Genomic DNA, 131930 nt, shown 5'->3' with positions numbered 1-131930 from the left:
ATAATCTGGGCACAAACGGGTAAAGATATGGAACAGCAATATTAAAAGGTAGACACAGTTTATGTTTGCATTCTTGGTGAAATTTATTGCTTACAGATTGTCTGAACACACCTGGCACTGCCACAACATCTCCTTTCTGCATTTGCCACATGTGAACTTGTTACAATAAACACAACACTTAGTGGCGTGGTTTTTCTTGCAGCAATGCTTAACCATGGTGCAAGAGACTTTTTTTGTACGTCTCTGCAAGTCACACATCTTGGTGTCAAACCAAAATCTTGGTTCCAAACCAACAAAATTAATGCCTTGCAGATGTGAAGAAATCATGAAAAACTGTGGTTATACAACTAAATACTAGTTTAGTGATTCACAGGATTGCTAAAAAAGCAGTTTGAACATAATAGTTTTGAGTTTGTAGCGTCAACAGCAGATGCTACTATTATTGTGAACACCCCCTTTTCTACTTTTTTTTACTAATAGCCCAATTTCATAGCCTTAAGAGTGTGCATATCATGAATGCTTGGTCTTGTTGGATTTGTGAGAAGCTACTGGTACCTTGTTTCCCATGTAACAATAAGAAATATACTCAAAACCTGGATTAATCTTTTTAGTCACATCAATCAATCAATCAATCAACTTTTTTTCTTATATAGCGCCAAATCACAACAAACAGTTGCCCCAAGGCGCTCCATATTGTAAGGCAAGGCCATACAATAATTATGAAAAACCCCAACGGTCAAAACGACCCCCTATGAGCAAGCACTTGGCCACAGTGGGAAGGAAAAACTCCCTTTTAACAGGAAGAAACCTCCAGCAGAACCAGGCTCAGGGAGGGGCAGTCTTCTGCTGAGACTGGTTGGGGCTGAGGGAAAGAACCAGGAAAAAGACATGCCGAGAAGGGGGGCAGAGATTGATCACTAATGATTAAATGCAGAGTGATGCATACGGAGCAAAAAGAGAAAGAAACAGTGCATCATGGGAACCCCCCCACAGTCTACGTCTAAAGCAGCATAACCAAGGGATGGTCCAGGGTCACCCGATCCAGCCCTAACTATAAGCCTTAGCGAAAAGGAAAGTTTTAAGCCTAATCTTAAAAGTAGAGAGGGTATCTGTCTCCCTGATCTGAATTGGGAGCTGGTTCCACAGGAGAGGAGCCTGAAAGCTGAAGGCTCTGCCTCCCATTCTACTCTTACAAACCCTAGGAACTACAAGTAAGCCCGCAGTCTGAGAGCGAAGCACTCTAATGGGGTAATATGGTACTACGAGGTCCCTAAGATAAGATGGGACCTGATTATTCAAAACCTTATAAGTAAGAAGAAGAATTTTAAATTCTATTATAGAATTAACAGGAAGCCAATGAAGAGAGGCCAACACGGGTGAGATATGCTCTCTCCTGCTAGTCCCCGTCAGTACTCTAGCTGCAGCATTCTGAACCAACTGAAGGCTTTTTAGGGAACTTTTAGGACAACCTGATAATAATGAATTACAATAGTCCAGCCTAGAGGAAATAAATGCATGAATTAGTTTTTCAGCATCACTCTGAGACAAGACCTTTCTGATTTTAGAGATATTGCGTAAATGCAAAAAGGCAGTCCTACATATTTGTTTAATATGCGCTTTGAATGACATATCCTGATCAAAAATGACTCCAAGATTTCTCACAGTATTACTAGAGATCAGGGAAATGCCATCCAGAGTAACGATCTGGTTAGACACCATGCTTCTAAGATTTGTGGGGCCAAGTACAATAACTTCAGTTTTATCTGAGTTTAAAAGCAGGAAATTAGAGGTCATCCATGTCTTTATGTCTGTAAGACAATCCTGCAGTTTAGCTAATTGGTGTGTATCCTCTGGCTTCATGGATAGATAAAGCTGGGTATCATCTGCGTAACAATGAAAATTTAAGCAATACCGTCTAATAATACTGCCTAAGGGAAGCATGTATAAAGTGAATAAATTGGTCCTAGCACAGAACCTTGTGGAACTCCATAATTAACTTTAGTCTGTGAAGAAGATTCCCCATTTACATGAACAAACTGTAATCTATTAGACAAATATGATTCAAACCACCGCAGCGCAGTGCCTTTAATACCTATGGCATGCTCTAATCTCTGTAATAAAATTTTATGGTCAACAGTATCAAAGCAGCACTGAGGTCCAACAGAACAAGCACAGAGATAAGTCCACTGTCCGAAGCCATAAGAAGATCATTTGTAACCTTCACTAATGCTGTTTCTGTACTATGATGAATTCTAAAACCTGACTGAAACTCTTCAAATAGACCATTCCTCTGCAGGTGATCAGTTAGCTGTTTTACAACTACCCTCTCAAGAATCTTTGAGAGAAAAGGAAGGTTGGAGATTGGCCTATAATTAGCTAAGATAGCTGGGTCAAGTGATGGCTTTTTAAGTAATGGTTTAATTACTGCCACCTTAAAGGCCTGTGGTACATAACCAACTAACAAAGATAGATTGATCATATTTAAGATTGAAGCATTAAATAATGGTAGGACTTCCTTGAGCAGCCTGGCAGGAATGGGGTCTAATAAACATGTTGATGGTTTGGATGAAGTAACTAATGAAAATAACTCAGACAGACCAATCGGAGAGAAAGAGTCTAACCAAATACCGGCATCACTGAAAGCAGCCAAAGATAACGATACATCTTTGGGATGGTTATGAGTAATTTTTTTCTCTAATAGTCAAAATTTTGTTAGCAAAGAAAGTCATGAAGTCATTACTAGTTAAAGTTAATGGAATACTCAGCTCAATAGAGCTCTGACTCTTTGTCAGCCTGGCTACAGTGCTGAAAAGAAACCTGGGGTTGTTCTTATTTTCTTCAATTAGTGATGAGTAGAAAGATGTCCTAGCTTTACGGAGGGCTTTTTTATAGAGCAACAAACTCTTTTTCCAGGCTAAGTGAAGATCTTCTAAATTAGTGAGACGCCATTTCCTCTCCAACTTATGGGTTATCTGCTTTAAGCTACGAGTTTGTGAGTTATACCACGGAGTCAGACACTTCTGATTTAAAGCTCTCTTTTTCAGAGGAGCTACAGCATCCAAAGTTGTCTTCAATGAGGATGTAAAACTATTGACAAGATACTCTAACTCCCTTACAGAGTTTAGGTAGCTACTCTGCTCTGTGTTGGTATATGACTTTAGAGAACATAAAGAAGGAATCATATCCTTAAACCTAGTTACAGCGCTTTCTGAAAGACTTCTAGTGTAATGAAACTTATTCCCCACTGCAGGGTAGTCCATCAGGGTAAATGTAAATGTTATTAAAAATGATCAGACAGAAGGGAGTTTTCAGGGAATACTGTTAAGTCTTCTATTTCCATACCATAAGTCAGAACAAGATCTAAAATATGATTAAAGTGGTGGGTGGACTCATTTACTTTTTGAGCAAAGCCGATAGAGTCTAATAATAGATTAAATGCAGTGTTGAGGCTGTCATTCTCAGCATCTGTGTGGATGTTAAAATCGCCCACTATAATTATCTTATCTGAGCTAAGCACTAAGTCAGACAAAAGGTCTGAAAATTCACAGAGAAACTCACAGTAACGACCAGGTGGACGATAGATAATAACAAATAAAACTGGTTTTTGGGACTTCCAATTTGGATGGACAAGACTAAGAGACAAGCTTTCAAATGAATTAAAGCTCTGTCTAGGTTTTTGATTAATTAATAAGCTGGAATGGAAGATTGCTGCTAATCCTCCGCCCCGGCCCGTGCTACGAGCATTCTGACAGTTAGTGTGACTCGGGGGTGTTGACTCATTTAAACTAACATATTCATCCTGCTGTAACCAGGTTTCTGTTAGGCAGAATAAATCAATACGTTGATCAATTATTATATCATTTACCAACAGGGACTTAGAAGAGAGAGACCTAATGTTTAATAGACCACATTTAACTGTTTTAGTCTGTGGTGCAATTGAAGGTGCTATATTATTTTTTCTTTTTGAATTTTTATGCTTAAATAGATTTTTGCTGGTTATTGGTGGTCTGGGAGCAGGCACCGTCTCTACGGGGATGGGGTAATGAGGGGATGGCAGGGGGAGAGAAGCTGCAGAGAGGTGTATAAGACCACAGCTCTGCCTCCTGGTCCCAACGCTAGACAGTCACAGTTTGGAGGATCCAAGAAAATTGGCCAGATTTCTAGAAATGAGAGCTGCTCCCTCTAAAGTGGGATGGATGCCGTCTCTCCTAACAAGACCAGGTTTTCCCCAGAAGCTTTGCCAATTATCAATGAAGCCCACCTCATTTTTTGGACACCACTCAGACAGCCAGCAATTCAAGGAGAACATGCGGCTAAACATGTCACTCCCGGTCTGATTGGGGAGGGGCCCAGAGAAAACTACAGAGTCCGACATTGTTTTTGCAAAGTTACACACCGATTTAATGTTAATTTTAGTGACCTCCGATTGGCGTAACCGAGTGTCATTACTGCCGACATGAATTACAATCTTACCAAATTTACGCTTAGCCTTAGCCAGCAATTTCAAATGTCCTTCGATGTCGCCTGCTCTGGCCCCCGGAAGACAATTGACAATGGTTGCTGGTGTCGCTAACTTCACATTTCTCAAAACAGAGTCGCCAATAACCAGAGTTTGATCCTCGGCGAGTGTATCGTCGAGTGGGGAAAAACGGTTAGAGATGTGAACGGGTTGACGGTGTACACGGGGCTTCTGTTTAGGGCTACGCTTCCTCCTCACAGTCACCCAGTCAGCCTGCTTTCCCGACTGCACGGGATCTGCCAGGGGGGAACTAACGGCGGCTAAGCTACCTTGGTCCGCACCGACGACAGGGGCCTGGCTAGCTGTAGAATTTTCCACGGTGCGGAGCCGAGCCTCCAATTTGCCCAGCCTGGCCTCCAAAGCTACGAATAAGCTGCACTTATTACAAGTACCGTTACTGCTAAAGGAGGCCGAGGAATAACTAAACATTTCACACCCAGAGCAGAAAAGTACGGGAGAGACAGGAGAAGCCGCCATGCTAAATCGACTAAGCGCTAATAGCTGCGCTAAGCTAGCGGATTCCCAAAAACACACAAAGTGAATAATGTGCAAATAATCCAGAGGTGATTCAGCAGAAGGAGCGCCCCAATGAAGGCACCAAACAGGCCATGAAGCAGCACAGGCAACGCACGACAACAGTGAACGCACGACAACGGTGCTAAAATAAAAAAAATAAAATAAAAAAATAATAAAACGAAAGCGTTAGCAAACTAGTTAGCTTGCCAACGCTGATGAAAGTTAGCTGATAAAAGTGCTCCGTCGCGATGTTTCGACCGTTAGAGGTCTTCCTTAGGCGTTGGAGCACAGTAAAAAAGTAAAAAAAAAATGTAAAAAGGTAAAAAAGTAAAAAAGTCTTGAGTCTAGTTCAAGTCCAAAGCAGCAGGTAGCAGTCTCTGTGTAAACAGTCCCAACAGAGAGCCAAAATTCTGATGCAATCTCACTCCGAAGACCAAGTCAGCAAAGTCCCCATAGCACTACTATTAATCTGAACACTACTGTACATACTGGAAATGGCCAAAAATGGCAAAAATTACCTTAAAATCAACATCGCCGACTTCCTGTCGACATTTCTTCATGATGGTAACAGACTTTTTTGTGCGTCCTAGCATGGTAAATATGTGTACAGAATTTCGTGAGGCTGCGACAAAAAAACCCCAAAGTGGAAGGGTTTTTGAAAACTTCTAGGGGGCGCTATTTCACGATTTTGCTGCGACCATGTGTGACACCCCCAAAACATTGAATTTTGGATCCGGCCGGATGACTTTGCAAAGTTTGGTGAGGTTTTGAGCACTGGAACAGGCCGAAATTTTGATTTCAAGAGTGAGAATAAAAATAATAATAATAATAATAATAATAAAAAACAGCACAATTACAATAGGGTCCTCGTAGGACTTTTTCCTACTCGGGCCCTAATTATTATTATTAACATTTATTTAACCAGGAAAGTCTCAGTGAGATTAAAAATTTCTTTTGCAAGGGAGTCCTGGCCAAGAGGCAGAAAAAGTTACACTACAATTCGAATTAAATTCACACAATTAAAATAAAAAAGATTAACAAAAACAGTTACAATTTAAAGAGGTCATCTCAAGTGCTCTCAGTCAGGACTTAAATGTGCTCAATGAAATAAGTTCAGTTAATTTCCAGTCTTTTTGCAACATGAACCATGTTGACAGAGCCGAGTAAACAAAGCCCTTTTTCCCAGTTCTGCGCAGGCAAATGGAACAGACAGCAACAAATGATCATTTGAAGGCAAAGAATAAGAATCAACACTATCCGTAGGCTCAAACTGATGGTGACTCTGGTACTGGCACATTCCGATCTAATGGCTGCATTCACATAAGAAAAGGTGGCCTAATGAGTTGTAAATTGCCCCAGCGGTGCCATTTGGTAGAAAAAGGAGTAATGAGAAAAGGCTGGTAGTTCTAGTGTTAAACTCACAGTGAAAATTAATCTCTATTCTTTAACAGATGTTAACTGGAGCTCCGCGCTCGTAGAGCACAATCCTCCGCCAACACTAATTTCCAATTCCACAAATTTTTACCTTGGAAAAAAATTTCAAGATCAAAGTCCTGTCAGAAGTGACTTTCATAAGATAAAATATAATACAAACTATCGATCAAAAGTGCTTTTCAATGTTAAAATCAAACATCTGCTAAATCCACAATACAGATCAGATGCGGATCAAAGTTAGTCTATTCATTGAGAGTGCCAGTTTGCACCTCACTGTCACAAATGATAGTGATTCAGACACTTTTGATTGAGATGCAAAATGTACATCAAATGGGCTTTTCAATATTAAATTTGAATGCCTACAAAATCCACAATCTGGATCAAACTTTGTCAGGTGATAGTGAGTGCCAGTCTGCACCTCACTTTCAAATACAAGTGTGATTGGGGCATGTTTGGTTAAAAATAATGTAAAATATATATTAAATGAGGTTTTCAATGTTAAATTGAAATGGCCACAAAATCTAATCTGGATCAGATCCGGATTAAATTTTGTCAGTTGATAAAGAATACCTTCCTACATAACACCCTCAAATATGAAAGCAATTTGATTTTTTTTTCTTGACAAATTCAATGTTAAAGATAGGGATTTCTTCCCTATAAGGACATGAGTTGTCAGTAAAAATTCTATAACAATATATGAAAAATTGTGGGCTCCAGGCTGTTCGCAAACAGACAGATAAATAAAAAGGGGTAAACATTAACCTCCAACTTCGTTGGCGGAGGTAAAAATGACAAGCGTATGGACACATTTATGTATATAACACAACCAAACATCACCTGTGCAGCCAGTTTTCTTTAAGAATGTCAAGGGATGGATACATGAATGTTTCCAAGTCACTGAATAAGTCTGAATACACTGAGGTCAGTCATTTATAAATACAAACAGTATAGTAAATCTGCCAAAAACTGAATGGCTGTGAAAAGTACGAGTGAGGGAAGTCCCCAAGATACCTACTCCAGAGACGTTGTAGGCTTCAGTGGCTGTGACTGGAGAAACTACACTATGCAATTTTATTCATTTATTTTTTCCTGTGGCATCACGTTACACAACTTCATGGTGGAGTGGAACAGAAAATTACTTTCATACAAGAAAATAGATAACATCTAGACTGTCCTGTCAAACCAGCTGAAATCTTAAGTCTTCTTATGAAGAAAATTGTACTGCATTCAGTTCTGCATAGTTAGTAGCATTAATCTTCTATTTAACATCAATTATATTATTATATAAAGTCCTTGATATGCATTGTTTTTTTAAGTCACGAAAGAGAGTTCCTTAATTTCATACTACTACTGAAGAATTACAGAAGCAGCAGTGTTCTGTTTAATAAGCAAATCAGGATGATGTAAATTTATGCCTTCATGGAAGGGAACTTTGTAGAAATTCAAAGAAAGTGATAGATGTCTTGTGATCTGATCAGGAGTTATTTTCCTTATTCAAGCCACACCACTACAAACCCGAGTAACCCCAACCATTTGTATCTGAATCGTAAGCTAAAATAAAAACTATTGACAAATTCTCTTTTCGGTCAGTGGGTCTTCAAAATCAGTGTTGAGAATAAAGACATTTGTCATCAATTCAAGTCTTTATAAGCTTTTGATTTATTTTCCAAAATGCAAACAAATCAGATTTCTTATTTTCCAGCTTGAAATCATGAAGCATTTTAACAAACAACATAACAGAGTATGAAGGTGTCACAGTCGGACATGATTATAATTTTGGCAACAAATCATTGAGAAAAAGGCTGCAAAATGAAAGTCTAGTACAGGACTTGAGTCCTTAAAAGTTTACTACATATCTTTAAACCTTCACTTCGATGGCTGAAGTCTTGTTTCTGTGCATTAAAGATTTTCTGCAAAATGAGCAGAAGTAGGAGTAATAATTACTGCAGGTGTGGTGGACAAGTGGTTAATGCACTTGGTTTCAGTTCAGAAGGTTCCGGGTTCAAATCCCACCCCTGCCACATTTCTCCATGTAATGTGGTGTTGCGTCAGGAAGGGCATCCGGCGTAAAACTTGTGCCAATTCAACAAGCAGATCCACCTTGGATTTGCTGTGGCAACCCCAAGTGCAAACAAGGGAGCAGCTGAAGGGACTTACTTTTTTAGGAGTAATAATTACTGCCAGGTAAGTTTGTGATTGGCCTGTTTGTATTTGAGGCGGTACTTCAGAGCCAGAAGGTCGATGTAGAGGATTTGATGGAGGACGGCTGACGAACAGAGAATTCCACTGTGTAGCGCCCCCGCCATGCCATTACAGAACACATCCTGACCTGCAGACACACAATGACGACAAACAATAATCTGTTGTACACTTGGTTTGCACCTGACACAATACTGAAACATGCAGTCCAGGCCGAGTAATAACTGTGGGATTTGTTTGTGAAATGTAACTGAATAACACGGGGTACAGTTACGTTTCAATTAATCTCAAGCTGATGTCAAACACTTTGTTTTTTGCGACTTTCTTCTTCTGTCCTGTCCTTGTTCCTGGTTACATCTGAACCAAATTATCTGCTGGACCAAAAGCCTCATTTTCTGCACTGAAGCCGTTTTCTTTTTAATCTTCTTTTACTTTGTCCATCCAGTTTAGACTTCCACTCATCCTCTTCTCTCTACTTCCATTTTTATTTGTCTTACCAAGTTACGCTTTCTCGCTTTCATCATGTCCAAAACACCGAAACCTACAACTCCTTCTTAGATATTTCTCTGACTTCTGTTGGATATATATATATATATATATATATATATATATATATATATATATATATATATATATATATATATATATATATATCCACATTTTTTTTCCTGTTACAGCCTTATTCCAAAATTGATGAAATTCAATTATTCAATGAAAGTTCTACACACAATACCCCATAATGACAATGTGAAAAAGTTTTTTTTTAAGATTTTTGCAAATTTATGGAAAATAACAACAATAACAAAACCAAAATAAAAGAACAACTAAGAAATCACATGTAATTTAGAATGTCTTTTTTAATCTTGTTTTTTATTGCACAGTGCTTAGAGTTCTGTGATAAGTGTTTCATACATTTTCTTATCAGTCTTGTTGTTGGAATTATTATTTGTAGTAGTTAAAAATAGTAAAATTGTGGTTTTAGAATTATTATTAAAGATGAAATTTAAGCCAGTAATGTGAAACATTGTCTTACTGAGATATCATCTTTGAATTTCATTAAACACACTATGACTTCATCTTATGGCAGTGATTCTCAACCGGGGTGCCGTGGGTATTTTTCATATTCGCAATTATTTTTCATATTCGCGATTACTGTGAATTATTTATTTTATCCACAAAGCATAAAACGACTCAGAATCTGACGTCAAACGTGCTGCAGCCTCGCTCTCGTCTTAAGGCGGGACAATAACAAGGAGGCTGACGGCTGATTAAAACAGTGCCGTCTTCTTCAAAAGCCATCTAAAATGCGGAGCTGTCGGTGTGTGTGTGTGTGCCTGTGTGTGTGCACGCGGAGTTAACAGGCTGCAGACTGCGAGGGAGGGGGTGGGTGAGGGAGATTCCTGAATGCAGGCGCGACACGTTCAGTGCGCATCGAGCGCGGAGCAGAGAGAGGATTTTAACCCGAGTGAACGTTAACAAAACGGAAACGTGAAGCTGCCTTTACGTCTCTCTGAACTTTCTGTAAAGGTGTGATTCTGCCGTTACCGTCCTGTTCACACCATGTGCGCGTCGTATGCTGAATTTATGAGATCATGAGATGAAATAAACAGTCAAATATCTTTAAAAACATATTTAAAAAATGAGAATATATGAATGAACTGAGCCACAAAAAAAAAAACAATGTTCAGACGCACAGATCACAAAAAGCAGGTGAGAACTCTGAACTTTAACAGCTGGTATTTTCCAAAGGTATTTATTTGTTCAATCTTGAGCTTAATGCAGTGTTTAAGCACAAAACGTGACTGATGAGGAGAAACAATTTCAGAAATGCAACAGAAACAACCACAAATCAGAAAAAGTTGGGACTGTATGTAAAATGAAGATAAAAATAAAAATGTTGCACCATTCCCAGTTTCTCCACTCACAGAAGCCAAACATTCTTCCAGAGTTGTGTAATTACACTACAATAGTAGAATATAAAGAAGGGGAAAAAAAGACAAAAAAAAAAAGACAATATATTCATCAATCGCAATTATTTGTCTGACAATTAATCGTCTCCAGAAAATCCTAATCGTGACAGCCCAACTTGAGATCACAGCGCAAAATGCTTGAGGATTTTCGAAATGCGGTGTTTTCTGTATCGATTTTCTATTAATAATAATAATAATAATAATGATATTTGGGTTTTGCGCAAAACCAGAGGTAATAGTATTATAATATTATTTTGGTTGGTGGTGTGCCGCAGGATTTTGTAAATATAAAAAGGGTGCCGCGGCTCAAAAAAGGTTGAAAATCACTGTCTTATGGTATAAATCTATGTTGCTTTTTTAAATGTATTTATTTATTTTACAAATTATTGTTGTTATTATTATTAGTTGTTGTTGTTTCTAATAATTTCACTGGCCTAAACTACAATCAGTATGGACCCATTTCAATTTCAGTAATTTTATTATTTCTTATAATGCATTTTTGGCTCAAAAAATTTGATGAAAAAAAAAAAAACACCCCCTGGCATGCATTTCACATTACTGTAGAAAACCAAAACTTCAGAACATACAGAACCGCCTTATAGCTACAAATATGACAGCCAAACTAAAAACAAGCACAACTCAGCTTTTCCACAATGATTTCAAACATCAAGATGAGGTATAGATGTGGTTTATCAGCCATAATCTCAGAAGAAGTAAATGAGAGATTACCTGTTAGGTAGAGTCCAGTGACGGGTGTCTGAGGACGTATGCTAGCAACAGTTTCTGGGGCAAAACGCTCCACGTTGTGTTCAGCACCGTACATTGCACCTCTGAGAGCGCCCAAGTAGTGAACATTTGTGAGAGGAGTGGCAGCATCCACCATCACCACCTTAACAAATTACATTTAAAGGCAAAAGAACATCAGAGGAGATTACATCAAGTTTACAGGAACAGTTAGTTTTACAGATGCCGCCACAGGTGTATACTGTTTTGATTATGGAACTATGCAACTCTATGCAATACTGTATGATTCTAACGTCGATGTCCTGAAAGGACCGAAGGCAGGATGTTTAAATGTCAACAAGATTTTCACCAAACATGTTTAAAAACAAAGATTGAGTCTGTCCTGGAAAAGATGTTGAGTAATTTTGGAGTAGAGGTGTCAGGTTTTGGCCCTTGCCCGACCCTGAGTGTTTATTTTCTGTTCCACTTTAGTCTTGGTTTTATCTGTTACTCTTCAGCCACTTATTGAGTTCTGTTCTAGTTTAGTCTTCATCCTTTATTTTCTGGTTAGTCAGTCACTCTGTTTTGAGCACGTTAGTCCCTCAGGTTTTTCTGTTACACTTCAGCCACATGTTGAGTTCTCATCTAGTTTAGATCCATCCGTTAATTTTTGCTTTTTCTTTTGTTTATTGTTTCCCACACGTTTTGTATTTTAGGTATTATTAGTTCCTTATTGTTTCACGTTTGTTGTCACTCACTTTCCTCGCTTGCTCTGACACGCCCACCTGTCACTCCACTGTCTCATCCAGCCACGCTTTCTTCCCTGCACCTGCTTCTCATCACGCCCTGATTAATCTCTGTATTTAAGTCCATGCTTTCCTCTGTTTCACTGCTCATTCGTTGTGCTTCATGCCTTGTGCTCTTGCCCTCGTTCTAAGCCTTCCTTGTCTTGTTTTTGCTCTGTGTCTTTCTGTGCTCAACTCTTGCCCATTTTTGACCACGTCTCTGCCTGCGCCAGTGAACCTGCTTCTCTGTGTCTGATCCTCGCTTGTTGTTCGACCACGTCCTTGCCTCTGGACCATCTGTACCGCCACCTGTACTGATTGACTTCTTGCGTATTGACCTGAGCCTGTTTTTTGGATAAAGCCTTTTCTTAACGCACATCTGAGTCATGCAATTGTGTCCATCCACCCGCTGTGCCTCGCCACCTCAGTCCCTGACAAGAGGTATGTAATGGAGTGCATTACATGAGATTTTCAAAGTAATTCCTAATTACTTTCTTTTTGGAAATGCACCATATTGACGACTGAGCAAAGTACATTGTGTTGATATTCCATCGATTACTGCATCTCATGTCTATAAATATTTGGTATTTCAGCGCTTCCCAGAATGCACCGCGGTGCCAGGAGAGTTCCTCTGTCTCACAGCGCATGTAAACAATGGCAAAGCAAGGATGTGGATGGAGTTAATTTAGCGAGATCATGGGCGATTATGATGATTATACGCTCTCCCAAGTTGAGAGGGTTATCTAGAGGAGGAGAAACACCTGTGATGGACTTCTGCTGGGCCCTGATGTTGTCTTATTGTCCAGACTTCATGAGATGTGTTTACACTGTGAGTGCTGAGCTCCTGACACCAGAACTCTGCTGAAACTGAAGTCTCGTGTGAGTTACAGACCTCGAGACAGTGCGAGATTCACAACTGCGAAACACTGAATACATAACTGTACATGCAGCCCAAGAGCACACTCATAAACCTTGTCTTGTAGTTGTGGGAAGATGGTTAGTGCCCAGTCCAGGAGCTCTTGAGTCATGCTGTTTTTCAAATCCAGGTAGTCCTGACCCCTCTTGCCCTGCTTGGTCCCGTCCCATTCCTCAAACCACTCATAGCGAGCCATAGTCAGCAATGTCATACAGGATTTACCTATAGTACAAAGGGTCAGAGGAGAAGGGAATGGATTGATATGACAGAACTACAACCCCAGTTCCAATGAAGTTGGGACGTTGTGTGAAATGTAAATAAAAACAGAATACAATGATTTGCAAATCCTCTTCAACCTATATTCAATTGAATACACCACAAAGACAAGATATTTAATGTCCAAACTGATAAACTTTATTGTTTTTGTGCAAATATTTGCTCATTTTGAAATGGATGCCTGCAACACATTTCAAAAAACCTGGGACGGGGCAACAAAAGTTTGGCAAAGTTAATGAATGCTCAACGAACACCAGTTTGGAACATTCCACAGGTGAACAGGTTAATTGGAAACAGGTGACTGTCATGATTGGGCATAAAAGGAGCATCCCAAAAAGGCTCAGCCATTCACAAGCAAAGATGGGGCGAGGATCACCACTTTGTGAACAACTGTGTGAAAAAATAGTCCAACAGTTTAAGAACAATGTTTCGCAATTTTCAGATGCAAGGAATTTAGGGATTCCATCATCTACAGTCCATAATATAATCAGAAGATTCAGAGAATCTGGAGAACTTTCTACACATAAGTGGCAAGATCGAAAACCAACATTGAATGCCCATGACCTTCGATCCCTCAGGCGGCACTGCATTAAAAACCAACATCATTGTGTAAAGCAGGGGTGCTCTAGTTCGGTCCTCGAGAACTACCTTCCTCATACTCTTAGTTGTCTCCCTGCTCCAACACAGCTGAATCCAATGAAAGACTTGTTAGCAGGCTTTTAATGAGCCTTTCATTGGATTCAGGTGTGTTGGAGCAGGGAGACAACTAAGAGTATCAGGAAGGCAGCTCTTGAGGACCGAACTTGAGCACCCCTGGTGTAAAGGATCTTACCACGTGGGCTCAGGAACACTTCAGAAAACCATTGTCAGTTTGCCGCTACATCTACAAGTGCAAGTTAAAACTCTACTATGCAAAGTGAAAGCCATACATCAACAACATCCAGAAACGCCACTGTCTTCTCTGGGCCTGAGCACATTTGAAATGGACAGACACAAAGTGGAAAAGTGTGCTGTGGTCTGATGAGCCCACATTTCAGATTGTTTTTGGAAATCATGGACGTCGTGTCCTCCGGACAAAAGAGGAAAAAGTCCATCCAGATTGTTACCAGCACAAAGTTCAAAAGCCAGCATCTGTGATGGTATGGGGGTGTGTTAGTGCCCATGGCATGGGCAACTTACACATCTGTGATGTCACCATCAATGCTGAAAGGTACATCCAGGTTTTGGAGCAACACATGTTGCCATCCAAGCAATGTCTTTTTCAGGTACGTCCCTGCTTATTTCAGCAAGACGATGCCAAGCCACATTCTGCATGTGTTACAACAGCGTGGCTTCGTAGTAAGAGTGCGGTACTAGACTGGCCTGCCTGCAGTCCAGACCTGTCACCCATTGAAAATGTCTGGTGCATTATGAAGCACAAAATACGACAACGGAGACCCTGGACTGTTGAACAACTGAAATCGTGCCTCAAGCAAGAATGGGAAAGAATTACACCTACAACAATTAGTGTCCTCAGTTCTCAAACGCTTATTGAGTGTTGTTAGAAGGAAAGGTGATGTAACACAGTGGTAAACATACCACTGTCCCAGCTTTTTTGAAACGTGTTGCAGGCATCTATTTCAAAATGAGCAAACATTTGCACAAAAACAATAAAGTTTATCAGTTTGAACATTAAATATCTTGTCTTTGTGGTGGTTGAAGAGGATTTGCAAATCTTTGTATTCTGTTTTTATTTACATTTTACACAACGTCCCAACTTCATTGTAATTGGGGTTGTATTAAAAGCAAAGAAACTAAGTAACAGCACCCATAGGCATTAAGATATTAAGGGCTACTTCACTCTAACATTTGCACCTAGTGACCAAGGCCTTCACCCAAAGGACGGACATCTGTCTGATCTTACCACGGCAATTATGGAATACAGTGCATCCGGAAAGTATTCACAGCGCTTCATTTTTTTTCCGCATTTTGTTATGTTACAGCCTTATTAGAATAGAATAGAATGCCTTTTATTGTCATTATACAATGTACAACGAGATTAAAAGCCAACTACAAAATCAGTGCAGGCAAGTAAGAAGAAAAGCAGCGCTATCAAATAATATGTATCAAAAAAATATATGTACGATGTAAACATTAGAAGGTAAGGTATACGGGCCTGGATTGTTGTGTGGGCCGCTGAAGAGGAGGTACTGCTGGCCCTCCACCACCAGAGGGCGCCCTGTCTGGAGTGCGGGCTCCAGGCACCAGAGGGCGCTGCCGCCTCACAGGAGCAGCCTGGGTGACAACTGACACACATCACCTACAACAGCTGTCACCAATCATCTGATCAGCAGGGGTATATCAGCAGGACGACATCTCCACCTCTTTGCCGAGATATCGTTCTACCTGGAAGGTAATGTTCTCAGCTGACTGTGTTTTGACAGTAACCCTTTCGTACTTTTTTGTGCATTAAATAGCAGACGTTCTTCCAACGAGAGGTGGAGGTGGTTTTCCCCGCCATACGGATTGCCGGTGCCAACGCACCCACCTTTAACTGTTTTTGTTCCTCGCCAGCAGTACCAGATCCGACACGCGGAGGCAGTGGCCACCTGGGAGTTCGGGACTTGGCGGCTCCAGTATTCCCGGGGTTCGGTGGCGGAGGAAATCGTGTGGTTCCGGTTCTGCTTTGGACAGACGTCTCTTATCTTCGAGCCTGCCCACGTGACACATTTTTGTAAATTGACTTCTTTGTCTATTGTTGTGATCCGTTGTGTTTGTTGTGCTTATTCACAACAGTAAAGTGTTGTTATTTGACTTCCTCCATTGTCCGTTCATTTGCGCCCCCTGTTGTGGGTCCGTGTTCCTACACTTTCACAACATGGATGGTATGTACATTGCAGAATAAGTATGTTATTATATACATTATTAAAAATTATAAATATTGCACATTATGGGATGGAATATTGCACATTATCGTCGGTGTATGCGGGAATTCAGGATGGTTACCGCTTTGGGATTATTACAAAATGGATGAAATTAGTTTTTTTCCTCAAAATTCTACATAGAATACCCCATAATGACAATGTGAAAAAATTTTTTTTTTTGCAAATTTAATAATAATAATAAAAACCTAAGAAACCATGCGTACATAAGTATTCATAGCCTTTGCCATGAAGCTCAAAATTGAGATCAGGCACATCCTGTTTCCACTGATTATCCTTGAGATGTTTCTACAGCTTAATTGGAGTCCACCTGGGGTAAATTCAGTTGATTTGAAAAGGCACACACCTGTCTACATATAAGGTCCCACAGTTGACAATACATGTACATAACAAAATGTGGAAAAGGTGAAGCGCTTTGAATACTTTCCGGATGCACTGTACACCTCAGTGTTTGTGGCACATTTGGTGCAGATGGGGTTGAAATTCAAATTGTTTGACTTCGGCCTTTGCAAAAGTGAATTTTGTAGAGACAGTGTTGGGATCAACCGTCAATGTCATATCAGTCACACAGAAATTAGAAAAGGGAAATGGGAGGGCATGACCTAGACTCCAATGATTGACTTTTGATAAAACTGACATTGTTGGGCAACTATAGAACCCTCCTCCATGTCTATGCAAAGATTTGTGCAAATCAAAGCACCTAACTTTAGACATTTGAATCCAATGACTTTGACCCAATAATTGACATGTGGTAAATTTCATCTCAGCTGGGTAATTCAAAGACTCATATATGTGCCAGATTTGGAACAAACTGGATTTGAAAGCTTCAAGTTTGACCTTTGACCCCAATGACCTAACCCAAAATTTGATCTTGCCAGGGCAATTCCAGAACTTACCTATACGTATATGTGTGCTAAGGTTGGCAGACATCTTAGTGAAAATCAGAATTTTGACATTTGACTCCAGTAACCTTGACCTTTGCCAAAACAAACCCTTCAGAGGCAATTCCGAGGTTGACCATCATCCACATATTAAGGTTGGTGGAAATTGGCTAAAGAAGCTGGAAGGATTTGGGAACAAATGTTATTTGCCTAGTGGCTGCTTCCATTTGTTCTGGGAATGCCACAGTGGATCCAGCACAGATCTGCATTGGGATTTGGCACAAGTTTTATGTTGGATACCCTTCCTGGCACAACTCCAGCTTTACCTGGAGAAACACATGCAGCCCCTGGCCTCCTGGAGAGGTCTTGGACTAGAGGAACAAACATTTTGCACATTACAGTATGATAATTCAAATTAAAGTTTATAAAACAAGGAACAGAATATTTTCCAAAGACGGAAGATGGATGAACTGATTCTTTACCCAAGACTGGATTTGCCAACAAACTGATCTGATGCAAGATCTAACAGCAAGGAGCACAAAAAGAAGTGAAAGTCCTCTGGTTTAATGGACAACCAAAATGTATGTGTGCATTTTCATGTGCCTGTGCACGTGTGTTTTACCTGGAAGTCTGATGCTGGCTGTGGGGTCTTTGGCTGATGGGAACGTGATGAACATCATGGGAATGTTCCCGACTACCTCCTGTCTGCTCAGAGAAAAGTACCTCTCCATTCTGCACACAGTTTGTCATTAATGTTTCTACATTTGTAACTACAAAACTATCAGTCTAACAATGTATAAATAGTTTAAATTATGCTCAGAGTTGAAGATCATATTGAGAGAAAACACTTGTTATTGATCAAACAATGAGAGTCCCAGTGAAGGAGTACTCACAGTGAGTCCAAGTCATTGTCTTTATACAGCCAGAAGTTGGTGGAAACAATACCCAAATCCTCTTTTGATCCATCCAGACCAACAAACACCAAAAAAGAACCCATACCAGGACGCACCATAGCCAACAGTGATTGGATCTCTGCATGCACAGAAGGAAAATTTAGTGAGCATACTGATAGAAATATGCCAAAAAAAGATAGTCAGTTTAGCTAGTGTCTCAGTAATCTTTAAACCACAGGAATAGGTTCTTAGTGATGTTTATCCACTTCTGTTTTTGTTCACGTTCCCCACAGCTGAACTGGTATGGAGTTGTGTGTTGATTTGGCACATGTTTTACACCGGATGCCCTCCCTCATGCAACTCTACATGGAGAATAAGGCATGGGAGCCTTGAACTTGGGACCTTCTGTTTGGGAGGCAAAAATGCATACTGCTTGCATCAACATTTTTGCTAACAAATACAGTTTACATAATCTCTGTTGGCATTTTATTATTTTCTTTCATTCACTTTCTTTGTTATTGAGAGTTAGCCTTCTGGTATCTTCTCAAACATTCTTTGATCCTGATCAGTGAGCTTTGATCCTGATAGCTGAGATTTTATCCTGATTGCTGATTACTTTGTATCTACAACCAAATCAAATCAAATCAATTTTATTTATATAGCGCCAAATCACAACAAACAGTTGCCCCAAGGCGCTTTATATTGTAAGGCAAAGCCATACAATAATTACGTAAAAACCCCAACGGTCAAAACAACCCCCTGTGAGAAAGCACTTGGCGACAGTGGGAAGGAAAAACTCCCTTTTAACAGGAAGAAACCTCCAGCAGAACCAGGCTCAGGGAGGGGCAGTATTCTGCTGGGACTGGTTGGGGCTGAGGGAGAGAACCAGGAAAAAGACATGCTGTGGAGGGGAGCAGAGATCAATCACTAATGATTAAATGCAGAGTGGTGCATACAGAGCAAAAAGAGAAAGAAACACTCAGAGCATCATGGGAACCCCCCAGCAGTCTAACTCTATAGCAGCATAACTAAGGGATGGTTCAGGGTCACCTGATCCAGCCCTAACTATAAGCTTTAGCAAAAAGGAAAGTTTTAAGCCTAATCTTAAAAGTAGAGAGGGTGTCTGTCTCCCTGATCTGAATTGGGAGCTGGTTCCAGAGGAGAGGAGCCTGAAAACTGAAGGCTCTGCCTCCCATTCTACTCTTAAAAACCCTAGGAACTACAAGTAAGCCTGCAGTCTGAGAGCGAAGCGCTCTATTGGGGTGATATGGTACTATGAGGTCCCTAAGATAAGATGGGACCTGATTATTCAAAACCTTATAAGTAACAAGAAGAATTTTAAATTCTATTCTAGAATTAACAGGAAGCCAATGAAGAGAGGCCAATATGGGTGAGATATGCTCTCTCTTTCTAGTCCCTGTCAGTACTCTAGCTGCAGCATTTTGAATTAACTGAAGGCTTTTGTTGGGAAAGTGTAGATACACGGACCCACAACAGGGGGCGCAAATGAACGGACAATGGAGGAGGTCAAATAACAACACTTTACTGTTGTGAATGGGCACAACAAATAGAACAGATTACAACAATAGACAAAAGCCAAATCACAAAAGGGTGTCGTGTGGGCAGGCTCGAAGATAGGAGACGTCTGTCCAAAGCAGAACCGTAACCACACGATTTCCTCCGCCACCAGACCCCGGGAATACTGCAGCCGCCAAGTCCCGAACTCCCAGGTGGCCACTGCCTCCGCGTGTCGGACCTGGTACTGCTGGTGAGGAACAAAAAACAATTAAATGTGGGCGCGTTTGCACCCAGGAATCCGCACGGCAGGAAAACTACCTCCACCACTCGTTGGAAAAGGGGTCAGCTAAACAACGCACAAAAGTCACAAAAGATCACTGTCAAACAGTCAGCTGAGTACGTTACCTTCCAGGTAGAACGATATCTCGGCAAAGAGGTGGAGACGTCGTCCTGCTGATGTACCCCTGCTGATCGGATGATTGGTAACAGCTGTTGCAGGTGATGCGTGACAGCTGTCATCCTGGCTGCTCCTGTGAGGCGGCTGCGCCCTCTGGTGCCTGGAGCCCGCACTCCAGACAGGACGCCCTCTGGTGGTGGGCCAGCAGTACCTCCTCTTCTGGCGGCCCACACAACAGGACCCCCCCCTCAACGGGTGCCTCCTGGCGCCCGACCAGGCTTGTCCGGGTGGCGGCGGTAGAAATCGGCCAGGAGGGCCGGGTCCAGGATGAAGCTCCTCTTCACCCAGGAGCGTTCTTCGGGTCCGTACCCCTCCCAGTCCACCAAATATTGGAAGCCCCGGCCCATCCTACGGACATCCAAGAGCCTGCGTACAGTCCAAGCCGGCTCGCCATCGATGATCCGGGCAGGAGGCAGCGCCGGACCCGGAGTACAGAGGGGTGAGGTGTGATGTGGTTTGATTCGGGACACATGAAACACAGGATGGATCCGCAGTGAGGTTGGAAGCTGAAGCCTCACTGCGGCTGGACTGATGACCTTAAGGATCTTGAAAGGGCTGATGTAACGGTCCTGTAGCTTGGGGGAGTCCACTCTGAGGGGAATGTCCTTTGTGGATAACCACACCTCCTGCCCTGGCCGATACGCAGGGGCCGGGGTCCGCCGACGGTCTGCATGGGCTTTAGCCCTCGTCCGGGCCTTTAGCAAAGCAGAACGGGCGGCACACCACACCCGACGGCACTTCCGTAGGTGGGCCTGGACCGAGGGCACACCGACCTCTCCCTCAACCTCCGGAAACAACGGGGGCTGATATCCCAGACACACCTCAAAAGGGGAGAGGCCGGTGGCTGAAGACACCTGGCTGTTATGGGCATACTCGATCCAGGCCAAATGGGTACTCCAGGCCACCGGGCACGCGCCGTCCCTCTCCCTTCCGGTTCCGACCGAGTTCCGCCCTCCCCATGCTCCACGGCCTCTACGCTCCGTGTGGTGACAGCTCCCCCTGCTGACGAAGCTATGGACACGAGCAGGGCCACATTTAGGGCACCAGATAGACAGAGGAGGCTGGTCCGCGGTGCGTGCTTTGTTTGTGGCTCAATAGAGCATCAAGTGAGGGACTGCCCCGAGCGGTTAAACACCAACGCCCGCCCCTAGACACTGGGTTAGGGGTGGGCCAAAACATTCACGTGGGTCATACCCATATTGCCACACGACTCCCAGTGACAATCCTTTATGAGGATTTAACCCTGAAGGCCCCAGCACTGGTGGACACGGGCTCTGAAGGGAATCTGTTAGACAGCAGATGGGCCAGGGAGGTAGGGCTCCCTCTAGTGGCGCTTACCTCGCCTGTGCAGGTGCGGGCACTAGATGGCTCCCTACTCCCTCTAATCACACATAAGACACCACCAGTAACTCTGGTGGTGTCAGGGATTCACCGGGAGGAGATTGAATTTTTCGTCTCGTTCCCGACGGCGTTCTTCTAACCGATTGTCTAATCGTATAACGAGATCAATAAGCCCGTCTAAATCCCGCGGTTCGTCCTTGGCCACCAGGTGCTCCTTCAGGACTAACGACAGTCCGTTTACGAAGGAGGCGCGGAGGGCAGTGCTATTCCAGCCGGACCTCGCAGCCGCGATGCGGAAGTCGACTGCATAAGCAGCTGCGCTCCGGCGCCCCTGTCTCATTGACAACAGCACGGTTGAAGCGGTCTCTCCTCTATTTGGGTGATCGAACACTGTTCTGAGCTCCCTCACAAAGCCATCATATGTCAGAAGGAGCCGCAAATTTTGCTCCCAGAGCGCTGTAGCCCAAGCGCGTGCCTCGCCGCGAAGCAGATTAATCACATAAGCTATCTTACTAGCGTCAGTCGCGTACATGACGGGACGTTGTGCGAAGACGAGCGAACACTGCATAAGAAAGTCTGCGCATGTCTCCACACAACCCCCGTACGGCTCTGGAGGGCTTATGTATGCTTCAGGGGAAGGTGGGAGGGGTCGTTGAACGACCTGTGGAACGTCACTGTTGCGCACAGGATCGACAGGAGGGGGAGCCGCAGCAGCGCCCTGAGGGCGCGCTTCCACCTGCGCGGCGAGAGCCTCCACTCTGCGGTTAAGGAGGACGTTCTGCTCGGTCATCAGATCCAGCCGAGCCGTAAAAGCGGTGAGGATTCGCTGCAACTCACCGATCATTCCTCCTGCAGACGCCTGTGCGCCCTGCTCTTCCATTGGCCGTTCAACAGCCGGTTGACGCCCCTCGGGGTCCATGACATTGGCCGAGATATCCTGTTGGGAAAGTGTAGGTACACGGACCCACAACAGGGGGCGCAAATGAACGGACAATGGAGGAGGTCAAATAACAACACTTTACTGTTGTGAATGGGCACAACAAATACAACAGGTTACAACAATAGACAAAAGCCAAATCACAAAAGGGTGTCGTGTGGGCAGGCTCGAAGATAGGAGACGTCTGTCCAAAGCAGAACCGGAACCACACGATTTCCTCCGCCACCAGACCCCGGGAATACTGGAGCCGCCAAGTCCCGAACTCCCAGGTGGCCACTGCCTCCGCGTGTCGGACCTGGTACTGCTGGCGAGGAACAAAAAACAATTAAATGTGGGCGCGTTTGCACCCAGGAATCCGCACGGCAGGAAAACTACCTCCACCACTCGTTGGAAAAGGGGTCAGCTAAACAACGCACAAAAGTCACAAAAGATCACTGTCAAACAGTCAGCTGAGTACGTTACCTTCCAGGTAGAACGATATCTCGGCAAAGAGGTGGAGACGTCGTCCTGCTGATGTACCCCTGCTGATAGGATGATTGGTAACAGCTGTTGCAGGTGATGCGTGACAGCTGTCATCCTGGCTGCTCCTGTGAGGCGGCTGCGCCCTCTGGTGCCTGGAGCCCGCACTCCAGACAGGACGCCCTCTGGTGGTGGGCCAGCAGTACCTCCTCTTCTGGCGGCCCACACAACAGCTTTTCAGGGAACTTTTAGGACAACCTGATAATAATGAATTACAATAGTCCAGCCTAGAGGAAATAAATGCATGAATTAGTTTTTCAGCATCACTCTGAGACAAGACCTTTCTAATTTTAGAGATATTGCGCAAATGCAAAAAAGCAGTCCTACATATTTGTTTAATATGCGCACTGAATAACACATCCTGATCAAAAATGACTCCAAGATTTCTCACAGTATTACTAGAGTTCAGGGGAATGCCATCCAGAGTAAAGATCTGGTTAGACACCATGTTTCTAAGATTTGTGGGGCCAAGTACAATAACTTCAGTTTTATCTGAATTTAAAAGCAGCAAATTAGAGGTCATCCATGTCTTTATGTCTGTAAGACAATCCTGCAGTTTAGCTAATTGTTGTGTGTCCTCTGGCTTCATGGATAGATAAAGCTGGGTATCATCTGCGTAACAATGAAAATTTAAGCAATGCTGTCTAATAATACTGCCTAAGGGAAGCATGTATAAAGTGAATAAAATTGGTCCTAGCACAGAACCTTGTGGAACTCCATAATTAACTTTAGTCTGTGAAGAAGATTCCCCATTTACATGAACAAACTGTAATCTATTAGACAAATATGATTCAAACCACCGCAGCGCAGTGCCTTTAATACCTATGGCATGCTCTAATCTCTGTAATAAAATTTTATGGTCAACAGTATCAAAAGCAGCACTGAGGTCTAACAGAACAAGCACAGAGATGAGTCCACTGTCTGAGGCCATAAGAAGATCATTTGTAACCTTCACTAATGCTGTTTCTGTACTATGATGAATTCTAAACCCTGACTGAAACTCTTCAAATAGACCATTCCTCTGCAGATGATCAGTTAGCTGTTTTACAACTACCCTTTCAAGAATTTTTGAGAGAAAAGGAAGGTTGGAGATTGGCCTATAATTAGCTAAGATAGCTGGGTCAAGTGATGGCTTTAAGTAATGGTTTAATTACTGCCACCTTAAAAGCCTGTGGTACATAGCCAACTAATAAAGACAGATTGATCATATTTAAGATCGAAGCATTAATTAATGGTAGGACTTCCTTGAGCAGCCTGGTAGGAATGGGGTCTGATAGACATGTTGATGGTTTGGAGGAAGTAACTAATGAAAATAACTCAGACAGAACAATCAGAGAGAAAGAGTCTAACCAAATACCGGCATCACTGAAAGCAGCCAACGAGAACGATATGTCTTTGGGATGGTTATGAGTAATTTTTTCTCTAATAGTTAAAATTTTATTAGCAAAGAAAGTCATGAAGTCATTACTAGTTCAAGTTAAAGGAATACTCGGCTCAATAGAGCTCTGACTCTTTATCAGCCTGGCTACAGTGCTGAAAAGAAACCTGGGGTTCTTATTTTCTTCAATTAGTGATGAGTAGTAAGATGTCCTAGCTTTACGGAGGGCTTTTTTTTATAGAGCAACAGACTCTTTTTCCAGGCTAAGTGAAGATCTTCTAAATTAGCGAGACGCCATTTCCTCTCCAACTTACAGGCTATCTGCTTTAAGCTGCGAGTTTGTGAGTTATACCACGGAGTCAGGCACTTCTGATTTAAGGCTCTCTTTTTCAGAGGAGCTACAGCATCCAAAGTTGTCCTCAATGAGGATATAAAACTATTGACTAGATAATCTATCTCACTCACAGAGTTTAGGTAGCTACTCTGCCCTGTGTTGGTATATGGCATTGGAGAACATAAAGAAGGAATCATATCCTTAAACCTAGTTACAGCGCTTTCTGAAAGACTTCTACTGTAATGAAACTTATTCCCCACTGCTGGGTAGTCCATCAGAGTAAATGTAAATGTTATTAAGAAATGATCAGACAGAAGGGAGTTTTCAGGGAATACTGTTAAGTCTTCTATTTCCATACCATAAGTCAGAACAAGATCTAAGATATGATTAAAGTGGACTCATTTACATTTTGAGCAAAGCCAATCGAGTCTAACAATAGATTAAATGCAGTGTTGAGGCTGTCATTCTTAGCATCTGTGTGGATGTTAAAATCGCCCACTATAATTATCTTATCTGAGCTAAGCACTAAGTCAGACAAAAGGTCCGAAAATTCACAGAGAAACTCACAGTAATGACCAGGTGGACGATAGATAACAACAAATAAAGCTGGTTTTTGGGACTTCCAATTTGGATGGACAAGACTAAGAGACAAGCTTTCAAATGCATTAATGCTCAGTCTGGGTTTTTGATTAATTAATAAGCTGGAATGGAAGATTGCTGCTAATCCTCCACCTCGGCCCGTGCTACGAGCGTTCTGGCAGTTAGTGTGACTCGGGGGTGTTGACTCATTTAAACTAACATATTCATCCTGCTGTAACCAGGTTTCTGTAAGGCAGAATAAATCAATATGTTGATCAATTATTATATAATTTACTAACAGGGACTTAGAAGAGAGAGACCTAATGTTTAATAGACCACATTTAACTGTTTTAGTCTGTGGTGCAGTTGAAGGTGCTATATTATTTTTTTCTTTTTGAATTTTCATGCTTAAATATATTTTTGCTGGTTATTGGTGGTCTGGGAGCAGGCACCGTCTCTACGGGGATGGGGTAATGAGGGGATGGCAGGGGGAGAGAAGCTGCAGAGAGGTGTGTAAGACTACAACTCTGCTTCCTGGTCCCAACCCTGGATAGTCATGGTTTGGAGGATTTAAGAAAATTGGCCAGATTTCTAGAAATGAGAGCTGCTCCATCCAAAGTGGGATGGATGCCGTCTTTCCTAACAAGACCAGGTTTTCCCCAGAAGCTTTGCCAATTATCTATGAAGCCCACCTCATTTTTTGGACACCACTCAGACAGCCAGCAATTGAGGGAGAACATGCGCCTAAACATGTCATTCCCGGTCCAATTGGGGAAGGGCCCAAAGAAAACTACAGAGTCCGACATTGTTTTTGCAAAGTTACACACCGATTCAATGTTAATTTTAGTGGCCTCCGATTGGCGTAACTGGGTGTCATTACTGCCGACGTGAATTACAATCTTACCAAATTTACGCTTAGCCTTAGCCAGCAGTTTCAAATTTCCTTCAGTGTTGCCTGCTCTGGCCCCCGGAAGACAATTGACTATGGTTGCTGGTGTCGCTAACTTCACATTTCTCAAAACAGTCGCCAATAACCAGAGTTTGATCCTCTGCGGGTGTGTCGCCGAGTGGGGAAAAACGGTTAGAGATGTGAACGGGTTGGCGGTGTACACGGGGCTTCTGTTTAGGACTACGCTTCCTCCTCACAGTCACCCAGTCGGACTGCTTTCCCGGCTGCTCGGGATCTGCCGGAGGGGAACTAACGGCTGCTAAGCTACCTTGGTCCGCACCGACTACAGGGGCCTGGCTAGCTGTAGGATTTTCCAAGGTGCGGAGCCGAGTCTCCAATTCGCCCAGCCTGGCCTCCAAAGCTACGAATAAGCTACACTTATTACAAGTACCATTACTGCTAAAGGAGGCCGAGGAATAACTAAACATTTCACACCCAGAGCAGTAAAGCGCGGGAGAGACAGGAGAAGCCGCCATGCTAAACCGGCTAAGAGCTAGTAGCTGCGCTAAGCTAGCAGATTCCTAAAAACGCACAAAGTGTGTTTACATGGTTACTTCAGGTAAATAAGGTTGGATGACTGATCTTCCTGAGTGGTCACCAGGTGAAATCTGAAGCAGCTCCATGAAGTTTTAGATAAAACATCACTGCATGCTCAAAAACCTGATGTATAAGATGCATGAAATCAAACAAAGGCTGTTGAGTTACCTGGTGTGTCCTGTATGTGCTGGGGCAGAAACCTCTGGAAAGTGTTGAAGATTCCAGTATTAGAGATAATAACAGGGGCATGGACCTCAATCTCATCTTGTCCTTTAAGCACTGTGACACCTGCCATATAAAGAAGCTATTTTAAACCCATAAGATGCATCATATCAGGGTGATTCTTTAACTATGGGCACTGCTGGCCTTGTAAATGTAATTTCCACCACACCATTGCCTTACAATATAAAGCGCCTTGGGGCAACTGTTTGTTGTGATTTGGCGCTATATACATGTGCTCTGATGTCACTGTTTATCTCCATAGAAACTACCCAAACAATCTTTCATACAAACTGTTTAAAGGGACATTACAGTGTTGTGGTGGAAATTACGGCAATAGTGTGGGACAACTACATTTTGTTTAAAAAAATCACAACAGTTGTATGACATTGAATACCCCAATTATGTTTTGATTATTTTACTGATATTTTATTCAGAGATATTTTAAAACATTAGAAAAAAAAGTTTCTTTACCATTCATTTTTATCATTGAAGATCAAAAGTCTGAGTGTGGGACAAGCACAAAACGGCAATATTTGCATATAATGATGCTGAAAAAAGGTGAAAAAGTCATCATAGACTACTAGAACAAATTTTGTAACACACTTTTCATTGTAAAGATAACTATAAAGTGTGAAATTTCCCCTTTTTTCTGTTTTTCATACAATATGATCAAAGGACATAATAAGTGCCCGTAGTCTAAGAATCACCCATCAGGCCACGCTGGCATTAAAGGAAAAAATCTTTCTCAGACTGTTTTAGAAATAAGTTCATTGTAATGAACCTCCTGTCCTGGACACCAGCATGGACTCCCAAAATTTCTTGTATATTTGTATTGTCAATTGTGTCGGTAGCATGGCAAAGCAGTGGGTCACCCCTTTGAGTCTGGTCTGCTTGAGGTTTCTTCCTCAAATCATCAGAGGGAGTTTTTCCTTGTTACCTGCGTACTTGCTCTGGGTGTTGGTAAGCTTAGACCTTACTTGTGTGCAGCACCTTGAGGCAGCTTTGTTGTGATTTGGTGTTATATAAATGAAATAAATTGAATTACATTTAATTCATGTTTTTTTGTTTGCGGACAGTCCCAAGACATTAAGACCCATTTAAATACTTTGAGATGTGTCAAAGTGGACACAGAAGGTAGATTCTGAAAGGATGGGGCTGCATGATTGCATGCCAGATACAGTGTTCTGTAGATACAGTAGAATATTCCTCACCGTAGGCCTTTCCTTCCTGGTTGACCAGGATACGTTGTACTGGAGCCCTGACCAGCACATCACCACCTGCTTGCAGGATGGTGGGGATGATGTGGAATGCAAACTCACTGGCACCCCCACGTGGATAGTAAGCACCACGTTTATAGTGCTGAAGCAGGAGGGCGTTGATGAGAAAACTGGACTCCTTAGGAGGAACACCTGAAATAAAGTAAAGTATGTGGGTATAGGCTGACGCTTGGGCTTGGTGTTCCAGACATGTTCATGTGCTTGTGTGGGTATGGGACCATAGAACAGGTAAGCAGAGAGTGTCTGAAGATCCTTTTCCTCTGTGAGGTGGGACATTATTTCTGAATGGCTGGTTGTTGCCAGGCGGAATACTGAAGATATGTGACGTATTATGCCTGTCCTAGGAATTTAACTAGGAATTTAACAAGCCAGAAGGGGATGAGCTTCAAGACTGCGATAAGTGGTGTTCGCTTTGAACAAAGCTGCAAGAGGAGACACAACTGTGAATATCATACAGGAAATATAGACGCACTGCCATCGTTTTTTTTATATGGTAGCAATTCCAATAAATATACTTTTCAAAAGCAACATAAAGCTGTGTTAAATTTAGTATTTAGCCTTAGTGTGAAGTGGGAAAAGGTTATTGTAATGATCATGTCTGTCTGTTTGTCTGTCTGGTCAAATATCTTTGAGTAGCAAAGAGTGATTTCCATCAAATGTAGTGGATACGCTCAATGGAACATCTTCTCGCTATATAGGTTCATCTCCAGGTCCTATGAAGGTTCATTCAACCTGGAGATGAAGGTTTTTAAAAACATTAATGATCATATCTCTGAAGCTAGATGAGTTACTGAAACATCTATCCATCCATCCATCCATTTTCTCTACCCACTTTGTCCAATTAAGGGTCATGGTGAGCTGGAGCCTATCCCAGCAGTCATAGAGTGTGAGGCAGGGTACACTCTGGACAGGACACCAGTCTGATATTGAAACATGATTTTTTTTTTTTTTTTTTTTTTTACAAAGAATTGTGTCTTCTAATAAACATGTTAGATCTCTGACTTCAGTGAAATCAAGTGATAATATCAAGCAAGGATTAAACATTTGCTGTCAGAAGGGAGAGACGGCAATCATTTGGATGTCTTGTTCAGTTTTAGAAAAGATGATATAGGAGGCCAAATCATGATCACAACACATATGGTCTATTTAGCATCAATGCAAAGAATCGGTAGGGACTATGAATTGATTGTTAGGCACAACTAAGAGGTGGATTTTGTGTTTAAACATATTTCACAAACAAACAAAACACAGCTCTTTCAACCAGTTGGTTCAGAAATGCTCAACACAGCAATTTAAACAACTGCCAAAAAAGTTTGACTATTTTGAAGCACTTAAGACACTAAATGAACCAACTGCTTCCAGAAAAAAGGTCTGCTGTTATGAAACACCCAAAATGTGGTCTGTTGGTGAGATCAAATGGACAGTGTTGATTTTACACTGTGATAGAGTTGATTTATCACTGTGATAGAGTATATTTAACTCTGTTTGGACTGTGGCTAAATGTTAACCCAGCAGAGATGAAAAGAAGGAACAAGACAAAGTCCATGCAAAAGGCTATGTTCCAGGAAAAAAACTGGAAAAGCAGTACATCCAGACCTAAGCCTTGTGGGACACCATAAGGTATCTTAATTATGTGAGACAGAAAGAAAACAAAGAAACATAAAATAAACAAATAAAGCAAAACAATCACATAAGAACACAATGTAGCTTTACTTTCATCAGTCTCATGAACTCATCAATAGCCTGCTCCTGCCCTGGGAACTGCTTCTTGATACTGGATGCCATCTTAGTTTTGCCTGCATGGATATGATATTCCCTGAAAATAGCAGAAGTACAATGCAGTGCTGTAAAGAAAAGTTATTTGCATAGGGTAGAATATTTTTTTAAGAGTTTAGAAATACAGTGCATCCGGAAGGTATTCACAGCGCTTCACCTTTTCCACATTTTGTTATGTTACAGCCTTATTCCAAAATGGAGTAATTTTTTTCCCCTCAAAATTGTACTCACAACACCCTTAATGACAATATGAAAATAGGATTTTTTTTTTAATTTTTGCAATTTTATACACACACACACACACACACACACACACACACACACACACACACACACACACACACACACACACACACACACACACACACACACACACACACACACACACACACACACACACACACACACATATATGAAACAAAAACTAAGAAATCCCATGTGCATATATTATTATATATACACTATTTGCACCCTTTGCTCAATACTTTGTTGATGCACCTTTGCCAGCAATTACAGTCTCAAGTCTTCTTGAATATGATGCCTCAAGCTTGGAACACCTATCTTTGGGTGGTTTTGTCTATTACTCTTTGCAGCACCTCTCAAGCTCCATCAGGTTGGATGAGGAGCATCAGTGCACAGCCATTTTCAGATCTCTCCAGAGATGTTCAATTAGATTCAGGTGTGGACTCTGGCTGGGCCTCTCAAGGACATTCACAGAGTTGTCCTGAAGCTACTCCTTTGATATCTTAGCTGTGTGCTTAGGGTCATTGTCCTGCTGAAAGATGAACCGTCAAGAGCGCTCTGGAGTAGATTTTCATCCAGGATGTCTCTGTCCATTGCTGCATTCATCTTTCCCTCAATCCTGACTAGTCTCCCAGTTCCTGTTGCTGAAAAACATCCCCATAATTAAGTCTGCCACCACCATGTTTCACTGTAGGGATGCTGCCTGGTTTCCTCCAAACATTACACCTGCCATTCACACCAAAGAGTTCAATCTTTGTCTCTTCAGACCAAAGAATTATGTTTCTCATGGTCTGAGAGTCCTTCAGGTGCCTTTTGACAAACTCCAGGTGGGCTGCCATGTGTCTTTTACTAAGGAGTCTGGCTACTCTACCATACAGGCCTGATTGGTGGATTGCTGCAGAAATGGTTGTCCTTCTGGAAGGTTCTCTTCTCTCCACAGAGGAATGCTGGAGCTCTGACAGAGTGATCATCAGGTTCTTGGTCACCTCCCTGACTAAGGCTCTTCTACCCCAATTGTTCAGTTTAGACAGGATGTTGGAGGCCACTGTGCTCATTGAGACCTTCAAAGCAGCAGAAATGTTTCTGTACACTTACCAAGATTTGTGCCTCTAGACAATCCTGTCTTGGAGATGTACAAACAGTTCCTTTGACTACATGCTTGGTTTGTGCTCTGACATGCACTGTCAACTGTGGGACCTTATATGTAGACAGATGTGTGCATTTTCACATCATGTCCAATCAACTGAATTTACCCCAGGTGGACTCTAATTAAGCTGTAGAAACATCTCAAGGATGATCAGTGGAAACAAGATGCACCTGAGCTCAATTTTGAGCTTCATGGCAAAGGCTGTGAATACTTACGTACATGTGATTTTTTTAAAAATTTTCATAAATTTGCAAAAAAAATAAAAATAAAAAATTATATATATTTTTTCACAAGGTCATTATGGGATATTGCATGTAAAATTGTGAGGGAAAAATTAACTTTGTCCATTTTGGAATAAGGCTGTAACATAACAAAATTTGGAAAAGTGAAGCACTGTGAATACTTTCTGGATGCACCGTAAAACATATTCTAGCACATGTGTAACTTCAGTAAGTTTGAAACTGACAGGACTGAGCGGAGGCGAGACAGACAGAGGCTGGACACAAATGCAGGCTCACAACAGGACGTATGCGTAAAGGATGGTTTAATGCAGGCCTGGGTTCAGTAACAGGAAGGCAGTCTGCGGAGCAAAAGTACCGGGCAGGGACAAGACAGAGGACGTGGTCAAAAACAAGCAGGGTCAGTACACGAGCAAACAGAGTTGTCAGGGCTGAGGCAAAAGGCAGGATCCAGTACACAGAGCTCAGTCAAAAACACGGCTTGGCAAAACAGGACGAGACAAAGTGCTGGTAAGTGAGTGAACTCAACACGTGGCAGGAGTGTACAGAAAACCCTGATTTACAAATGTGCTCAAGACAGTGACTGAATAACCAGAAAGTAAAGGATGAAGACTAAACTAGAACAGAACTCAATAAGTGGCTGAAGTGTAACAGATAATCCTCAAAACTTAATGTGATAACACAGTATGACTAAATAAAAAGCAGAGACTAAACTAGAACAGAACTTAACGTGGCTGAAGTGTAACAGATCATAAAACCAAGACCAAAGTGGAAGAAACAGAAAATAAACATTCAGGGTCAGACAGAGGGACAAAGAGAGGGAAACAGACAGAGACTGGGGGACAAAACCAGATTCAGGGCAGGTCCAGGGCTAAAACCTGACAGAAACAGCCAATTAGCTCAGACTTAACTTACAGTATTTTCTATTTGCATCTTCACTTAATTTAACGCTGGTTGCTGATTACACCAATTACATGAATTTTCAAAGTGAGACATTTCCTACCTGTAATGGCTCGGCTGATCCAGGATCACTGTATCAAAATGCTCTTCCAGTTTTATGAACTGCATTTGTCCTTGTGTGATCTGATCGAGAGCGATCCTCAGCAAGCTGTTTTCATGAAGTTGGCCCAGGTAATGGATACCTGACAATGATGAAGTTTGTGCTTTGTAGTTTAAGACAATGTTATAAATATAAAAACACAAGGAATCATTTGAGACTGCTGTTCTTTGAATGGGAATAATAATAATAATGATAATAATAATACTTTATTTCAGACACACATGGGTCCATAAAAAAGCAAAAATAAATAAAATGAATAAATACATAAAACAGATAAATATATATATAAAACAACAAAACAGACATTATAGAAAGTTTGTATAAAGCTCATTATACCATTGTTGCCAGAGAGCAGATCAATACTGAAAGCAGCTCTTCCTGAGGTTAGTCAATCCCTCTATGATTCAGTTTTCCAGAAATTTACAGAAATTTATAATCTCATTGTCTTCATAATGTCTGACACGTCGGAACACCAATACAAACAGCTGACTAGCACTGTGCCATATAGGAACCTGGAGAAGGAGCTTCATTACATCATTGTTGCCTCTGCAACCCGCTTCTCTTATAACTCCACCAAAGATAAGCAGTATACAAAACTCAAAAAGTAAAAAACACTTAATATTTGAAGAGCACATGCTGAACTTCGAAGCGATGCACTGGCCTGAACATATAATTTATAATGCTGTCTGTAGCCATCTCTGTCATTGTTATAGTAAAACCATTCCACTGGTCCCTCTCTCGGGGTCACCACAGCAGATCCAAGATGGATTTGCATGTTGATTTGGCACAAGTTTTACGCCGGATGCCTGTCCTGACGCAACTCCACATTACATGGAGAAATGTGGCAGGGGTGGGATTTGAAGCAGGAACCTTCCGCACTGAAACCAAGTGTACTAACAACTTGGCCACCACCCATGCCCCATTGTTAAACGGTGGATCATTTTTGCCTCTAACAACCATGGCATTACTCTAGTATCATAGTCATTACCATACTGTGTGAGCACACGTTTAATTGCTGCAACCCAGTGCAATAGTGATTTAGGATTAGCAGGTCATCAGCATACATGAGGTGATTGATAACAGAGTTACCAACAAGACAATAGAATGGCTGTAAGACAGACTGCCTTGTGAGACCGTCCATATAAACATTAAACAATAAGGGAGACAAGATTCCACCTTGAAGAACACCATTGCTCACAAAAAAAAGCTTTGACAGAACATTGCTCCATTTAACACAAATATAAACACGAATATCCTGACGATATACTTTGGAACAACCCTAGAAAACAATTTAATAAATAATTTTCCATGACTGATATTGTGAACTGCCAGTGGTGGGCACAGTTCCGCTAATCCGCTAATTATCAAAGCTAGTGTTTTTATTATCGAATTAGCTTTTCAGATAACTTTGAAAACCATCAACGGACGAATCTTCCGATAAATTTTGGTCCGATAATTTGTAGACCGCTAACATATTTTTGCAGGTGTGGTGAGCAAAGCTTAACAGTTACAAACATTTATGAAGATCAAAATCAAAGATTTGAGTACCTACATGTTATGTTTTGTAGCAGATATACAGTTCTATCCTCTGCAAACAGAGGAAAGCTAGTTCCAGGAAAAAACACTCTCTCCTCTGTAGGCAAAGGAGAACTGGTCACAGAGGGAAGAGAAAAAAGGAGAAAGAGAAAGAGTAAGAGAAAAAAAAAAACACAAAACAAAAGAAAAAAGATTATTTCTTTTGACCTCATACTGATGAGCTGGCAGTATCACCAAAGTCATCTGGAAGCATACAGTTTTAACTTATGGTTAAAATTTTAACCAAATTTATTTCGGACAAGTTATTTAAATTAAGGTCACGTCTGAAGTTATATAAAGTGAAAATATCAGATATATGTTTTAGTTTTAAAGTAATGCACTATTTTTGAAGGTTTTAGTGTGGACATGTTGTGTCCATGTGCATTATGGGTAATTTCAGTACATTCACGACAGAAAAAATGCATTTGAGACGCTCTGATCAGCCTCCATGCGGACAACAGCATTAAACCCTTTGTATATTGTGCCTAAAGCTCTTGTGAATATGTTCTCTGGGTTTATAGACATTGTCATTGTGTTTGTTTTATGTAAAAATGCCAGAAGAAAATATGCAGTAAACAGGAGCTTCCAGTAGTGGGCAGGGCACACAAAGACAGAAGTGCTGACTCCTTGTTTGGATTTTTGATTGCCTTTGATGCTACTAGAAGTGACCGTGGTGTAAAAACTCAAAATCAGCTTGTTAGTCGTTGCAAGTGTACGGAAGTGTATTGCATTCACTGGATAAAAAAAAGACTACTGATGCCGTAATTACGAGAACAGATCTCATAATTACAAGAAAAGATCTCATAATTACAAGATCCTGATGTCGTAATTACGGGAACAGATCTCATAACTATGAGATCCTGATGTCGTAATTACGAGATCCTGATGTCGTAATTACGGGATCCTGATGTCGTACTTACGGGAACAGATCTCATAATTACGAGATCCTGATGTCGTAATTACGGGAACAGATCTCATAATTACGAGATCAGGATCTTGTAATTACGAAATCAACCTGTTTTTATTTTATTTATTTATTTTGTGTGTATGTAAAATCGCTTCTGTACAATGTGCTTCTGTACTTCCAGTCCCTTGGTAAAGACAAGCATGAGAATTCCCGAGTCATAATCGAAAATCGGCCAATTTGAAACCTCTGACGCTGAACTGTGATCACACATGACGGACCACTCAAAGTGTGGATTTCCCACAAAACTATTCCTGGATGACTGAAACTCCTCCAGCGAGGTGGGGCACAGTGCATCCAGACTGGCATGCGCCCGAGTGGGAGTGAGCCCCGCTTTGACCTTCAGTAGTCAGTGGGGCTGTGTGAGTGAAAGCTGGAAGATGCCCCGTGCTCCTCCTTGGACATTTATCCAGGAGCACTTCAGGGGAAAATCCACACTTTGTGTTTGATTGCAGTGTGTTATCATTGGCTGAACTCAGCCCGCTTCTTTACTGAGGGACTGGAAGTACGGAAGTATACATAATACAATTTAGACACCTGATCTTTTCTCATAATTACGATATCCTGATCTCATAATTACGAGATCTTTTCTCGTAATTATGAGATCAGCGGTCAATTTTTTTTTTTTTATCCAGTGGATGCAATATGCTTCCGTACAAGTGTACTGGAGACAACACTGAAGGTTATCGGTCAGCTGTAGCTTCCAATAATTTTTTGGGTGGTTTATCGGTGTAGCTTCATAAAAGTTAACTTTTCAGTTAGCTGATTAGCTGTTATCGAACCTAACTTTTTGGTTAGCTGTGCTCACCACTGTCAACTGCCTTGGATGCATCAATAAAACATATGTACACAGTGGACCCTTGATGCACATATCAGTGCCATGTTTCCTCTAATAACCAAATTGAATATCACTGATGATAAACATTTCCAGCCATGCAAGTAAATTTCTGTCCAGCACTTTGGAGAGAACACTTTCTAGCCTTGTCCTTAGGACAAGTATTGAAACTAGAACGAGACAAGAGTTTCTGGAAGGACACTATGACTGCTTCCATCTTACCTACGTCAAACTCAAATCCCTTATTCTGGAAGGTGTGTGTGCAAACTCCAGCCTGATCATGTTGCTCCAGAACCAGAACTCTCTTGCTGGCTTTGGACAGAAGAGCTGCTGCTGTCAAACCTCCCACACCGCTGCCAATTACCACTGTGTCCAGAGCAGGAGGAACACGGTCCATGCGAAACCCTACAGGTGGGTCACAAATTACATCTTAAAACTCAGATTCTGTAAATGTATCACAATACTCGCAGCATATGATGAATTTATTCAAACATATGCAGCAAATACATAAGTCATGCTACACTCAAGGAAGGTCCATTTGATAAAACTTAGATTTAATAAGTGGTTACCCACAGATGCAAACACATAAATGAATGGGAAGGAATAGTTTGCGCGATGTGTCATGCTTAGTTATTATGTTACGGGGTAACATATGTCACATGTCATAGAATCCAATGGACGTCGACATTGTTTGACCTTTACTTTGCAGACCAAGCATTCAACACAGTCAAAACTATTCCATTTATTAATCTATTAGCTCAACTAATAATTTACACCACTTTTTACCAAAACTGGAGCAAGTTTAACTTTGATCCCTGTACAAACTGAAACTGAGCTTTGTCACCATTTTTGCTGTTTTTACCCCATGACTCCATAACATTCAGTCATAGACAGTCCTAACTATACTTCTTTGGAATCTTTATGTTCAGACAAATAATGTAGCATAGTTTTCAATATGACTGGAGCATTTTAAAATTTTGACCCCTGTGTCATTCTTCAACTGACCCCTATCTGGCCGCCAACTGAAAATTCAAGTGGCCAAACAAAAGTGTAATGTCGAAGGACTATTTGTCCTGAATTTGGTGCTTGCATCACCATTTGACAGATTGTTTCAGTTATATGCTGCACTAGTTTTAGTTGACTAAGCTGTAAATGGGTACCAGCCTCAAGTCAAGTCAAGTCTGAGAGCATATGCTGGTGCCATGCTTTGCAGGATCCATGATATCACAGAATCGCATTGGTTCCTGGATGACCACCAACCAGGCAGACAACAAGTCCATCTCCACGTCTCTAAATAATCATCCATCTGCTGTAGCCAGGTGAAGTGCGGGTGTCCCCTTGGACATATCCACCCACTGGGTTCCTCAACACTCAGGCACCTACAGTATGTGCTGGATAATACAAAGAGAAAAGCACCACATAGCCAAAATGTTGAAGCTCACACTCCTTCACAATACTCATCTTAGTCTAAATATCTGTTTGACACAAAGTCATTCCCATGATACCCAAGGATCCTTCCATGAGACCTAGTACCACAGACATCCAGTTGACACCTTTGTCACTTGTTATCATCCAAGTTTCATGACCAAGACAGCAAACACCAGGACCTTAAAGACTTGGATGTTGTTCTCCTACAAAGATATCAGCATTGCCAAAAATCTCAGCTGGACAGAGGTGTACCTGCTGTATTGGCCTCAGCTGGGGAAGTAACCTACAGTGAACTGGCGCCCCATCGAGAGAATGTTGTAGAGTCTCATTTGGTTCATGCTACAGAATTTGCTGCAGAGCAACTCTATAGGACCAGTTATTCTTCATCTTTGAAAAAATTGAAGGTGTCCACACTGATGTTATACTGTAATGGCAGGCTTAGTCCAGCTTTCCAGAGCAATGTGGCACCTGCATGCTGGGTCATGCTCGGAAAAAGCTGTAGGTGATGCATACAAGCACCTGCGAGCTTCTCTGTACATTATTCCAGCCCAGGTGGACAAATCCTCATTTGTGTACAAAAAAATTACAATGTAAATTCATTTTGCTCTTTAGTAGGATTTGACTCCCTGCAGTATCTGTTATGAAGTTGGTACAACCTTTGGTTCCACCTTAAATTACTTTGACTGGCAATAAAGTGGATACATTGCAAATAAATTTAAATAACATCAGCTAAAACAATCTGACTTGATATAAAATAACTGAAATGGGCGTATTTCCTATACACTCACGGAAATATTTAACCCTAACTTTAAGATTTATGTAATTTTATTACATGACAAATTCACATTTACTTTTTTTTTTTTAGATAATTTTAATACAAACCTACCAAATAACCCTTACATGATGCATATTCATTACTGTAATAAATCCTATTTATTTGAAATGCATAATCCTCAGCTTTAAGTATTTAGTATTAATAAAATGTAATTAATCTAAATCAATAATAATCACAGTATTTATTTAAAATACATAAAGTATATTGTTTGAATTGCATAATAATCATGTTACCTATACAAGATAAATGGCATAGGTATAATTATTATGCAATTCGAACAATATACTTTATGTATTTTAAATAAATACTGTCATTATTATTGATTTAGAGTAATTATATTTTATTAATACTAAATACATAAAGCTGAGGATTATGAATTTCAAATGAATAGCATTTATTACAGTAATGAATATGCATCATGTAAGGTTTATTGGGTAGGTTTGTATTAAAATTATCTAAAAAAAGTAAATGGGAATCTGTCATGTAATAAAATTACATAAATGTTAAAGTTAGGGTTAAATATTTCTGTGAGTGTAGATGCAGGAGGACTTGTTTGAGTCTCACCTCTCTTCAGTCTCTCATCTCTCTGTTTGGTGTCAGTGACCAAGGGTCTTGGTGGTCTCAGGCACTTCTCAGTAAACACTTTGTAGCGTTTTCCGGTGGTCAAGAAGAAGACGATAACTAATGCCAGCAGCACACAGCTTAATACCACTTGAAGCCACATGGCAGAATTCCTTATTAGTTATTGCAGATACTAGAAAGCAAAGACTGAAACACAGCAAAATTAAATTGCAGGGAAGTGATGGGTGGAGATAATGCTGAAGATTGAGGTTAAAAACAAAAAGAAAGTAAAACACATGATTTTGGAAAATCTGACTGCACAAAGAGCAGACGAGATAGCAGATTATTCACACTAAGGACGTGACTACCAAAGGAAAAAAGAGCTGGTTGTTTGGTCATAACCCTGAAGTCTGGTGTTCACCACCAAGACCAATTAGATTCCCTTTAACTTTGCTCTCATGAACTAAATTGCTGTATCAGAACAATCAGCATTCCATGGGAAGCTTGGGAACAAAGAGGATGTCAGAGATATGTTGAAAAAAATCCAAGATTATTTCTTGTGAAGAGACTGATGCATTAATCGATCCATTCCACCAAAATATCTCATATAACATCCAGGACCACTGGTGGTTACTGTTGGATTTATGTATATATGGATATGTCAGTTATCACACATTCTTTTATTATACATTCTTCTAGTCTATATTCCTTATATTATACATTCTTTTATTAATACTTTAGTAATGGAAATAAACTCATTGTATCTGTTAGAAGTCTGTTGCTGACTTCTTGATGACCTCTTGATAAAGTATGTTACAAATGAATGATTACATGAGTTGTTTTTATCCTTGCAGTTAGAGAGAAAAAGGAACTTATGTGATGTCGCAAAGCGAGGTCAGAAGAGTTGATGTCCAAAACAACTTATCAAACCATTAAAAATATAATAAAATATAAAATAAATAATAAGGAATGAAAATGTTTGTATATGATCATATGAATTGCTTTTGTGCAAAAGAATTGTAAAGATTGAATATGATTCCAAAAGAAAGTATGCTGTATTGCAAATTGTGTTACTAGCTGTGTTGCCAAATGATGTTTCTACTGCACGCATGTGGTTTCAACCACAGGAAAGAACAAAAGGTTAACCGACATGTGCTGACTGAAGATAACACCTGAAGAACGGAGCCCAGGAGAGAAGTCCTGACCGCACCTTCCCCAAACCAGTAGCCTGAGGTCGCAGAAACCAGAAGTCGCAAATCTTGCTCAACTGTAGTTGCAAGACCTGTTTATGATTGCTCAACTGCTTATGCCACGTATGCTGACAACCGCACCTGTATGACGTCCTAATAAAAAGAGCGAGAGTGCAGCCAGAGTTTAGTGCAGTTTGGAGATTGTTAGAATAGTTTGTCTCTGTGCTGCACTCCTCGCGAGCATTTACAATTGAATTCTACTCTCTGACTCTTATTTGACTGTTGTGTCTTTCTCTGTTACAGTTTTATGATGTTTAGGTGGTTTTAAACCTAACATTACTTTGGTCCTTCGAGCCGGATGTCAACATACCTGAAGGGTTCCAGCGGACGAGACTGACACCAGGAAAATCCTTGGCCAAGGTACCGAGACCCTTTGACGGGACTGGCTCGGTCCGCCGGCTGGGATCCGGAAGGTTGAAGACTAATCCGTGAGGGGAAGACAGCGGTTGAGTGAGTAGAATTTTAATTGAAAAACAAACTATAAGTATGTGTGGTGACAGGTAGTCACATAAACGGACAGGACAGTGAATAGTGACAGGAAGTCATGTTAAAACCCTGAGAATTCTAGACAATGTCAGGTAATGTTAAACGCAGTTAAACCCCGTAAGGGTGAACAGAATCCTCTAGTATCGAACTAGTTAAACTCTGTATTAGGAGGCACGGGCTCCTCTGGCGTCTAAATTAATACCGGTGAAAAAGTGTGACAGTGTAATAAAGGTGACTGAATGAGAGTGACGGGTCATTAGATCCTCCTCTATATAAAATTACGGGAAAGTAAACAGCGACCACTGGTCAGAGGCAGAGGCAAGGATTTCCCGCTTCCTTCGGGGAGGAGAAAGGGAACTCACTGGCTGGTGGAAAATTAAATTCGCTGTCCCGTAAGAAGCACATAACCAGTGTTTAGAACACTGTAGGTGTTGAAAACCCACTGGTCTAAATTTTATCTTTATAAAAACAAAAAAGATAAAAATAACGTAAAAATGGGGAAGTCAAACAGTAAGACACAAAGGCAGGCTCCGCGGGACCGTCTAGGTAACAAAGATTGGAAATTTATGGAACAAAAAGATCCTACACATGTCTCATATTTAGACACATGGATTACAAAACATGGATTCGACGGCCAAATAAACAGACCATCATTGTCAAAATTAAGAGAATCTATTAAAAAGAAAAACAAAAATGATGAGTGGAAAATGATGAAGGAGGGATGGAACAAAATTATTGCATGGGAGGAAGCTGCAGATCAAAGACGAGAAGGTGAGAGGAAGAGTAGGGAGAAAGACAGGGAAAAACAAAACAAGACTGAAGGAGGAAATTCAGAAATTTTCTTGCACAAAAAGGAGGACGATGAAACCACCTGTCCACCCATAAGAGTGCAAGTGTATGTTGAAGAAAGACGCGGAGAAAAGGAACAGATAAATGACACCAAATCAGAATCAAAACAAACTGAAAAAATGACTGATTCTACAAAACCAAGTCTGTATCCAGACCTGGAGCAACAAACGGATGACAAACCACCAGCATATCACTCACCGCCGCCCCAGAGACCAGTTACAAGGTCCTTGACACGATCTCGAGAAATTCTGTCCCCTCCCAGTGCACCTGAAGCATCAGGGTGGGATTGGGTTAAACTAAAGGGCTCAAAATCACCACCCGTATACTCACTTGATGGTACAGAACAGTACCCCATGATACAAGTAGCTAATCCAAATGTGGCGGTGGATCAAAGACCTACACTTTTGGTCTACCGCACTTGGACAATGGACGACATAAAGTCCGCATTAACAGGGGTGGCGGATCCTCAAGAAGATGTTGAACAGTGCTGTCGAGATTTAGAAAACCTCCGTGGTTCATATAATTTAGATGGCACGGAGGTCCAGCAGGTTTATATGGGAGCTTTAAAGAAATACTGGGGGGTTGTAAAAGGGGATTGGTCACCTGCAAGTGGCGACGGCACAGCTTTACCACATAATAGCGACATACTGACCCAGCGAGTGACAGCGTTACAAAAACGAATCAAAGAAAAATTCAAAAAACAAGCTAATTATGCTGATATTAATCGTACTAAACAAAAAGACGATGAACCTTTTGAAGATTACAAGTTAAGAATGGAAAAGGTTTTCCGTGCAAACAGTGGTCTAGTACCAGAGCAGGAAGAAGGAGTATACGAACAACAACTCAAAAACGCCCTCCATCAAAACAGCAAACAGGGAGTTAAACATTGGATTGAAAAACACATGATAAATTTTCCCACATCCACGTTAGATAACTATGTTGACCATGCTATGCATGCTGTTAAGGTCCAAAGTCAGAAGAAAAATACAGGGAAAACACCTGCTGTTTTCCTGGTTGACCTGACCGATGATCCAAACGAGGACCTCTATTATCAAAGAGGATACCCGGATCGTGGTCAACAAGGCCGAGGGAATTTCAAGGGAAGATTTCAGGAAGGACGCCGACACATAGAACAGAGAGGTGGACCTCCACGTTGGAGTCAAAATAGCGACAGATTCAATGACAGGGGAAATCAGAAGAGACAGGACTTTCCACCACCAACAGGGCCGCGACAGTGTTGGATCTGTAATGAGGAAGGACACATCTCTCGGGACTGTCCTCGCAGAGGACAAAACACACATCAGAGTAAATGACTAACCGACCAATCACCAAAATTAGGTCTAGACATGCCTGTTGATCTTGATCTGCAGGAACTCATGTCAGTTGAAAGTGTCCGACCAGAAATAACGCTTTTGGTGAATGGACACTCTGTGTCCTTCTTGTGCGATTCAGGTGCCTGTAAGACAACCTGTAATGTGAAGATTCCTGGTGTCCATCGCGGAAGCGAAATATATTGGGTTCGATCAGCAAATGGGAAAATTACACCAGTCCCACTGTCTGACCCAATATGGCTGCGGGACCCTGAGGGACAATCATGTTACATGCCTATTTTACTGATGCCTGAATGTCCAGTTAATCTGTTGGGCAGAGATGGACTTTGTCAACTGAGACTAGCACTGGTGCCTCAGGGGAATAATATGACTGTGAAGCGAAAAAATGATTTACAACCTACAGATCTTAATGTCCTGACCACTGATGCAACTGATAAGTTTTATTACACATTGGATATTCCAAATGTTGAACCGCAAAACTTTGCTTCTTTACTCCTAAATTGGGGAAGGGACACCCTAACACAGGTCCAGGACGAAATGTCAGCAGAACAACTCCACATAACTATGTGGTACAAAAATACGCCAGGTCCCGACTTGCAATATGAAACCACCTTACGCACTCTTCCTACTCCACGACCGTTGGTGACCTATATCTACAGTGATGGGATCTCCAACGCGGCGTGCGGAGTGGAACAGTTATCGGACGCTGTGATGCATTTGTACAAACAAAGCGGGCCACCACACGTTTCCCTGTTCAAAGATTCTGTTGTCCCTTGGCATTGCTTATCAGCACTAGTGGACATGGGACAAAAAACCACCAATTGGGTGAGGAAAACTAGGGATATTTGGGAAAGCCCTCAGACAGGGTTGACTAGGACTCAAATTTATCTTCCAATCGACGCTCCTGTTGGAGTTCATACTGATGATAGCTCTGATGCATGAAATTTTGTACTAACTCAAGAAGAGCAGTCACTCCTTACGGAAGTACCGCCACATTTGTGGTCTTCAGGGCCAACTGATGTTGGACTAGTCAAGGGAGCACTACCTGTAGTCATCAGGCCAAAGACTGAATACAGACCTTGTATCAGACAATATCCATTAAAACCCGATGCATTGGAAGGCATCAAACCCGTCATAGCAGATCTTATTCAAGCAAAGGTCATTGTGGAGTGTCCTGATTCACCATGCAACACTCCAATTTTTCCGGTGAAAAAGGCAGCTCCTTCCACTGGTTGGAGAATGGTCCAGGACTTGCAGGCTGTTAATAATGCTGTAGTCCAGAGGGCACCTTGTGTACCTGACCCACATACATTGCTGAATTCTCTTCGACCTGATGCTACGTTCTTCACGGTTGTGGACATCAGCAATGCCTTTTTCTCCGTTCCTGTAGACAAGGATAGTCAGTTCTGGTTTGCTTTCACCTTTGCGGGAAAGCGATACACGTTTACTCGCCTACCGCAGGGCTATTGTGAAAGTCCCACAATTTATTCGCAAGTAATGTCTGCCAGCATGGCATCCTTTGTTCCACCAGGAAACAGTCAAATTCTCCTGTATGTTGATGATATTTTGTTGGTCTCACCCGATAAAACAACATGTGTAGGAGACACTCTTGCTCTATTATTCCACCTGGCGAAAGAAGGTCACAAAGTCAGTAAGAATAAATTGCAGTTGTGGAAAAATGAAGTAAAGTATTTGGGTCACAATTTGAGTTGTGAAGGACGAACAATCGTAGCAGACAGGAAAACAGCCATTCTACAGGCCCCCAAACCACTGACTAAACGACAAGTGATGTCCTTTTTGGGCCTGACAAACTATTGCAGAAGTTGGGTGCCTGACTATGCACAAATTGTGCACCCTTTAAACAGATTAATGTACACTGAAGACATTTCAATGAACACAACTGTTAAATGGACCTCTGAAGCAGAAGACGCATTTTCAAAAATAAAACAAGCATTAACCTCTGCAGCTGCTTTGGCACTTCCAAATTATAACAAAACTTTTGTACAAATGATTGACTGTAAGGGCCACTTTATGACTTCCGTACTCACACAGCAACATGGAACCAAACTCCGCCCAGTTGCGTACTACTCTGCCAAATTGGATAGTGTGGCTTGCGCCCTCCCCCATTGTGTACGTGCTGTTGTGGCAGCATCAATGGCTGTGGAATGCAGTGCTGGCGTAGTCCTCTTCCACCCACTAATCCTCAAAGTGCCACACGCAGTGTCGGCATTGCTGCTACAAACCAACATGACCTTTTTATCACCGGCACGCCATCTGTCTTGCATGGCCACGCTGCTGTCCCAACCGCATGTCACAATCGAACGATGCACCACACTGAATCCTGCAACTTTGATTCCACTTCCTGATGACGGGGAACCACATGACTGTCTAGATTCGACTCAGACTGTAGCAAAATCCAGACCGGACTTACAAGACACGCCCCTGACACTTGGCGATGTAGTTTTCGTGGATGGATCTTCTAGGAAGAATGATATGGGCATAACTTTAACAGGTTATGCTGTAGTCACAAATACTCGCGTTCTGCGAGCCGAGCGCCTGCCACCGCATTTCTCGTCTCAGGCTGCAGAGCTAATTGCTCTCTCACATGCCTGCACCTTATATAAAGACAAACCAGTCACTGTTTACACTGACAGTCAATATGCATTTGCGTCCGTTCATGTATTTGCTCAACATTGGAAAAACAGGGGGATGGTGACCTCCACTGGTAAACCTGTCACACATGGAGAACAACTAAACCGCCTCCTGGCTGCTGTTCAGTTACCCTCCAAAATTGCAGTATGCAAATGTGCAGCTCACACAGGGGAATCTGACTCTGTATCTCAAGGAAATCATTATGCAGATATTTCTGCAAAGGCTGCTGCAGCAGGAGAGCTTAGTGTACTCCATGTTGACCCAGTACAGGACGTCACACTTCCTGTTGACAAACACAGTTTATCTTCTCAAGTTCTCTCTGATATGCAACATCAGAGTTCAGATGTAGAAAAGGACTTATGGACTAAACGCGGAGCTACTATCCGTGATGGCATTTATTGCTGACCATTGGGGAAACCCATTTTACCTAAAAATTTGTATAGATGGGCTGCCATATTGAGCCATGGAATTTCTCATGTCTCCACAAGGGGGATGATGAGCCAGATTAATGCCATCTATACAACCTTTGGATTTAACACGTACTCTAAACATTTTTGCAGAGCATGTCTCACGTGTGCCAAACACAACTCCCAAGGCAATTTGAGACCTAAAAGAGGAAAATTTCCCACTCCACAATATCCTTTTCAGGTTATACATATGGACTACATTCAACTAAGTAAAAGTGAGGGCAAAGAATATTGTTTAGTAATTGTGGATGCCTTTTCCAAATGGGTAGAACTTTTTCCAACCAAACGACCTGATGCATTGACTGTAGCCAAATCGTTATGCAAAAACATCATACCCCGCTATGGCATACCTGAACGAATCTATAGTGATAATGGCGCTCATTTTGTAAATGAAGTCATTAAAAACATAGGAACTATGTTTTGCATTGAACTAAAAAACCACTGTGCGTACCACCCTCAGAGCGCAGGATTAGTAGAAAGAACAAATGGAACAGTAAAAAACCGACTCAAAAAGACAATGGAAGAAACAGGGAGACCATGGACTCAGTGTCTTGAACTAGTACAGCTGTACATGAACATCACTAGTACTATAGGATTGACACCATTTGAGACCCTTTTTGGAAGACCATTTAAATTGCCTCACTTTAAAAGTCCCTGGGACATAGAAGATGAACCTAACCTAGCAGATTATATGAGAAAAATGCTCGAGAAACAGAAAACACCCACTGACGAAGAAACCCCCATCTCTCCACAGGACGACCTGTTGGTGAAACCGGGTGACTGGGTTCTAATCAGGAGCATCAAGAGGAAATGTTGGCATTCACCTAAGTGGGAAGGACCATATCAGGTCCTGTTGACAACCCCAACAGCCCTTAAAATAGCAGAGAGAGGAACTTGGGTACACCTCACACATGTTAAAAGGGTCATCTGGGCAAACCCGGTAATCAAGTAAGGGAAGTGAAGCAAAGTCTGGTAATAGTGTGGGATTCTGGTGTTAAGATCCAGGGTTGACACGAAAGCCAGTGAAGTTTTTACTGCCACTGACCTGAACTTAGGCTGACACCGGCTTTGACAAGATGGCCTTACCTAAACTGATGTGTATCACAGGAAGTATACAGGTGGTACTCCTGTTACTTATCTTTTGGGGATGGTACTCACGGATTTCACAACGGTACTCGTGTAAAAGAATACCCCTAAGGGGGAAATTGGCTGAAAATTGGACAATTGACACTGTAAATAGAACTGAACAGGTGATCCATGAGTATGATCCTACGGTTAACAATTATGATTATGACCCTGCAATTGATGATTATAATCGCAACAGAGTGAGACGCTCTTTTTGTAGGGGAGGATGTACTGGGACTGCTGGGGCCAGACAGTTCACTAATCCTTGCTCCCCGACTACAACTGATACAGTCATTACCAGAGACCTTTATGTCTGTTACAATGCCACTCAGTTTGTTTCAAAAATTGTTATACCTTTTTCAATCATACGGGTGGGAGGACAGGCCACTCCAGAAATGAGTTCCGGCACTCACTGGAAATGGCATGAATGGTATCTCTCCAGTGTTGATTGGGACCAAGATTGGGGAACAATTTTTACGTATACTGGTAGTGACTGGACACCATATCCTACCACCCAGCATGCCAAAGAGTGGAAGCGTAGACTAACTCTGACTCGACATGATAACCATCTCCTGCTGTCGTTTAATACTACTGATCAGCCGCTTCTAGAAAAACCTCCCAGAATACACTCATATACAGAGGCATCTTGTTATCATTTAACATTATTTGTGTACAGGCCCGGTGTTTACACTGACCCACATACCGACTTCTCAATTTGTACTAACATAACAAAACGAACTGACTCTTCTCCGACGACACCCACAGCGGTAGGACTGTCATTGGGTCCACAAACGTCTGTGACAAAAATTCAGATCATAAATGGGAAAATTGAAACCGATGATTGGTTTTTGGTGACCACAGGAATTAGTGGACAAAGAAACAATTGGTTGCTCATGGCAGAGCAGGCAGCAAAACCTGCCAAAAAAGACTGTGTAGTGTGCTTAGGGCCTCGTCCAATACTGCGTGTAGTACCAGCCCCTTTGACCTCCGATTGTTTGCTTGAAATTATGGTGAACACGTTCATTCCTTTAAATCACAGGTGCATAAGTTGGGATACCATCTATCCTGTGGCCAACATGGCCAAAAATAAACCCCTGTTCTCTGAAGATGTGGCAGAGGGAAATTTTACCTGTGTTAAGCTTCCAGGTACTGGTCAAAAGTTAGGGGAACTAAATGAGACCGTGTGGTGTAGCCACACTCTCACACCACCAAGCCCTTTTAAACCCATTGCTAGAAGCGATGTGTGGTGGTGGTGTGGAGATAATAGGATTTTTGATAGATTACCAAACGATGCCTCGGGTCACTGTACTCTAGTATCATTCCTTTTGCCTGTACAAGTGTTGCCCATGACTGGTGAAGAACTAACTTTAAATGCCAAAGCAGTCGTCCCTGAACATTGGACCCGCACTAAGCGAAACGCATGGAAGACTGCTGGAGATCCAACTTACATTGACGCCATAGGGGTCCCTAGAGGGGTTCCAGATGAGTATAAATTAGCTGATCAGATCGCAGCTGGTTTTGAATCCTCTATTTGTTGGTGGTGTACTGTTAACAAAAATGTAGATAGGATCAATTACATCCATTACAATGTTCAAAGATTAAGCAATTGGACTGAGGAAGGATTCCGAGCAGTGCGCTCCCAACTAGCCGCCACATCCTTGATGGCATTCCAGAACCGCATAGCCCTTGACATGCTGTTGGCTGAAAAGGGTGGGGTTTGCGCCATGTTTAGAGAACAGTGTTGTACGTTCATTCCAAACAATACAGCGGCTAATGGCAGCCTGACCCTGGCTATCGAGGGTCTGCGCACCCTGAATCATAAAATGAAGGAGCACAGCGGAGTTAACACTGCGTTTTGGGACTCGTGGTTGGATATGTTTGGGAGATATCGCACGTTAGTCTCATCTGCACTCATCTCTATTGCTGTCTTTGCTGCTATTTTGACCTTGTGTGGATGTTGTTGTATACCCTGTCTACGATCTCTAATCACTAGAATGATCACCACTGCTATCTCACCAGCAGGAAAAGACAATGCTCAGATGTACCCCCTCTTAGGAGACAACCCTGACACAGATGATAAAGAAGGCTGCTGTCATGATGACTTTGATGACAGCGTGCACTTGCCCGACCTGTTCCCAGACCCAGGTGACTACGGTGAACCTGATGACGACAATGACCTCCAAGCCTCCCGAGTGTAAATGCACCCTTACCACTGTTGGATGATCCCACAACTGAAAATCTGAAAAGAAGTGGTTGTTGGAATAAATTTTGTTCATGGGTGAATGTTCTATACCGTAAGAATGCATGATAAACAGGGGGGAAATGTTGGATTTATGTATATATGGATATGTCAGTTATCACACATTCTTTTATTATACATTCTTCTAGTCTATATTCCTTATATTATACATTCTTTTATTAATACTTTAGTAATGGAAATAAACTCATTGTATCTGTTAGAAGTCTGTTGCTGACTTCTTGATGACCTCTTGATAAAGTATGTTACAAATGAATGATTACATGAGTTGTTTTTATCCTTGCAGTTAGAGAGAAAAAGGAACTTATGTGATGTCGCAAAGCGAGGTCAGAAGAGTTGATGTCCAAAACAACTTATCAAACCATTAAAAATATAATAAAATATAAAATAAATAATAAGGAATGAAAATGTTTGTATATGATCATATGAATTGCTTTTGTGCAAAAGAATTGTAAAGATTGAATATGATTCCAAAAGAAAGTATGCTGTATTGCAAATTGTGTTACTAGCTGTGTTGCCAAATGATGTTTCTACTGCACGCATGTGGTTTCAACCACAGGAAAGAACAAAAGGTTAACCGACATGTGCTGACTGAAGATAACACCTGAAGAACGGAGCCCAGGAGAGAAGTCCTGACCGCACCTTCCCCAAACCAGTAGCCTGAGGTCGCAGAAACCAGAAGTCGCAAATCTTGCTCAACTGTAGTTGCAAGACCTGTTTATGATTGCTCAACTGCTTATGCCACGTATGCTGACAACCGCACCTGTATGACGTCCTAATAAAAAGAGCGAGAGTGCAGCCAGAGTTTAGTGCAGTTTGGAGATTGTTAGAATAGTTTGTCTCTGTGCTGCACTCCTCGCGAGCATTTACAATTGAATTCTACTCTCTGACTCTTATTTGACTGTTGTGTCTTTCTCTGTTACAGTTTTATGATGTTTAGGTGGTTTTAAACCTAACAGTTACACAAATATAATTTACTTAAAATTTTCTTTTGACGCCATTGGTCAGAACTTCCCACTGTACTCTACTCCTTGGAATGGCGGTGTGAGCCGCCCCCTCAGTTTCATACTGTTGTATGTATATCTGTCTATCTGCAACATAATTCTAGTGGAAATTATTACAATACATGCCGGTGTAGCAGTGAAGCTGGGTGTTGTTTTCACTGGCATATGTGTGTCTGTGGACAAGATAACGAAAAAAAATGGATTTCCTTCAAACTCGGTGGGAATGTTACTTGGATAGGTGATTAGATTTTGGGGTAGTTTGGTCAAAAGGTTAACATCAAGGAAAACATACTCTGGAAAACATCTTTTTTCCGTATATCTCAACAACCAAGAAGCCTAGATGGATGATCGAAATATCTGATTGGTACGAGTGACGTCATAATGAAGCAACACTGAAGTCATAGGATGAAGTCATACATTGACAAAAACACCATTACAAACATATGTATATTTACTGGTACGTTTATATCAGTGTATGTAGCGCACAGAGTGTTCATTAACCCTCCAATCCCTTTCATTGCAAATGAAACGGTATGAGGTAATTTTATGTTGTCCTTTGAGTGCAGACTCAAAGGAGTGTCTTCACTGCAAGTTGAAGAAGTCTTCATTTAGACTAAAAAGGATCAGGGGCCTCATATACAAAGCGTGCATACACACAAAAACGTGGTATACGTCCATCTGGACGCCAATGTTCACATGTATCAAAAGTGAAATGACTGTGGAAATGTGCGGCGTGCCACACAAAAATCCTGGCTGGCGTATGCACATTTCTACAGTTAATGGCCTCTGCTGATATGTAGAGGTGATGCTGGGAACTGTTAATAGTGTGAAAACATGACATCATCAGAGTGATGTGCACATCAGTGACATACTTATGAACAATTAACACATGTACATGTTTGGAATTATATGGGTGGACATAATATATGTGCTAAGTGATGCATAAAATGGCATTAACAATGGCTGAGTTAGTATCAGAGGACCTTGCAATCCGACGTGAGTGTGTATTCAGGGAATGCGAGGACTTACTTGCAAATGATGATAATTGGCTCACAAGTCGATTTCCATTACCAAGGCCACTGTTTCTGGAGTTGCATGCAGAACTGTGGCCCACCAGGAGCACAATATGGTGAGGAGCCAGGGGTTGTCTGTGCCCACACAGGTGCTGACCACACTGGGCTTCCTGGCAACAGGGGCATTAAGGAGCTTGCTGATTGGTTAAGACTGTGCCAGTCAAACCTGACCCGAGCCATGCCAGCTATGTGGAATGCAATAGTCCGAATGTCATCCACGTACATCACATTCCAATATTAAAGCGCAATTTGCAGCAAGAGCCGGTTTCCCGAATGTAATCGGAACTATTGAGTGTGCACATAAGGCACCATTACATGATGAATTTGTTTTTGTTAATAGGAAACATTTCCATTCCATCAATGTTCACATCATATGTGATGCGTGAATGCGCACCAGGCTAAAAGTTGGCACAGTGCGCGATAAGTGGCTGCTTTACTCATTTAATTGTCCTGAATGAAAACCAACGTGGACAGAGTTGGGCATGTGCTTATTCAAATATGAGCTGGTGAAGCCAGCCCCGCTGGTGAAACTTCACCGCGAGTGAACACCATTTATGAGTTCAGCATGGGATGATTCATGTCCCCCAGGTTTCCACCACTCTGGTGACAACAACTGTGCCACCCACTATCACAGTCACTTTTTTGTCAAAGGGGGTGATTCCCTGCACTCTGTCCCCTCATTTGAAATCCTTTGTCTGACCATTTTTGTCTTATTTCAGTGTGTGTGTGTGTGCGTTGCTCTGAGTCGACAGTGTTTACAGCCTCACACACACACACACACACACACACACACACACACACACACACACACACACACACACACACACACACACACACATACACACACACACACACACACACACTCCGTCGCTTCCATTAACATTTTTCCTGTGTCACAATTAATCCGTTTAACAAGGTACCAAATAAATTATTCCTGCATGTCTCCATGTAATTTCCAGTCACCTGTAGTATAATTTCTTTCCTGTGCTCATGTTGTCTGATGTGATGGAGAGGGGAATTCCTGCTCAAAGGGCCTATTTACATGAAATTGCATATTTAAATAGGGGTGTGGCCAGAGAGGAGTTTGGTGCATGTGCACGTGCGCTCAATTCCATGTTCAGTGGGATGTACAAACGGAACGTGCGTGAATCCATGCGTGAGCACACTTTCATACATCAGAATTCTTTGTGCTTACTCCAGTTTCTGGGTTTTGGTGTACTCCATGTTTCAGTAGGAAATCCACGCAAAGTCTTCACACATGAGGCCCCTGGTCATGTTTGAGAACATGTGGTGGTGTAGCATGATGCCACATCTGCCACACTACAGTACCACCTTGGGTCCTGGATGGTAATCAAAATTAGCCATTTATTTACCACAGCCAAGTGAAATGTGAGTATCACCATGGCCTTATCCAGCCGCTGGGGTCCTCAACACTGATGCTACGTGCTGGATCATGAACAGAGAAACGCATCATATGAACAAAATATAATAGGTGACGTTCCTGTTGTGAAAGTGTAGTGACACGGACCCACAACAGGGGGCGCAAATGAACGGTCAATAGATGAGCCAAAAAGTAACAATTTAATGTTGTGAAGGTGCACAACGAATACACAGACAATCTCAGAATCTGATAACAGTCAATCCACAAAGGTGACGTGTGGGCAGGCTCGAGGATAGAAGACGTCTGTCCTGAGAAGAGCCGGAACCACACGATTTCCGCCGCCACCTAACCTGGTGAATACTGGAGCTGCCAAGTCCCGAATTCCCAGGTGATCACCGTCCCCGACTGTCGGATCTGGTACTGCTGGCGAAGAACAAAGACAGTCAAGTGTGGGTGTGTGTACACCCCGTAACAACAACGGTGGGAATGCCACCTCCACCTCTAACACACACTCGTGCAGCGTCTGTTTAACCACTTATCTGACGGACGTAGGACGAAACAGTCGCGACCCACGCCGGTCCTCTGGTTGATAGCTGCAAAACAATAGCTCTTAGAATCAATTACTACAGGCAGAGAAAGTTACCTCCATAGAAGTAGGATATCTCGGCAACGAGGTGGAGATGACGTCTGGTCTTTATGGAGTGAGATGCTGTAGAGTAGATGGGTGACAGCTGTCAAGAGATAATGAGTGACAGCTGTCACCCCCGGCTGTGTCCGTGGCGGCAGCGCCCTCTCGTGCCTGAAGCCCGCACTTCAGGCAGGGCGCCCTCTGGTGGTGGGCCAGCAGTACCTCCTCTTCTGGCGGCCCACACAACAGTTCCCTCATGATGCAAGTGATATATACTCCTCATCTAAGGCTGCTGAAGTAACTCCTTGTTTGAAACAAAGTAATTAATTCCAGCTTTACCGAAGGATTCTCTAAAGAGTCCTAAAAGCCTTGCGTAATTTTAAACACAATATTTTCTTTTGAATTGTTTGGACTTTTGGTTGTTGCCACATCTCATGACATTTTTTAAAAGTTATTTATTTAATTTTTTACTATTTTGTTTGAGAATATAAGGCATCAGCATTTTAAAATACCTTAACCCTCTGGGGCCCAAGGTATAATTGGGCGTTTTGACTACTTTTTACCTTCATGATTTACCTTAAAAACTGTTTATTTTGCCTTGTTTGGTGTAATTTTTTTCAGCACAACCTCACCTATGTGACTTTACAATTTTTCTTTCATTCTGACACACTGCATTAAAACATAAACCTAAATTCACACAAAAACATAAAATCCGAAAAAAGTTTTTTTTTAAACTGTGAAAACCACAAACATGTTTAACAAACCATTTTTATAACATAGAATGCGCATGTAAATTGTACATTTCAACATTTGTACAAATATAGCAAACAAAGTTATCTACATCTATTTACAATAAAATGCAAGAAATGCTTCAGGCTTTTTGTTAAACTATTTACAAAACAATAAGATGCCACACAAATTATTTGTGCCACTCAAAAAACAATTCCTGTCCAACACAAGACATGGTGAACACAGTCCTGACCCACAAGAGGAGTGGCACCTGTTGTACAACTGGAGGCAGTGCTGGCATTTTAGTCTGTCTTTGGTGGGACCATCTCAACTTGTTAATAAAATTAACAAAACCACCTCACACACTCACCAAAACCTAATAGATCAACACCAGAGGCGGTTTCTCTAAGTCTGCAAGGGAAACTCAACTTCCCCTAAAATGTCAAAAAAATTAAATGGTCAAATATGTACAGTTGATCATTTCATTGACTACAAATTAGAACACGTTCATCTTGAAGACGAGTTCGTTCAGAATCAGCTACTTATCACAAATCGATTGACTCTATTTTGTTAACTTGTCATAAATCTTTTTCTCATACGGTCTGTGGTCAATGCATTTTCCTGTAGAAGCCGAGTGCCTGTTCACTTCAGTGGAACTGCCTCGAAAGTTTTTTTTCACTGCCACGAAGCGCGACGGTTATTGGATAAAGCCACGATTTTGTCTCGCTCCCAGATGCTGAGCATCCCTGGGGATGATTGGAGCTGTGGGCAGGCCTGGATGTTGGAGTTCCGCACAATGATTGGATGATCAGTCGAAAGGCTGAATCCTCTTTTGATTGACCGGTATAGGAATGAGAAATAGTTTGCACATCTTTGCAGGAATATCTGTAACTTAAAATTTTAATTTCACTTAAAATTTTTGAGTCATTGCTCCATGTGCTTTGTTAGGAAACTTGTAATTGGAGACCCATGGGATGGGGTGGGAGGGGTTGTCACAGGGTTGTGTGTGTGTGTTTGTTTTTTTCTCTTCTTTCTTTCAGCTATCAAATATATTGGTTGTGCAACAATTTCTTAGTTGTTTGTTTGCACTGTGTTATATTTGCACGGATTATGTGATAGATTATATTTCGGATTTAAAATGAAAATGAAAAGTTGATCACAAAAAAACTAAACAAAAACAACAACAAAACCCAACTCAATGTGGAAATTAATTTGTCTTGAGAGTCAGTGGTCATTTTCTACCGACATTTACAGCTTGTTTAGATTCCATATGACTCAATAGTTTTTGTTTTTAGAATTTAAAATGCAGACTAAATATCCAAAGTATACACGTTTGTCTCAATTTTAATAAGCTTTTTGAAGCAGTTAAAACAGTCTGAAACAGATTTTTAGACTGTATTTGATTGTATATAGTAATATATAGTTGGAAATACCTGGAATAAAAAAAGTGATTGAATCTAATGTTAGGTTGTGTCTGCCTGAGCATTAGCTGAAATAAGGACAACTTTTAAAACTAAAACTACTAAATTATAATAATTTGACATTTGTTGCTGTTAGTAGTAATAGTAAAAAAAACAAAGGGTCACTTTTGTTCGCAAACAAACATAAGCTTCATTTTATTTTAAACATTCTATAGCCACATAAAAATGTACACATGGGGGCTACTAAGTGCTAAAATATAGTACAACTTCAACTAAATACAGTAACATATGTAATTTTATTGCATTCATGGTATTTTATAGAAAAGACAGTAAGGTTTTGGAATGTTTAACTGAGAGAACACATCATAAATATTAAAGCAACAATACTCCAAGCGACATAAATAGCCCTATATCACTGCCAAACAGGAATTGAGTTCAATATATATATAAAAACATAAAAATGTCATATTAGCATTTGTAAAGATGCCAAGGACTGGATCAGATATAGCAAAAAAAAAAAAAAACTGGTCTGTCAGTTATTTGTCAGTATACAGTCTGTATTTTTGACAAACACCATATTTTCTTATTCCACACTAAAAATTAACTGTATATAAGTCCACAATAAAGATACGACTACTAACAAGTTCTTCAATCAGCAGTCTGAAGTTGGCACCATTGATACTGTTGCATGTCTGCTGCCACAACACATTTATAAAGTAAAAGACAAAAGTGATGGCACACATTTATTAAAATGAAATGATTTCATTCTTACATCTAAGCACTTGAATAAGCTGATGATTTATTATTTGTGAGCACTTGTATATGCACTGTAGAAATGGCTGAGCTAAAGGACATGGTGAGCGTTATCAATATATTAGGCAAGAGGCTCAAACCTATATAACAGTGTGTATCTACAAGCTATCTACACTGTGTTCTACAACAGAGTCAATAAACACAAAAAGGTTTTAAATATTACAAATTAAAGACAGCGAAAATCAGGAATGATAGTGTTGAACTGAAAAACATACTATTACAAAATGTGTGTGTGTTTGTGTGTGTGTGTGTGTGTGAGAGAGACGATGAAATGACGCAATGAGAACTCCACCAGCCATAATGAGGATCCTCATATTCAGTAAACTACTTGAAAACTCTTTTTCCATGTACAATTTTGTGCCCAATTGGAAACAGCCCTAATATATATATATATATATATATATATATATATATATATATATATATATATATATATATATATATATATATATATATATAAACTGATATGTCTGACTGATTCTTGTGTCTTTATAGTTCCAAACTCCCTGTTTTTGTTTCGACATACTGAGGTTTGGTTTGTTTATGATGACACACACTGTGACCGAACTTGCGGTTTGATAAATCTTTGTGCATCATCATCATATATACTGATGCTCACAGCCCCTGAGGAATGCCCCCCCCCCCCCCCCCAGAGTAAGACAACACTCTTTCAGTGCTTGTAGAGCTGTTTGGGACGCTGAACACAATTTCAGCTACTTTAGGCAAATATGGATGCAAAGTTTTCTTTCCAAAATCGAATGACATCTGCATCTGGTTTCTATTTTGGGGAGGGTAAGTACTTTTCAATTTCACCTTTATATTATCTGAAAGCTGAACGAGACGGAATGAGCGGTAAAGTGCCACGTGTTGAGGAGGTGCAGTTTTCGCTATCTTAAGAGATGACAGACAATATACAGCTGTGGTATGGTCTCTCTTTCTCTCCCCCCTTTCATTTTATTATTATTATTTGTTGTATGGCTGGGGTGCCTGGCTGCCTTTTGTTTCTGTCTTCTGTTCTCTGTCTTTTGTTTTTCCTTCCAGGTGGCATGCGTTCAGGACTGAGTGGCTGTGTGGCTGAGTTATTAGGACCTCACCCTGATCACCTGAGGCTGGTCATGTGCAGCTCGTCAGGACTCACAGCTGTGGTGCATCTATATGGATTGGGGCATGGTTGCATTTAAGTCTGGAGTACACAGTGTGTATTTGCCAGAGACTCGACCTTGTGACCAGACGGGTGAGATCGTCGTCTAGAGAGCCATCTCATCATCATGGATGCAGAGACCGTACCAGGTTTGATGCCATGGTCTGTGAAAGAGGAGGGGGTGAGGTCTCACGCTCGTCAGCACACTTCCTGAGGTACTTTAGGTTTTGTGACTAACATGAGTACAGTCAGTAGATGTGGTGTCCCTCACACCTTATTATATTGAGCTGTTATGTTAGTCGTTTAATCAGCTTCCACTGCAGTGGAGAATTGAACTGGGTGTTCCATGCCTGCAGGGTGGGAAGCTGATTGGTGATTAAGCCAGGAAGTGTTTGCTGTTTATGTACACCTTTGAGTGGTCTCTCTGTGTGTGGAGTGGTGGACTCACATGATGGTTTCTTCTTCCACAGACTCGGTTGGTCGCGGCCACCTGGGGGGTGTCGGCGGGGTCCTTGGGTCCGAACTGTTCTGGCTCCGGACCGTTTGTGCTGCTGGGAGCGCACCGTTCTTCCACCTCGCCAGACTGCGCACTTATTTGTTCTGCACATCACTGTTATGTTATTAAATTCTGTTATCCTTTGTACCGTGCTCTGCTTATTTTATACTGGGTCCTGTCAAACGCTGGTCGGTCCTCCGCCTGCGTCCAACACATAACAGTAGTCTCTGGCCAATACATCACGGACCCAGCGGTAGCAGAGGCGGTACTGCGCCGGGAAGGCGGCAGCAGACGTCAGAAGTTATCCGGATCAGTTGCGGGTGCTCTCCGCCCGGATGGTGCGTGTCGGAGAACCCATTATTGAATAGTGATTTGAGCTCTCTTGCAGCCGTGTTCCTTTGTTGTTGCCTTATCCGTGGGTTGTTGTGGAGTGTGAATAGCGACGGCTTCGTGTCACACTTCAACCGGATAAGAGGTAAAACGGGAGCTGCATGAATGTGTCTGTAATGGGTGAACGCGCACGGCGGAGTTCTGTGGCACTGGTTGCTGGGCTTCCTGTTGTTACAGTTGTAGCCCCGTCTCCCCGGGTGAAGATAGCTACTGCGTCTGTTGTGTCAGCTCCGGCGTAATTTAGTTGAAGCACATTTTGGTTGTGTGTTACATGTAGCTGCACACAGGGAAAGCAGCATCATAGCTCTTAAGGTGGAACAGGTGTGTTCCATTTGTTTTAGCTTGACGGTATAAGTCACTTTTTAGTTTTGTGTTGGTTCATTTTTTGTGGGTGTTTTTTGAGTTGGTTTTTGTGTGGGATTTTCTACACTATTAGTGTTCTGGGGTCGTGACCTTGCAGGCTGTCTGGAGCATTGAAAGGACCCAGTTAACTTTATGTTAGTCTTTCTTTTTATTTCTTTTGGTTTCACCTCCCAGGGTTGATGGGATGGTCCTCTGGGGGGTGATGGGGGGGGTAATTGGGTTGTTTTTTCTTTGTTTTTTTTTTTTTTGTGCCCTCTCTTCTCCTCTGGCTCCAGCCGTGTGAGCCGTAGGTTGTCGGTGTTGCTGGAGTGGTGCAGTTTGGTTATGCTGGGCGTTTCCCAGGTAACCTCTGCACCCGGGGGGGGGGGGGGGGGGGGGGGGGTTCGGGGTGTTGTTTTTTTTTGTTGATTCCCTGTTCCACCTCCGGCTTCAGCGCGCCTTTGAGCCATCTGCCATTGGCGTAGCTGAGGTTTGGGGCAGTGGAATATACCTGCAGCTGGTGGCTGGTTTGGAAGTTGGAGGGGTGGCGCCGTTTTGTGCCGTCTGCCATTACCGCTGTTCCACTCCTCCTGGTTGACTTCTGGGGTATAGTCGTGGTTGGTGACACTGAACGTGCTTCCAGTTTCCACTGCGCCGAGGGGGTGGGGTTGGGGTTGTTTTGTTTGTATGTTTTTTTTTTCTTTGGTTTTCCCCCCCAGTTTCCGCTCTCAGGGTGTGACTGTGGTGTCCTCTGGGGGGAAAGGGCTGTGGGTCCATCTAGCCATAGACGGCCGGGGCTGGGTCTGTTAGTCATGAGGGGGGGCGTCTTCTGGGGTTTGATGGAACGGTCCTCTGGGAGGCGCTGGGAGTCCCCGTGGGTGACTTTGGATCCCAGAGGGACCTCGGCTGTGGTTATTACTCCTGGAGCTGGCGGGATGTCCTCTGGGGGGTGTTGGTCCCTACATGTCATCCGGGGGGGGGGGGGGGGGTGTTAGCGTTTTTCTTTTGTTCGCAAGCTTAAGTTTGGGTTGTGTTTTTCTTTTCTCCTCTTCCCGGGGTTTGATGGGACGGTCCTCTGGGGGTGGGGGGGGGGGGGGGTGGTTTGGTTGTTTGTGTTTGTCTTTTTTGTTTTATGACTAATCAGACTTTAAACATGGTCAGACAAAGGCTGACCGCACAGGTTCAAGATCTCCTGGCCATACCTGTGCAAATTGAATGACAGATGTGCAGCTCGTCAGGACTCACAGCTGTGGTGCATCTATATGGATTGGGGCATGGTTGCATTTAAGTCTGGAGTACACAGTGTGTATCTGCCAGAGACTCGACCTTGTGACCAGACGGGTGAGATCGTCGTCTAGAGAGCCATCTCATCATCATGGATGCAGAGACCGTACCAGGTTTGATGCCATGGTCTGTGAAAGAGGAGGGGGTGAGGTCTCACGCTCGTCAGCACACTTCCTGAGGTACTTTAGGTTTTGTGACTAACATGAGTACAGTCAGTAGATGTGGTGTCCCTCACACCTTATTATATTGAGCTGTTATGTTAGTCATTTAATCAGCTTCCACTGCAGTGGAGAATTGAACTGGGTGTTCCATGCCTGCAGGGTGGGAAGCTGATTGGTGATTAAGCCAGGAAGTGTTTGCTGTTTATGTACACCTTTGAGTGGTCTCTCTGTGTGTGGAGTGGTGAACTCACATGATGGTTTCTTCTTTCACAGACTCGGTTGTTCTTCCACCTCGCCAGACCGCGCACTTATTTGTTCTGCACATCACTGTTATGTTATTAAATTCTGTTATCCTTTGTACCGTGCTCTGCTTATTTTATACTGGGTCCTGTCAAACGCTGGTCGGTCCTCCGCCCGCGTCCAATACATAACAATTATTATTATTATTATTATTATTATTTATTTATTTTTTAAATACAGTATGTTCATCCAAAGCACTTGTGCAAGAGCAATTCCAACAAGGTTTCAATTACGGCACCCCAAATTCGAAATGGCTTTCATTCTGTAAGATGGCAGTGAAATGAGCAAGTGGTCAACATTCAGGTCTGGGAGCATGTGCTGGTGTCACACCACAGGACAGCCTGTGGTCTTGGATGGCAACCACCCAGGCAGACAACTGGTCCACCCTCACCTCTCAAAAGCAATCATCCTTCTGCCACAGCCAAGTGTAATATGGGCATCCCATTTTTCCAGTTGCTGGGGTCCTCACAGAGGTGGAAAACTGGCTTCAGAAAGTAAAAGCCCTACCATCATGTGTTGCTTCTACCTGTGCACCTAAAACAGGTGATCTCAATAATTAGCTCATCCACCTGCCTGAAGAGTTGAACTAATTACAGTCAGCTGGTTTATTAAGAAGATGGAACAAATATGTGGCTGGATTTTACTTTCTGGCTCTGGCTCCGCAAAAGTCAACGCTGAGGTCCATGCCCGCTGGTTCATGCCCAGAGAAACGTGCCACATGACTAAAATGTCATAGCTACCGTTCCCTCACAATGTACGTGATACTCCTCATCAGAGTTTCCCTACGTATCCGTTTGTATGACACAAAATCATTCCCATGGTACCCAATGATCCAAGTAAGACATCCAGTCATTGCCTTAGAATACTGGTGAGTGTCAGAGTCCTACAATAAAGCACCAGTTAGACCTTACTTCACATGCAAAAATATCTTGATCCAGCATAGTCAAAAACCCAGACACTCTGATTCCTGACTCAGCTTCGCAAGAGATGCAACCATGGTATCCAATAATGCCTCAAAGACCACAGTATTACCCATGAAGTCAAGGTTAGTCAACAAGTTGTTGGTCTCTAAATCTGCAAATAAATAACTGAAAAATATGAAGGAAAAGCAGAATTTTTGTCAATATTTTTGTGTGTCTCCTGTGAAATGTTTCTGTTCTGCACCCTCATTATGGCTGATTACACAATTAAAAATGTTTGAAAAGGCAGTTTAAGGAAAAATTGGGTTTGCGATTAAAAGTAACAAATGTTGACTGCTGGTAGGAGATGGAATGTGAACTGTAGTCACATTTTGTACATGCAACCATCCATCTGACCTCCTCCATAAGACTCCTCCTCTGACTGAGAGAAAACGCCACTCATGTGTCAGGAAACTGTAAACATATGCTGTCACAGACAGCCTTTAAATTCATGTCGCAATACGGCGTATATATGGTGTTGGACCTTTTTCCTTTTTTCATCATGTATACAAAATTAGAAAAGTCTGTTTGTAGTTTAGTGCTGGTGTTTGTACACTGATCAAAGTAAAAGATGAGAACAGCGCTCACTTAAAAAGTCTCCTACAACTATATATAAATATAAAAAAAGAAAAAGAAAAAAGACATGTTTGAGGGAATGTGTTGTTGCTGCATCGTTGTGTTGTATAAAGTTTGACATTGTAATTGCATTGCAGTTTGGCACTAGATTTATTGTATATTTTGTATTTTGCATTGGAGCAGTGCTTATTGCTCAACTGACAACTTGAGCAAAAACAGGAATTTGGTTGACGTATTTTGCATCTCAGAAAACTACACTGAAAATGTTGGACTTAGTTAAACAAATGAACACATTCTGGCAACTTTTTATGGTGTTAAAAAAAATATTTAACATTTTTTTCTAGATTAATAATGACTAGACAGCTTATATACAATGGAGTTAATACATACGAGGTCTGTCCATAAAGTAACGGTCCTTTTTATTTTTTTCAAAAACTATATGGATTTGATTCATATGCTTTTACGTCAGCCAAGCTTGAACCTTCGTGCGCATGCGTGAGTTTTTCCACGCCTGTCGGTTGCATCATTCGCCTGTGAGCACGCCTTGTGGGAGGAGTGGTCCAACTCCCTCGTCAGATTGTCATTGTCAGGAAATGGCGGAATGATTTGGGCTTTTTTTCCATCACAATTTTTTCAGAAACTGTTAGAGACATGCAGCTGGAAACCATTCAAAAAATTTATCTGGCTTTCGGTGAAAATTTTACGGGCTTCACAGATAAGGAGTGTTACTACAGCTTTAAGGACGGCCCACAATGGCGCTCGGCGCGCCATGCTCCGAGCTGCGACAACGAGGCAGAAACCACCAGATCATTTCTAAACGGATCGCTCTGTGGAGCCGGGACCGTCGTGTGCAATTTCTCTGGTTATCACAAGAGCTGGACATCAGCCATTTTCCGGCAGATTTCACTTTTAACAAGAGATTTTGTCATGGAAAGCCGCACGGAGGCTTCACGCGTCACGACGGAGCCGCTGATGGAGCCCGACAAAGGAACACCTCCGTTTCGGAGTGCCAGACGACAAGTTGGGACATGCCTATCTCGGCTTTCAGTGCTTACCCGTCGAGTGAGTATAAGAGAAATTGTGGAGAGCTGGACATGTTCTGGTGGTTTCTGCCTCATCATCGCAGCTTGGAGCGCGGCGCGCCGAGCGCCATTGTGGGCTGTCCTTAAAGCTGTAGTAACACTCCTTATTCTCTGCGAAGCCCGTAAAATTTTCACTGAAAGCCAGTTAAATTTTTCGAATGCCTGTCTCTAACAGTTTCTGAAAAAATTCTGATGGAAAAAAAGCCCAAATCATTCCGCCATTTCCTGACAATGAAAATCCGACAAGGGAGCTGGACCACTCCTCCCAAAAGGCGTGCTCACACACACACACACACACACACACACACACACACACACACACACACACACACACACACACACACACACACACACACACACACACACACACACACACACACACACACACACACACACACCTGATCTGTAAATTACAGAAATCTTCAATAGAAAAACTCTCACCTCTCAGATATCTTGTGTGAATATTGAACATTATTTTTGTAGTTTCCTGCTCAGAGAACAGTTTAGTTTTGCACTTTGCTTAGGGCCCCTTCACACAGAATGCAAAGTTTTGTCAAATACGGTGAAACAGCGCGAAACAGTTCGAAATATGCGCACCACAAAACATTGCGCCGCAGGCAGGAGTGCATGATGCTGGTGCGACGGTTCATGCACACGGGAACACAGTGCCACCAGCTGTACAATGTGTAACCACATTGTGCAGCTGCTGTGAAGAAAACAATAAATAAAAAATAAGAAAAATACATGCTGTGATGGATCAGTGCACATGGGAACAAAGCAGCTGAGCTACCATTGCTGTGATAAGTGCTGGAAACTGCCTCATATCAGGAAGCACATGGACGTATTTAAAAAAAATAAAAATGATGCACCATATAAAAACATTGCATTGTATTAAATTCCTCTCATCAAGCAGGCAATACAAATATGATCTGTCTGTTCCTCTGTAGATGACCCATGGTCACTCACGCACAGTCATGAAATGATATGAATGATTAGCAGTTCCCTCGTCTCATTCATGTCCACATCTGCTGGTGCGTGTCATGCTGACAAGCGTGTCTTGTGGACGGCGCGCTGCAGGACATGGCATCATGTGGAACAGAGCTCATGTGGTTGACGTGACAGATCGCCTGCTGCGTGTAATGATCTGACGGTCCATTTCAACCTGGGGGCAGCCTGTTCATGTGTGCGCCATGCACGCGCACACTCGCTCGCTGCAGCCCATCGCCACAGTGATATATGTTTTTATTTATGTCCACTTGATGACAGCAAACAGACACACTTGTGGTCAGTTGTTAGTCCATGTCTGTCCAAACACAGTACTGTTCAGCTGGGATGTCCAGAATGACAGATCTCCACAGCTCCTTCAGTGGGCGGTCACACCTCCTGTCAGTTTTTAGCGCACACACCAAAGCCACACTCGTGGGGCACTTAAGACAAATTTCACTGCCAGTACGACAATGACTGTCTGCAGACTGTTGTCGTGCCAAGAATGCGAATGGCCAAACATTTTCTAAGTGCCATGCGAGTGGTGTTAGATGTTCATGTGTGTCACCTGGAATTTGGCTGACACCTGCTGCAAGCAGGTTCGATGGGCTCGCACAGCGCACACTGCCTGTCAGCCGCTGGTGTGCACAGATAGTTGTAGCAACAGGTGTACGAGGCATTGGAAGCGGCTACGAAATTACAAGATTTGCATACAATTCCTGTTTCATGGGCACTTAATGTGCAAATCAACCAAATTCGCACTACGTGTGAAGGGGCACTTACATTTTCACCTCGCTGCCCTCTAACTTCGTTCATTCATTACGCCAGTTTTGTTTTGAGCAGATAAGTCCTGTCAGGCTGCAACAGTCCCCAGTAAGGCAGCGACAGGTTTCATTACTGGTATGCGGGAATCAGATGCTCAAATAAAGACTCTAAGCTATATGTGGTTAGATGTGGAAGCTTTGTTTCCCTCCTACTGCAGTGTGGACAACAATGGGACAAAATGAAAAGCATGGAAACATAAGCTGCACTGTCCTCTCATAACATGTTGGGTTTATGGAACTGGGGTCCTGGTGCAGGTACTGTCCTGTTTGTTTATTACCATCAAACCCCTATCAAACATTAGAAATCTCTTCTCGATCAACTATACATATCTCACATGCTTTGGAAAAATAAACAAAAGTAGTGATCATTTGCAGAGAAGCATGGTTCCTTTCCCCTCGTCCTCTCTGCTAACTCCTTCTAGAACACCCAGGTGACCGGAACCCACTGTGGGTTTTTAGAAACCTGGTCCAGGGCAGCTTTTACAGTCCTGTAAGTCTCATCCAAATTGTCGTTGACGATGGTGAGGTCAAAGTAGTGACTGCAGGCAGCCTGGATCTGACTGCTACTGCTGCATGTATTCTGCAGCTCTTCATCCTGCGGCCAGAAAACACAGTTTGGTTTCACACAGATTTACTGGACTTACATAGTATGTAGCTTAAGCAGGAACAGCGAAGCAGCCGTTGTTGAATCCATGGTAACGGGAAATAGTGTGTGCAGTCAATCAATGCAAATATGTCTGGGATGTTTCTATGACGACCATAAAAGCAGAAGTTACAGGACTGCTGTGAACACATCGTTACCACCAGGCTGCATATAATGTCTGTTTTAAAATTGTAAATCTAGTGTATTCTTCATTCAAATGCATATGCTCAAAGTGACATACAATGATTACACAAACTGTCATGCAAGGTGCTGGGAGCAACTTGATGATTAAAGACCTTGTCTAAAGCATCTTTCACACCACGCCTGCGTAGAGTTGCATTGTGCTGCGTATGTAATATGCAGGAATGGCTGTGTATGTTGCATGCAGGGGGGAAGCTTGGCCCGCCTCTTCTTCTTCTGTGGTTTTGAAGCTTCACTGCCAGCAAAGTTCAGCAGAGTCCAGCAGGATGAATACAATCTAAGCAATGCAGGTATGTATTGATAAAAAAAAATCTAAAAGGATTTTTTTGCCGGACTGGCGTAGGGTAGCGTACAATTGCGGAGGCATGGTGTACAGTAGCGCAGTGTTGCATAAACTTGCATACAGCAGCAGAGTTTTGCATAGAGCACTGATTCCAGTGCCCTACAGTGAAAGCCCCTGAAAAAAATGTTACATTTTTTGCATCCATTTCTCGGACCCTCTTGTCCCTCAGTGTATTGCCATTTAGGGCTGCATAAGCTCAACGTAGTCAGTACGCCATGTTACGCAACTCTACGTTGGCCCAGTGTGAAAGGAGCTTAAAGGACCTTTGATTTTCCTGTCTGATGAGGAATCGAACCGAGAATCCTCTGGCTTCAAGCCTGACAATATACCTGCAGGAAATCCCACAGTGAATTGTTGAGTCAAATTTGTGGTAAAACATACAAAAAAGTCATTCCCAAAAATTCATACATATTTTTAAGATTATATATATATATATATATATATATATATATATATATATATATATATATATATATATATATATATATATATACATACGAGGTCTATTAGAAAAGTATCCGACCTTATTATTTTTTTCAAAAACCATATGGATTTGAATCACGTGTGATTACGTCAGACATGCTTGAACCCTCGTGGGCATGCAAGAGTTTTTTCACGCCTGTCGGTTACGTCATTCGCCTGTGGGCAGTCTGAGTGAGGAGTCGCCCACCCTCTCGTCGTTTTTTCATTGTTTAGGAATGGCTCAGAGACTGCTGCTTTGTTTGATAAAATTTTTTTCAAAAACTGTAAGGCACAACTGAGTGGACACCATTCAATAAATTCAGCTGGTTTTCGGTAAAAATTTTAACGGCTGATGAGAGATTTTGGTCTGGTAGTGTCGCCATAAGGACGGCCCATGGTGCCTGACGGCGATCTGCGCTTCGAGGCAGCAGCGTGTCGCCGTTTCAAGTTGAAAACTTCCACATTTCACGCTCTGTTGACCCAGTAAGTCGTCAGAGAACAGAGAACTTTCAGAAGAAGTCGGCATGAGGAGTTTATTCGGACATTCCATTGTTAACGGACATTTTGTAATTAAATAATGTGCGGGCAGAGTCGCATGTCGGGCCGGACCCAACCGCGGGGGGTCGCGACAGGAAAAACACCTCCGTTGGAAACCTTAACGGGCAAGTTGGAACATGCCCAAGCTGTTAAACAATTTCTCAGTTACTCACTTGTTGAAAGCCATCAAAAGCCGCCTGAATTTTACAAATGGTTTTCAACACGGAGGTGTTTTTCCTGTCGCGGCGCACACAGATTTGCCGAGTCGTCACGGAAATGACTCGGCGAATTTGCGCGCACGTCTTTCATTAAAAATGTCCTTAAACAGTGGAATGTCCGCATAAAGTCCTCATGCCGCCCTCTTCTGAATCTTCTCTGTTCTCTCACGACGTCCTGGGTGAATTAAGCCTTAAATTAGGATGTTTTCAGGTCGAAACAGGCCGACGACGGCACCTGGAAGCGCTGCACGACGTCCCGGTCCGTGGGAAGTCCTTACACCGACAGAAACACCCCCTAATCTCTCATCAGTCGTTAAACTTTTCACCGAAAACCAGCTTAATTTCTCGAATAGTGTCCACTCGGACAATCCTCACAGGTCCAGAAAAATGTTGATAAAGCAACGCGCGCCGTCTCGAGCAGCGTGTGAAACAAAGGAATTCAGCCGAGAGGGCGGGACCACATCTCACTCAAGGCCTGCCCACAGGGAAATGACGTCACCGACACGCGTGAAAAAACTCACGCATGCGCACGAGGGTTCAAGCATGATTGGTGTAATCGCACGTCATTCAAATCCATATAGTTAAAAAAAAAAATAAAAGGGTCGGTTTATTGTCTAATAGACCTCGTATATATATATATATATATATCAAATGTATTTTCTTTTGGGAGGTGTTGATGATGCCAACAGCAACGACATGGCAGGGAATTATTAGCAGGGTATTATTTTCTAAGGGAAAATAATACTGTGGTAAGTCATGTTTTATTTATTATTATTGTTATTCTAATCCGAACCCTACACGTAACCAAAATGCAAATGTGTTTCTGAACATTAAGTATGAAAGGCATGCTGCGCATGCATGTGGAATGTGAAGAAATTCATATGAATACGCACAAAATATCACAATTAACATTTTGTGACATGTCATGAAAATGTGTTGCATGGAAAGTTGATTCTTCTTGTAGCAGTTTGTTTCCACATTTTCTGCCCAGTTCAAGCACGATTACAGCTTAGCAGCTATAACACAAGTGCCTCGATGCTCAGCCTTTTACTTAAAGTACCTTGATAACCATTTTTTGTCCAGACTTTAGCCTGATTATGAGTACAGGAAGCCTTGGTCTTGGGGGTTCAAAGTCTTGTTCATATCGAGAAAACTGAAGGCATGTCGAATTTTGCATTTTTTTTTTTAAATTAGGGACTTAAACCTGCTGTATACATGTTGTACTGCAAAAAAACTGCTGTTCTTGACAAGTTTACACCATACTTTATTATGTGAACATCCATCTTTGTATGATCCATTTTCTTTCTTTTTTATCTTATGCCTTGGCCTTGGGGGCTTAGAACGTCACTATAATCAATCAATCAATCAATAAATGAATGAATAAACTTACACAATACACAAGAAACAGTACTGGGTCTCAGCCCTAATGTTGTGAAAGTGTAGGAACACGGACCCACAACAGGGGGCGCAATGAATGGACAATGGAGGAAGTAAAAAACAAGATTTACTACTGAAACAAGCACGAGTAGTATAACAAACACAATGTTTAGGGTCGAATCCGCTGGTGTCGTGTGGGCAGGCTCGAAGATAGGAGACGTCCGTCTCAGTCGAACCGGAACCACCCAGATCTCCACTGCCACCGAACCCTGGAAATACTGGAACCGCCAAGTCCCGAATTCCCAGGTGGCCACTGCCTCCGCTCGTCGGATCCGGTACTGCTGGCAGAAGAGAGCAAGAACACACAGGAGTGGATAAACGCACCCAGTACAGAGAGGGGAGAAGCCGCCTCCACCTCTTGGCAAAGTTCAGCAGGAAGGTGAGTACTTATCCAAAGAAGGAGGGTCTCAGTAGTCACCAGTCCTGAAAGGTTAACAAGTTTGTCAATCACAGAATATGCTGCAGAGAATGTTACCTTGGTCTTAGGCGATATCTCGGCACTGAGGTGGAGACGCCGTCCTCCTGATATACCTCGGTGCTGAGTAGAAACAGCTGTGTTTGGTGATGGGTGACAGCTGTCACCCAGATTACTCCCATGATGCGGTAGCGCCCTCTGGTGCCTGGAGCCCGCACTCCAGGCAGGGCGCCCTCTGGTGGTGGTGGGCCAGCAGTACCTCCTCTTCAGCGGCCCACACAACACCTAAAGCATAATTATTGTTTTAAAGCAGTGCCCGAAAGCATAAATGGAGCTGAAAATGACAATTACAGAAGTATAATAATTAGAACAGGTTCCAAAACTGTGGTGATGTGTGGTCATTTTATAACCTGAAATTCTGAATGATTAAACCACTCTGATACAAGCAAAGACATCAATATTCATATGGACACATTTTTGACTGGGTTTTGATGAGCAGGAGGACAAAGGTTTAAAAAAAAAAAAAAAAACTCCAGCATGTCAGCTTGAAAGAAATACTGGACAGAATCACATTTATGACCGTTTGTCTGCATTGTGGATGATGATTATTTTCTATCTTTCTCCAAATAAGGGTCACGGGGGGCTGGAGCTTATCCCAGCAGTCATAGGGTGAGATCCGGGGTACACCCTGGACAGGACACCAGTCTGTCACTGGGCCACATAAAGACAAACAAACACAATCACAATCGCACACACCCCTAAAGTCAGTTTAAAGTGTTTAAAGTTTCCAGTTCACCCAAGCTGCATGTCTTTGGATGTGGGAGGAAGCCGGAGCATCCAGAGGGAACCCACACAAACAGGGAGAGAACAGGCAAACTCCACACAGAAAGGGTGGGAAGCGATCCCATGACCTTCTTGCTGTGACGCAACAGTGTGAACCACAAAGCCACCGTGCTGCCCTCATCTGATTTTAACGGGTTGGTATTTCTAAAGACGCTTATCTATTTTTAAGATGTGGTTAAGAGCAGTGCGAAATAATTAAGTTTGGTGTACAATAAGGACTTCGTCAAAACAGGGTGTGCCAAGAGGCAAAAAATTGATTCTCCCAGTGTGAAATCAAGATCTGCACATTTCATGGAAAAGGAGTGAGACGAAAGAACTGTATCCTCTCACTGGTCTCACAACTAACCAGACAAAATGTCTGATTTAAAATGAAAAATGTTCTCATATACTGATTAGCTTAGTACTGCAGGAAGCAACACTTAGAATAGTGGAAACCACTTATGGAGTTTAACACTTCCAGAAGCGGTCGTGCTAAAAGAGTAACCTGTCTGTGTGTGTTTCTTACCGTCTGCATCTTTGGAACCACGCCTGCCTCTACTGCCGACTGGTTCATTGCTTTTAGAACCTCAAACTCTGGAGACTGCAGGAAAACCACGTAGGGCAAGAACTCAGATGTCCTCAGTACTTTCAGAGACTGGAACAGATTCACACAGAAACGCTCATTAGGACCGAATCAGGACTGTTTTAAGGTCTGAACAGTTCTTTCAAACTAACCAGCTGACCGGAGAGCTGTGGCCTTTCGAAGATAATGAGTTACTTTCATGTGTCTGACAACATTTGCTGCTGAAATTCCCCTCAGCAAGGCACATGACAAACTGAATAAATGAAGCTTGTAAATGACAAGCAGTGACTGATTACACTTTATTTATACAGAGAATGAGCGGAAACGATGTACTGGATTTCCTTGATTAAACACCTGACCTTAAATACGGCCTGTCTCATTTAATTGCCAGGTCAAAACTCCGCCAGAAAAAAAACACCTGCCTTAAATCCGCGCCAGTCTTGTTTAAAGGCCGAGTCACGTATGTTAGCTGCCAGACGACTTGCCTGGCTGATTGTCCGTGTGAGCAGTCGAGGGTCCAAATGGCAGCCTCCTGCTCGAGCGTATGTGCTGATGGACAATATACCAGCAATTTGACTCCTGAGGGAGCGACTCCTTCTACCAGTGTTGTCACAAAAAGTAAGTACAGTCCCTACACTGTTGAGACAAAGCTGCAAACTGTTGCGTTTGCCGAAAAAAACAGCAAGGTACGTACAGTTTGAAATTAATTAATTATTGTCATTAAATGAAGCAAAGGAAGCACAACATGAGTAGATCTCTTTCTTCAGCTTTGAAAAAAAATTTGACTACTGTAGAAAAGTCCATTTTCATTTAACCATTCTTGGGAGGGATCCTCATTGATCATCCAGGAAGGAATCACACTTCAAATGGTCAAAACTATTGTAATATGGCAAAATAAAGCTGAATATAAGATACTGACAACAGCTAGCTAGATGCTACATGACAGATGTAAAGTGGTTGTTTTTAGCTAGCCACACCCAGGGTTATGTGTGAAACTTCTAAAGTACAGAGCAGGCAGCAAGCTGCATTATTGTTAATACTAGCTTGCCTTGTGTACGAGCCTGCCTCATTTAGACACCGGGTCTGCAGACTGTTGGAAAAAATAAACGCCCGGGCTATAAGGAAATATGATATACAGTGCAATAAATACATTTTATCCTCTATGACCTGGTTTTATTTTTACAGATTCAATTTTATTCTTTTTTTTAAAGGAAGATTCCTCAAAAAAAAAGTTTATTACTTTTGAACACATAATAAATAAGTCTTTTAATTTGTACCAGCAGACAGATTTCAGGTTGAAATGAGGTGGCGTCAAATTTAGACACTACCAGATTCAACAATTATGATAAAAACACTAAAATCTATATACATAAAGGGCTACGTCTGTCTGTCTGTCTGTGATAAACTCCCAAACTATAATATGTATCCCTAAAAACTATATATATATATATATATATATATATATATATATATATATATATATATATATATATATATATATATATATATATATATATATATATATATATATATATATATATATATATATATTCTGAATTCTCATGACATGGGGAACAAACTGCTAAAAGTTGAACTGAAAATTACCCCCAAAATAGCCATTTATGTAAGACCATACAGTGTTGTACCATGTGCTTTTCATGCTGCCACTTCTGTCTGTCCGGGATAAACTCCCCAACTACTGATGCCATCCAAGCAACGTCTTTTTCAGGGACATCCCTGCTTATTTCAGCAAGATAATGCTAAGACACATTCTGCATGTGTTACAACAGTGTGGCTTCATAGTAAAAGAGTGCTGGTACTAAATTGGCCTGCCTGCAGTCCAGACCTATTGCCCACTGAAAATGTGTGGTGCATTATGAAGCACAAAATACGACAATGGAGACCCCGGACTGTTGAACAACTGATGTCGTACATCAAGCAAGAATGGGAAAGAATTCCACCTACAAAGCTTCAACAATTAGTGTCCTCAGTTCCCAAACACTTATTTAGTGTTGATAGAAGGAAAGGTGATGTAACACAATGATAAACATACCGCTGTCCCAACTTTTTTGAAACATGTTGCAGGCATCCATTTCAACATGGGCAAATATTTGCACAAAAACAATAAAGTTTATCAGTTTGAACATTAAATATCTTGTCTTTGTGGTGTATTCAATTGAATATAGGTTGAAGAGGATTTGCAAATCATTGTATTCTATTTTTATTTACATTTTACACAATGTCCCAACTTCATTGGAATTGGGGTTGTAACTAATAATTTTTTGGTCCACCTTTCCACTGTTGTGAGAAATAAATACAAAGACACTGACATCCACAAAATTTACGTTTGACAGGAAAAAACTGACTTCACTTGCCACTTAGTTTTACCCTTAATGTATCCAAAAACCAAACGCTAATTTATAAGGGGATGTCTTTATGCATAAAAATCTGGCATAACTGCTGCAAATATATTATGTAGTTTTGCAGATATAGCTACTGATTCACTGTGCCCCGGTTTCCCCTACACTAAAAATGTTTCTAATATTTTGTCCAAGAATGCACAGATTGTGTCAGTCAAACCAACTGTTTCACATAGCCCACAATATTTCTTTATTTCGTACAGCATTGTGGGATTGCATGTACAACCCCTGGCAAAAATTATGGAATCACCGGCCTCAGAGGATGTTCATTCAGTTGTTTAATTTTGTAGAAAAAAAGCAGATCACAGACATGACACAAAACTAAAGTCATTTCAAATGGCAACTTTCTGGCTTTAAGAAACACTATAAGAAATCAAGAAAAAAAGATTGTGGCAGTCAGTAACGGTTACTTTTTTAGACCAAGCAGAGGAAAAAAATATGGAATCACTCAATTCTGAGGAAAAAATTATGGAATCACCCTGTAAATTTTCATCCCCCAAATTAACACCTGCATCAAATCAGATCTGCTCATTGACACTGACCCTATGCCATGACATTGACCCTATGTGTCTTTTTGCAAGGAATGTTTTTGCAGTTTTTGCTCTATGGCAAGATGCATTATCATCTTGAAAAATGATTTCATCATCCCCAAACATCCTTTCAATTGTCCAAAATATCAACATAAACTTGTGCATTTATTGATGATGTAATGACAGCCATCTCCCCAGTACCTTTACCTGACATGCAGCCCCATATCATCAATGACTGTGGAAATTTACATGTTCTCTTCAGGCAGTCATCTTTATAAATCTCATTGGAAAGGCACCAAACAAAAGTTCCAGCATCATCACCTTGCTCAATGCAGATTCGAGATTCATCACTGAATATGACTTTCATCCAGTCATCCACAGTCCACAACTGCTTTTCCTTAGCCCATTGTAACCTTGTTTTTTCTGTTTAGGTGTTAATGATGCCTTTCGTTTAGCTTTTCTGTATGTAAATCCCATTTCCTTTAGGCGGTTTCTTACAGTTCGGTCACAGACGTTGACTCCAGTTTCCTCCCATTCGTTCCTCATTTGTTTTGTTGTACATTTTTCGATTTTTGAGACATATTGCTTTAAGTTTTCTGTCTTGACGCTTTGATGTCGTCCTTGGTCTACCAGTATGTTTGCCTTTAACAACCTTCCCATGTTGTTTGTATTTGGTCCAGAGTTTAGACACAGCTGACTGTGAACAACCAACATCTTTTGCAACATTGCGTGATGATTTACTCTCTTTTAAGAGTTTGATAATCCTCTCCTTTGTTTCAATTGACATCTCTCGTGTTGGAGCCATGATTCATGTCAGTCCACTTGGTGCAACAGCTCTCCAAGGTGTGTTCACTCCTTTTTAGATGCAGACTAATGAGCAGATCTGATATGATGCATGTTAGTTTTGGGGATGAAAATTTACAGGGTGATTCCATAATTTTTTCCTCAGAATTGAGTGATTCCATATTTTTTTCCTCTGCTTGGTCTAAAAAAGTAACCATTACTGACTGCCACAATCTTTTTTTCTTGATTTCTTATAGTGTTTCTTAAAGCCAGAAATTTGCCATTTGAAATGACTTTAGTTTTGTGTCATGTCTGTGATCTGCTTTTTTCTACAAAATTAAACAACTGAATGAACATCCTCCGAGGCCGGTGATTCCCTAATTTTTGCCAGGGGTTGTATGTAATGTAATGTAATGCAGTATTTAGCTTTAGAGGTCGACATATGAGCGAAGAATAAGATGTGCCTTGGCAGAGGAATACCCTCTGCAGAGTGCTCCTATAGTTTGTGAACTCTGAGCACCTTTGACGACTCTGTAATATAATTATATGAGTGTGTGTGTGTGCGTGTACCTGAGGATTGGCATCCAGGATGCAGATGCGTCCAGCATCCACCACCTCATGTATTGAGTCGATCTTGATTCCATACAGGTTCCCATCGTATTCGCCATGTTCAAGATATCGCCCGTTTTTGATGTCACTCTCGATCTTGCTGCGGCTGATGAATGCATACATCCGAGTTTCACGCTCGCCCTTTTTTGGTTTTCTGGAGGTGTCTGTAGAGCAGAAAATCAGTTACAGTTACTTTATTCACTGTGTTTACATTTACAATGTAATAAATTTGCATCTGGCCACAAAAGAAGAAAAAGGCTGTATAACCCACAACATTCTGAATAAATGGTTATTCAGTTCTAACATTATTTTGTGAAGAAACTTACATAATGGGCCCTATCATGACAGCAGATGCGTGTGAACACCCCATCTGGGGTGTTCACACACACACACACACACACACACACACACACACACACACACACACACACACACACACACACACACACACACACACACACACACACACACTCTGCCATTTAAGCAGTGGGAAATACAGGTGCAAAACCAGGTACTGGGCACAGAGGGGTTGGATTGATTATGTTCATTAGGCATCGAGAAAATGGACGCAAATGAAAGGATTTCAAGCCCATTAAGGGATTAGTTCCTGAGTTCCATTAATCAGTGTGCACAGCGGTCAGTGGCACCTCGGGGAACTACAGCAGCACAGTGAAGTTCTGTAGCTTAACATCAGTGTTTATTCTTGTTTCATTTTATGGCTGTTTTCAATTCACACTTGTGGTGCAGCAAATAATTCTGGCTGCATTTGAAAGTGTGTGAGACTGTGATTTTTTCCCCCCATCATAACAACTTTCAAAGATGCTGACACCAAATGCACACCTGACTGAGGTGCAACAGCTCTTAATATGACACTGTGGGTGCGTGCTGTGCTCTTCAGCCTGTTGTGCGTGGTTGAGTTAGTGTTGTAGTGATGTGACTGCATGTCCAGTAAAGTTGAGCAGTGAGTATTTTGAACATGACCACACCCTGGCAAGTGCCAGCACGAGTGTGGCATTATGTGGTGTGTTTGTGATGGACAGTGGCGAGATGGGTGTCGAAGGTTACACGTGGACCTACATGCCATGCAAACAGTTTCTGCCTGAGTAGGGCTTCAGACAGAGATGAGAGAGAGATTTTTTTGTATTTTCAGAATATAAATCACACAGGTGTATGTCGCAGGACCAATCGAGTAACAAAACAGTGACTTATACTCCAGTAAATAAGGTAGGTTTTCTCCCCTTCCTCTTAGTTTTTTGTCATCCGTGCAATAGATAATACATTGTCATACTAATACAGTGTTGTAGGCGACGTGACGATATGTTCAGGCAAACACAATGTACATGCACTGTGAACCCGCTTATGCAAGGCGCATCTGACTGTTGGCGCTGTTTACATAGTGCTGGACAGCAGTGGATTTTAGACGAGGTGTTTGGTGGTCTAAGGTGAAGATGTTTTCTGATAACTCATACATGGAATTGTGGTGCCAAACAGCTGTGGGTCCCTCAGAAGAAGCTTCATCTTCAGTCTCCGCCTCCCCACCCCGTGAGCACCAATCAAAATCAGTGTTTTCCTCTTGAATGGTGGGACCTTGGTCACCTCCTCATAGAGCAATATCTCATGTCTGTCAAACTCTGCAAGGAAGGAAAAAAAATAAAAAGGAGTGGATGCAGAAATACAAGAAAGGTAGAGGTGAAAAATATGAACAGGAAAAATAATTTCAGATAAAAGAAACAGGAAAACACATGTATGATTTAATGTTTCATTGGGGTAAATAGGTAGTTGTTACCTGCATTTTTGGTAGTCACATACATAACTTTCTTCTTTTTCTTTCCTCCAATGCCAGTGCAAAGATTTCCTGCCACAAATTGAAAATAAATAAAAGAAAAAAGTAAATAACCTTAATTAGGCAATGCTACCAGAAAACAAATCAGAAACTTTGGAAATAACCACTTTTCTGATAAGAGCATTTTAAATAAGAACAATGGATTCATGGCCTGGTTTAGAAATCTACAATTAGAATTTTCTCAAAGATAATCCTTTGGTGGGTTATTATCATCAATCTACAGGAATATCTTTGACCTCTCAAGTGATATTATACCCATGTCTTGTTTCGTTATTTTATGTCACAATGCTGACAAAAAAGGAAAACAATTCCTCAAAGCACTCCTGTATATAAAATGGTAAATGGACTGCATTTATATAGCGCTGTTCCATCCATTATTTAATCTGTTCCATCTGAATCAGATGCTCAAAGCGCTTTACAATTATGCCTCACATTCACCCCGATGTCAGGGTGCTGCCATACAAGGCACTCACTACACACCGGGAGCAATAGGGGATTAAAGGCCTTGCCGAAGGGCCCTTAGTGATTTTCCAGTCAGGCGGGGATTTGAACCCATGATCTTCTGAACTCAATCCTTAATCTGAGCTACTCTTGAGCTACACACATGTGCACTAATCATGGTGTCTAATCAGCATCTTGGTATGGCACACCTGTGAGGTGGGATGGATTATCTCAGCAAAGGAGAAGTGCTCACTATCACAGATTTAGACTGGTTTGTGAACAATATTTGAGGGAAATGGTGATATTGTGTATGTGGAAAAAGTTTTAGATCTTTGAGTTCATCTCATACAAAATGGGAGCAAAACCAAAAGTATTGCGTTTAGATTTTTGTTGAGTGTAGAAATAATTATTGGAAGTGTGGTTAAACCTCTGACTTATACTTGTGATCTTTCATTTAAAACTGGGATATTTCATCCAGTATCTAAAAACTGTGAAAATCATTCTTCTGTTTAAATCTAATGACAAAGATTTATTCTTTGTTATAGATTATTTTCACTGCTTCCTCAGTTTTCACAGATTCTGGAAAAGACATTTGTGAGACGATTAGATGCACATTATACTGAGAGACAATCAATATGGTTTCAGTGCCAATCATTCAACTACGTTTGCACTGATGAAACTTGTCGATGAATTAACAACTGCAGTCGACAAAAAGAGTACATGGTGGTAACACTTTTAGACTTGAAGAAAGCCTTTGATACTAAAGGATTATTAACTGAGCATGAGGTCTGTATGGGAATATCAGACCAAAGTGTTGACAGTATGGACTGAGAGTTATTTGTTTATTATATGACTTTCAATCTGTGTTTTTTCCGATGCTGTTTAGATTTTTATGGAGTATGTTCACGTCCGACTTGGTATTTCTAATTGTGTTTTTAGCTTCCTGGTTTGTAACAAATGTGATATGTGATCCAGACTGATTGTCATGGTAACCAGTCTGATATGGGAAAATATCAGACTGGAAATCAGCCAATAAGAACACACGTAGCATCGTAGCCATATAATTATGACATTTTATTACATAAACTAGATTGGTACATATCAAAACCTCTCACACTCATCGCTTATGATTTGAATAAATATGTAGAAACTAAAATACATTAGTATACAGGGTAACACAAAAAGTGACATATGCACTTGTTTCCATTGTGGCCCAATAATTCCATTCTGTGCAATTACCAAGATGGTAAGTAAGCCCCTTCAGCAGCTCCCTTGTTTGCACTCGGGGTTGCCACAGCAGATTCACGGTGGATCTGCATGCTAATCAATATAATAATCGGCATGTGAATGAAGCACGTTCAAACATTTTGAAGCTGTGTAACAATTCATTTAATGTTGTTGAGTTTCATCATCATGACATTAAATTAATCTCACAATTACACGTCTTAGGGCCCCTTCACACATAGTGCAAATACGTACAACTCCAGGGTGACTCACGCAGTAGAGCTCGTATGAACCATGAAACATCACGCTGACTGGCAGGCGTGCACGATGCCGGTGTGACGTTTGTGCACGCGGGAACACAGTGCCAGCAGCTGCACGATGTGGTTACACATCGTGCAGCTGCTGTGAAGAAAAAAAAACACACGCTGCAACGGTTCCGTGCACGCGGACACAGCAGCTTTTCACAGCAGCTGCTGTGAAAATAAAAAAATAAAAATGACATGCCACCCACAGGAATTGAACCTGCACCTTCCAAAAGCTCTGATTTCCAGTGAGAAACCTCACTGCTGAGCTACCATCACTGTCCTGTGAAAGTTGCGGGAAACTGCCTGATATCAGAAAGGATATGGATGTATTTAAAGAAAATAAAATCACACACCATATAAAAACACCACATTTCTCAAGCGGGCAATACAAATATGATCTGTCTGTTCCTCTGTACGAGTAGATGACCCATGGTCACTGACGTACAGTCATGAAATGACATGAATGAGAAGCAGTTCGCTCTTTTCATGTCCACATCTGCTGGTGGCGTGTCCTGCCCGACACGTGTGTCTTGTGGACGGTTCGCCGCAGGACTTACACCACGTCATGTGGAACAGAGCTCACGTGAGTGACGTGACAGTCAGATCGCCCACGGAGTGTTATGATCTGACGGTCCATTTCAACCTGGGGGCATGCTGCAGCCCATTGCCAAACCAATATACGAGGTCTATTAGAAAAGTATCCGACCTTATTATTTTTTTCAAAAACCATATGGATTTGAATCACATGTGATTACATAAGACATGCTTGAACCCTCGTGGGCATGCAAGAGTTTTTTCACACCTGTCGGTTACGTCATTCGCCTGTGGGCAGTCTTTGAGTGAGGAGTCGCCCACCCTCTCATCGATTTTTTCATTGTTTAGGAATGGCTCAGAGACTGCTGCTTTGTTTGATCAAAATTTTTTCAAAACTGTAAGGCACAACTGAGTGGACACCATTCGATAAATTCAGCTGGTTTTCGGTAAAAATTTTAACGGCTGATGAGAGATTTTGGTCTGGTAGTGTCACCGTAAGGACGGCCCACGGTGCCTGATGGCGATCTGCGCTTCGAGGCGGCAGCGTGTCGCCGTTTCAAGTTGAAAACTTCCACATTTCAGGCTCTGTTGACCCAGGAAGTCGTCAGAGAACAGAGAACTTTCAGAAGAAGTCGGCATGAGGAGTTTATTCGGACATTCCATTGTTAACGGACATTTTGTAATGAAAGAACGTGCAGGCAGAGTCGCATGTCGGGCTGGACCAGACCGCGGGTGGTCGCGACAGGAAAAACACCTCCGTTGGAAACCTTAACGGGCAAGTTGGAACATGCCCAAGCTGTTAAACAATTTCTCAGTTACTCACTTGTTGAAAGCCATCAAAAGCCGCCTGAATTTTACAAATGGTTTTCAACACGGATGTGTTTTTCCTGTCGCGGCGCACACAGATTCGCCGAGTCATCACGGAAACGACTCGGCGAATTTGCGCACACGTCTTTCATTACAAAATGTCCTTAAACAGTGGAATGTCTGCATAAAGTCCTCATGCCGGCCTCTTCTGAATCTTCTCTGTTCTCTCACGACGTCCTGGGTGAATTAAGCCTTAAATTAGGATGTTTTCAGGTCGAAACAGGCCGACGACGGCGCCTGGAAGCGCTGCGTGACGTCCCGCTCCGTGGGAAGTCCTTACACTGACAGAAACACCCCATAATCTCTCATCAGCCGTTAAACTTTTCACCGAAAACCAGCTTCATTTCTCGAATAGTGTCCACTCGGATATTCCTCACAGGTCCAGAAAAAATGTTGATAAACCAACGCGCGCCGTCTTGAGCAGCGTGTGAAACAAAGGAATTCAGCCGAGAGGGCGGGACCACATCTCACTCAAGGCCTGCCCACAGGGAAATGACGTCACCGACACGCGTGAAAAAACTCACGCATGCACACGAGGGTTCAAGCATGATTGGTGTAATCGCACGTCATTCAAATCCATATAGTTTTTTAAAAAAATAAAAAGGTAGGATACTTTTCTGATAGACCTCGTATGTTTTTATTTATGTCCACGTGATGACAGCAAGCAAACACGCGTCACAGTGGGCAGTTGCTATGCCGTGTTCACATCGGGCGCGACCTGACGCCACAAATTTGCGTTGGTCGCGTGGCGACGGACGCGCCACCATCGCCTGGTGTGTCGCTCTGCTTTCGCAGCGAAAATTCGCCCCAGTGCGTCATCAAATAGAAGGAGCTTCCATTCCACTCACCGGCTCTGGTTGTCAGTCAAGTTAAGATGACGGACCTTGATCACACGGAGCGAGTTGTTGTGGAAAACTGACAAACGTCATGAGACGTTCCCAATTCGGGGAGTATCATTATTTGCTGCAGGAGCTGCGCCTGGATGACGGCCACTTTTAGCGGTCCTTCTGCCTGACCCAGTTTGAGGACCTCCTGTCCCGTTCACGCGCGCACATGTAAACAATTAAAAAAAAAACCCTCCGCTCCCCCTACTGTGGGGCTGCTGCTCGCTCCAAAAACTCTGTTATTATTTGTGTTTAGAAACCAGTCACCATTTGTTTTATTATACATCTGTGTAGTTAATTAATAAAATAATCTTCAGGGACGATTTGCTCACGCGCGCACATAAAAAAGAAAACCAAAAACCTCCACTGCTTGCTGTAGGGCTGCTCCTCGCTCTTCCTCAAAAAACTCTGTCATAATTGTGTTTAGAAACCATTCACCATTTGCTTTATTATACATTTGTGTAATTAATTAATAAAATAATCTTCAGGGATGATTTGTTCGCGCGCGTGCATGTAAAAAAAGAAAAAAAGAAAAAAAAAACCTCCATTGCTTGCTGTGGGGCTGCTCCTCGCTCTTCCTCCCAAAAAAAACCTGTCATAATTGTGTTTAGAAACCAGTCACCATTTGCTTTATTATACATCTGTGTAGTTAATTAATAAAATGATCTTCAGGGACGATTCGCTCACGTGCACACGTGAAAAAAAAAAAAAACCTCCGCTCCACCTGCTGTGGGGCTGCTACTCACTCCAAAAACTCTGTCATAATTGTGAAATAAAGGACAAAAGGGACATAAGTCCTGCTCACAGGCTGCTACCAGAGACAGGACATGTTCACATCCAACTCAGTCAAACTCCAGACATCTCCACGTCACTACATATTCAGTCCCTGATTGGTCATCGCGGCACGACAAGATGAAAAAGTTCAGATTTTTCAACTTGGGGAGGAGGGCAACGTGACGTAATATCGCAAACGCGCCAATCGCTCAAAATCGCTTCACTCGCGTCGCTTCATTCACGTCCATCGCGTCGCGCTGCGCGGCTTGGCGCCAAAACGCATCCTTCCATCGGGATTACATGGCAACCTGTCGCTGCTGTCGCTGGCGTCACGCCCGGTGTGTATGCGGCATTCATCCATGTCATCGAAACACAGTACATGTTGTCCAGCTAGGATGTCCAGATCCACAGATCTCCACAGCTGCTTCTTTCAGTGACCACACCTCCTGACAGTTCAGCGCACACACCAAAGCCACACTCATGGGGCACTTAGACAAATTTCACTGCCAGCATGACAATGACAACTGACTGTTGTCATGTTAATAGAAAATGTGTGGCCATTCGCACTAAGTGCCAAACGAGCAGTGTTAGATGTTTGTGTGTGTCAGCTGGAATTTGGCCGGCACCTGCTGCGAGAGGGACTGATGGGCTCACACAGCGCACACTCTGTCTTTCAGCTAGTTGTAGCAACAGGTGTACGAGGCGTTAGAAGCAGCTACAATTTGACATGTTTTGCAAACGATTCCTGCTTCATGCACACTTTAGTGCGAATTTGGTTGATTTGCGCATATGTGTGAAGGGGCCCTAATACAGTTCAGGTTATATGATAAGTTGACCTTACGGTCCATTCATACCTAGGAGCGCAGAGTGAATTTGTTTTTTTCTTGTGACAACCAATCGCACCTCTTGGAGGACTGTGTCATACCTAGCAATAGGGTCAACCCCACGTCCTCACAAAGATAAAAGTTTCTGTCCACTCCTTGCTCAGAGTTGCTCTCAGAGACTTCCTGGATCACTCTTAGGCTAAGATTCCTTGCAAGGAATCTTTAGGCTAAGCTGGGAGCTCTCTGAGAGGACTCAGAGATTCTTTGTGAATACGGGCCCTGCATGGGTCTTGCTTGTACTCCTTGTTTGTGCCCTTGAACAAGGCACTGAATATGCACTGTCTCAGTTCACCCTGCAGTAAAATATGTACCAGCTGGAATGTAACCTGTAATGGACCAGTGTCCTGTTCATGCCATGGAAAATAAGCAACACATACCTGCAGGTGTTAGTTCTACATCTCTTTTGACAAAGGCTTTCCTCTTCTCCTCTAGCAGTTGACTGGGGATCAGACCAGTGCTCCCCCCCTCCACATGACGGGCCTGCACAAAGCAAATACACAAAATGCCCAAAATGAAAACAAATAATTATAGTCTATTATTTTATTAGATGCCCATCTGACCAAAATGTCGACCTTCAAAATAAAGATGGCAATGTTAATTTGAATCGCACACACACGCACACAGTCTACCTGCCACCAGTTGATGTCATCCTGGTTGACGATCTGCAGGATGTCTCCAGTTTCAAACCTTAGCCCCGCCTCCTTACATGGAATTAGGTTATCATTGGCCGGGTCATAATCATAGTGACACTTAAAGAACACCTGAAGGAAAAGGTTTAGAGAAGAGCCTTTGTCATGATGGTTTCATGGCACAGTATGCATGTTAACGAAAGTCTTTATATTTATAAAAACGAAACACAAAAACTATGAAGAAGTAATCATAACATAAACTATAGACATGTACATCATTGCACATATTATGAAATACATATCAAAATTTGTAGAAGCATAATTTTTTTAAGCCAATTATTGCGCAACATTGACTAAATTAGGCGTATGATTACAAAAACCATATCATATTCAAATGTTCAAATGTCCAGTGTCATTTGGATTTTTAAACATAATCAGCTAACAAGACCACAAAGTTTTTCCGCTCTTGTGAGGATGATCCTCATGCGAAAGAGGTCCATCTCTCTCAGGGGTGGGAAAAACTGCCATGAAGGGGCAAGATGGTGCAGGATCTCCTCCTGCTCATGACCTCAGCTGGTGATTTCATACATGATCAGGGTTTTAAGTTGGGGAGAGCAATCAGTTTGGCGTTTCATGGCAAACTATTGCTCCCCCCGGTGCCAGCTACTTGATATTACATTTTAAGATAAAAACACAGGGAGGTGGACCAGTGAAATGAATTAAATTTCCACCTTTGGGAAAATAAGTGGCTATAAAATGACAAGTGTTTTCAGTCATGTTAGTGTGCGGCGTCTATCACCTGACCACTCGGTATGGCTTCGTGATAACTGGGAAGAATCTTCAGAACCACACCTCCACTGGCGGCCTGCAACTCCTCCTGCAGCACCCTGGGGTCCTGCCCCACCTCACGCCCATTCACCTACCAGCACAATAGAGAGAAGAATCCGCACTTTGATTTGCCAAACAGTAAAACACACTACTGTGCTTATTTCAAGTACTTCATTTGAGTAATTTTATGAAGCACTTACAAATAGAGAGTCTCAAAGTCCATTACAAAGACTCATGCAGAGTCCAGATTTATATGTCAGGCAAAAAAACAAATCTCAGTTACAAGCTTTGCAATTAATTAATTTAAATTAATCACATTTAATTCATGTAGAATTATTTTTTTTGAAAATGTCCTCCCTCAAATAGCACGTCACATACAGCGGGAAAGAAAAAGAGGCTTTTAGAAATGCAAAAAAAAAAAAAAAAAAAACTGTGAGAAAAAAATCAGTTATTAAAAATAATTACAGACATACTTTAAAATATAAAATAAATTATGTAATCTACTAACTTTGCAAAAATACTGCATCATGAGCATACTGAGCATGATGTATTGCTGCATTTCAAAGAACAGCCAAAAGTTACACTAACCTCTTTGATGATGTCGCCAACGTGTAGCAATCCTTGCTGGTCTATCATCCCTCCATGAAGGATGCGGGCTATCACAAGATCACCACCTTCCATCCGAAATGTTACACCCTAAAACACATTTTATATGTTTGATCGCCAATAATACAATCAACACATTACTGATGGCAGTAAGACTGACTGGAGCTGATATACAGAGGTATTGAGTTCATGGCACTCATGAAATTATACAATCGCTCTGGTTCATCTTTCTGATTTTCAATTCTATTTATTTATGCAGTGCCAATCACAACATAATTCAGCAACACTGTATAATAACAGTATAATACTGGCACCTCTAGATGCCAGTAGTTTACTGTATATTAACAGAAATATTTGAAAGTTACCCAGAATCTACTATGGTAGCATGGTTAGATTGTTTTTACTTATAAATACAGTTTCCATGGAAGATTTTGAAATTAAGGGTGCATTTTCCTGCTATCTCAGGCAATTCAAGCATGTATTTTGGACATTTGGAACAGGTAATTGCTATAATTTTATTAAGAAGTTCAGATGGTCCCACCAAAGACAGACTAAAATGCCAACACTGCTTCCAGGTGGACAACAGGAGGAGTGGCACTCCTTTTGTGGATCAGGACTGTGTTCACACTGTCTTGTGTTCAACAGGAATTATTTTTTGAGTGGTACAAATATGTTTTGTGGCATCTTATTGTTTCGTTAATATTTGAATAAAAACACTTGAAGCATTTCCTGCATTTTATTGTAAATAATTGTATAGACGTTTGTTGTTTGCTACATTTGTACATATATTTTTAAATGTACAATTTATATTTGCATTCTATGTTATAAAAATGGTTTGTTAAACATGTTTGTGGTTTTCACAGTAAAAAACACAAACTTTTTCTATTCAGATTTTATGTTTTTTGTAAATTTAGGTTCACTGTGTTAACACAGTATGTCAGAATGAAAGAAAAACTGTAAAGTTACGCAGGTGAGGTTGAAAAAAAAAATCACACCAAACAAGTAAGCAGTTTTTAAGGTAAATTAAGAAGGTAAAATCAAAAGTACTCAAAAACACCCAATTACACCCTGGACCCCAGAGGATTAAGCTTTTGGCTGACAAATTGCAACATAGGCATTTAATTTTTGGCACAGCTCAAGGGAGGGGTTTAAACCCCCTAAACCCTGCCCCCCCCATAGATCCGCCAGTAGTATCAGAAGAAAAAGTACATGCTTCAGTGAATATTTCTTAATTTATTTACCAAAGTAATCAACACTAACCCAAATGAATGTCATAGTCCAAATTCTCAGCATGTGATGCTCAGCTCATGAGTGTACCCTCTTCTTGATTATATTTATTGATTAACTGATGAAGTGTGCTTATTATATAAGCAAGCAAGCACTGCAGAGCAATGTAAATAAAAAAAATAGTTCTTTGTGCTTAATGTTACATACCAGATGCTCCCCTGCTACCTTGCGTATGCCCACCATGCCGACTGCATCGGGTGGTGGTTGCAGGCTCTGTGATTGGCTGTCTTCCTGGTCATTATCTACATAGTCACCTGGGCTCACGGCTGGACTTTCACATGTTTGAGACGCCACTGAATCATGAGTCTCCAGAAGAGACTGCCCGAGGAATAGGGATAAAATTTGACAGTTATTAATCCTGGCTGCATCCCATTCTGATATTTCTGCATGTAAATGCAACCCCCCCCCCCCCCCCAAAAAAAAACAACAACAAAGAAAACCCCTTATTTTGAAATTAAAGCAACAGTATTACAATGAGTCTGCTGACATGTAACATTATTTGGCATGTATATGTGTGTGTTTTATACCTGGAAGTGTGGCTGTGTTAGGATGCGAGCGAGCTCAGCTGCAGTATTGGAGCGGTGTGTAAAGGGGTCCAAGTCTCTGAGGATTTCTTGCAAAAGCTCCACGTTATTCTCCCTGACAGGTGACAGATGTTGCTCTTTTGGGGTCTCCTCTGGCTCCTAGTGTGAACACACACCAAAAAAAAAAAAAAAAAAAATACAGACAGGTGCATGTTGTAAGTAGAAGAGGGATTCAGTGTTCACCTTGATGTTACAGGTTTGACAGTTTCATGCAAATTATTTCATAGTGATTCACTCATAATATGTGGTTGTCTTTGGCCTTGACATTTGATCAAGTGCTAAGCAGTTATAACTTTTAGTTTGACCTTTTGTGGTCCTTCAAGGACAATGGTGATGTATGACTTCACATTAGTATTCAGTCGTTATCATAGCTGTATCTTTAACCAAATGCCAAAATAACCCATCTAAACACCACCTATATATTAATATCAGGCCAGATTTTATGACTGTGGCTTGTATCCGTGACTGTAATGGCTCATTTCCACATAGTGTGTGTGTACATAGGCTTGGCTTCATTTCTATGGAGGCCTCTGTGATGTCCAACACAATGTGAAGCTTTTCCTTCCATTTTTTTCCGAGTGCAAGATTTGCTTCAAACGCATTAAAAAAAATTCAACTTTGCTGTAGATTTTGAAGAGAACATATGTGCTGTGTGCCAGTAAGCTGGCTTTAGAAAACTGACAAAGATTTGGAAAGCTAACAAGTTAGTGCCTTCATTTCAGGTGTTTTACTGTGAATGTTCAAAGTGTAGTCGGACAAGCAAAAAGAAAATAGCTTATGGACTTTAACACATTCTGAATCCCCCCCCAGTGGTAAGAAATAAATTTGTTGCCTCTTGTGTTTGTCTCCATAGTGTCCCATGCACATGTTCTACACAAGTGGATGATGAAAAACAGACAAAAACAGCCCGTTGTGGCTGCTGTAGTCTCTGTAATGAAATACATTTCTTTGAATTGAACCCTAGATGGCGGATTGCGTATATTACAGAGCTATTCCTCAGGGTGCCATTCTACTAAACGGGATGAAACAGCTTAATCTGACTTGCCTCCTAACAGGTTGGTTTAAAAATGCAGACCTGGCAACTAGCTGGCTTATAAAATAAAGACCTGGGAACACGCTTGAAAACAAAAGAAAGAAACTTGAGCTTTTCAACTTTGAACAAAAACTGTAACAAACGCTGCTTCAACTTAAATTTTTTACGCCGATGAGGACGACCAAACAAGTTTCAAGCTGTAGTCACTATGAATACTATGAATACATCAGTGCTTGTGTTCTCTAAATCACAATAGTATTTGTGCTCATGTTGGCGTATTGGTCTAAAATTATGGTGTGGTCCGGCACACAACTAGTGCGTTGACGTCTTTCATCACCACAAAGCATTTGAACCTTAGACCTCCAAAAACCAGGCCTATAGTCCAGTGACACTGTGCAAAGAATCAGACCTGCAATACATAAGCAGGTTCACATTTTAACCCTCTGGGTGTTGTGTGGGCCGCTGAAGAGGAGGTACTGCTGGCCCACCACCACAAGATGGCGCCCTGCTTGAAGTGCGGGCTTCAAGCACGAGAGGGCGTCGGAGTGACCGGGAGTGACAGCTGTCACTCATCATCTGTACCAGCTGTCACTCATCCACTACTCATCACCATCACCATAAAGGCCGGACTGCAACTCCACCTCCCCACCGAGAAATCAGCTACCCTAAAGGTAATTTCTCTGCTGAAGTTAAACTGAACAATAGTCTGATCTCATTTGCAGCCGTTTTCCTGTGACGGTGTCCTTGTCTGCGGTATTGGCATTTGGTGTGGATTGCGACGGCTTCGCCTCACACCCCAACCAGATAAGTGGTTTCGCAGGAGCTGTACGAGTGTGTTATTGGAGGTGGAGGTTCTCCCTCCTTCCGGAACACAGACTGAGGGATTACTGAGTGTGCGAACTCACACTCACCTGCACTGTTTCTGTTCTCTCTGCCAGCAGTACCAGGTCTGACAGCTGGAGACGGTGGCCACCTGGGGACCCAGGACTTGGCAACTCCCGTGTTCTTCAGATCTGTTGGTGGTGGAAGCCGTGTGGGATCCGGCTCGTTTCTGGACGGACGTCTCCTATCCTCGAGCCTGCCCACACGTCACTCAACGTATAATTGACTGTTTTTCCAAACCTGTTTTGTCTGTATTCCGTTGTGCACGTCATAACATTAAATTGTTACTGTTTTGGCTTATCCATTGCCCATTCATTTACGCCCCCTGTTGTGGGTCCGTGTTCCTACACTTTCACAACACTGGGCCCAAGGGCATTTTTTGGACAGTTCACTCGCCTGGCATAAATGTTTTATTATTGCTGTTAAAAGCTCACCCTGTATCCCACAATCAACTAGTATGTCTCTCTTTTTTTTCATGACAGCCTGCACTTTGAGTGTTTTATAAGTGTAATAAAGGTTTACAATCAGAAATAAGAAAGAAAAAAATAAAATGGAAAATAATTTTCACACATATTTATTCAAAACACACAGCAAACTATAATAAACAACTATTCTAACACGTTATAAAGGTTGTCTGGGGTCTTGCTTTAAAAAATGTACAAAAATAAAGGTTTTAAAATAAACACAAATTCACATTTTGAACAATATATACAAAATGGTCTATGCGTTTTGTTTGTCTTTATGCCACATCTTAAAGCAATTTCTGCCTGCTATAACACAAAGGCAACACAAACCTTTTATTTCCATGGAGTTTGACTCTCTTGGAATGTGTTCCTGCACTATAAACAGCCTCTCTTCACAGTTTGAGGCCCTGTTAACCCCCCCCCATTCAATTCATATGCATGCGTAAACAGCAATTTTCGGGTGCCTCTGGGGTTAAAGAATGTAAAAACAACATTTTTGTGAATGTGTTAGATTACAGTACAAACATTATTGTAAATGTGCAGTAAGTGTGCACAGAATTGGTGGCGGAACAGCGCACAGAACAGAGCGAGAGAGGCTTATTCAACAATTCCTGGCCAAGTAGTGAGTTATTTCTCCCACTGACAATCTTTGGTGGACCACGTAAGCTTGCATGAGGCCTTCTTATGCTGATCACCTTCATTCATATGCGCAACGCTGTGCTTTTATGCATGGAGCCAGCAGCCAGGGGCTCTTCAAACAGCATTCACATGCCAGAAAGTAACACAATCCTTCTACAAACGATCTTTGGGATACCATGTGAGACTGCTCTGCCCTACGATTGGATATTGGAAAACCATGTGACGGTGAAACAATTCCAATTGGACACTCACATTGCACACGTCATCACACAGCTTCTATGAGGAGTACAAAGATGGTGGATGGCTGGCTCAAAAGTCTGTGGAGTTAACTTTTCAGCACAAAAAAGTAAGTTTCTATCTCATATCATTAAAAAGTTATTTCTAATTTAGTAAAACTTGGTCTCAGCCATCATATACGACGGTGTCGGCCCCAGAGGGTTAAGTACACTCTGCTTGCACGTCGTCACCAGTCACCTCGTATAATTTTAACATCTCTGAGTAATAAGGCCACTCAGGGCAAGAAAAAAATGGGGTGAAAGGAAAAGTCACATTTTACAAAAAAAAGTCTCTCTCTCTCCCCCTGTGTCTCTGTCAGAGAGAGGTGACATTGTAAGTGTAAAATACACAAAAAAGTGAATTAAAAACAATCATTGAATTGCAGTTGCTTCACCTCAGGCAGCTTTGGTGGCCACTGTCTGCTGTGCATGCTGGTGCTAATGTGTTAACACGCGGGAACTCTTCTCACTTGCATCTGCATCCTTTAAACCACAGCACTATACACCTGGTGCATTTCTGCTTAAAGGGAAAGGCAGGTGCCACTCTGATTGGTTGGTGTTATGATTGTACTACAAAAGGGCCATAAATAATGAACACGGTAAATCCATCCCTTTCATGAGAGCACCTGGTTTTACACTTGGTTTTTAATGCGAGCTCACTGCGCTTGCTGTCAAAATAGAGCCCTGCATGTGTGCTAACTTGTACATGAAGATCTTTAGTTAGATATAAAATATTTTAGATTGTTAGTGTGTTTAAATGTGTATGTAAGATACCAGAGGGCTTTCCATGATCCCTTTGAGGTAGATGAGATCCAGATCATTGGCCGTGGTAGAACTGGTGGTGCTGTCGCTCACTGCGTCTAACACCTGGGGCACTAGAGAGTGGATATGTTAGGAGAATACTGAAAGAAGGTCAGAGAATATGTCATGATTACCTTACTGTATTATGTAGCAAAGTTGCAAAGTTTTTGTTTTACTGACTAGAGAGAATTGGTGATTAGGGTGTGTGTTCTTACCGGGCCCTGTTCTTGTGGAGGCGACAGGCATGGTAGAGCTTCAGTCAATCTGAGAGAGAGAGAGAGAGAGAGAGAGAGAGAGAGAGAGAGAGAGAGAGAGAGAGAGAGAGAGAGAGAGAGAGAGATGAACCAGAGTAAAAAGAATGTTTAGCATCACTGTCAATAAAATAAAATTTTAGATTTTCTGATGTGTGATATTTTCACCCTGCAGCCTGCAAAGCTGCACATTTGTGCCTGTTTTATGATCCTTAGGTTCAAATGTAACAACATCAAGCACAGGCTGCATGTGGTGTGTTGCTGTAGAGTGTGCCCTTTACTGCAAGCATGCAAAAAATAAAAAATAAATAATAATGCGAAAAAAGAAAAGAGAGCTGCAATCATACAAAAATGAAATACATAAATAATAATAATAATAATAATAATAATAATAATAATAATAATAATAATAATAATAATAATAATAATAAAGTCTAATCTTCCACACTGAAGTGCCTTGTTTGGTGGCACCCGAGACATTTTTTTTTAATCCCTTTGGACCTTTCAACATCCAAACACTGAATGATTTGTTAAATCCCTGATTACTGATGCAGGTTACAGCAGTTTATTAACATGATTATTATTATTGATATATTCTGCATAAAAAATCTCCCATTTTTTGCATCATAACAGAACATGATTCACTATGATGCAACGATGAGAAACTAATCTGCATATGTGTGTTTACATCAACAAAAGCGACCATCAGCAGGCTCCTCCCACAGCAACATGGCAGGCAAACGCGCCTAAACAGCAGTTAGCAACATTAGCATAAGGGGGTGAAGCGATGTTTGGGAATTCAACATGCGTAGAAAGAGGCAGACAGAAAAGAAACACAGAGAGCAAGAGGGGAGAGGCATGTGGGCGTATCTAATCTATACATCGCCATGACAACACAAATAATGCTTGACAGTTTGGAGAGGAAGGAAAGAGGAGAGAAAAGAAGAAATGGCTGGATGGGGGTGCGCATACATGGATAACAGATGTTTACACACACTCATTGTGGATATGAATGTCATGAAATTTGGAGCTTTCATTGATTTCTTAAAATGATTCAACTTCTGGCAAAATCCTGGTTGGATATTTGATCATGTTTCCTGGCAGAATTTGAAGACTTTAATTACATTTGTTGGTTTTTAGGCATGGACATGTTTTTTTTTTTATTTTTTTATCACAGTCCACGTTATGTACAAATAATGAATGTTTATGAGTTCAATGGTACAAATATTTTATGAGGTGAAAGCATGTAAAAACATTCATTATTTGTCTTAAAATAGATCCTTGTTATTTGATATTATATTAATTTATAAACAACAGAAAAGGGACTTATATTGGTACTTACACATGGTGCGTCACTGCACTGACTTTGTGTAATTCCAGAACAAAAAAAGAAAGTTTGTGTACGAGCCTCACTCCAGCGAAAAATCACGTCTGACATCAACAATCCAACACGAACTTTAAATACGAGTCCAAAAATAATTCTGACGATGTCATCCGCGATGCCATGCACCGACTTCATGTACTTAAAAAAAAAAAAGACTGTGTACTCCCTCAGTGCAGCGAAAAAAAAAAAAAAATCACGTCAGAAATTAGTCCAGGTTTTCATTCTAACTTCTTCCTAACAGCTCTGCCTCCAGACGGCTTACAACGCAGTGGACTTGTTTTGTGTCTGTGTGCGTGCATGTTGTGTGTACATGTGTGCATGTGCACGCGCGTGCCATGGTACCAAATGTATGGAACCAAATTTGCAGCCTAATGGAACCAAATTGCACTCTAAATGCAATGCAACACAAATGGGATGAATAACCCATATCACGTGACTTACAAAGCACCAATCAAATGACAAGGATCCACTCAGCCATTATATAATATTTTCTATAAGACTGAAGTCACGACTTTGGGAAGGCTGTCCTAAAACATAAATTCTAGCCTGCTTTATCCATTCCACAACCAGCTTTGATTTGGTTTAAGGTTTTGCTTACGACTGGCAAGGTACTCCTCTTTATTTATTATTCCATCCATTTTTTGCAGTGCACTAGTTTGAAAAAGAAAAACAGCTTCCAGCACCACCATGCTTAACAGCCCTTACCATTCTTGGGTTGTTCAACAGCATCCAAGCCAAGTTCCACTTAGCTGAATGCAACAGTTTGGGCTTTCTTCCAGACCATGGTACAGTGGCTACATCTAAATAACATTTATGTGACCTGATGGTCTTGGAATTTGCCGTTGTTTGGAAACAACACCAAGAAACGTCCCAGGTGTGTAAATCTATAATTCTCTACCTCAACTATGCACCGAGTTCCTTGGGCTTTGCACTTCATTGTGTGTTGTCAAACCTTTGTTGAGGTTGGCATAGACAAGCTCCAAGCTGTGGTCTCATGATCAACAGTAGGAAGTTAAGAGAATTTTGTATGTCAAAATACATTCAGAACCAACCAAATAAATTAAATAGTAAAATGATGTTTATATATATATATATATATATATATATATATATATATATATATATATATATATATATATATGTATATCTGATCCTGTGTTGATTTTATTATTTATTCTTCAAGCTATATGTTGTACAAGCATCTATCTATCAATCTATCTATGAGGGGCGACTGACAAGTTTTGAGCGTGATCCAGAAAAAGTAGAGTGTGGTTCGCCATCTTTTGCATTCTGAGAAACCAACATTTCTCAAGAATGCGTGACGTTTTGACTCACTGGGTGCAATAATGAGAAATGTTGGTTTCTCAGAATGCAAAAGATGGCAAACCACACCCTACATGTATGTGTATATATATATATATATATATATATATATATATATATATATATATATATATATATATATATATATACACACACACATACACACATGTATGTATGTATCTATCTATCTCTGGCTTATGGTTGCTCTAGAAACCTGTTGTCCACTGTTCTAATTGCATAACGGCATAATTCAGCACCTCAGCTAAACACCAGAGAGAGAAAAGCAAAAAAGCATGGAAACCATTGAGAAATCTGAAAACTGAGAAATCTGAGATCTGATCATAAAAGGATATGGTATTACAGTCACAACACAAGAAAGAACTGATTCTGCATAAATGTAAAGTGGTCAAATAATTTTTCATCAACCTTTTACAGCCAAATACAGTTGGGCATTTATGTTAAACATCTTTAAAGTCCCAAAATTATTTCTGTGCGTGCAGCCACCCAAATTATGTATAAACATTTCATTTTGGTGTAATTTTCACAAAATATTGTTTGACTAAAAATGTTTCTGCACTGGCAGATTTAGAAGACCGTCTTTGTAATTGACTACAGAACTTTACAATTCTGACAATTTTGGTATCTCGCAGTAATTCACAAATTTTTATTTAACACTAATTGTTGCTCCTGTGAGTTGTTAGAGGTTGTCCACTGACACTTGTTTTGCAGTCTGTTGTGAAAGTGTAGGTACACGGACCCACAACAGGGGGCGTAATGAACGGACAATGGAGAAAGGTGAATAACAAGTTTTACTGTTGTGAAACGAGCACAACGAATACAACAATTAACAATTTGGGGTTGAATCCGCTGGTGTCGTGTGGGCAGGCTCGAAGGTAGGAGACGTCCGTCTCAGTCGAACCGGAACCACCCAGATCTCCTCTGCCACCGAACCCTGGAAATACTGGAACCGCCAAGTCCCGAATTCCCAGGTGGCCACTGCCTCCGCTCGTCGGATCCGGTACTGCTGGCGGGAGAGAGCAACAACACACAGGTGTGGATGCGACAGCACCCAGTAACGGAGAGGGGAAGAGCCGCCTCCACCTCTTGTCAATATATAACAGGAAGGTGAGTACTTATCCAAGCAATTTAGCTATCAGTAGTCAGCAGTCCTGAAAAGGTTTAACAAGTTTTAGCTGGTTATTCAGACTATGAATGCAGAGAACGTTACCTCAGTCTTAAGGCGATATCTCGGCACTGAGGTGGAGACGCCGTCCTGATGATATACCCCCGGGCTGAGTGGAGTCAGCTGTGTCCAGTAATGGGTGACAGCTGTCACCCTGACTGCTCTCGTACGGCGGCGGCGCCCTCTGGTGCCTGGAGCCCGCACTCCAGGCAGGGCGCCCTCTGGTGGTGGTGGGCCAGCAGTACCTCCTCTTCAGCGGCCCACACAACACAGTAACATTTGCTCTCTATAGCGCACTTTCCTCCAAGATTAGAAAAATATGTCAATGAGAATCGACTCAGTAATGACAGCAAGTTTTGGGTGCCTCTGAGGTTAAAGAATGTAAAAACAACATTTTTGTGGATGTGTTAGATTACAGTGCAAACATCACTGTAAATGTGCAGTAAGTGTGCATAGAATTGGTGGCAGAACAGTGCACAGAACAGCAGCATAATTCTTCCGCAGATGAAATGAATAATAAATAAGTGCTTTAGGTATAAAAATAACTTTTGAAAAACTGTGAATATGCAGTTTTTGATTGATTTTCAAAAATGTTATTACACAGTGGTTGCCTAATGTGCAAAAAGTCTTATGTATTCTAAGAAACATTTCTTGAGAATGTGTGAAGTTTTGACTCACTGGGTGCAATGTTGAGAAATGTTGGTTTCTCAGAATGCAAAAGATGGTGAACCACGGCCTATTTTTTCAAGATCAGGCTCAAAATGCCTCAATCAGCCCTCGCACTGTGTGAACGCGGCCTCAGGTGACCTACAGTAACTTGCTGACAAAGTGTTTATTATGAACTCTTTAAATAAAGTTACACATTGTGTTGCAGATATGGTGGAACACTTTGGATATGACAAAAGTTTCTATTTCTGTATCACAGAAATGCAGGAGGAGAAAACTGCAGCAAAAAACTGCCTAAACTGCCTAAAGGTGAAAATGACGCACAGCAGTGCAAGGGATCAAGAAGAGAAACACTGAGGTCAGCTGGTTGCTGCTCTCACCGCCCATCTGCTCCCCTTTTGGCCACTGTGATTCCATCTCTTTTTTCTCCTCACTCCCTTTAATTTTTTTTTTACTTCCTGCCCTCTTCATCCTCAGATAATTGTTTCTTCACTATTTACGCTCCCTTAATGATCCCTCCATGTCTCCCTTTTTATCATAACCGTCCCCCCATTAATCACTATTTATTCCTCTCGCAGCCTCCCTCCATCTTCCATCTGCTCAGCAGAATATGTAAAGATGCAAATGTTCCCAGATGCACAATCTGTTTTGGTTTAAAACTGATAGTTGACAGTGACAAAAATATTACATCTGCTTGAAACCAATTTAAAACATGATTGAAGCAATATACAGTTATTTAAACCAGTTTAACCTGGACAAAAGATAATCTTAAACCCAATTAAACCACATTACCCTAACATGAAACAGATAAAATCCACTTTCAGACTTTTAATTATTGGTTTAAAGGTGTTTGTTGACCGAAAAAAGATATCATCTGCTTTATAATGTGTTCAAAGCAACTTAAAAGCACTTTAAAGCACATTGGACAAAGATCCATTTAAAGCCAGTTAAAACAGATTGTCTGTAATTGAAACTGATTAAATCAAAATGCAAAGAAGTTAAAAATATTTATCTAATTTTAAATATTTCATTCTTCAATCAGCTCTGTTAAAGCCACTGAAAAACTAAAGGTTTGCAAACAAAGTCACAACATGATATGCACCACTCTGCCAGACTAGTTACGTGAAAGTGTTATACTGTATATCCATGGTCGCTGATCATTTGTTGCGAAATACACTAATGAACGAACTGGTCAATTTCTGTCCATGTAACTGACAAATATGAAGTTTTTTTTTTTCATTTTGTAAAGTCCAAATCATCTCCCCTTGATGACATCAGACCAGAATAATTTTTCCTTCAAACATATGTTCATACATGTTGTGTGGGCCGCTGAAGAGGAGGTACTGCTGGCCCACCACCACCAGAGGGCGCCCTGCCTGGAGTGCGGGCTCCAGACATCGGAGGGCGCTGCCGCCTCACAGGAGTAGCCAGGGTGACAGCTGTCACCCATCACCTGAGACAGCTGATATCAATCACCAGGGAGGTATATCAGCAGGATGGCATCTCCACCTCATTGCCGAGATATCGCTCTACTAAGGAGGTAACGAACTCAGCCAGTTGTGTTATTCAGAGAAGTAATACTTTGTTGCTTGTGTTTAGGTCAGCTGAAGACCGTATTGGACGTGGTTGGATAAGTACTCACATTCCAATCCTACAGTGCTGTTTTTGAGTAGAGGTGGAGGTGGTGTTTCCACCCTGTGTGTTGCTGGGTGCGGCCGCACCCACATCTGACTGTTTCTGTTCCTTGCCAGCAGTACCGGATCCGACGAGCGGAGGCAGTGGCCACCTGGGAGTTCGGGACTTGGCGGCTCCAGTATTCCCGGGGTTCGGTGGCAGAGGAAATCGGATGGTTCCGGTTCGACTCGGACAGACGTCTCCTATCGTCGAGCCTGCCCACACGACACCTTTGGAATTCGGCTTACTGCTATAATTGTAATCTGTTGTGTTTTGTTGTGCGTGTTCACAACAGTAAAGCTTTGTGATTTGACTTCCTCCATTGTCCGTTCATTTGCGCCCCCTGTTGTGGGTCCGTGTACCTACACTTTCACAACAGGATATCTCGGCCATCGTCATGGATCCCGAGGGGCGTCAACCGGCTGTTGAACGGCCAATGGAAGAACAGGACGCGCAGGCGTCTGCAGGAGGGGTAATCGGTGAGTTGCAGCGGATCCTTACCGCTTTCACGACTCGGTTAGATTTGATGACCGAGCAGAACGTCCTCCTGAACCGCAGGGTGGAGGCTCTCGCTGCACAGGTGGAAGCGCGCCCTCCGGGCGCCGCTGCGGCTCTCCCTCCCGTAGACCCTGTGCGTAACATTGACGTTCCACTGGTCGTTCAACGACCCCTCCCACCTTCCCCGGAAGCATACATAAGCCCCCCAGAGCCGTACGGAGGCTGTGTGGAGACGTGCGCGGATTTCCTTATGCAGTGTTCGCTCGTCTTCGCACAGCGTCCTGTTATGTATGCGACCGATGCTAGCAAGGTAGCTTATGTAATAAACCTGCTTCGCGGTGAGGCACGCGCTTGGGCTACAGCGCTCTGGGAGCAGAACTCACGGCTCCTTCAGACATATGATGGGTTTGTGAGGGAGTTCAGAACCGTGTTCGATCACCCTAATAGAGGAGAAACCGCTTCAACAGTGCTACTGTCAATGAGACAGGGGCGTCGGAGCGCAGCTGCTTATGCAGTCGACTTCCGCATCGCGGCTGCGAGGTCCGGCTGGAATAGCACTGCCCTCCGCGCTGCCTTTGTAAACGGACTGTCATTGGTTCTTAAGGAGCACCTGGTGGCTAAGGACGAACCGCGGGATTTAGATGGGCTTATCGATCTTGTCATACGATTAGACAATCGGTTAGAAGAACGTCGTCGGGAACGAGACGAAGGGCGTGGCCGGGCACGCACCGTCCCTCTCCCTTCCGGTTCCGACCGCGCCCCGCCTTCCCCACGCTCCACGGCTCCGGCGGTCCGTGTGGCTACAGCTCCCCCTGCTGACGAAGCTATGGACACGAGCAGGGCAACATTTAGGGCACCAGATACACAGAGGAGGCAGGCCCGCGGAGTATGTTTTAATTGTGGCTCGACAGAGCACCAAGTGAGAGACTGCCCCGAGCGGTTAAACACCAACGCCCGCCCCTAGAGACTGGGCTAAGGGTGGGCCGAGACATTCACGTGGGACACACCCACATTGCCACACGACTCCCAGTTACGATCCTTTATGAGGAATCAACCCTGAAAGCCCCAGCACTGGTGGACACGGGCTCTGAAGGGAATCTGTTGGACAGCAGATGGGCCAGGGAGATAGGGCTCCCTCTGGTGGCGCTTACCTCGCCTGTGCAGGTGCGAGCACTAGATGGCTCCCTACTCCCTCCAATCACGCATAAGACACCACCTGTAACTCTGGTGGTGTCCGGAAATCACCGGGAGGAGATCGAGTTTTTTGTGACTCCTGCTACCTCCCGAGTGATTTTGGGGTTTCCCTGGATGTTGAAACACAATCCCCGGATCGATTGGCCGTCCGGGGTAGTGGTTCAGTGGAGCGAGACCTGCCATCGGGTGTGTTTAGGTTCCTCGGTTCCTCCCGGCTCCCAGGCTAAGGAGGAGGTCAGAGTCCCGCCCAATCTGGGGATGGTGCCGGTGGAGTACCACGACCTTGTCGACGTGTTCAGCAAGGATCTGGCGCTCACCCTTCCCCCCCACCGTCCTTATGATTGTGCCATTGATTTGGTTCCGGGCAGTGAGTTCCCGTCCAGCAGGCTGTACAACCTCTCACGGCCTGAGCGCGAATCAATGGAGACCTACATCCGGGACTCGTTAGCCGCCGGGTTGATACGGAATTCCACCTCCCCGATGGGTGCAGGTTTCTTTTTTGTGGGTAAAAAAGACGGCGGACTTCGTCCATGCATTGATTATAGGGGACTGAACGAAATCACGGTTCGCAACCGATACCCGTTGCCCCTATTGGATTCGGTGTTCACGCCCCAGCATGGAGCTAAGGTATTCACCAAGCTTGATCTTAGGAATGCGTATCACCTGGTTCGGATCCGGAAGGGAGACGAGTGGAAGACAGCATTTAACACCCCCTTGGGTCACTGTGAGTACCTGGTCATGCCGTTCGGTCTCACAAACGCTCCCGCGACTTTCCAAGCGTTGGTTAATGATGTCTTGCGGGATTTCCTGCACCGGTTCGTCTTCGTATACCTGGACGATATACTCATCTTTTCTCCGGACCCTGAGACCCATGTGAAGCATGTACGTCAGGTCCTGCAGCGGTTGTTGGAGAACCGACTGTTTGTGAAGGGCGAGAAGTGTGAGTTCCACCGCACTTCTTTGTCCTTCCTGGGGTTCATCATCTCCTCCAACTCCGTCGGTCCTGATCCGGCCAAGGTTGCGGCGGTGAGAGACTGGCCCCAACCCACAAGCCGTAGGAAGCTGCAACAGTTCCTCGGCTTTGCTAATTTCTACAGGAGGTTCATTAAGGGCTACAGTCAGGTAGTTAGCCCCCTGACAGCCCTAACCTCGCCAAAAGTTCCCTTCACCTGGTCGGATCGTTGCGATGCCGCGTTCAAGGAGTTGAAACGGCGCTTCTCGTCTGCACCCGTTCTGGTGCAGCCCGATCCTAGTCGCCAGTTAGTGGTTGAAGTGGACGCCTCGGACTCAGGGATAGGAGCCGTGCTGTCCCAGAGCGGGAAGACCAATAAGGTTCTTCACCCGTGTGCCTATTTTTCCCGCAGGTTGACCCCGGCCGAACGGAACTATGACGTCGGCAATCGAGAACTCCTTGCGGTGAAAGAGGCTCTTGAGGAGTGGAGACATCTGTTGGAGGGAACGTCCGTGCCATTTACGGTCTTCACTGACCACCGGAACCTGGAGTATATCAGGACCGCCAAGCGGCTGAATCCCAGGCAAGCCCGCTGGTCACTGTTCTTCGGCCGTTTTGACTTCCGGATCACCTACCGTCCCGGGACCAAAAATCAAAGATCGGATGCTTTGTCCCGGGTACATGAAGACGAAGTCAGAACGGAGTCGTCGGATCCCCCGGATCCCATCATCCCGGAGTCCACTATCGTGGCCACCCTCACCTGGGACGTGGAGAAGACCGTCCGGGAGGCCCTGGCACGAAACCCGGACCCCGGAACCGGGCCGAAGAACAGACTCTACGTCCCACCAGAGGCAAGGGCTGCGGTCCTGGACTTCTGTCACGGTTCTAAGCTCTCCTGTCATCCTGGGGTGCGAAGAACCGTGGCAGTCGTCCGGCAGCGTTTCTGGTGGGCGTCCCTGGAGACCGACGTCCGGGATTATATCCAGGCCTGTACCACCTGCGCCAGGGGCAAAGCCGACCACCGCAAGTCCTCGGGTTTGCTACAGCCGCTGCCCGTACCTCATCGCCCCTGGTCCCACATCGGCCTGGATTTTGTCACGGGCCTCCCGCCGTCCCAGGGAAACACCGTCATCCTCACGATAGTGGACCGATTCTCCAAGGCGGCCCACTTCGTGGCCCTCCCGAAGCTCCCAACGGCCCAGGAGACAGCGGACCTCCTGGTCCACCACGTCGTTCGGCTGCATGGGATACCATCAGACATCGTCTCCGATCGCGGTCCCCAGTTCTCCTGGCACGTCTGGAGGAGCTTTTGCCGGGAACTGGGGGCCACGGTCAGTCTCTCGTCCGGGTATCACCCCCAAACCAACGGGCAAGCAGAACGGGCCAATCAAGAGATGGAGCAGACGCTACGTTGTGTGACAGCCGCGCACCCGGCGGCCTGGAGTACTCATCTGGCCTGGATCGATTACGCCCACAACAGTCAAGTGTCATCAGCCACCGGCCTCTCCCCTTTTGAGGTGTGTTTGGGGTATCAGCCCCCATTGTTTCCGGTGGTTGAGGGAGAGGTCGGTGTGCCCTCGGTCCAGGCCCACCTGCGGAAGTGCCGTCGGGTGTGGCGTGCCGCCCGTTCTGCTTTGTTGAGGGCCCGGATGAGGGCGAAGACCCATGCAGACCGGCGGCGGACCCCGGCTCCTACGTATCGTCCTGGGCAGGAAGTGTGGTTGTCCACCAAGGACATTCCACTGCAAGTGGCCTCCCCAAAACTACAGGACCGGTACATAGGACCGTTTAAGATCCTCAAGGTCATCAATCCCGCCGCAGTGAGGCTTAAGCTCCCGGCCTCACTGCGAATTCATCCAGTGTTCCATGTCTCGAGAATCAAACCACATCACACCTCACCCCTCTGCGCTCCGGGTCCAGCACCACCTCCTGCCCGGATCATCGACGGCGAGCCGGCTTGGACTGTGCGCCGGCTACTGGACGTCCGACGGATGGGCCGGGGTTTTCAATATCTGGTGGACTGGGAAGGGTACGGTCCCGAAGAACGCTCCTGGGTGAAGAAGAGCTTCATCCTGGACCCGGCCCTCCTGGCCGACTTCTACCGCCGCCACCCGGACAAGCCTGGTCGAGCGCCAGGAGGTGCCCATTGAGGGGGGGGTCCTGTTGTGTGGGCCGCTGAAGAGGAGGTACTGCTGGCCCACCACCACCAGAGGGCGCCCTGCCTGGAGTGCGGGCTCCAGACATCGGAGGGCGCTGCCGCCTCACAGGAGTAGCCAGGGTGACAGCTGTCACCCATCACCTGAGACAGCTGATATCAATCACCAGGGAGGTATATCAGCAGGATGGCATCTCCACCTCATTGCCGAGATATCGCTCTACTAAGGAGGTAACGAACTCAGCCAGTTGTGTTATTCAGAGAAGTAATACTTTGTTGCTTGTGCTTAGGTCAGCTGAAGACCGTATTGGACGTGGTTGGATAAGTACTCACATTCCAATCCTACAGTGCTGTTTTTGAGTAGAGGTGGAGGTGGTGTTTCCACCCTGTGTGTTGCTGGGTGCGGCCGCACCCATACCTGACTGTTTCTGTTCCTTGCCAGCAGTACCGGATCCGACGAGCCGAGGCAGTGGCCACCTGGGAGTTCGGGACTTGGCGGCTCCAGTATTCCCGGGGTTCGGTGGCAGAGGAAATCGGATGGTTCCGGTTCGACTCGGACAGACGTCTTCTATCGTCGAGCCTGCCCACACGACACCATTGGAATTCGGCTTACTGCTATAATTGTAATCTGTTGTGTTTGTTGTGCGTGTTCACAACAGTAAAGCTTTGTGATTTGACTTCCTCCATTGTCCGTTCATTTGCGCCCCCTGTTGTGGGTCCGTGTACCTACACTTTCACAACAATACAGTCTGCTACAACTGTGGGAAATTTTATTAAAATCCATGAAGCAGTTTAGTGGGCGTTGTGCTTACAAAATCAATAAACCATACAATAAGATGCAGCAATTAACGAAACTGGAGCGTTTTGCTTAGTGACAAAATAATGAATTTCAATCCATTGTCAAATTAGTTGACAATTGTCAACTTGCTTAATATTTAAAATGCTTCTTCCTCCAGTTCAGACTTTCTCAGAGTGGTCCGCAGACCACTGCTGGTCTGTGAGTGCCCCCTAGTGGTCCATCAGTATATTGGAAAAATATCACATTTTAAATTAATATCAAATTCTAACGTAAGAGTACTTCTCAAACGGTTTAAAAGCCACTCCAAAGTCAAATAGATAGTGGCATATCTGCATTACTTTCCTTATTAACTCATATGTAAGCGGTGGTAGCATGGCTGACTGTTTTATGACCGTTTTGCGACAAAACGTTTTGTCAAAAATGATCAGTGTGGTCAAATGAAAAAAAAAAAAAGGTCAGTGGCTTAAGAAAGGGTCAGTTAAACAGAAATTAAATCAAACAACATCTGAGACAACAAGCAAGGTGCATTGTCCTGATGCAGGTTGTTCAGCAGCCACAAGTAGTGACAGACACACACAGAATGAACGAATAAACAATGCTATTTGTAAAGCTGCCATTATTAGGTTTCATCTGTAAAATACTGTTCAGGTGATAAGCAGACTGATTGTTTTTGGATATTTGGGGAGTTAAGTGGTCTGCAAGTATTTTTTATTGGTTAAGTGGTCATTGGTCTGAATTTTTGAAATGTATTTATTTTTTACATGTAACCACTGCCACGGGAACAGGCCCACTGACGGCATGAGGACTGCTGGATGACCCCTGTCTGTGGCATAAGCGCCTGCATGGACTTTTCATCAAATACATATTCTTTTATTTTGTCATGTTGTTTTGATTTCCTGTTTTCTGTTTCATCACTTGTGTAACACTGTAAAAACCTTGTAACTGTTAGAATGGCCTAAGCAGTATGCCACCCCTCTGAGTCTGGTCTGCTTGAGCTTTCTTCCTAATTATCAGAGGGAGTTTTTCCTTGCCAATGCTGCCTGTGTGCTTGCTCTAGGGGTTGGTAAGGTTAGACATTGCTTGTATGAAGGGCCTTGAGGCAGCTTTGCTGTGATTTGGCGCTATATAAATTAAATTAGTTAAATACATTTTTTTTTTACTTTTTTTTTTTTTTTTTTTTTTTAAACACAATTGTCAAAGTGCCACAATCAATGTATAACATTTAACAAAAACATAATTGTCTGGCATAATGAGAAAATTTGTCTAAATCTGCTGGTTTGTCAAGTGATTATCATAAAAAAATCTCAATCATTTTTACATAGGTAATAGTTGCTATTTTCTTACATTTTACAGATAAACATAAAATGTTAGGTAATAACTGGGAGATTCCTATTTTACATTCATGTAGCCAGCGATGGAAAGTTGGTATTTAGAAATGGGACACAAACCAGCGTCACTGTGCGCAAACCTTTTTCAAATCAAAGTCAGAGGTCACGTAAACACGACACACACACACACACACACACACACACACACACACACACACACACACACACACACACACACACACACACACACACACACACACACACACACACACACAAAGGAAGTCGCAACAGCGCCGCACGCGCCGCTGCACGCGCAGGGCTGCCTCGCACACAGCGGAGAGCATCAGTGGGAGGAGACACACACAAAGAAAAAAAGAAAAAGAAAATACACACACAACAAGGGCACCTCAGTCACAGTAACACACAGCTCCTCACACGGAAATGTATGACTGAAATAAATTCACCCACCTGAAAACACAAAGACACGCGCTTCCTACTGTCCGTGATGTCTCGTGCTCTTCTTTTTGTCGTCTGGTTTATCAGAGGGAGGTGGAAAGCTGTCAACTACAACAAAAATACATATAACATCCTGAGTAATTTCAAAATAAAATACTGTTCTATTGCCGCCGAAGAAAAATTTGGCATTGTGTTTAATAATAATAATGATGCTGATAATAATGATAATAACAATAATGATCAATAGTACTAGTAGTAGTACTAATAAAAATAATAATTAGAACCACCACCATACCACTACCACTACTACTACTACTACTACTATTATTAATAATAATATATAAGTCGCTTCCCACCTCGTCCATTCTGTGTGGAGTATGCATGTTCCTCCCGTGTTTGCGTGGGTTCCCTCCCACTTCCAAAGACATGCAGGTTATGTGAAAGGGAACGTTTAAATTGACCATGTGACCGTGTCTGCCTACACGTGGCCATGTGATTGACTGACCAGAATGTAACTCCCCTCTCACCCTATGCTTGCTGCTGAAATACTAAAAGTATAGAAAATTCTATCGATGGGAAGAAAAAAAGTAAAAAAAAAAAAAAAAAAAAATCCCTGATGTGAGTGTAAATTTGAGTGTCCTTAAGCAATGGGGGGATTACAGTCTCATGTTGAGGTGGTGTTTGTTCAGTCTCTTCTTGAAGGCTTGAACATTGTTTGATGTGATATCTCCAACTACACCAGGGGGAGGCAGTTCCAGGTGGTAATTATGGAATGAAGAAAGCTCCTGTCAAAGCATTTAGTGTGAGACTTGGGGGTTTTCAAGGCGTAGCTTGATGTTGCACTCCGAGTGGTTCGGCTTGGGAGGTCAGGTGGAGGTAGCAATGCTTTGAGATGTTCTCGACAGTTTGTGCATCTTGTATAATATGGTTGTTGCTGCGACTGTTCTGCGGTGGCTGAGCTTGCTGATGGTATGATTGCTTTGGGCAGTGTCCTGATCCACACCGATGATTTTCAGGGCCTTTTTCTGGATGTTGTCTAACTGCCCAAGAGTGGTCTTTGAGGCGTTCTTCCAGGCAAGGCAGGAGTACTCCATGACACTCCTGACCTGGGTTTTGTAGATGTTCACCCTGCCTTTGGCATTGAGCTTGTTGGCTATCTTCCACAGTGCTCCAAGACGCTGTCCAGCATGTTTGCAGATGTTTGACAGGTCCATAGTAGTTTCTTGTTAATGCAGAGTTGCAGGATATCCATCTTCTCGGTGAGGTCAATTCTGGTTGTCCCAAAGAACAGATCTGGGCAGGATGGAACCCTCTTTCTGGACAGGACCATGGCCTTGCATTTGCTAGGCTCAAATTTGATCCTCCAGATATCAGCCCACCTGTGGATGTTTTCCAAGTCCTTGTTTAGGGATGCAGCCACCTCAGGACCATTCAGGGATGTTACTGGGGCGTAGATGGTGGAATCATCAACATAGAGAAATATGTTATTTTCACATTGTTCCACAACATCATCTATGAAGATGGAGGATAATAGAGGACTGAAAATGGATCCCTGTTGAACTGATGCATTGATTGGTTGAGGTGATGAGGACTGCCCGGAGAGCACAACTTGGATGGACCTTCCTTGGAGGTAGTTCCTTAGCCAGAGATGTAACTGTCTAGTTATGCCCAGTTATCAGAAGGAGTTTGAACATTCTCACTGTCCACATTCAAAACAAATTATTTGAAAGACTTTATCTTTCATTGAAAATGCTCATGTGATGATTTAACGTTTCATTGTTTTTTTTTTATTCTTGTAAATGATATGGTTAATTCAAGTTTTGGTAAGATTTAAGTTCAATTTATTTAATTTATATGGCACCAAATCACAACAAAGCTGCCTCAAGGTGCTTCACACAAGTAAGGTCTAACCTTACCAACCCCCAGAGCAAACACACAGGTGACAGTGGTAAGGAAAACCCCCTCTGATGATATGAGGAAGAAACCTCAAGCAGAACAGACTCACAGGGGTGACCCTCTGCTTAGGTCATTCTAACAATTACACTGTTTTTATACAGCTTTACCAAGCTGAAAAAACAGAAAACAGGAAAAGCAGAGCAGCATCAAAACAAAGTGCATGATGGGCACGCAGCTATTGGCCGCCCTGGGATGCTGGGGCCAGTATCCATCTATCACGCCATCATGCAGGAGTACATCCCAAAAAGAGTTTATTTTGATGGTAGTCAGAAACATATCCAGTCCAGATGAACAGCTGTGTGTTCTGTGGAAAACCTCTACTTGATAATGAAAAGATAGTGAAATTAACACAACGAGGCTGTGATAACATCCAGAGTGCAAGTGCAGGTCGAGAAGAATTACTATCTATTTCTGTTGGCCAGAAGGTGCATACTAAATGCAAAATATAATGTTCACATCATATATTCATGTAATGCATACTTTCAGCTTTGGGAGGGAAAATAAATTTATGTGAACACCATTTTGTATTAATTTTGTATGCCTTCAAAATGATATACCTAATGTGTTTAACTTTGCATCACTGTTAAACTTTGCACAACTTCAATAGTGATGACACGTTCAAGAGTTTCATATAATTATGCATAAAAATATATCATATAAATACTGTAGATACATGAATAATTATACATAAAAATGCAAAATATACAATAACAAGAGGAATCAGAGATCTGGATCATCTCCAAAATTCAGCGGAGTCTTCCATGGCCTAATATCTATCTGCTAACAGACACACAGATAAATAAATAAACGTTGATAATTTTATTATATCCTTGGTGGACGTAATAAGCTGATATTGAAAGATACATATTTTCTCAGACAAAACCACTCTTTAATAAAAGTATTTTCGGTTTTAATTCATCACTATATGGTTAATTTGATGCACTTCAGTGAGATTTAAAAGGGTCGAGGGTGGGTGTCTTTGAGACAATTTTAAGACATGTTCCCATAGTTAGATATTTCTATACTTTTGATAGGTCATAGTGCTTGAAATTTTGCACAAGATGCAACAACCAGGAAAACTAATGCAATTAGTGGTAGGTTGACCCCCATTTTGCAATATATTTACTGGACTAATTGTCCAGCCATGTCTCCATGTGTCTTTGCGTGCATTCATCTGGGTTCAGTCCGAGTAAGTCTGTGACAATAAGTCACACCTTTCTACCTAAAAACGCGTCAATTAAGGGTACATGGATAACTCATAAAAAAAAAATTAACTCTGAAGATTAAAACTCACATTTCCTGTTACATTTTGTGGCTTTTGACACTCATCGGTCTCACGGTGTGGTAGGTTTCATGGCAGGAATATTAAAGGGCCAGTGCACTGTTTATTTTTGGATTTGCGGTTTAAAAGCTGCCGAACACTGACCATTCAGCACCACAAAACTATAACTTAGAACGACAGGAAATGACTTCAGGATAAGAATTTTAAAATAATTTAAACCAGTTCATCAAAAAGAAATATTCATTATCAATGGCAAAAAGGTCATTGTTTTGGATTAAGATGACAAAACTTCCCCCTTATACAAATTTTAAATCCAGTACAACATCATCACATGGTGGGCAGATTGCAGTTTTACACCTGAGCCTTCAGTGACAACACTGTGCCGTGTATTTGAGTACTGAGTGATTGCATATCTCTCTGCACAAATCACAACACCTGTGTCACAGGTTTGATGCTGATTTTGAGGAATTAAGTAGAATTTGCAATTTTCTGCATTTACCCCATTCATTTAAAACAGTGCACATTGGGTGAAGTCAGAAAATATTGTCCATGTTTAAAGGAAATATATTTTTTTCTTTTTTTTTTAAGGAAATGTACAGCTGCAATGTGGAGTTGTTGTTCATTCAGCTGCTCCCGGTTTCGTTCAGGGTCGCCACAGTGGGTACAAACAGATCCGCATTGGTAATTGGCACAAGTTTTACACCGGATGCCCTTCCTGACGCAACTCCAGTTTTACCTGGAGAAACACACACAGCCGCTGGTGTTCCAAAGAGGTCTCCCATCCAAGTACTAACCAGATCCTGCTCTGTTTAGCTTCTGAGATCTGACGGGATCAGGCTGACACAGAGCAGAAGACAGCTGCAATGTGGAGCATTTTTTTTTAATAATTTAAAAATATACAATTATTAATTAGGTGCAAAAAAACCAATAACAACAACAACAACAAAAACAAAAACTGTGGCTAGTGGTTAGCACTATTGCCCTACAGCAAGAAGGTCCTGGAATCGCTTCCCACCTGGTCCTTTCTGTGTGTAGTTTGCATGTTCTCCCGGTGTTTCCGTGGGTTCACTCCGGATCCTCCCACTTCCAAAGACATGCAGGTTAGAGACTGTAAATTGACCATAGGTATGAGTGTGTCTGTCTATGTGTCGGCTCTATGATAGAGTGGCTCCCCGTGACCCTTAACTGGAATAAGCAGGTTCAGCAAATAGATGGAAAATAAATACATTAAACTACAGTGTGTAGAATTTATGGCTGTTTATGTGCAGAAATGCAATATAGCTTCCATAACCACCTGTTCATTAGTGTATAAGAATCAATGTGTTTTTATGAGCTTAGAATGATCCCTTCATATCTACAACATGAAGGCTGCCATGTTGATACAGTCACCCAAAAGCACTTTTCCTTTTACATTTAGCATCTGGCCCAGAAGAAAAAAGATGACTCGGTGGTTACGCCTCTATACAGTCTATTGGTTGCTCATGTAGTCTAACAAGTTTGCAAACCCTCATGTTTGTGAAACAGAAGCTCACACGCAGGGGTGCCGGAAAGGGTATGATGAAGCGCCTTGGGGCAACTGTTTGTTGTGATTTGGCGCTATATAAAAAAAAAATTGAATTGAATTGAATTGAATTGACAGAGGCCCCTAATACAATTATGATTGTAAAAATAGTTTAGACAGGAGAATAAGTGAAGGGTTGTTCAGTTCTTTCATATAGGCAAGGTAGGTCTGTGATGGAAAGTTCTGGAATGTTAGCCTATTGTCTGTTCCTAACTTTGTCCCTAAGGGCCCTGTCCCACTGGCGTTTAGGAGGATTTGCGCATGAAATGAGGAGACAAAAGCTGAGCGTCTACAACAAAGGTGGGCGGAAATGACAAATGTCCCGGGGTGGATCAGCGAATACATGAGGAAGAAAAGCGGATATAACAGGGAACAGAAGTGAAGGCGACCGCGGAGGTGCCCCCATGAGGGGCACAGCGGCCGTGATGCACTCACTCCATTCGTGCCCACTCTGTCTGCATGTGCGACATACCATTTGCGACCGTGATGTGGCCATGCTGAGCACGCGTCATATCTGTTTTGCACGCTGTCCCGGTCCGCCGCCAAGCCGCGCCAACCCGTCGGTTGCGGATATCAGCGGATGACAGGGGATATGCGGCGCGTTGGTTGTGTATGTCCTGCGTATGTCTTCAGTATGTGTTCAGGCAGTGATGCGGACCTCATCTGCAGCCAGGATTTTTGAGCAGCTCAAAAATCCTGGCTGCGGACATGCGTGCCTCTGCGGATGATCACGGACGTGTTCGGATGGCGGCCGACTCATACAGGAATGTTACACGGTTATTGCAGTTGTTTGGCGGATGTGGGCCACTTTTGTGCGCATTCCATCCGCAAATCCTCCTAAACTCCAGTGGGACAAGGCCCTAAGCTAGTTCACTTTTCTCCCCATGTTAGCTCATATTTCTGAAGAAAACTCTGGATTTATACATTTCATTGTTGTTTTAGTTAAACAGCATGTAGCAAGGTGCCCAGCTCAAAAAATGACTCATGTTCTGCACAGACATGTTGGGAGTAGCAGCACGTATGTCAGTGCCCCCCCCCAAACCCGCCCCACCTGAACAAGCCCAGGAACTCCTGAGGTGAGCCACTGTGTGTTGAATTAAATCGATTATTATGGAGAAAAACATTAAAGAATAAAAAAAAAATCATTCTGAAATAAAAAGGCTATAGACTATTTATTTCAGAATGATTTTAATACTTTAAAAAGCATCAGCTAAAACTGAAATATAATGTTTGGTCAGTAGTTTGGGACTCATCATCCTGCTTTGAAGTAGGAACAGACAACATTATTACTGTGTGCAGGCTAGGTGACTGCTTTCGATCCAATCAGAGAAATGTTTACATTTTCTAGAAATTAGAAGATGAATTAGCAACAACCAGCCTCACATATGTATTTTTGCCTGAGTATCAGTCTTGCAGCAAGTGACTGAATCTAAATGAATTTCATTGGATTTTCAGTGCTTCACCAACCAAGCAACTGTCAAATCAAGTTTTTCTTTTCACAAATATGGGAATGATAGTCAAAAATAATTTTTTGTAAAACAGTATCAACATTTTCCGCTGACTTTGGGGAGCCCAGTAAGATTCGTTTTTATGGGGTCCAAAATCCCTGGCGGTGCCCCTGCTCACGCATATTGTTTACCACAAGAGAAGTCAAAGGAACATGAATCCCTGTTGACAAAGAAATGAAAATGTGAAGAAAAACAAAATTCTTATCAGCAATGGCATAATGCAATTTGCAACCTCCTCACTAGGTGACACTAAATCTGACACACTGTAGCTTTAATATTAGGTGTCAAGGATCAAATTCTCACTTGGTGTTTTAAAAACTTATAAAGTTTGTAACTTTGGCAAAACAAGAGCCCTCCTTTATTAATGCAAAAAAAGTGTATTTTTAGGGTGCATCACCTCAGTAGTCATGGAATACTTTTGGCAACAATCAATTAAGTCCAAACCAGATGAATTACAATGTTTATGCAGTCAAATCTCAAAACTGCGGCTGCTTATTTGACACTGTAAATTCTATTATTCCAAAATAATCAGATTTAATTGATGCTTCAACAAATGTGTCATTATTTATTCCTTGAAGAAAAACAGTTTCAGTCATTCAACAGCTTCAATCACATGGAAATGTGTTTATTCTGTTGTTACTTATTACAGTAGCAACAACAACAAAATAATAATAATAATAAAAAAGACGAGACAAAGAACTTCTCTAAACAGAATCTGACAAAATGAAGACGTGAGTGTTCAAACACACACAAACAGACACAATTCCACCTCTTGATTAACTGCACTGATCTCACACATTATTTTATTTCAATAATAAAATATGTGCAGGTGTTGTGAAAGAACCAGAAAAGAGAAAAACAGAGTGCTTGTGTTTCAGTCAGTGATGGGCGTTGACTGGGGAAGGTTCAGAGGTCATGGGGTCAGAGGTGACAGGCACATGTCGGGAATGCCTGATGAGCAGGGAGCAGAGTGGCAGAATCACCACATGTAGGAATCATCATATCTGTGGAAGGACACAAACCGACAAAGAGTTCATTATAGGTCATATGAGTCTTGTTGTATGGGAGAGTCGTCATCATCATCATCATCGTGGTTTCATTTGCTGCTGCTTTCTCGAGTTTTTGGTTTATTTTCCAGAATCAAGTGCATTTCCCTTTTTATTATGTCCGTTATTTATTTGTCTGTCTGTTAACAGGATTATGTCAAAACTACCGCACAGATTTTGACAAACCTTTCACCACAGACAGATATGAGCAGTGATGCCAGTAACGCGTTACTCTAATTTGATCACTTTTTTAGTAACGAGTAATCTAGTGCGTTAATCTTTCCAAATCAGTAATCAGATTAAAGTTACTTCTCCAAGTATTATTATTATTACTATTAGTACTATTATTTTTACATTGTGGGTCGATAAGCAGCATTAAACTTGGTCCGTGGGCAGGGGGTCGGGTTCGACTGAACTGCACACTAAGTGAGCTGTGAGCTTTTCATCAGCGGTTTTTTGCAGCAGCTACGACTCGTCCTCACCTATTAAAGCGTGGTGACAACAGCACACCTGCAATGAGCTTTACAAAGACATTTTTATGCTTTTTTTTCTTCTCCGAGCTGCTCCGTATCTGCTGGTTAAAAACAGCTGATCCTCCGCGACGTGTCAACTAACACTATTTTCCACTCAAATGCACCTAAACTCTCTTTCTGAGGACCAGATGATGTGAAAACGCAATAAAACTTTCTTACCTGTTAGTCTGGTCATGTTTTCTGCATAAATAAATGTTATCCATTCTTTGTGCTCAAACGCCAAAGCAGGGGCGAATCCAGATGGAATGGGGGCGTGGGGCAAGGATGTGCCCCCCCCCACAACACACCTAGATGAAAGGTCCAGTTTTGAAGCAGTTTTTTTTACAACTACTACTACTACTTAAAATAATAATTTTGCCAAGTAAAATGTTTAGAAAGAATTTAAATGTTAGAAAGAATTTAATAGTTACATTTATAAACAATGTAGGTTAGAAATTGCAAGTTTTACTGTTACAGTGCTGTCAGCAGTTAAATATGAGGTCTAGAAAGAGGTCTTTATTTTAGTTTTTATAAAACAAGTATTTATTTTCATTGAAGTCAAGAAAGGGTGACTATAAAGTGAGTTTTGGCAAAACAGGCATCATTGTCATGTTGAGGTGGCAGAGGGTTGTTGTCCGCAGCTGGGGAAAGTAACTAAAAAGGTAACTAGTAATCTAACTTAGTTACTTTTACAATTGAGTAATCACTAAAGTAACTAAGTTACTTTTTCAAGGAGTAATCAGTAATTGGATTACTTTTTCAAAGTAACTGTGGCAACACTGGATATGATGCCATGGAAGACTCCATTAAATTTTGGAGGTGAACCAGATCCGGATCAACATTTCTGTTTATATAGGCTTTTAAGGATTATGTCAAAACTACTCCACAGATTTTCACCACAGATAGACATTAGGCCATGGAAGACTCTACTGAATTTTGGAGGTGATCTGGATCTAGATTCCGGATCAGGATTTCAATTTGTATGCTTCAGTTTGTCATATTTTGACGATTACGTCAAAAACTATTTCACAGATTTTCACCAAATTTGCACCACAGATAGATATTAGGCCATGGAAGACTCCATTAAATTTTGGAGGTGATCTAGATCCGGATCCAGATTCTGTATCAGGATTTCATTTAGTAGACTTTTAAGGATTATGTCAAAACTACTTCACAGATACAACATTCATCAGATTGTTGCTAAGGTTAGATATTCTTCATTAACAACAAATACTGACTTGGACAGTCAGGTAAAATTGCTTGCTGACTTGTTAGAAATGGCATTTTCACAGTTTTGATACAGCGTATGAATGTAGAGATGCACTGAATAAAGTGTTCATGTCTGCTAAAGACAACCAGGCTCTACAGCCACATGAACACAAACCCACATTCCAACTGTGATAATATGTAGCCTTTATCTTGTATGAGGAACATGTATTATTGTATTACGCAATTTGCTGAAAGTCCTTCAAGATAACTGGAGCTGGATCTGGACTAACTGGATGTGAATTGACACCATCATTTAATGGGTTCCTTCTTGGTCCCATGCCTCAGTCGTGCACCAACTTTCATTAAAACCAGTCCACACTTTTTTAAACAATCCTAGTGGCAGTCAAACAAACTAACTTATAAACCAACCAATCAAAATACAAGGTTAAAAAGTGAACCTCCTTGGAAGAGCTAATTTACTTCCAGTTGGTGTGCAGCATACTAGTATAAAGGTAGAGGATTTTACAATGCTGCAGTCATATTTATTTTAATGTTTCACCATGTTAATGAAGATATCATCACCACATTTGGTATAAGTACTTTTGTGGCTCAACCACTCGCAAGGGGTTTGTTTATAACTTGGCTCCCATGTAAAATAAATAAATGGGAAATTCTGTCTTTTTCTTACATACTGTAATGGAAAATGTGTTGGATATAATGTTGCTGCTTTTCTTGCAATTTTGTGAGCAGCAAACAAATGTGCCATTTCTGATCACAGCCTCTGCAGTGTCCATTGAAAAGAAAATATTTCAGTTGGTAACACTGAAATGAATTAGGTTGATCCAAAATAAATAATATTTGCACCAACTTGTGAAGTAAATTTTGACAAACTTAATGAGTGATAAAAACTGAATAAATTTAATTAGCTTCCAGAATGCTGTGGAACATTTTGGATATCCTGTGTGTAGCACGGGAGCAATTTGCTAATGTACACTGAAAAAAGAACCAACTTAATTGAACTGTTTCAACTGGTAACACCTAAATGAATTAGGATTTTTGAAATCAAATTAATAAGTTAGATTAGCACATGTGTTATTCTAATTTATTAACTAAAGTTAGTAAGTGCGATTAGCACGTTATTCTAATTTATTAACTAAAGTTAGTAAGTGCAATTAGCAAATGTGTTATTCTAATTTATTAACTTAATTTCAAAGAACTTAATTCATTTAGGTGTTACCAGTTGAAACAATTCAATGAAGTTGGTTCAAGTATTTTCTTTTTTCAGTGTAAGAAGAGCACTGAAAACAAGAATCAGCAAAAGGAAAAGCTCACACCCTATTCATAAACGCTTAAAGATGCCGCTATAACCATATTCTTACCAACAGTACATAACACTTCATTATTTTTAGTGTGGCTAGTACAGAAAGCAAGTGTATACATTTGCCAGTGTTTGTCTTTAAATGAATAACTTGTTCATTTAAAGACAAACACACAGGCCTCAATTGTCGAATTTTGTTATATATATATATATATATATATATATATATATATTCACTGTCCACCTTTGGATAGTGCCCAGATGTTTGTCTGCCTCTTGATAAAAAGCCTTTAACCAACAACCTGCCAAGATGAAGGTGATGTGCATGAGCATCCAAACCATTTATCTTGTCATTTATTACCTTGATCTCTGGTCTCTGTTACTGTTGCTGCCAAACAGCAGCTCTGCCATCATGTCCTCCTGATCAGAACGCTTTCCATACCTAGGATAGAAAAACACACACTATGTTCAAATCTATTCAAGAACATTAAATTATTACAGCCACCAAGGACGTAATAAATTTTTGTCTTTTCTATCTATCTGCACCTTCGCGAATGACTTATCAGTCCAATGCGTGAGTGACAGTCTATGCTGCATTTGTTGCATGTGTACTGTGATGCCTGCCGCCATTTAAGCAAACTGTACTGTGCATGTTCTCATGCATCAAAAAGACCACTGCAAGGAGCTTTGGGGGACAGCCAATTTTCTGCAGGAGCCTGAAGAATCCGACTGACCAAGTCAAAAGCCTTAGTCAGGTCTATGAAGGGGATGTAGAGTGGCATTTGCTGCTCTTGACACTACTCCTGCAGCTGGCAATTTGAAGAGATCATGTGCACGGTAGACTTCCCAGCTCGAAAGCCGTACTAGGACTCTGGGTAAACATGCAAGGCCATGGTCTGTAGATGCACTAAGGCAACACAGGTGAAGGCCTTCCCAGCAGTGCTGAGAAGGGAGATGCCTTGATAATTATTGCAGTCGCTTCTTTCTCCTTTGTTCTTATACAAGGTGACGATGCCCGCGTGTCCTGGGGAATGTGTCCCTGTTCCCAGCAGAGGCAGAAAAGATTGTGCAGGTGTTTTCGCAGCACAGGTTTCCCTCTCTTTAAGACTTCTGATGGGATGCCATCACTCCTTAGGGCCTTCCCACTAGCAAAGCCGTCAATGGCTTTTCCAAGCTCTTCCATGGTGGGTGGCATGTCTAGCTCTTTCATGACCAGCAGTTCTGGGATGTCCTCGAGGGCTGTGACTGACAATGTTCTGGGTTGCGTACAGCTCAAGATAGAACTCAACCCAGCACTGCAGCTGCTTCCCCTGGTCTTTGATGACTTCACCTGTCTTTGACTTGAGTGGGGCAGACGTGGAGATGGATGGGCCTGTTGTCTTCCTGATGCCATCATACATGCCTCTTGGATCCCCAGTGTCAGCAGCTGTCTGTATACTGCTGCAGAGGTTCAGTCGGTATGAGTTAGCGCAGTGGCGGGCGGTTTCAAGAACCACCTTTCTGACATGACAAAAACAAAACAACATTGAAATGCACCCCCCACCACACACACAAAGTAAATAAAAATAAAGCAATGCAAAAAAACAAAACAAAAACAAAACCTACAGACAAAAATATTAGAACAAAGTTTAAACCCTTTGTTGGCTGGTAGAAGTAAATATAAGAACTGTCTGCCATAATCACTGCAGTGAAGTGCACGCTCTCGGAATGCAACATCTAGTTGATTTGATGTGTGTTGATATGATTCATTTATCATTTTCTAAACCCACTTATTCTAGTTAAGGGTCATAGAAGCTGGTGGTTGGGGGGCGTGGCTGGAGCCATTTTAGACAGATGCATGCACTCATTCACTCTCTCGCTCAAACCTATGGTCAATTTAGAGTAATCAGTTCACATATCCTGCATGTCTTTGGAAATAGGAGGAAGCTCGAACACCTGGGGGGGGGGGGGTGTAGCCACATGAACATGTGGTCTTCTACACACAGAAAGGACTAGTCCAGAAGCAAACCTGGGACCTTCTGGCTTCAAGGTAACTGTGTTAATCACTAAGCCACCGTGCTGCCCGTAGATATGATAGTTTACCCAGTCAAAAAGGAGGATGAATTCTGACATCATGTTGCAGTGAGATAATGCCCGAGTGGGGGAACAGTTAATTAAATTTTTGATGCAGATCCAGAGCTGAATAATTTGATCATTTCCTTATTCCTTTTCTTCATCTTTCAGTTGCTCCTATTCACTCCAGCTCTCCCAACATGATGACAGCTCTGCATACAGCAGTGACACTTAGAATTCTGGCTTCAGTTTTAGCTTTATGATATCACAAAGATTTATTTTATCCTTCCCCTGCACAGAGACCAAAATAATTGAGTTTAAAATCCTCCTATGTTGGATGGCAGAGGCAATAATTATCTTTCATTATTATATGAGTGGAGGTATGAAGTCTCCATGTACACCTTCTAGATTGTTGTTGTTTCGTTCTCTGCCTGTCTGTTCAATACGATAACCCAATATTCAGCAAAGTTTTGTGAGGCAATGACTGATTGTGGGAAGACTGAGATCAGATTCAGGTGTGCATGAACCCGGTGCAAGAGTTTGTACAGGCCGTCCTTCGAGCAGGACCAGTGCCAGGTGCACCACATGGTGCCACTTATGTGCAAGAAATAAAAACCAGATGGTACGTGTGGAACCACATCGCACCGAAAAACACACCACCCGGGACGCGAACCTTTCAAAACCTCTGATTCCCAGTCAGAGACTTTACCACTGAGCTACAGAGCTATTCTTTGAAAGCCCTCATATACGACGACAGCTAAACAGTGCTTTGTCCGCGTGGAACAACCTTGCATGCTTGGCCACGACTTATGCTCCAGACAGTAGTTATCAGCAATATTGTTATTCAGCTTTCAAATGAAACTGCTAACAATATGACTCTCAGAGCTCAGTGTCTATATTAACCACACCCCCTGGGGCATGTTATGCTCCTGGTGCTTAAATGCACTGACGGGGAGGGCAGGCTTTGCTGTTCACCCTCCCACTGCAGACTTTGCACTGTGTGGGACTGGTGGGGGACTTCAAGTGTGAATAAATTACCAAAAAACCATTGCAAGACTTAGAGTCTTTATTTCACAGTGTAAAACAGGATGGGGAACATTTTTTTCCACAACAAATATTTTACATTTCCTAGTATTTCAAGAATCAACCTTATGACATCACAATGGCCCATATGCTAAATCATTAATTTTCTGAATTCTGAACCTGAAATCAGTTAAAGGTCACAGGATAGGGCTTATCACAGGGGTGACACATATAAACAGACACTCATTCACGCTCTCAGTCACACCTATGGTCTATTTTGAGTCCCCTGTTCACCTAACCCACAAATCTATGGAATTGGGAAGATGCTGGAGCACCAGGAGGAACCCACACAAACATACTGAGAAAATGCAAACTCCACACAGAAAGGACTACGTCAGATTTGAACCCAGGACTTTCTCACTATGAGGCAACAGCACGGTCCCTCACCTGTATGTGAGTTGGGGGTCCAGCGGGCCGCAGGGCCCCCGGTGGGGTCGAGGGGGCTTTTTGAGGATTTCGAGGGGTAAAAAGCTACATAAATTTCATTTGAAACCCAAAATGTATCATTTTAGGAAATACATTTTTATATACACTCAACAAAAATATAAACGCAACACTTTTGGTTTTGCTCCCATTTTGTATGAGATGAACTCAAAGATCTAAAACTTTTTCCACATACACAAAATCACCATTTCCCTCAAATATTGTTCACAAACCAGTCTAAATCTGTGATAGTGAGCACTTCTCCTTTGCTGAGATAATCCATCCCACCTCACAGGTGTGCCATATCAAGATGCTGATTAGACACCATGATTAGTGCACAGGTGTGTCTTAGACTGTCCACAATAAAAGGCCACTCTGAAAGGTGCAGTTTTGTTTTATTGGGGGGGGATACCAGTCAGTATCTGGTGTGACCACCATTTGCCTCATGCAGTGCAACACATCTCCTTCGCATAGAGTTGATCACGTTGTCAATTGTGGCCTGTGGAATGTTGGTCCACTCCTCTTCAATGGCTGTGCGAAGTTGCTGGATATTGGCAGGAACTGGTACACGCTGTCGTATATGCCGGTCCAGAGCATCCCAAACATGCTCAATGGGTGACATGTCCGGTGAGTATGCCGGCCATGCAAGAACTGGGACATTTTCAGCTTCCAAGAATTGTGTACAGATCCTTGCAACATGGGGCCGTGCATTATCCTGCTGCAACATGAGGTGATGTTCTTGGATGTATGGCACAACAATGGGCCTCAGGATCTCATCATGGTATCTCTGTGCATTCAAAATGCCATCAATGAAATGCACCTGTGTTCTTCGTCCATAACAGACGCCTGCCCATGCCATAACCCCACTGCCGCCACCATGGGCCACTCGATCCACAACTTTGACATCAGAAAACCGCTCACCCACACGACCCACACACGCTGTCTGCCATCTGCCCTGGACAGTGTGAACCGTGATTCATCCGTGAAGAGAACACCTCTCCAACGTGCCAAATGCCAGCGAATGTGAGCATTTGCCCACTCAAGTCGGTTACGACAACGAACTTGAGTCAGGTCGAGACCCCGATGAGGACGACGAGCATGCAGATGAGCTTCCCTGAGACGGTTTCTGACAGTTTGTGCAGAAATTCTTTGGTTATGCAAACCGATTGTTTCGCCAGCTGTCCGAGTGGCTGGTCTCAGACGATCTTGGATCTTATTGTGGGCAGTCTATGGCACACCTGTGCACTAATCATGGTGTCTAATCAGCATCTTGATATGGCACACCTGTGAGGTGGGATGGATTATCTCAGCAAAGGAGAAGTGCTCACTATCACAGATTTAGACTGGTTTGTGAACAATATTTGAGGGAAATGGTGATTTTGTGTATGTGGAAAAAGTTTTAGATCTTTGAGTTCATCTCATACAAAATGGGAGCAAAACCAAAAGTGTTGCGTTTATATTTTTGTTGAGTGTACAAATAGTCTTTGCTTGGGATTGGATCAGTTGCCATAACAACCACCCAGGAAGAACCAAGATAACATTAATGCAAACTTTATGCCTGCCTGTCGGTTGCGAATGACGCAACTGACAGGCGTGAAAAAACTCACGCATGCGCACGAAGGTTCAAGCTTGGCTGATGCAAGCGCACATGATTCAAATCCATATAGTTTTTCAAAAAATAAAAAGGTCAGATAGTTTACTAACAGACCTCATATTTAGCGGTATTAATATTCACGTTTACATTATGAATATGTACATATATGTACGTTATGTATTAAAATAGCGGTATTTAATTTGGCGACCTTGTTTAACTCGCAAAATTCGCATAATAAATCCCACGTGAATATTTGCACCTTTACAGTATTTGCAACAGGAAGGAGAAGCTCCCTTTATTTCTCAGCTTATACATACAAACATGTTTTTACAAACCAGACAAGTGTAATTGTGTGTCTACATGGGTATTTACAAGCCTACTAATCTGTTTGATATCAGAGGAGGATAGGGACCAGGGAGCAAAAATTATCAACCCCCATGGGAAAAGTTTATCTAGCAGTTTCCCCTTTCATCACTTAAGGGATTACTCTGGCAGAGGAAATTGAAACTTGAGGGTGTGTGATAATAGCTGTGTAACAGTTAGTGCTTGTTGCTTATTATCAATGGAAAGAAAATACATAACGTTGATATCCAGATCATAAAAAAAAAAAAAAAAAAATCAGCAGAATTCTCTGGGGGGGGGGGGGTTCGGTTGAACCCCCTGAACCCCCTCTATATACGGACATGATACCAGAAAGCAGTGTTGCTGCCCATTTTGTCAGAGTTTTTTTTTTTTGTCAGTCTGTTGTTGTAGCATAAAAGCACAGCGGTTAAAGTATCTTGTGAAATAGTTGAACAAAAGTTGTAACTTTTGTCCTTGGATGGTTTTCTGTTCCCTGTATTTCTCCATGGTGTTTTTAATCCACCTGTTTTCCCTGCCAGTGCTCTTAATGTTCTCATTTCACAGTCTGTTTCATCCTGCGTGCCACGTCTCTCTTTCTATGCACATGCTTTACGTGAGCGTCATTTCCAGTATTATTTTGTCCTGGCTGGATGAGTCACATTACCTTCACCAGATGGAAACCAGAAGCCTTTAACAAATTTTTTTTTATTTGCTTGTTTTTGCCAAATACCACTACTCAACAACAGCCCTACAGCGTGACCTGTAGCTCCTCTGTTTTCCCATCAGCAACCTGTTCCACCTCTCCCTATGACCCCGGCACCTAATCTTACGCTTCGTTAATCTCTCCCTGTGTATTTGTGTGTAGCGTTGCCCTGAAGGAAAGCAATCAAATGGCTCACACTGTCAGTGGGAGTTGCTGCACTGAGCAACACATCAGAACAGAAAATGTTTTTCCGCTGATAATGGTCTGCCTCCACCCATTTCTCTCTTAAGGTCTTACTCTCTGGCTGCCTTTCTGCTTTGTATTTTCCTGTTGTTCTCTGCCATTAATGGCTCCTTTCCATTCCTTCTTTGTCCATCAAGTGGTGGTTTTACTTCTTGCATTCCTTGACATTTTGTCACAGTTGTACGTGGAAAGTTTCCTTCTGCATCTACGTCATGTAAAACAGTTGACAGTGTGGAAAAATGTATCTCAAACTGAACCCAGTCACCTTGAGGAGTGAGGTGTTTGTGGGATGGGGTAATACCAAAGAGAAAACTACAAGAACTACAGCACTGATTCATCCCTTGACAGTGTGCCACCAAGGAGGCAGCACCAAATTGACAAACTTGCAGCAACTCGGGTAAAAAGTCAGAATAACAAATGTAATGCCCAACTGGTTTGTGTACTTGTTATGTAAGCCTCTGTGCTGCTGTGGAAAGGGCTTACTAGCTTGGCAGATAAGTGTAAAATATCACCACATCTGTGCATTTTATGATAAAAGTGCCACATTATGCACAGACATTGTTTGATATATAATAAATTTTAGATGTTATGCTGTGCTCAATTTTACCCCCTGAGGGTAATAAATAGCAGAAGCTAAGATGGCCAACATGCCACTCTGGAATATCTTCAAAATGCTCTGTCTTTATTACAACATGCTATACAGACACACAAGAAGTGTTGTTTTCTGTTTTTTTTCCCCTCTCTCTCTCAGTGTTGAATCCATTCCATCCACAATCACACTGATTAAAAAAAGCATAGCATGATATCTAATTAAAATAATCCAATGTTTGTGTTGTATGGCTGGGGGGCCTGGCTGCCTTTTTTGTTTCTGTCTTTTGTTTTTCCTTCCAGGTGGCTTGCATTTGGGACTGAGTGGCTGTGTAGCTGAGTTTATCAGGACCTCACCCTGATCACCTGAGGCTGATCACCTGCGGCTCATCAGGACTCACAGCTGTGGTGCATATACATGGATTGGAACATGGTGGCATTTAAGACTGGAGTACACAGTGTGTATTTGCCAGAGACTCGACCTTGTGACCAGACGGGTGAGATCGTCGTCTCGGGAGCCATCTCATCATCAGTGGATGCAGAGAACGTCCAGGTTTGATGCACGGTCTGTGAAAGAGGAGGGGGTGAGGTCTCACGCTCGTCAGCACACTTCCTGAGGTACGTTAGATTTTGTGACTAACATTTATACAGTCAGTAAATGTGGTGTCCCTCACACCTTATTATATTGAGCTGTATGTTGGTCGTTTAAATCAGCTACCACTGCAGTGGAGTTTTGTGAACAGGGTGTTCCATGCCTGCAGGGTGGGAAGCTGATTAGTAATTAAGCCAGGAAGTGTTTGCTGTTTGTGCACCTTTGAGCGTTCTCTCTGTGTGTTGAGTGTGGACTCACATAATGATTCCTTCTTTCACAGACTCGGTTTGTCGCGGCCACCTGGGGGGTGTCGGCGGGGTCCTTGGGTCCGAACCAGTTCTGGCTCCGGACCGTTAGCGCTGCTGGGAGCGCACCGCAATCCACCACGCCAGACCGCGCACTTTTATATTTTTCACAGCACTGTTATGTTCATTAAACTCTGTTATCCTTTGTACCGTGCTCTGCTTATTTTATACTGGGTCCTTCAAACGCTGGTCGGTTCTCCGGGCTGCGTCCGACACATAACAGTTTGTGCAGAATTTGGTGTGTTTATTGTAAAACACAATCATTACACATATCTGCCAAGTTATACAGTACCAATCAAAAGTTTGGACACATGGCTAGAGAAATGCACCACATGACCAAAATGCTATAGCTGACATTCTTTTCCAATGCTAGGCGTATCCAAGGATCCTCTGATGAGATTTAACGCTAAAGACATCCGTTTATCATCCGTTCATCATCCAAATATCACAAACAGACAGGAAGCATCAGCACACCAAAACATGGACCTTTGTTTTCCTGCCACAATATCAGCATCATCAAATAGCTCTGTGCAGTGTCGTGACCTCATGACACCATAAGCTCATCCCAGGTGTCTCTTTGAACCCAGAGACATGAACATCATTACCAAAATAAGTAAACATCCATTATCTTAATTCTGGACAATCACAAACCCAGAGAAAATGCATACAAACAAGAAGTATGGCAGGATGAGGGGTGGGGGGGGCACAGATTTGTGATGATAGTTGATAATGTTTCTCCAGATTGGGCCTTCGAAAGCCAAAAGCCTTCATATTATGTTATTTGAGATACTCAGCTGCTCTTTTTCACAACTCTCGAGTGACCAAACTTTCTTCTTTGACTTCTGCGACATAGCGGGGTATCTAAATATCAATGAGCTATTTGACTTTCATGGCGTTGGATGAATATGGCTTCTCTGTCTGTCTCACATTTAAAATATTGCCATCTACCAATTCCATATGAGGCGCTTTTATACCTTAAAGGAGCAGGCCTCAGTTCAGACCAGCTCTAACTGGATTTGGGATTCTTTCTTGACTCCATCTGTACCACTTTTATTGCTCTGGTCCCATTGATTTGGAGGCCTGGAGGTTTTGGAGAGATGGCGGTAATCTAATCTACTGATCTGCCACCATGTGCGGTGAATGGCCGGGTGGAAGAGGAAAGCACATCAGCCAGACAAACTGAGCTCCAGGCTTAAGTATGAGTGCGCAACTCACAGAACTCCATCGGGGTAACGACTGCCGCATGAATCAAAATGACAAGATCTCTAGACTAAAGGAGCAAAACACAAGATGGAAAACGTGCAGTCAGATGAAGTTTACCTGATCTTTACCTGTATCAACCAAACAAAACAGTTTGAAAAAGGTTTACCCGAACTTACCTTTTACTCTTTTCTCAAAAAGCCTCAGATGATCATTAAATCATTTTAACCAACATTCTTGAACTGCGAGCATTAATTAAAGACATTATGTGTGAAGCTTTTTAGTTTATTGTAAATTATCAATTAATTGTATAGAACTCATTTTGTATCATGACTCAGCTACAGACATTTTTTGTGACAGTTGTCCTTTTTTCTTCATCCTGACAGCATTGATCATAGACTTTGAGATAGTTAGATATTTTTAATCAGTATTCTGTTGTAGTGACATTCTTATAACTACAAATATAACCCAATGCTAAAATACCCTTGGTCGTATGAGCATTGTCTTCTTTATGATTTGCAGTTATTTAATTGGTTCAAGGTATATATAAGTATACATTTATTGTTATTTACATTAATTATTAAGATCCTGTTGTCCTACTTGCAATTTGTACATATTCAATAAAGCCCCTCTATCGATCAACCAATCAATCATAAACAATATTTACGTTTGTGAACTTTTGACAAGAGCGGAAGTTAGCAGAAGTTAGCGTGTACGCTGCCATCTACAAAATGCCATTTAAAATCATTCTGGAGGTGTTATCAGGTTACAAAAAAAAAAAAAAAAAAAAAAACGAACAGAATTTTCAGTTTTAGAAGCTATACGTAACAACATACATAACATAATATATACTCAACAAAAATATAAACGCAACACTTTTGGTTTTGCTCCCATTTTGTATGAGATGAACTCAAAGATCTAAAACTTTTTCCACATACACAATATCACCATTTCCCTCAAATATTGTTCACAAACCAGTCTAAATCTGTGATAGTGAGCACTTCTCCTTTGCTGAGATAATCCATCCCACCTCACAGGTGTGCCATATCAAGATGCTGATTAGACACCATGATTAGTGCACAGGTGTGCCTTAGACTGCCCACAATAAAAGGCCACTCTGAAAGGTGCAGTTTTGTTTTATTGGGGGGGGATACCAGTCAGTATCTGGTGTGACCACCATTTGCCTCATGCAGTGCAACACATCTCCTTCGCATAGAGTTGATCAGGTTGTCAACTGTGGCCTGTGGAATGTTGGTCCACTCCTCTTCTCATCACGGTATCTCTGTGCATTCAAAATGCCATCAATAAAATGCACCTGTGTTCTTCATCCATAACATTGACATCAGAAAACCGCTCACCCACACGACGCCACACACGCTGTCTGCCATCTGCCCTGAACAGTGTGAACCGGGATTCATCCATGAAGAGAACACCTTTCCAACGTGCCAAACATCAGCGAATGTGAGCATATGCCCACTCAAGTCGGTTACGACGACGAACTGGAGTCAGGTCGAGACCCCGATGAGGACGACGAGCATGCAGATGAGCTTCCCTGAGATGGTTTCTGACAGTTTGTGCAGAAATACTTTGGTTATGCAAACCGATTGTTTCAGCAGCTGTCCCAGTGGCTGGTCTCAGACGATCTTGGAGGTGAACATGCTGGATGTGGAGGTCCTGGGCTGGTGTGGTTACACGTGGTCTGCGTTTGTGAGGCGGGTTGGATGTACTGCCAAATTCTCTGAAACGCCTTTGGAGACGGCTTATGGTAGAGAAATGAACATTCAATACACGAGCAACAGCTCTGGTTGACATTCCTGCTGTCAGCATGCCAACTGCACCGCTCCCTCAAATCTTGCGACATCTGTGGCATTGTGCTGTGTGATAAAACTGCACCTTTCAGAGTGGCCTTTTATTGTGGGCAGTCTAAGGCACACCTGTGCACTAATCATGGTGTCTAAATAGCATCTTGATATGGCACACCTGTGAGGTGGGATGGATTATCTCAGCAAAGGAGAAGTGCTCACTAGCACAGATTTAGACTGGTTTGTGAACAATATTTGAGGGAAATGGTGATATTGTGTATGTGGAAAAGGTTTTAGATCTTTGAGTTCATCTCATACAAAATGGGAGCAAAACCAAAAGTGTTGCGTTTATATTTTTGTTGAGTATGACAAAGAGATTATATTTACACACAAACAAAACACAGTTTTTCAGCTAGCTACCAGCCTATGACATCATCACGCTAACATCTTCTAAATGTCTTGTAAATGACTTCAGAGGTGTTATTAGGTTCCAAAAATGGCGTTGTCAGGTTTAGAAGTGTTTATTTCTTGCTTGCTTTTACAGAATATATGAGAAAAATATTATAATAAACACATAAATGAAGCATTTTTAAAGAGACCTGCCACTGACTTCATGGTGCTGCTCGACTGATTGGCTGTCACCTCCACGACTCCAAAAAAACAACAAAAAAAATCAAAAACAAAAAACAAAACAAAAAAAAAACCCGAACAGATTGAAACAGAATGCGGCATTTTAACCTCTTAATACAGATCAGTGTTAGCCACCTTTGAACTTGTCCAAGGTCTGTGTCCCAAGAATGTTCCCTGTGAATTTGAAGACTCTGGCAGCAATAGGACTGGGTTTATACTGAGCACAGATAGACAGACGGACGCAAAGTTTTTACAGTACCCGATGGACATATTTGATTACCTCGGGTAAAAACAAAATCAATCTCACCTGACTGAAATATTTCATTATCACCTTTCTCTTTCCTCATTTGCCACTTTCTTAAAATGTACAGACAGTTGCCCAGTTCCGGATCACCTTTTTTAAAGTCCCGCTATACGGAGCCATAATGCAACTGAATGTCCTTTATTGTGTATTGTTGTATTGGGTATTTCAATGTTATTTAGCTGAAAACATCTGGGTGGTGTAGCGGTTCTACTTAAAGTGTGAAGCCACTTTATGTGTGGTGCAAACATTTGGCAGAAACTGATCACTTTTGCCAGTTCTGGATCACGGCACTCTGCATCACTTTGGGGACATTCCTGGCATCTGGCTGGAGCCCTTCTAATGCAGAATGATACACACTGTGCCCGAGAATGTGTTTTGAACACAAAATGATAGAAATTATACTTATTAAATGAGAATGTACTTAGTTTCGAAAAGCACTGTTATACGTTTTTACGAGCAAAAAATGAAGTGTGAAGGTGAGATTTCTCCCGAATTAAAAAGTAAAAGCCCCCACATTCATGCCCATTCATGATTTTGAGATGAGCACCGAAGTCCACAAGGCTCACAACTACAGACACGAGGCTGCTGCTTCAGTGATCCGCAACCCGCAAATTTTCGCGTCGGAGATAAATGCGCGCAGCAATTAAACAGCAAGACATAACACACTGACATTTTCTACCCAAGTAAGTAAGTATTTTCCCACTCTAGAACCAGAAACACCGAATGGCTAACTCACCTTTGCTACGTTTTAGAGATCGTTACTTTAAAACTTGCAGGAATGAGTGAGTCAGAAAAAGCGCGCACACCGCAGACACAGGGATGTTTTGATTCCTCTGCTGATCACAAGGATGGCTGGATCCGGTCGAGCTTGTGGTCATTTGTAGACAAAACATCAATCTTTCCACTGGTACCGAGTATTAGCTTATTTGTGATGATTACGAGAAATGGCGGCACAAAAACTACAGCAGTGATCCGGAACTGGCAATGATCCGGAACTGGGCAAGTGACTGTATTGTGCACATTAAATGAGCTGAGGATTACTGAGTTTACTCATTCCAATCAGGACGTTGATATTTATTTTGAAACTTTTAATTAACCATAGGTGTGCGTTCAGGTGTAAATGTGTTTTTTTGTCTATATGTGGCCATGCGATAGACTGGTGTTCTGTCCAGGGTGTACCCCGCCTCACACCCTGTGACTGCTGGGATAGGCTCCAGCTCCCCATGACCCTTAACTGGAGTAAGTAGGTATAGAATATAAATCAATGATATTTCATTAATTGATTTATTTATCTACACTAAAGGGAAACATAAGCAACAAACAGTGGCTAAATTGAACAATTTTTCTTTTCTTAAAGAGACAGTGTTGTAGGGTTTAGTATTAACTAGTGGTGAGGTTGTCAATTGCATTATGTCAACACTGGCCTTGATTTTTGTTTCCTTCAAGTTTTTGCTTCTTTAGCAATGGGGATTTATGCTCCCTTGCCTTCCCTTGTGAAACACAATATGCATCGCAAAAATGATTCCTCTCAAACTTGTTAGCCTGCACTAGCAACCGGTAGACATAAGAGAGAAACCACTGATTGCGCTGCTTTATTCTCCAGTCTTGTTGACATGCTGCAAAATGTGAAAGGTGAAACAAGCATGTCTCTTTTTGGCAAATGTATCATCTACGGTTGTCAAGGATTGAATTGGATCACAATCAGATCATGTTTGGATCAACAATTAAAAGATGATACTACTTTGCTATCCATTTTGAAAAAGAACTTAATGAGCAATGAAAATAAAGAACATTTCTCTGTGATCCTGACTCAAAGCAAGATGGTCAATGGTTTACATAATGTTTTAAAATAACATAACTGTTACATTAAATATGAACTGTATCAGTAACTAAAAAACACGTTTTGTCAAAATCATGTGCTTGAGTGCAAACACACACCTGCCTGCATGCCATCCATGTGTTTGTGCTGTGCGTGTGTGCACGTGTACCTCTGCCGGGTGATCAGGTTGATGTAGTGTCTCAGAGCAGTGTAGTACTTGGCCAGCTCTTCGGGTGGGGCATCTTCTCCGGGGTTCTCAGGTTTTGGGGGGTAAGCGTCTGTCAGCGTTCCCAGACACACCAACACACACAGTACCAACGCCACCAGCACCGCCCATGGCTTCAGCATCATGGCCATCTGTGACAAAGCGCCAAGGTGCCAACGTGTAAATATGGCCACAGTTATGATGACGTTTTGTGACATTACAAAGGAAACAGCAGCTTGAAATGAGGCAAATTACAATTAAAATCCAGAGGAAAGAAATAAAATTTTGCCTGTGTGTGTGGGTCATCTGCAGTCACAGATGTTTGATTGAGGCTGATCACACATAAGAAACCTCTGAAGGATATAGAGTCCAATTTCAATGACAGAAGGTTTTCCTTTTCCACTGCAACATTATCATTAAAGCTCCTGTGGCTGAGAGCAGCAGGTTTTAACTCCATTTTTGCTCAGGAGACATTAACTCACTTTATGTTTGTTTACAAGTAGAGGTGCATAAAGGAGCTAAAATATCATACAAAATAAAACCAAACAACCACCAGCTGTGCATTCTGAATTACTCTGAGGCTGTAAACTGGGGAAAGGAAACTAATTTCACACATCAGAGAGGTTCTGAAATGACTGGGTTTTTTTTTTAATGGAAATGGCATTATTTAATCTGGTATGTTGCTGAGGATGCTTCTTTATTCAGCAGCCTAGAATTTTCATAGAAGTGTACAATGTTAAAAACAAAGTTGAGAAAACATTTTGAATTTACTAAATTTAAAAACAAAACATCAAACAAGTGTTTTAGAGTTGTGCAACAAGTTGGATTGAGCTATTAAGTTTACCCAATTTGGTAAAAAGTACTGTTTGAGCTTTTTTATTATTATTATTATTATTGTCGTCGTCACTGTGTCACAGAAAATCAATTAAAATGTCTAAACATTGCTACTCCAGTAATTAAAAAATAAACACACACACACACACACACACATATATATATATATATATATATATATAAAGAGTTCAGATGCAAAACACAGTAAGTAAGTACTTTTTTTCCAATCAATAAAATGAAAACAGTTTGTTCAAATTCTTTCATATTTTGCACACTGATGGTCCCCTTGACAGCCAAGTACATGTTGGCCTTAATTAAAAATTTATGGTTTTGGAGATACTGGGTTTTGCATCTGAACTCTTCATTTTATTTATATATATATACATATATATATATATATATATATATATATATATATATATATATATATATATATATATATATATATATATATATACATATATATATATATACACATATATATATATATATATATATATATATACACACACACCACTAAATTGGGTAGGATTACTTTGAATGAATACATGTGGATTACATGTATGTACATACATTTGGATTACTTGTAATCTGATTACATTTCAAAGTAATCCTACCCAACCTTGGATATATATATATATATATATATATATATATATATATGCATGCACACAAACACACTTTTATGCAGACAGTTGAAGATAAAGCAGGTTGGTGTGTTTCTGAGCTGTCCGTGGTGCTGAAAACAGCCTGATTCTGTGCCTTTCCATCCCGCTGTCTTCTCTCAGTAAAATTATTTGCAGTTCATTATTATTAACCTTTATGACAGAAGCTACATGCTAACCTTTGCAGTGTTAAATCAACACCATGTCCGAGTGTATTTGGTCACTCTCAAAATATTGGTAAACAGCGCAGATTCAACTGTAAAGTTGATTTAACACGATGGCATATTGGTTTTAACGCTGATGGAGTTGATTTGTTTCTCTTTTGAGTGGGTTCAAACACACCCAGACACGGAGTTAATATAACACTGTGTACGGAATTAAAATTCTGCTCATAACGTCAAACCTGCTACTGTAAAAAAAAAAGAAAAAGAAAAAAGCTTTAACTCCTTATGTGAAACACGGAAATCTTCCAACTCTTAACATTCTTCAGATCTTCAGAATAGAATCCTCTAACCAGCGCGACTCTGGATTCCTGTGTAATTATTCGTGGAAAAAAAAAAAAAAAAAAAAACGGTTTGAGACTTTGCCATTAATCAGCGCGATATACGTATGGGCAGTTTAAAGACTTTTATTTTGAAAGTTCTGCACGTAAAAGTTGAATATTGTTCGCTTGCCAAACACACGTATTCTCAAAATGTTTAAAAAGCTAAGATAAATGGTTTATAACGCAACCGAAGTGTTTTAGTACTGTTATGAACAGAAAAGTACAATGAATGTATAAATTACAAAATTAAATCACCCGCACGTGTCGGGAACAAATGCGCACCGTTTCCAACTAATAGCGCTGCGCTGGAAGTTCCAGTTTTACTCACTGACTTACTTTGAGAAATCCTTGAATGTTTGGGGTAGAAGTCAGACCAACAGGTGGATTGTGGCTCTCTGGCTGCTTTCTGCCGTGCACGTCTCTCCTCGCGCCTTCGGTCCGGATCAGTTGCCAGTCTGCAGGTGGCTGCACCTTGGCTCCAAACACCAGCTGAGGTGATTTATATGTTTCACAGGCACCAGGAGGAGGGAGGGTGCGTGCGTGCGCGCGTGCAGGAGAAGGAGGTGGGTGAGGAGGCCACGTGCGTCAGATAGCGATGATGGAGACGTTACTAAGGCGCCGATCACGCAGTCAGATCCTCTGGTTTTAAGTAAACAAATTATATTTTGGGCTAACAAACTCCAGCAGTGAGAGTGAGAAAGAAAAAAGTTTGAACATTTGTGGCAGAAAGAAAGAAATTAATAATTAAGAAAATCTACACAAAGCCAAACATTACTACTGGCCATCATCTCTAGAAAGCTTCAAAGATAATAATAAATTCATCTGGACACATAACCCCGCTAATAACAACAACAACAACAAAAAAAAACTATTTTTGATCAGAAATCAATAACAAAATGCAATATAAACTAAGGAGGAAATCAAAAAGGACATTATTCTGTTTGGGAACAGCAGGTTCTTCAACCTTGTGATAGTTCATCCATTCACTGATTTTAATTAATTCATCCCTTACCTTCTCCATGAAGGCATGTTTTCACCCATATGTTTTTGTAAAAAAAAAAATTACTCAAAAACACATGGACTAAGTTTGTTGAAACTTGGATGTGTGATTTTGCATGTCATATAAGAACACATCAAATTTATCTGCAGATCCAGATCCAGAAAAGGTCTTCATTATTTTTCCCTTAGTAGTCATTGCAAGGCCAGCTTTG

The 131930-nt window shown here is 42.1% G+C and overlaps 3 protein-coding genes across 3 annotated transcripts; all 3 read right to left on the bottom strand.

The window, feature by feature from the left end:
• Nucleotides 1-8643: 8643 nt before the first annotated feature.
• Nucleotides 8644-38983, bottom strand: LOC117527897 (inactive all-trans-retinol 13,14-reductase-like). The gene is given in 13 exon segments (XM_034190402.1): nucleotides 8644-8798; nucleotides 11368-11527; nucleotides 13118-13284; nucleotides 17763-17872; nucleotides 18034-18172; nucleotides 26751-26870; nucleotides 28016-28213; nucleotides 28300-28426; nucleotides 28429-28503; nucleotides 29795-29897; nucleotides 32490-32628; nucleotides 36143-36325; nucleotides 38748-38983. Coding segments are annotated over 13 exon segments (1836 nt in total). The 5' UTR covers nucleotides 38908-38983.
• Nucleotides 38984-65005: 26022 nt separating this feature from the next.
• Nucleotides 65006-104500, bottom strand: LOC117528424 (MAGUK p55 subfamily member 2-like). The gene is made up of 14 exons (XM_034191051.1): nucleotides 104412-104500; nucleotides 90752-90800; nucleotides 90510-90610; nucleotides 86386-86541; nucleotides 86006-86176; nucleotides 84554-84661; nucleotides 83937-84056; nucleotides 83138-83269; nucleotides 82886-82988; nucleotides 76539-76607; nucleotides 76222-76383; nucleotides 74714-74916; nucleotides 70354-70482; nucleotides 65006-65344 (listed from the first exon to the last, which is right to left on the bottom strand). Exons 2-14 carry the CDS (start codon nucleotides 90780-90782, stop codon nucleotides 65168-65170), a joined length of 1662 nt encoding a protein of 553 aa, XP_034046942.1. The 5' UTR covers nucleotides 90783-90800; nucleotides 104412-104500; the 3' UTR covers nucleotides 65006-65167.
• A 6739-nt stretch (nucleotides 104501-111239) lies between these two features.
• pyya (peptide YYa) lies at nucleotides 111240-131204 on the bottom strand. Its single transcript, XM_034191171.1, has 4 exons — nucleotides 131056-131204; nucleotides 128641-128828; nucleotides 115153-115233; nucleotides 111240-111710 (listed from the first exon to the last, which is right to left on the bottom strand). Exons 2-4 carry the CDS (start codon nucleotides 128826-128828, stop codon nucleotides 111686-111688), a joined length of 294 nt encoding a protein of 97 aa, XP_034047062.1. The 5' UTR covers nucleotides 131056-131204; the 3' UTR covers nucleotides 111240-111685.
• Between the last annotated feature and the right edge of the window lie 726 nt (nucleotides 131205-131930).

This window comes from Thalassophryne amazonica, chromosome 16 (genome assembly GCF_902500255.1).
Source record: "Thalassophryne amazonica chromosome 16, fThaAma1.1, whole genome shotgun sequence".
In the NCBI taxonomy this organism is placed as follows: domain Eukaryota; kingdom Metazoa; phylum Chordata; class Actinopteri; order Batrachoidiformes; family Batrachoididae; genus Thalassophryne; species Thalassophryne amazonica.
The sequence above is the reverse complement of the archived record's forward strand: the minus strand, read 5'-3'. Positions and strand labels throughout refer to the sequence as shown.

Bases quoted from the DNA above. Each gene is read 5' to 3' on its own strand.
- LOC117528424 (XM_034191051.1), bottom strand. From the start codon at position 90,782: ATGCCTGTCGCCTCCACAAGAACAGGGCCCG. The intron at 82,989-83,137 runs GTAGACTGTGTG...TGCTTTGTGCAG, and splicing joins ATGACATCAACTGGTGGCAG to GCCCGTCATGTGGAGGGGGG. The intron at 70,483-74,713 runs GTACACGCACAC...AATCTGTTCCAG, and splicing joins TCCTGGATGCCAATCCTCAG to TCTCTGAAAGTACTGAGGAC.
- pyya (XM_034191171.1), bottom strand. From the start codon at position 128,828: ATGGCCATGATGCTGAAGCCATGGGCGGTGCTGGTGGCGTTGGTACTG. The intron at 115,234-128,640 runs GTACACGTGCAC...TTTCTATCCTAG, and splicing joins AACCTGATCACCCGGCAGAG to GTATGGAAAGCGTTCTGATC. The intron at 111,711-115,152 runs GTAATAAATGAC...GTCCTTCCACAG, and splicing joins AACAGAGACCAGAGATCAAG to ATATGATGATTCCTACATGT.